The sequence below is a fragment of the Anolis carolinensis genome, chromosome 2 (genome assembly GCF_035594765.1).
Source record: "Anolis carolinensis isolate JA03-04 chromosome 2, rAnoCar3.1.pri, whole genome shotgun sequence".
Lineage (NCBI taxonomy): Eukaryota > Metazoa > Chordata > Lepidosauria > Squamata > Dactyloidae > Anolis > Anolis carolinensis.
In genome coordinates, this window is record NC_085842.1 from 174,288,418 (window position 1) to 174,432,596 (window position 144,179).

General features: G+C 41.5%; 2 protein-coding genes and 2 long non-coding RNA genes across 6 annotated transcripts; all 4 read right to left on the bottom strand.

Moving 5' to 3' along the window:
* Window positions 1–10,135: 10,135 nt before the first annotated feature.
* On the bottom strand, window positions 10,136–53,116 carry eif4b (eukaryotic translation initiation factor 4B). 3 transcript variants are annotated; one of them, XM_003224443.4, is made up of 16 exons: window positions 52,992–53,115; window positions 50,307–50,333; window positions 36,557–36,688; window positions 33,232–33,440; window positions 31,440–31,556; window positions 28,979–29,033; window positions 27,963–28,103; window positions 26,275–26,391; window positions 25,641–25,823; window positions 24,871–25,108; window positions 23,637–23,746; window positions 18,956–19,175; window positions 17,096–17,163; window positions 14,266–14,380; window positions 14,043–14,115; window positions 10,136–12,368 (listed from the first exon to the last, which is right to left on the bottom strand). In XM_003224443.4, the coding sequence occupies exons 1-16, from the start codon at window positions 53,002–53,004 to the stop codon at window positions 12,288–12,290; spliced, it is 1,899 nt and encodes a 632-aa protein (XP_003224491.1). In that variant the 5' UTR covers window positions 53,005–53,115; the 3' UTR covers window positions 10,136–12,287. The 3 variants fall into 3 exon arrangements, with proteins under 3 accessions (XP_003224491.1, XP_008114597.1, XP_062827200.1); XM_008116390.2 differs by lacking the exon at window positions 50,307–50,333 and having other exon boundaries at window positions 52,992–53,116; XM_062971130.1 differs by lacking the exons at window positions 50,307–50,333; window positions 52,992–53,115 and adding an exon at window positions 43,848–43,964.
* Window positions 53,117–54,087: 971 nt separating this feature from the next.
* On the bottom strand, window positions 54,088–55,324 carry LOC134296367 (uncharacterized). Its single transcript, XR_010003093.1, has 2 exons — window positions 55,069–55,324; window positions 54,088–54,558 (listed from the first exon to the last, which is right to left on the bottom strand). It is a non-coding gene; the product is annotated as an uncharacterized LOC134296367 (long non-coding RNA).
* A 20,194-nt stretch (window positions 55,325–75,518) lies between these two features.
* Window positions 75,519–91,153, bottom strand: krt18 (keratin 18). Its single transcript, XM_003224442.4, has 7 exons — window positions 90,644–91,153; window positions 80,734–80,816; window positions 79,859–80,015; window positions 79,502–79,666; window positions 78,196–78,321; window positions 76,914–77,137; window positions 75,519–75,755 (listed from the first exon to the last, which is right to left on the bottom strand). Exons 1-7 carry the CDS (start codon window positions 91,094–91,096, stop codon window positions 75,638–75,640), a joined length of 1,326 nt encoding a protein of 441 aa, XP_003224490.1. The 5' UTR covers window positions 91,097–91,153; the 3' UTR covers window positions 75,519–75,637.
* Window positions 91,154–107,661: 16,508 nt separating this feature from the next.
* LOC134296368 (uncharacterized) lies at window positions 107,662–123,428 on the bottom strand. The gene is made up of 4 exons (XR_010003094.1): window positions 122,482–123,428; window positions 121,049–121,121; window positions 120,204–120,322; window positions 107,662–109,352 (listed from the first exon to the last, which is right to left on the bottom strand). It is a non-coding gene; the product is annotated as an uncharacterized LOC134296368 (long non-coding RNA).
* Between the last annotated feature and the right edge of the window lie 20,751 nt (window positions 123,429–144,179).

Genomic DNA, 144,179 nt, shown 5'->3' on the forward strand with positions numbered 1-144,179 from the left:
ACACGGTAGCCGTCGTCACAGTACACGGTGGCTTGACCGGTTTAGCGGCCCTGGAGGTCCTGGACGCCCTGGACGAGACCGAGGAGGCTTTAGCTGTCGGAGGCTTAGCTGGTGGCGCCGACATCGCTCTCAGAGCTGAAGACGACGACGTACCCGACGTCGACGGAGTCGGTTCTGGCGCGAGAGATCTTTCGTAGAGCGCCGCTCTGAGCCTAGCGGCTCTGCTCTTTCTGGCCTGAGCCGTGAGAGCTAGGCAGAAGCGGCAGGTACCGACCACATGAGCCTCGCCAAGACAGAAGAGGCACTTGGCGTGGCCGTCTGAATCAGGAATTTTAGCAGCGCACTGCGTGCAGCGTTTGAAACGAGTAGTAGACATGCGAAGAGTCCGAAGTGAACCTTGCGGCGGAAAAAAAGGAACTGGAGAGCGGGCGCCTGGGGCTGCCTTATATGCCCCTTGGGAAGGGGGGCGTGGTTACCGCCAAAATTTGAACTTCAGCTTGGAAGAGTTTCCGTCGGAAGCTGCGCAGGCGCAGCTTCTCCATTAGTGTGCATTCACAGAGTACACGAAGAAAAAACATATAATATTGATAATAATATTATGTTATACAGTATAATACTAATAATAATACCATATAATAATATTAATTATATGTTATATATTACATATTATATAATAGTATAGTGGTATAGTTCAATATAGTAATATATAATGCTAATATTGTGCTCTGCTAATAATATATTGTATGTACATACAGCTGCTCTGAGTCCCCTTCAGGGTGAGAAGGTTGGGATATAAATGTAGTAAATAAATGCAGTAAATAAATAATTAATTTCAGATTTAGGCTTGGCCAAAGTCTGAAATGACTTGAAGGCACACAACAACAACAATCCTAATTAACTTGACTTTCTCATTGGCCAGTAGCAGGCTTACACTTTCCATTGAAATCCTGATAGGTTTATGTTGGTAAAAATTGTTTTCAATTTTAAATATTGTATTGTTCTTTTGTTGTTGTTGTTGCACTACAAATAAGACATGTACAGTATGCATAGGAATTTGTTTGTATTTTTTTTCAAATGATACTTCGGCCCCTCAACAGTCTGAAGATTATGGACCGGCCCTCTGCTTCAAAAGTTTGAGGACCCCTGATCTAGAGGAAGGAAGGAAGGAAGGAAGGAAGGAAGGAAGGAAGGAAGGAAGGAAGGAAGGAAGGAAGGAAGGAAGGAAGGAAGGAAGGAAGGAAGGAAGGAAGGAAGGAAGGAAGGAAGGAAGGAAGCTGCTCCTTAATGAGCATTTTACATTTTTAGTCATATTCCCAAGTGTCTGATGTAGACCCATTCTGGAGCATTATGGGAACCAGGAACATAATTGGGACTATGACATTTTAATTTTCCACCATGGCTTTGAATATGAGTGTGCAACTGGATGGCCAAGGAGCTGTGTTAGTCATTCAAATCTTGATTCCCAGAGTCATAATCCAAGACTAGAGCAAACTGTCTCCCAAAAAGGAAGTTTCTTTTTGTCTTCCTCTGAAGCTGAGAGAGTGTGACTTGCCCAGGGATATCCAGTGGACTTCCATGGCTGATCCGAGATTCAAACCCTATTTTCAAGTCATAGCCTAACACTCTAAGATAGTGGTTCTCAACCTGTGGGTCCCCAGGTGTTTTGGCCTACAACTCTTAGAAATCCCAGCCAGTTTACCAGCTGTTAGGATTTTTGGGAGTTGAAAGCCAAAATATCTGGAGACCCATAGGTTGAGAACCACTGCACCATACTGGCTCTCTGGATAAATGTTACTACTCATTATTCAGCAGAAAGAGGAGGCATGTTTATACCAAACAAGACCTCGCCACTCTAATTGTCAATACAGCAGCAATAGAGAATGGGTGGCCCTCAAGACAGTGTTGGACTAGATTTCCTAGCAAGGATGTTGGGAGTTGCAGTCCAACAACACTTGAAGAGCTGTGAATTGGTCCCCCATAGCATATAGTGTAACTGATCTATCCAGTATGGAGGGCTAAACGTTCAAGGTATGTCTCAGTTTGGAAATCTCTGCTTTGGAAAGTTGATAAAATGCAACCACTTGTGGTTTAAATGAGTTGAAAGAAGGTAGGTTCTGCAGCTGGGAACTAACCAGGACTTTACCAGGGTCTCTAATGTTTTTCCTGGTATTGCTGGCACTACATAAATTAAACCAAGAACTTGCTTTGGATTTTTTTTTAATTTAAAAATTGTGTGTGTAAGGAGGATGATACACAATGAAAAAGGAAGGATATTCTTCTGCTGCATATGAAACAAGTCTTGAGCTTCTCCATTTATTTGGCAGCAGGAAGGGAAGTGGAATTGACTCATGGATTATACTGCCAATCCAAGCCCAGGGAAAGAGGCACAGAGACCTAATTGTGCAAGCAAAGAAAGAGATAATTCTGAGTTCCTCTGGAAAATATGGAAAAGAATCAAGGCTCAATTTATCTCACGCACACCCTCCTTCTTCCAAGTAAATAAACAAGTCCATTGCTTCTAATCCGACTAAAAGGCTTGGAAAAACATAATTTCTTCATGTTTCACTGCTGTGTCAGAAAGGATATTTGCAGAAGGGGCACATTTGCCATTAAGCAAATGCCAAAGGGCTAAGAGCATTGGTTTTACTTATTCCTACAGAAACCATATCTTTTAGGAGGGGAGATAACACATTTGGGATGGAGAATGTGTGATACTACAACTTCCATCCCCTAACTGCTTGCCATTCTGTTTAGAGCAAATGTGAGTTGAAATTCAACATCTCCTGGAAGGCCCTTCAGCATCTACACCTGCAGTATGTGTGTTTTCACTGCAATCAGTGGATGAGATACCATGAACTACACTTTGAATATGGCAGTGGGGAGATGTTCTGTTTTCAGTCCAGCTGCAAGAGTTATGCAAGGAGGAATTAAGCACAGGCTCCCACTTCTAGGCAGTGGTTCTCAACCTGTGGGTCCCCAGATGTTTTTGGCCTACAACTCCCAGAAATACCAGCCAGTTTACCAGCTGTTAGGATTTCTGAGATTTGAAGGCCAAAATCATCTGGAGACCCCAGATTGAGAACCACTGATCTACTGACTCTGAGACCAAGGATGCCTTTACACTGTACAATTAATGCAGTGTGAGTGTGACACCGCTTTAACTGCCCTGGCTCAATGCTATGGAGTCACGGGAGTTGTCATTTTACAAAATCTTTAGCCTATGCCAAAGATTACTGTTGCCTCAGCAAAGTACAATTTTCAGGATTCCATAGCATTTCCCACCACACTTGCTTAGACCCCCAAATTGACAGACTGGGAAATGTATTAAAGAAGTAAATGTGCAAATTAGTAAACATAGTATTAAAACTGAGCTAACCTCAGAAAGTGTTGTCGAAGGCTTTCATGGCCGGAATCACAGGGTTGTGTTTTCTGGGCTGTATGGTCATGTTCCAGAAGGATTCTCTCCTGACGTTTCACTCACATCTATGGCAGGCATCCTCAGATGTTGTGAGGTATCACACAACAATCCCAGAAAATATAGGATGACAAATCATGTTTCTCTAGTCTAGTGGCTTGTATTTTCATGATAACCTCAGCATCCTTTCTTTCACACTGCTTTGTGGGATGTCAGAGATTTGGCTCTGATTCATCAGAGGAAATGGAGGTTTTTAACCTGGGTGTGTTGAATTTACCTTCTCCTGCTCCTTGCATACTGGAAATGACTGTCTCAACTTTTGGAATGTGTTGGCTCTGGAATTCATGTGGCTGTGGCTGTTATAAATGACTAGTACAATAGTCCCCAATCATAGCAAAAGTTACCTGGACAGCAAGCATCAAATGTTTTAATTGGGTTACTGTGAGTTTTCCAGGCTGTATGGCCATGTTCCACAAGCATTCTCTCCTGACGTTTCGCCCACATTTATGGCAGGCATGCTCATAGGTTGTGAGTTAGGTATATAAACTTAGGTTTATATTTCTGTGGAAGATCCAGGGTAGGAGAATGAACTCTTCTCTGTTGGAGGCAATTGTGAATGTTGCTATTTGCCACATTGATTAGCATTTAATGCTTCCTGCCTGGGTGAATCCTTTGTTGGGAGGTGTTAGCTGGCCCTGATTGTTTCATGTCTGGAATTCCCGTTTTCAGAGTGTTGTTCTTCATTTACTGTCCTGATTTTAGTTTTTTTAAATACTGGTAGCCAGATTTTGTTCCTTTTCATTTTTTTTCCTTTCTGTTGAAATTGTCCACATGCTTGTGGACTTCTATGGCTTCTCTGTGTAGTCTGACATGGTAGTTGTTAGAGTGGTCCAGCATTTCCGTGTCCTCAAATAATATGCTGTGTCCAGGTTGGTTCACCAAGTGCTCTGCTATGGCTGACTTCTCTGGTTGGATTAGTCTGCAGTGCCTTTCATGTTCCTTGATTCGTGTTTGGGCAATGCTGTTTGGTGGTCCCTATGTATCCTTGTCTACAGCTGCATAGTATACGGTACTCCTGCAGAGGTGAGAGGATCCCTCTTGTCCTTTGCTGAATGTAGCATTTGTTGGGTTTCTTAGTGGAACTGTAGATAGTTTGTAGGTTGTGTTGCTTCAATAACTTCCCTGTGCAGTCAGCAATTCCCTTGATGAAGGTTTTAATTGGCAATAAACACAACTTTTATAATCCCATGCCATCCCTTTCTAAATCACTCTCAATGAACAACGCATGCACACCTCCTTCTAGATGCTTAATATCTTGATTCCTGACAAATCAGGTTTCAACACGTGCAGATAGGAACACAGGCTATCAGTTACACAGCAGTGTTTGCACATACATTTCGTAGGGCATAGACAGCATTGCGGGCAACTCACTGGGGGTGGCACGTGGCTCCTTGCACTCTTGACAATGAACAGCATGCCAGTGCTTGTTTGGAGGATTTTCACCTGCCATTGGCCCCAGGGCTCACTTCAAAACTTGCAATCCAGCAATCCATTGGTGCTCCAGTAGCGTGCCAAATACCATTACCATGGGTACATTCCTCTTAGGCAAACTGTGGACCACCACACACTGGGGAGGATATTTAGTTTTAAATGGAATTTTAATTGTGTAAATATTTTATTGTATTTTAACTGTATTTCACCTTATGTCCATTACACAATATTTGTCTTTTTGTTTTTCATTTTGTAATTTTTGACATTTATTTGGTTATATCATGTAATTGTGAGCTGCCTTGAGTCCCTATGGGAAGAAATAAAGTAAATAAATAATAAAAATAACCAAATGTTCCGGCCTTCCTGCCTGCACAAATGTGGATGTCACCGTGCTATTTGGGTTGGTTTTGTGCACATTGTATGGTTTTGATTTAATGAGCTACTGCCTTGAGAGCATTGTGACCCAAAGGCTCACAACTAATTGGGTATTTGGTGCTGTGTTTGCCAATCACAATTTTAAAAATCTCTTGCTAGAGGCTTCATTTTTACTACCTTGACCTGTGGTGGTATCTCTCCTCAGATACGTCATATCAGCACAACCCTGGTAAACAGCAAGGTCTGCCTGCCTTGTGGAAGCATAATGGTGAAACTTGAGTGTCACTGGTATGACTTGGTGAACATGGACCAATGCTGGGCCCTTTGATGCTTCCCATTCAATCACAGCATGGTTGAGTAGGTCATAGTAAGTCAAGGCATCATTGATAACAAGAGACTACATGCAGAGCAGAGAACTAGATGATGCGCAGCCATTCATCTGAGAAACATGGATGCTTCAGCGATGACACTGCTCCTTCTGCCTCTATCATCAGCAGTATACCCTGGGCTTGGAAAAGTTACCTTTTCTGAACTTCCAGAATCCTGCAAGCATCATGGTCATAATCCAGAATGGTCTCCTCCCTGCAGTCCTTCTGGTGGCAAGCTAAAATGTTTTTACTCAGGTTTTAAAGATTTTAAAGATCACATCAGGGGGTGCTGTGGCTTATAGCTCTGAATATGTCTTTATAGAATTTAACTGAATTTCTACTACATTGCTATTTAATTCTGTTTTAATGTTTGTATGTTTTTAACCTAAGCCACCTTGAGTTTCCTTGTGAAGAAAAAAAGCGGGGTATAAATACACATAATATTAATAATAAATGGTCATATAGTCTTACGAAAGTAACTTTTCCACACTATGGACACAGAGCAGTTGCCATTACCTAATGTACAAAGCTGTCGAGATTGAGAACATGTTCAAAGATGTTATGCTGAAACAAATGGACACGTGTTCTGCTTTCTGACAATTTACTAAGTGCTTTTTAGGTTTTTTTTCCCCTTAGTTTGGTCAATGTAAGTAGAAATTGCTTCATCTGTACATGGACTTGATAATCATTTAACCAATACCACATCTTAGATGCTGAGCAACATCGACTGCTTGTCGAAACAGGAAATGCATTGGAAGCAATCTTCCCAGGAAGTCAAGAGAATGGAAAGTTTGTGGGTTACTCATAACCATAGGGCAGAACTCATGACGTTTTATGGGCTTGTTCCAGGCCCATTAAAATGAAGACAAATTGTCTAAAACAGCATTCAGGCTCAGTAACAGCTTTGGAGAGACTTTGGATGTATTCCTCCCATGAAACATACAGAAATCCACATATGAACGTGAAGTTTTTGGAGAGCAAGTTGTCTGACTATGAGGCTTGCCTATTTTAAACGAAAACCAGCACTTCCAGAGATTCTCAGAAGCAATTTTTGGGGGGATGGTAGTGGGTGGGCTTTCCCACCCTTGATTTAGGGATAACACTTTGTTTTTGTGCAAGGGAAAAGGCCAGAGCTTTAGTGTATTTGAATGTGAAGTGCCAATAAGACTGGAACGAGTTCAGACTAGATTTTCATCCCTTTCTATGTACCCGGCTAAAGCAGATCTCAGATGCCATGCTGCTGAAAAGTAAGCTTCACTTGCAGAGTTGGGAATTAAAATCTCACCACATCTAAGATTACTTCTAATCCTATTACAAAAGTTGCATATTACCTCTTCTACATCTGGATTGTTTAGAATTGTGCATGAATAAACAGCACTTCATTTAGCCATTTTTCATTACTGTCAGGAAGGAGTGGGTGGATTTACAAACGTGCGTACAAGATATAAGAAACATCTTGGCAAGGATCTGGAAGTCTTTGCTGCCTAAGGATGTCTATAGTACTCTTTAATGAGGAAAAAAAAGTCCTGCAACCACAAGAAACATTATTTCAGATGTTTCAAGCTTGACCTTGTCCCACTAGATCTCTTACTTTTCTCCCCAATAGCTATACAAAGACAATCCTTAATGTCTTCTCCCAGACATTCCCTCCCTTCTATGCCAGCAATGGTTCCAAAGTCATTAAAAACCTAAGTGCAATTTTGAAAAGACTACTCAGATAAGACCCAAAGGCAAGAATTAATCTTCAGCTATTGTAGTGTAGTGGGGTTTGAGCATTAGACTATGACTTCAGAGATCAAGGTTCAAATCTCCACTTGGCCACAAAACCCACTGGGCAACCTTAGCCAGATCATTCTCTCTTAGCCTCAGAAAAAGGCAATGCCAAACCTCTTCAAAACAAATCTTCCCAAGCCCGTGACAGGGCTACCACAGGTTAGAAGCAACTTAAAAGACATAACAGAGAGTATGTATGTCAATATAAGTATGTCAATATTTGCTCACTTGTAAGGCTGAAAGTCTGTCAGGTTGTTCAACAAGCAAAAGAAAACTGCTTCAAAGATGCACTGCAATGTCTATTACTTCCTACCCTATAGACGTGATATCATTCGGCAAAAACGGACATCAGCAATAGTAGAACAGCTAAACTTAGGTGTTTGACAGCAGACAAAATCTCATGGTTTGCATGGACTGGAAGAATGATTTGACCTCACTTCCTAAGAAGATTCAGAGGATCCTCTTCGAGGACCATTTTGGTGTGATAGCTATCTGAGGTCCAGAGGGCCTATCACCAGAGATTGTAAAATGATTTGTCTAATGAAGCCTTAGGAATATGATGTTATCTACCAGATATCTCTCTCCAAGGCACTGAAAAGAATAGTAGATGACTGTGAGAAGGTAGTGATTTATTGATTTATTTACTGAGCAGAGCCTCTGGGACTGTAAGACTCAAGAAGAATGAAGAACTAGTCCTCACAGGGCTGCAAAGAAAAATGAACGATAAAACATAAAGCACAAACAGCAAGCCGAGCTTGATTTCTTCACAAAGGCAGAGATAACAGAGAATGATGCTTCAAGATGTTGGCCCTGTAGCTATCAAAGAATGACTTAGATGTGAGCCAACTAGGAGAATGTGGATTTCAGCTCTTTAGACTTCCCACCTGGTGTTCAGCATAAGTACACAATGCACTTTTATACAGACCTTTTGGGTGGCAAAAGAGTTAAGTATCAGCATGAAATGGTTTAGTGAAATACACCATCTGCAAGAGAGAACAACTGCAGTGAGACTTGGCCCATTATCTGATTTACTCAAGTGCCACACTTCCTTTTTTAAAAAAAGCCCTATGGTCATAAACACTTACTTTAATTAGGAGTGAATGTAATCAATTTAATTCAGAGGTACAGATTTGGGGTAATCTGAATGATCAATATGAATCATAATAAATACAGCATAAAGTTATCCGGCCCAAAGGAAGGAGGAAAAGGCTGTAAGAAAAACCCTCTGAAAACCCCATAGGCAATTAATCGGCCCTGTACCCTGTCATTTTACCCTCAGAGCCTTGTACTTCCTTTACAATTGAGCATAAGCAATGAAAAAACTAGATTATGTAAGATTTTCTTTTAGAGGCAGGAATAAAATGTTTTGGGCAAGGCATCCATGTTTCCTCCCCCAGATTTTTTTTAATAAACTATGAAGCCAAGAGTTGCCTCCGATGGCAGTGCTTTCACCTTTCTTGAAGAACCACAGTGCCTCTTTTAAAACATGCACAAAACATTTTCATTATGTATTTATTTGCAGAAGGCTCTGCAGCTTACTCTGAGGGGAAGACCATCTGAATACACATCAGTGGTACAGCATGCTTCCCTGGAGAGAAGCTTCATTTCAGTAAAGTTTCTCAAAAGGCTGACTGTCTCACTGCACACCTCCAGAACAGAGGCTCAGAAGCCAATGTTTTCGAGTCTAGCCCTTGGAGAAACCCCATAGGTGGGGAAAGGGACCTACCAATTGGGTTGCTAGGAGTTTTCAGGGCTGTATCGCCATGTTCCAGAAGCATTCTCTCCTGACGTTTCGCCCACATCTATGGCAGGCATCCTCAGAGGTTGTGAAGTCTGTTAGAAATTAGGCAAGTAGGGTTTATATATCTATGGAATTATGTCCAGGTGGGAGAAAGAACTCTTGTCTGCTGACAAGAGGGATTCTCCCACCTCTGCAGGAGTCTTGCATATACCATCCACCTGTGGACAAGTCTACATCGGGACCACCAAACGCAGCGCCCAAACATGAATCAAAGAACATGAAAGGCACTGCAGACTAATTGAACCAGAGAAGTCAGCTATAGCAAAGCACTTGATGAACACCAACATGGACACAGCATATCATTTGAGAACACAGAAATGCTGGACCACTGTAACAACCACCATGTCAGACTGCACAGAGAAGCCACTGAAATTCACAAGCATCTGGACAATTTCAACAAAAAGGGGGAAACCATGAAAAGGAACAAAATATGTCTACCAGTATTAAAAAAAAACCTCTAAAATCAGAACAGTAAATAAAGAACAACACTCAGAAACAGGGAAATTCCAGACATGAAACAATCAGGGCCAGCTAACACCTCCGAACAAAGGATTCCCCCAGGCAGGAATGAAGCGTGCAAGGCCATTAAATGCTAATCAAGGTGATTAATTGCAACATTCACACTTTCCTCCAGCAGACAAAGAGTTCTTTCTCCCACCCTGGACATTATTCCACAGATATATAAACCTCCCATGCCTAGTTTCCAGCAGATCTTACAACCTCTGAGGATGCCTGCCATAGATGTGGGCAAAACGTCAGGAGAGAATGCTTCTGGAACAGCCCGGAAAACTCACAGCAATTCAGCCATTCCTGTCATGAAAGCCTTCGACAACACATTGACCTACCAATTCCTCCTGCCTGTACTGCAGAAGACAAACTAACACTTGCAAAGCACTCTTTGGCAATGAAGCATTATTTTAAAGATTAGTTTTATTTGGAGAAAAAAAACAAGGGGTGGGGAAGGGGAATTTTACATAATAAAAGACATCTCCCAGGAAGTCCACACAGATTACAAATCATTTTCATAGAAGATATTTTGTACAAATTTTACATGTCTTCAGAATGTGTAAAATGCACCTCAATCCATTTGTGAACCTGTCCTGATAGCAGAGAGAGAAAGAGAGAGAGAGGGATGCCAAGGGGATGGAGGAGAATGCTTCTGGGGTATGCAAATCAGCAGTATGCCTCCAGCGTAGCCCCCCTTTCTCTGCATTTAACAGACTCAAAGCAGTACTGCATTTGAAATCTATCTCTGCTCACAGTGGGGCCTCTCCCCCACCCTTTCAGATCCTGCCCATAGGAGATGGAAATGCTCTTTAAATTTCAAAGGACATGAATTGTAGCTAAAATTTACTGAAATAAGACACCAACCACTCCAGCTTTACTATAAATTTCAACCAGTTAGGATTTGTTTCAAGAGCAAAAAATCAAACTGCTCTCCCCCCACAAACTATGTAAAATGCGTCAATTCCCCAATGAATGTGCGCGCCACCTCATAAAGTCAGACGCTCCTTCTAGCCAGATGTTCTACATCCACCACTGTATACAAGACTTCAAGAATGGGCTATTAAAACCTTGTGCTAGTTCAGTTTTACTCCCCTGCTTCCCTTGCCCATTAGCACAAGGAACAAGAATGAATGAACCCCAGTGCTAAACAACCAACAGGAGAGCCTACTCCAAAGTGATTTCTTCATAACGTTGGGTGATGATAGGGAATTGGGACCAAAAATTTAAAAAGTTCAGGGGAACAAAAGTCAGCCTTTTGCCATAAGAGCTAAAAAAAAGTTGCCAGTCACCGACATGCCCAAGCTGGAGAAAAAAAGAAGGCAAACAGTCACATGATGCTACAGCAAAAGATGCTCAGCTAGACCTTCAAAGACTCTGACTACTGCAAAACACTACCCAAAATGTAAAAACGTGGTTATTTAAATTTCGGATAAATGTGTGTAGTACTAGCTCAATGATTTAAAAGGTCTAGGAAGGGGTAGAAAAAAAGTCCAAGGAAATTTCATCATCCCCAGAAATTGTTCCCAGCGACTGATTCCTATAAATCCAATGGTTCCTTCATATATTTCAGTCTCCTGCAGGGAGGATACTGAAAACTGATTCCATATGGTGGCGCCTGTAAAACGGCTCTCTGCATGATTCAACCAAACTGCACTACTCCTGCACTCAGCACTAAAAAGCCCTCACAAGTACAGATTGGGTTGTGATGGGTGAAAGATTGCACCTTTTGGCTGAACCGTGTAGGCAATGGCTTTCTATACAACAGCAATTGTCAGCACTCTCCCTGTCGGCAAGGGTAGGAGTGCAGCTCCGAGACCTCCCAAGAGGATGCCCTTGGTAGGAAAGCTACAAAGCCTGCCCCTGCTCATTTCTGCTGGATTTCAAAACGGTCTGGATTGTGGGAGAGGAACTGCTCATCACTCTCTCCAACTTATGTAAGGATACAGCCCCTACCATGGAAGGCCCCTCATTCCTTCCTCCAGTCACTGAAGCATGTTTGCTCTCTTTCCCCAGTGCACTCAGGCTTTCAAAGCAGATTATTTCAGGTTATACTACAGAAGTCAACCAAGCTGACAAAACAGGGAAAGCAATAGTTCTTAGCTGCCCAAGTCTCAATACATACTCTCTCTCTGTCTCTCTCTCACACAGGAACCTGGCCTGCAAACCACTAACCTCAGCTCTTTAACAGGCAGAACCTGGGGCTCTGGACGTGATTGGAAGCTGCGTGAAGTCACACTCAAGACACATATTGGGCCTATTCCTTTTGTCTGCTTGTTTTAAAGACACCTGCCATTTCCTCTCTTGCTACACTTTTTTTAAAACAGGGATTTCTCCAGTTAGTTCAATACTTTATAGGCTGCAGCAGCATGCAAGAGAAATTGTATCATTTTTTCATTTTTGTTTTTTAAAGAAAGATTTTAAGAAAGGTCTCTCCAAGGAGATGTTGACTTGTAGGCTTTTATTTTTTTCTGTCTTGTCTGAATAAAGGTTTGGTTTTGCTCTCCAAATGTTCCTGGGCGGCAACTGGTTAGGAGATGACACAGAGGGACTGGAGAATTTAGTCGGCATACTCATCTCCCTCAGCTTCATCATCACCATCCACTGACAAAGCAGCATACTTGCTAGCATAGCTAAATTTCTGCAAGGGAGAAAAAACAGGAAAGGTGTGTTAAATAGCATGTAAAAACAGACACAGGACTGCTCTATAGGAGTGTTAAAAACAAAACAGTGCACTATCATATGCTACTATGACTCTATAGCATCACCTATACATAAACCATATGCAGAAGGGAAGATGGACAGCAAGACGCCCCTAGCTGCAGAACCCATATCCACTCATGCCAGGTGGGGAGAGGAGGGAAACGGTATCTTGTAATTTGTTAGGTTCTCCAGGCAATTTTATGGTATACATCCTAGTCGATCCCTAGAGTGCATGCCTCTCTGGGGATCTCTATGTGCTTTATGGCATGCTGGGACCGGAAGTAAGACCATTTCATGTTGTTCAGTCATATCCTTGGTTTTACATAACCACATTCTGCCTGGAAAGCTATCCCCATGGATACAGGGGTTTTACAGTATACTAACAATTCCATTTTAGGCACTACTGGGTTGAAAAAAATAGCTATGTGATGAACTAGAAAGCGCTTCGACCAAAGAAACCTGGCTTTAAATTTCCATTCTTAAGAATGGCTGTAAGAAAAAAAAAATGCAAATCTCCTAACAATCCAAATTTGATGGACAAAGAAAGACCATTATGGGATATTTTATCAACCCAGATCTGTAGTAGGGCATCACCTGTCATTCCTGTTCTGGTCCCTATTTAACATATATTGGCTTCCTTTTTTACTTTTACTTTGTTAAACCTTTTGTAGTAGTCCCTCCCATTACAGGAAAGCAGAGAAACAAGAACTCAGTACTTATTCTTGCCTCCCTGTTTCTATGAGTCACTGAACATAAATAATGGGAGAAGTGACTTATGTAAATAAATAATGGTATTATCCACTGCCAGAGCAAAAACAGCATGTGAGGCTGCCTTACACCAAGTATTGGCCTTTCCAGAATAGTATCATATTTCCTTGACTGAAGGAGGAGGAAGACTTTAACATCCCAGCTTCTTTAAATGTCAAAACTGAACCAAGGGCTTTTCATCTATCAAAAATTGTGATCCATCACCATTAGAGAAGTTTTGGGTAAAGTTGAAGTAAGCTCTGCTTCTTCTGTTCCAGCTCATGGTTTAGAAAATTGACATTTGGCTCCCTCTGAAGACTTTAGAGGTAACACTATCTTACAACCAAGTGTTATCCAGCTATAGCTGCAGAAGTCCATCAGCTGGAAAAACACATTTCACTTCTTATTCACAGCCAGGTAGACAAGTGTTCAGAGAGAACGGTATCTGGTAAAACAGAAACTAACTTTATGGGGGGAAACAGCAATAGGAACCAATGTCATAGGAACCAGGGCTGTAACAGTTGTTAAGCATTACAAAACCACTAGATCTATAATAATTGCTTTTGATTTTATTTATATTTGTTTTTATTTTAATTTTGTTTTAATTGACTTTTATCTGTACCTGCTTTGAATTTGCACACTGCCATGATTTTAAGGATTGAGGAAAAGGTGGGATATAAATACAAATAATGAAACATGGCTTCTTGTCCATTTTAACCTCAACTGAGATGTAAATTTGTAATGCGATTGAGCTACATAAGGAAAAAAGAACTACATTCTGGTAAGTTCTAGTTTATTTAATCATGAAGACCCACCACCTGATTCCCTGCCCAAAGACTTTAAAAAGCAGCAGATAATTGCTTACAGGGGTAGGGTTCTCTTCAAATGTCTTTGGCTCAGATGCAGATCTTGAGTCAAGCTCTTTCTTGATTTCTTTCCTAAAGAAAAAAATATTATTGTGTATATACAGCAATTGAAGGTTTGAATACAATGTGAGTCGACGGGAGAATTTATTTCAAGAACAAATATGACCATGAGTGACATAGGAACAAATTCAAAGCCTGAATGGTGGAATGTGAAGTGGATACCTATCTGAGTCTTGCCAATGATCTCTGCTGCCTCCATCGCTAGGAGAACGGCTAGAGCTCCCACTTCGGGCTTTAGGAATACTCTCCTGTCCACCATCGGGTCTGTTTTCATCTCCTGAAACAAGTGGGGAGGAAAAAATTCTCATTATTCTGGCTCACAGCAATCTTCTATCTAAAGGAGTTACAAGCTGAATACGAGTATTCCCACAACTGTCATTTATGCCTACCTAGCCCACTTGGCTTACCTGTTGTTTAAAAGCATCCCAACACTACCAGCACACCTACCTCAAATTAAGGTTCATTTCAATCAGATTTATAGCATGCCTATACTTGCTTTTTGTTGGACCTTCCCTGTTTTTTTATATATAAAGTACATAAAAGAAATTTGATGAGTGGAAGGTACTGTAGGTTTCTGTAATTTGAAAGGAAGAGCACTTCTGAGAATATTTGATTTCCAAATCATATCCCCCATTATAAACTTTAGCATCTGATAGCTCTTCCCACTATCACTTCTTAATGAACCCAGAGCTTCAATTACTCTTGGTGAGCTTCTGTGCTTGTTGCTGTGTTGTTCAACATTATAAAATAGAATTTGAACCTGTCTGTGGCAGCCTACACTGTCCCTGCCTGCAATGAGAGGATATTAAGGGTGGAATTCCATTTACCTGAAAGTAAGGACACTGAACTAAGTGGGAGTTCTGAATACACAATTCTGGGAGGGTGGGACCAATTCCCTTTATTTCAGACAGGAAAATGAATCCTGAATCATACCATTTCCTATTTCCCAGTCACCATCACATTTAGTAATATTTGTTAATCTATTACAAATATCAGAGCAACCTCCCGCAAGTAAGACTGAAAAGGACACTAAGGCATTGGACTGGGGATCTATAAGACTTGTACAACGGGGGGTAGGCTATCCATAAAGGAGGGCATTCTCGAGCCTCAAGGCCTTTGGATGCATGCTTGTTAGGGACGTAAGAAGTGGTTGTCTAAGTGGCTAATGCATGGCTCCAGAACTCCCTTCCCAAAAAGGCTTGACTGGGCCCTGTTATTTCCCTATAAGCAGACCAAGATAGTTATATTCAGACAGACCTTCAATGCTGATGAAAGGGTTTAAACTGGGTGCCGTTAATTCTTTTGCAGTCTATGTATTTTACATTGTCTTTTTACTTTACTACTGTAAAGCGCTTTCTGTGCCATTGTTTCAGCAAAAAGGCAGGATATGAAGTAAATAAAGAAGGCAAACATGCAGTGAAATCAAGATAAAGAGAACAGACAAAAGCTTTTCAAACCAGACTGAATGTACAACTGCCTTTCAATTAACATCTTAAAGAACTCTGCTGCCCCCTTTTGGAAAGAAAATAATTTAAAATTTGGCTGATTTCATTCTTTCTATAGTTAAAAGTTATGCTATTGATTGCTTTTGTTCTTATAACAGAGACACTGGCTTCACTGGACTGGCCACATTGTCTGAATGCCCAACCACCATCTCCCAAAGCAGCTACTTTACTCTCAGTTCAAGAAAGGAAAATGAAGCCTCGGTGGACAGCAAAAGAGATTTTAAAATGACCTTAAAGCTAATCTTAAAAAAATGTAGAATGAATACCAAGAACTGAGAAACCCTGGCACTCAATCATTGTAACTGGAGGTCAACTATTACCAATAGTGCCATGGCTACTGAAAAGGCATGAATACAGGGTGAAAAGAAGGCATATCAAGCAAACTCTTGTGACTGTCTTCTATCTGGAAATCTATGTCTTCAATGTGAAAGACCATCTACAGACCACACTACCCTTGGAAGACAATTATACTCAGCCATGAGTAATAGTAATAACAGAGACAACATGATGTGGTGGCATAATCATTGGACTGGGCCTGCAGGAGACCAGTTTTCATCTTTGCTCAGTCATGGAAACCGACTGGATGACCTTGGGCAAGTCATACACTCTCAGCCTCAGAGGAAGGCTACACTAAGCCATCACTGAATACATTCTGCCAAGAAAACCATAGGATAGGGTCAACATGAAGTCACCCATAGCATCAACAGCAATTGGAAAAGTTGTGGATGTACTGTCTGCCTTTGTTTTTATATTTTAAACTGCCCTGAGGACATTGTTCTATGGCTTATCCCCATTTAAAACCAATCAATTTTTCAACATGCCACAATTGAAACACTGGGTAATTATCATAGTTACTCCTGGTTGGTAAAGATGAGAGGAATCTGCACATCGTGAGCGGCACCCCACATTTCAGAAACAGAAGATGGAAGCGCTATGACTCAAACCCAACCAAGCTACCTAAGGCAGTTGAGATATACATGACTTCCATGCCTGTCTCCAGGCAGATAGGTTAACCAAATTTGTGTGCACTCCTCTACCACAAACCAGAGCACATGCCAAACACCGGGAAATGCTTAGTTCTGAGAACATCTCTGGGAACACCAAAAACAAGTCTTTCTTTGTAAATTTCAGTTGCTGTATCAATACTTCAAATGTTATACATTTGAATTTTTTGGATTTTTAGTTTTATGTTAATACATAGGTTTTAATGTTTTTCAGCACTGTTTTATTATGTATTATGTACTGTTTTAATGTTTGTATTGTGTGTATTTTATAAATGCTGTTAACTGCCTTGGGCCCTTGAATGGGGAAAGGTGGGATCAAAATAGCCAATGGAAAAATGTACACACTTCACACAGAAATATTATGCACATCCAAAAGATTTCTAATGTAAGGAAAGAGAGGCTGCATGCGTAATTGCACAGAGTGTAAATTCTCAGCTGTTCATCCACTGCTGCTTCTCAAAGGCTGCTGCACTGTAGTCTTACCTTTCCTTGGGGTATTCTTAGGGAGCATTCCATCTTCCGATGAGTGGTGTGGCACTGCCTGGCTGCCACTGCATGGAAATACAGGTGGAATAGTTGTCATTTCCTAAAACTGGTACAACACTATATATGTTGAAGAACTTGGATTTAGTTCTAAGAATTCATTAGATGTACGTTAAAGATTTCATTCCTCATATACAGGCTAGAATCACGTACCTCCTAAATGTTGCTCAACTGCAATTCCCAGCAGCCCTGACTACTGGCACTGCTAGCTTGGACCGATGGTATCTGGGCATTTAACACCATCTGAAGAGCTGTATGACCACACCCCTGCTCTAGTGAATCTATCTTTTAGCCCTTATAAATTGCCAACTGCTAGTTTGGGCCTAAAATAAAGGAACTGGCTTCAGAGCTGAACTGAACTCAGTACAAGCATCAGGAAGGTTTTTCTCAGAAGCCAACATGTGCTACAAGTAGTCTCACAGGAAAAAAAAATTCACATTCTTCAATCTAAAAACAGCAAGCCCTACACATTTTTCAAACCGGACTTGCTTTATTCATTTATAGCCTTTTAGACAAGTAGACTTGTAGACATCAGTGGTAAGCTTGCCCTCAAGCTTAAACATTTAAAAAGGACACTGAAGAAAGGAAGGATGGAAAAGGAACAACATGTAGCCACCATCATCAGCCTACCTCTGTTCAATCCAGTTCTTGAAGTCTGTGCATGCACGTTTAGTTTTAAAATTAACTATTGTTTAACCAAGTGGCTCTACATTTAAGTCATGAAGGATGTGAAACCTGGTTGCTCATAGCCTGATTGCATAAAATCAGTTGTGGGAAGAACATTAACTAATCTGAGCATTTTTGGCTCTATTAAATACAACACCCAGAATCCCCAGCTGTAGCCATGGAGCTCTAGGTCAAAGAGTGAGGGTTTTTCCTAACTCTGTGGCCTGGAGCTCCTCCCAATTTCCCAAGACTAAGAGAAGCAAACTACAAATGCAAATTAAGTCAAAGGCTTGTGTATACAAATTGAATGAGCTAAAGGAAACAGGAGCCACTTAGCAAAACAAGCTGAAGAAACGCAAGTCAAACAGAATCCAATCTCTTATGGGAACCGGATGAGGAACAGATCAGCAGAGACCTTTTGTTGCTTCAAACTTTGAGACTGTGTATCAGTAGTTAACGACGGTCTGCGTATATGTTTGGCCTGCATTATAATTAAAGCTTTAGCGTTAATCTCAAAATTACATTTCATTCGATACACATTAATGTGTAACAGTTCGCTTTTTCAAAAGAAGCCTAGAACTTATTTTTGTTACAGATGAAGCATGACAAGATGTTAAAAACAGAAAGTGGTTATCGAATAAATGCCAATACAGAAGCAGACAACTGGGCCATTTTAGTTCATAGTAACCTGGGTGTTATTTTCATGAACGTCAAGAATGTCAGATTACACAGTTGCGTTTTTTCAACAAAAGGGCTAGATACTTTATGGTCCTCTTGGTGTTACTTGACTGTAACTCCTTTAACCCCAGATAAGTGGACATACTGGCAGGGACAAATGGGAGTTGCAGTCCATAAACAGTTACAGGGCCATAGGTTCTCCATGCATGATCTGCCCTATTCTTATTCCACAATTATGAATTCAACTTTACAACTCAGGGCTTGTTTTGATTCCTAACCCAAAGTGTAGAATCTCCTACACTTCCCAGTTATTCTTTCTGCAACCTTGTTCTCTACAAGCTTTACATATTTTAAAAATGTAATTTGGAGTCCACAGGTTTCTATCCGTCTTTGAAGGTAATCTGTGTGTGAAAGAGATATACTGAACAGCATGCCCCAGCCTCCACAGACCCTCACCTTGTGGGGGAATGCTGGTCTGAGTCAGAGCTCTGTGAGCGCGCTGGATGAGAGTTGCTGCTGCGTTTCACCCAGGCATTTTCTTTAGGTGGAGGAGCTGGCATCACTTTCAGGGGAAGCTTCTCTTCTCTGGGAGACTTGGAAGTGGGAGACAGACCTTCATCGTCTTTGCCGATGCTTTCATTTTCCAACGATTTCTCACTCTCCCTCCTCCGTGAGGCTAGAAAGCATAACATGTGAGCAAGGTAAGAGGGCTTCCATTTTGTGGCTGAAAGCAAATTCTTCTGGATCACCTTTCAAGCAACTTGCTGACAATTCTTCACCAATACTAAGTAACCCAGTCAGTTTACACACTGTATATTATAAGGGTAGAACAAGCCCAAACTGCCTTTATGTTCTATTGACAAGAGTGGTCCAGTATTTCTGTGGTCCCAAATAATATACTGTGCCCAGGTTGGAACACAGAAATGCTGGACCACTCTAACAACTACACAAATAAGCCACTGAAATCCACAAGCATGTGGACAATTTCAATAGAAAGGAGGAAACCATGCAAATAAACAAAATCTTACTACCAGTATTACAAAACTCTAAAATCAGGACAGTAAATAAAGAACAACACTTTGAAAACAGGGAAATTCCAGGCATGAAACAATCAGGGCAAGCTAACACCTCCCAACAAAGGATTCCCCCAGGCAGGAAGCAACCAGGCTTTGAAGCTGAACGGCCATTAAATGCTAATCAAAGTGGCAAATTGCAACATTCAAACTTGCCTCCAATAGACAAGAGTTCTTTCTCCTACCCTAGACATTCTGCAAATATATAAACCTCACTAGCCTAATTTCCAACAGATCTCACAACTTCTGAGGATGCCTGCCATAGATGTGGGCAAACGTCAGGAGAGAATGCTTCTGAAACATGGCGATACAGCCCTGAAAACTCACAACTAAATATTTGTGTCATTGATATAAAGTTAAAATACAATTAGTACAATTAAAGCTTACACCCCCCTCCAAATTCCTACCCACAACCGCCCAAGCAACCTGCTCCTCCTCTGGCAACACAGATATGTCTTGATCTGCCTACAGAAGGCCAGCAGGGATGGGAAAATCCTGGTCGCCACAGCCTGGGAGCAGCCACCAAAAAGGCCCTCCTCCTTGTTCCCACCAAATGCTTTTGAGTGAGTGGTGGGACAGAGACAAAGCCCTCCCCAGATGATTGTAGATTTCTAACAACTTTGTTGAGAGAGATACGGTCCTTCAAATAACCTGGCCCAAGCCAAAAGGGAGTTTATTTTGTGCTGTGTGTGATAAGCAATTTAGCCCAACCCTGCAGTTCACTCCAATGTCTCTATCTGCCTGCAGTGGATACTATGAAATGGTTGATGAATTAGGGAAGAAGGGAATTATAATCTTTCTAGAGGTCTTTTTTTGTTTTGCAAGAAATCCAGTCCCACCCACCTGCTCTTCACCTGCTGGAAACCTCAAATTTGCATCCAGTAAACAGGAAAAAACTACACATGTGCAAGAGAACTGTTGTCCACAGTTATCATTCTCTTTATCCCAGAACTCCTGATACAATCAATTGCATAGCTGTCCTTTCTCAATACAGTATTGCCTTAACTTTAAAACACATGATAAATTGTGTGTTAAAATATGGCAGAACGCTATTTCTTCCTAACAAGGTGACTGGTTGCTGGTTTGGTTTGCTAAAAACTGAAGACAACTGAAATCACAGTGATATTAAATTGCTCCCATAATTCTATGTCCAGCTTCAAGTCAGTGTTCAACTGAATGCAATACTTCCAAATTTCACTGGCAGATGCAACCAGCTTCCCGCCCAAGCAATCTCAAATTCCAAATCAAATAAGGGGCTGGGGTTAAATGAGAATGCCATGTTGCTATTTTTCTGAAAGAATAGGCTTCCAAAGGTTTAACCACAAAATAATGGCATTGCACTCTGGAAAATACAATGGATAACTTTCCTTTCTTCCAACTTCAAAGGTACAGAAGAGTAGGGATTTCCTTGGCAGATGTACAGTGATCACTGCTACCTCTTCAGCTCCACAGTTGGGTGGAAAGCTGGGGGTGTTTGATAGTTGCACAGCCAAGGAATATGGATGCAACTTGGAAATCCATGACTGACTTAACAAACCCTTTCCACCAGTGCAGAGTACAAATACACTTTAACATGGTTAAAGGAATATGTCCCCCAGTATTTTTAGCCTGCATTTTCAAGCTGTGATACTCCCTGATAAGATCAACCAAAACTATTACCGTATATACTCAAATATAGGCCGAGTTTTTCAGCCCTTTTTTAGGGGCTGAAAATTCCCCCCTCGGCTTATATTCAAGTGAGGCAGGGGCAGTCGCCGCTGCCGCCGCTGCTATCACCCAGTCTTCCACCTCCCGGCTTTGTCTTCGCCTCTGCAGCCTCCTTGTCCGCTGCGATGTTGCTGCGGAAAGGAGAAAGGGAGGCCCACACGCAGCTAGACAAACATGGAGGGAGGTGTATGCTTCCATTCTCCCTTCTGTCACCGCGCACACGCCCTCTGCTCTCCCAGCAGCAACCCAGCTCATTGCTGTTCAAGACCAGAGAGGTTGTGCGCAGAGACAGAAGGAGAAATGGAGGCGCACGCCTCCCTCCATACACAACTGAGTTCCTGCTGCCCACCTGCCTGCCTGACTCCCAGAGTTCCAATGCAAGAGTCACTGGCTGCTGGAAGCCTGGCAGGCAGGCAGCAAGCAGAGAGCGTGCCGCGAGTGGCCGAGGGCGCCCCGCGAGAAAAGGAGAAAGGAAGCACCACACATGGCAAGAGAAGAGAGGCAGGGAGGCAGGCAGGCAGCGTTGTGGATGGAGGTGCACGCCTCCGTTTCCCCTTCTGTCTCTGTGTGTACAGCCTCTTTGGTCTTGCACAGCAACCCTGCTGGGTTGCTGCGTGGAGAGCAGAGGCCGCGTGCATGGTGACAGTAGGGGAAATGGAGGCGCACGCCTCCCTCCATGCTTCTCTTGCCGTGCGTGGTGCTTCCTTTCTCCTTTTCCCATGGGACACTCTCCGCCGCTCACGGGGCGCCCTCTGCGCCCTGCTTGTCTTCCAGTCAGGCTTCCAGCCACCAGTGACGTTTGCGGTGGAAGTCTGGAAGTCAGGCAGGCAAGCAGCAGGAACTCCGTCATGTCGCCGGGGCCAGGAAAGGAAGAAAAGGAGGGAGAAAGGAAAGGAGGAAAGCAGGGAGGAGAAGCAAAGGAAGGACGGAGGGAGGGAAGGAAGAAGGTAGGATGAGGTTGAGGAAGACAAGGGAGGTAGGGAGGAAGGAAGCAAGAAGGAAGGAAGGAAGCTAAGGAAAGAAGAGAAAAGGGAAGGAGGAGGAGACGGAGAAAGGTTAGAAGGGAGGGAGGGAGAAGGGGGCGAAGGAAAGAAGGGAGAAGGGAACGAAAAAGGCAGAAGATCCTTGCTCTAGATGCTCCTTAGAGGTCCCTTCCAACTTTGTTACTATTGCCAATATTAATATTATTAAGGCTGGTCATCTGTTGGGGTTGTTTTGATTGTGCTTTCCCTGCATGAAGGAAGAATGAAGGGGGTTGGGCTAGATGGTCCTTAGAGCTCTCTTCCATCTATTACTAATATTATTAAGGCTGGATGGCCATCTGTTGGGGTTGTTTTGATTGTGCTTTCCCTGCATGAAGCAGAATGAAGGGGGTTGGGTTAGATGGTCCTTAGAGCTGCCTTCCATCTATTACTAATAGTAATATTATTAAGGCTGGATGGCCATCTGTTGGGGGTGTTTTGATTGTGCTTTTCCTGCATGAAGCAGAATGAAGGGGGTTGGGCTAGATGGTCCTTAGAGCTCCCTTCCATCTATTACTAATAGTAATAGTATTATGGCTGGATGGCCATCTGTTGGGGGTGTTTTGATTGTGCTTTCCCTGCATGAAGGAAAAATGAAGGGGGTTGGACTAGATGGTCCTTAGTGGTCTCTTCCAACTCTGTTACTATTACCAATATTAGTACAAACAGATTCTTATTCTTATTATTAAGTTATTGTTGATACCATATTGTTTTGTTTTTTTTTGGCCCTCCTTTTCTACTTACAGAGCTAGTTTACAGTTTGTCTTTGAAAAACGGTAAATATTCAAAATCATTAATCTACTGATGCCTCAGTTAATGTTATTTTTATTGGTATCTATTTTTACTTTTGAAATTTACCAGTAGCTGCTGCATTTCCCTCCCCTGGCTTATACTCGAGTCAATAAGTTTTCCCAGTTTTTTGTGGTAAAATTAGGTACCTCGGCTTATATTCGGGTCGGCTTATACTCGAGTATATACGGTAAGCCCTATTAATACGTTTATGGAATAAACAAAAACACAGTGAAGTGAACCATATAACATGTCTACCTCTCTCCCTGAGGGATCTTTTCTGCAACATGAAATACACTGACTGCAACATGCTTGTTTTCTTATGAGTTTGGGTCCTAAATAACAGCACATCATAAAACACTAATATTGTTTTGTATTATAAATCCCTATATCCCCAAATTTTCAAAATGTATATACACAGTGAACTTGCCTGATAAATAAAATGCAATGCAACAAGATTGGTTATAATCAGGATAAATAACAGGGCTGATCAGAAACATGCTTGTTTAACTTGCCTGACAGGATTATAACTTGACTGCAACTTACTTCTCCCTGTTGGGCCTGTCCCCACAGAAGGAGTTGTACTACCAGTTTGTGAGGACTCGCTCCCAGTCCGTGATCGCTCTTGATTATCTTCACTACGCCAGCTGGGGTGCCTAAAGCATACACAAAGTAGCAAAGGTTAACTGGGCTATTTGTGAGACACTGGAAAAATCAGGCACAAATAACTGCATACAAAACCATAGTTAAATCAAATGAAATGCTCAGTGTGGATGAGAAAATGCTTTCTTTATATAGAGCTTGGATGAATCACATCTTGGGAAAGATGTACTTTGTGTCTACCCTTTCCATAATCCCTGGGGTCAGTACGATCTGTTGTGATCATGGTGGCGATCTGCACATGAACATTTTCAGGACCCGGCAAAGGGAAATTGACTAGATGACATAATGCTTTTACTCAATACAATACGGGTTGGGTTTGAAAAAAATACAGAAAGCAAGGAATGCTTGTATCAAGTTATTCTGAATAGAAACTGAGGCAGCATTGTTGGGGGGGAGGGTGTCAAATAACAACTGTAAGCTTGGTCTTGCAACTGCATAGCCTTAGCCTATCTTTGTGGTTTGGAACACAACACAATTTATATAAACTTGGGAACTGAACACATCCTTCACTCAGTGGGCCAACCCGTTGCTTCCCTGAGTTGAAATGTTTGCTTCCTGTCTACATTAAGGGGCATTGGGGATACTTTGTTACATTAACTCCTGCCCCCTGTTTTAGCCCCAGAAGCCATATTATCAATTAGGACACAAATCAGAAAGTACTTTCAGTTTTGGGAGAAAGGTCTCCTCTGTATCAAAAATAGACAAGAGAGGATGTGGCAAAATTCATTCCCACAGACTAGTTGTGTGGGGAAAATATTGGATTAAACATGTTTGAGATTTGAAGATTTTGACGACCACAGCCTTAGGAGCTGCACGCAGTCCATGGATCACACTTTCTTGGCTCTGGCAAACACAGATGGTTTCAAAATGGCTTTTTAATGTCATGTTATCAATTATCTAGTAACACTGACCACTTCTGACAGAAGGGCTGCTGACAGAATGTCCCAAAATCCACATTCTTCAAAATGAACAGACTCTGATGGATCTTCACAATTAACTTTTGCAAGGTAATCTACATTGAGCCTGAATCATGCCAGATTAAGGTTTGCAGGCTACTCAACATGCTATTGCCGCCTATTGGGATCTTTCATACAATGCACCCATCCTTGCTACTCACCGTTCTCTAGGTCGTCGTTCCAGTCTGGGTTTATCATCTTCCAGTTGACGCTGCAGCTTCTCTTGCTCCTTCTGTAGTCTCTCTTCTACTTCACGCTCTCTTGCAGCAGTGTCCACTGGCTTAGCCCCCCCAAAGATGGAGGCGGCACGGCTGGACTGAGTAGCAGGAGCCACGGATGTATCTTCCTCCTTGGGTGTGCTCCGGGGCTTCAGGTTCAATTTCGGCCTTTGAGTGGGACCTTAAAGAGAAAGTACGAGAGGGTGTTGGATAAAATGAAGAGTGCAGAAACAGTAAATGTAAAAGGAGACAAGTGACTGTAACACTAACACTAACTAACAGTAAGAAAATTATGAAAATTCTAAATGAGTGGGAGAAAATTAAAAATTGGATTGCAGATCCCATTTCCACCAAATGAAGATCTTGAAAATACACAGAAGTCAGAACAAAACCAGAGACCAAAAGAAACCATAGAATTACAGATTGACCCTTTAACTAAAAAAAAGAAAAGAAAAAAGCAATTGCCCATTCTGCATACATTTTCCTTCAACCATGTGTTCTGTCAGGATATTGTATATATTAGTTTGGGGATGTAAGGGAAAAGACAAAAAGTGGAAGACAAAGGAGTTGCTAAAATCAAATTCAAATCAAATTCAAAACAATTTGCCCTCACCACTGCCATTTAGGAGTGCAACTAGAATTAAAGACAGAAAAACTACTGTAGCAATACACAAAAACCACAGCACCAAAAAGGTCCTCCTTTCTGAATTTACCTCTATCATCCCGTCGGCTGTCATCCCTGCTATAGTCATCTCGTGAACTGCTCCACCGATCCATCCGGTCATCCCGCCTATCGTAACGGTCCTCATAACGGTCCCCACCGCCCCTGAAATCATCATCACGACGGTATCCACTGCCAAAGGCTCTTCTGCTACTGCCTGACCTTGAGTCAAAGCCTGCAGGAAAGGGAAGTTACAGTGATTTAGAAATCTGAGAAGCCACTGGCTGCAACACAGTAAAATGGCTACCCTCTGGGAAATGTTGATAGCAAAACCACAGGGTGTTCTGTGGGGAGTCAGAACAGGAAAAAGACTTCAGGACAACAGGTGAGCTTGAAACACAAAAGCAAAACTTGTTTGTTAGAACTCCAATAACAAATTATCTACCAGCTCAGAACAACTTCTCTACCAATAATTTCCCAATTATTTTCAGCTTCAAGAAAGAAAGACTTTCCAATGTCGCCTCACTACATACACAAAAAGGACTGTATTCCAATAATCTTAGCAACAGGAAAGGGGACATGAAAGAAAGTCAACAGAGAAAGAGAAGCAAATGCTACAACAAAGATGCCTACATGAGATTCCATTTAATGTTTCAGCCTACAAACAAGTGTGTGACTCAAAATACCTCCTCTATCATAATCCCTACGATCATCATAACGATCTCTGCCTCCAAAACGGTCCATCTCTCTTCGGGGACCATCACGGTACCGATCCGAATCGTAACGGTCACGGTCCCGATACCCTAAAAAATAAAAGAAAATTATACTTGTAGTAGTTGGATTTGAAATGATTAAATTATCATAAATATATGCAGAGGAACAGGCTGTTTTACGTCCTATCCGCCTCACGGCTGACATTCTTGCTAAATTATATATGAAAGCATTTAAATTGTATATTCTATTGAAGGTTCATGGTAGGCAATATGGCCAAAGCAGGTCTTAAAAGACAGGTGTCCCAAAGAAATAAGAATTCCAAAACTATGCAGTAGGGAGATACTGTATCTTAATGTTACAGTATTAAAATTGACAGAGCACATTATCTTAGAAGTCTGGATCAAAAACAGTAAAATTATATTATATATTAAAATATATACACTTTATTTTTAATTTTTAAAAGTTAATGGTTTAAGACAGTGATTCCCAAAGTGGGCGCTACAGCCCCCTGGTGGGCGCTGCAGCGATCCGGGGGGGCGATGATGGCACCTATTAGGACATGGGGGCGGGGCCAGGGCCTCTTCCAAGTGCCGGAGACAGGGCTGGGCACCTGAGGCGCTTGTTAGGATACAGGGGGCGGAGCTAGAGGAGTGGCCGTGGCTTCTTCCCAAGAGCCCAAGACAGGGCTGAGAATCTATACCTCTCCTGAGAGGCCTTTTAGGACTAAAGGGCAGACTAGGGCGGGGCGGGGCCTCTTCCCAAGAGCGCGAGACAGGGCTGAGCCTCTGTATACCTCGCCTGAGGCACTTGTTAGAACATGGGGGCGGGGTATAAAGATTCAGCCCCGTCAGGCACTTGGGAAGAGGCCTCGCCCCCTCCTCTAGCCCTGCCCCCTGTGTCCTGGCAGGCACCGCAGGACAGGGATAGAAGCTCAGCCCTGCCTCAGAGCTCGTAACTCCGCCCATCCCAGTCCTGGCCGCCCATTTGTGGCCCCCCTCCCCCTCCCAGACCTGCATCTTGGAGTAAGGGAGGGGGTCAGCTCCGCCATCTTGAGCAGGGTTCACGCCCACCCCTCTAAGCCATGCCCCGCTTTCCAGGGGGCGCTGAGTGATATTTTTTCTGGAAAGGGGGCGGTAGGCCAAATAAGTCTGGGAACCACTGGTTTAAGATATCACAATCTAATCCTGTAAACAGGTAGACCCTTCAACTGAGGAAGGTAAGTCAGAAGATTACAGTAGCCTTAGTTTTAAACTCATATATAGGTAAAGGTTTTCCCGACATTGTCTAGTCCTGTCCGACTCTGGGGGTTGGTGCTCATCTCCATTTCAAAACAGAAGAGCCGGCATTGTTAGTAGATGCCTCCAAGACCATGTGGCCGGCATGACTGCAGGGAGCGGTACCTATTGATCTAGTCATATTTACATGTTTTCAAACTGTTAGGTTGGCAGAAGCTGGGGCTAACAGCGGGAGCTTACCCCGCTCCCCTGATTCGAACTGCCAACATTTTGGTCAGCAAGTTCAGCAGTTCAGTGGTTTAACCCGCTGTTCCAACGGGGCTCCTAAACCCATATATTGGAAGCTAGAAAAGGATGACAGAAAATCTAGCATGATTGGCAGTGAACATCTGCATAATAAACAAGCAAGCCACTCGTGAACTCACTGTCTCCAAAGCTATCCTCTCCCCTGCGGGGAGGGTAGTCATCAAAGTTATCCGTAGCAGGACGAGCCCTCCAGTCAGACTCAAATCTTTCTGAATCCCGGTTGCGATCACGGTCTCTACCAAAGGAGCGATCGTCCCGATCTGCAGAAGGAAAAAAAAAACCCTCAAATATTAAAAGTGACCACTTAGTACAAGAATTTCAATATTTCTACAGAGGGTATTTTAAAATCCTCTTAATCAAAATAGATGCTGTTACACCATTCATAAACATAATACATTGCTCCATTAAAAAATCCTAGTTGCAGCAAATAATTATTTCAGTCAGGGCTAAACATGTGCCTCCTTCATAAATCACTGTGAAAGAAATTGGAAACAGGAGTAACCTATTTGATTAGCAAAGCAATCATCCCTGGTCTAGTATGGCATTTCTATGGCAAGACAACACAATGTTTGTGTATGAGGTAGAAGACTGCTGGCTCAATATGTTCTTGGCAGCTTTGCAGCCCACACCTTTCTCTACTCACAGACATCAGATAGGCTGTTTTAATCAGAATAGGGGGCATTTCCAATGGTAGCCAGAGATTAACACAGAGTTCTCCTGGTCTCTGATATTTGATAGCCGCAGAATATCCCAATAATATAGTTTCCAAATTATTTAGTAGAATGCAAATCACATAGGTTTCCAGATGCTTTTGGAATGCAAGTCTTTGAAACCTTGGCCAGCACAATGGCGAAAAATGTTGGGAGTTATTGTCCAACAACATCTGGAAGGACGCATAATTCCCACCTCTGAATTATGTACACATTATCCTAACTTTAATTTTTCTCTTCTCTTTGCATATTGCTTTATGCACCCTCTTGACCTGAAACACCCTTGTGTAGTTTTCTAGGCTCTCATTGGTGAAATAGTGTGCTAGTAGATAAGGGGAAAGCTATTTTCATAGCTTCTTTGCAGGTCTTATACAAAGATTTAACTGCTACAAGACAACTTCTGCTTACTGAGCCAAAGTTTTTACCTTTATCCTGAGCTTGATCAGCAACATCCACTCGTATTCTCCTATTTCCTAGAGACTTAGGAGAACAAAGGAACATTAGCTTACATCCAAAGAATAAGAGGTGTCCAAAGAGCATAAAGTCATCTTTAGCTAATCCACGAACTAATGCTAAGTAAACGGATGATCCAGCAGCTATAACTTTACAGAAACTACTCTAGAAACTAAACTTTACAGAAACTACTCTAGAAGAGAGACTTGCATAAGATCTATGCATGCTTTACTAATAGCCACACTTTGACGATATTACTGGCTTAACGTTACATACAAAGATCAACAACAACAAAAGGTTATAAGTATAGTACAAATTATGTGTTCTCTTTTACTAGGCTAAAAATAGTTTCAGAAAACACAATCCAGACTTTAGTGCAAGGATCATCTGTCTATTATCTGGAGATAAAGCAAAACTGATTCACCTAAGCTAGCTAAGGCAGAGTACACTATCTGCAAATATTCTTTTCCTGGTGGAAATCGGCATCATTTTTCCAGCTTGTCTGCTCTACTTCGCCAAAAATACACCACATGCCTCATAAGAAACCAGCTTTGCAATTACAAGAAATAAACTTGGGTAATTTAATCTGTGTTTGAGTCAAACAACTGCAGAGCTGTTTCTCCACTATTCAATAGCTTCTATTCCACTGGGTGGGAAGGCAGGAGTAAGAATGATTTAAAAAATTAACTCCGCAAAAGATTGAGCATTATTAATCTATAGGCCTTTTAATGACTGAACTTCTGAAGGTGAATAAATTTTGAAACAGACCTTTTGATTTGCTGTTATTGTTCAGAATCAATGTTGTTGTTTTTATTTGACTGCATTTCAAAATCCAATTAAAAACCTTTAAAGCAGAAGTCCTCAAACTTTTTAAGCAGAGGGCCAGTCCACAATCCTTGAGACTGTTGAGCGGCTGAATTGTCATTTGAAAAAAATACAAATTCCTATGCATACTGCACATGTATTATTTGTGAAAGAAATAACAATGAAAGAACAACAGAATATTTAAAAATAAGAACAATTTTAACCAACATAAACCTATCAGAATTTCAATGGGAAGTATGGGCCTGCTTCTGGTCAATGAGATAGTCAGGTTAATTAGGATTGTTGTTGTTGTGTGCCTTCAAGTCATTTGAGACTTTGGGCGAGCCTAAGTCTAAAACTGAGGGTGGGGGTCAGGTAAATTACCTTGGAAGGCCGCATCCGGCCCACGGGCCTTAGTTTGGGGACCCTTGCTTTAAAGGATTCTGGGTGGGGGACAGTATTCAATGTGTGCGAAGCTTCTTCACAGATCACTATTTCTTTCTTTTTTAGGCCCTGGCATTATACACATTCTGCAGAAATAAAAAAATCACAATCCTATAGAAGTACTTTCCTATAAAATCATTTTTTCCAAAAGTGCTTCCAGCTGAGGCTTGGATCATTCTTAAAATGTGTGCTTAAAGCTTTAAGGTACCTTGCAGAAATATTTGCTCACCAGACTGCAAAAGACAACAGCAACTCTGACCTTTTCACAGTTTGAGCACTACCAACAAAATAGATTATTTCCAGAGTACAGTAGAGTCTCACTTATCCAACATTCGCTTATCCAATGTTCTGGATTATCCAATGCATTTTTGTAATCAATGTTTTCAATAATCGTGATATTTTGGTGCTAAATTAGTAAATACAGTAATTACTACGTAGCATTACTGCATATTGAACTACTTTTTCTGTCAAATTTGTTGTATAACATGATGTTTTGGTGCTTAATTTGTAAAATCATAACCTAATTTGATGTTTAATATGCTTCTTCTTAATCTCTCCTTATTATCCAACATATTTGCTTATCCAATGTTCTGCCGGCCCGTTTATGTTGGATAAGTGAGACTCTCCTGTAATTATAAAGCTTTGGACATTTTACTGTGGCAATCCAGATCTTCTCATGTTTGAAAGCTTAAAATGCAAGAATGCAAATTACAATAAATTCACATAACTCCCTTAGCTTGTGACAACTACAGGACTAGGTACTGCCAGTGTTTAACCAATAAAAGAATACTTATTGTGGTAAGTAATCTCTGCCCTAGCTTCCTGGGTGAGACCTAGATGTGGGATAAGTTTTACTGCAATACTGCCACTCAAATCGTGTATGGAGTCTAGAAGACTGCAAATCAACAAGTTTTTGACAGCCTTCATAACCATTCCTCATTTCTATTACTGATAGAAAGCCAGTGCCTTTTATGCACTGCAAGATTTACATCCGCTGGAGCCTGTTACAGGACACTTTTTTGAATAAGCTTTTTGGCCAAACAATCCAGGCATGATTGCAGATACCTGCAAAAATGTAGTAACATTCTAATTGTCTTTGAAGCCTCAGAGGAAGATGAGATGAGATCAGGCCACAATGGCAGTGATATAGAACCTGACAACACTTGCAGGCACAGTTCAACTTACCTCTTCATTGAGACTCAACGCTTGGAGCAAGGACTCCAAATCTTCAAACTCAGCATATCCAAATCCTTTCAATCTCTCTGGATTACTAGGTTCTCGAGGCAAACGAACAGCACTTATCTGCAGTTGAGTGAAACGAGAAAATATTTTTCAATGATATCTCCCGAGAATGGTGATACCAGGGTAACTATCAGCTGTCACGTGGTATGGATTACATCAGGAAATAAAATCCATGCACTCAATTTTTTATTTAAAGGAAATTGTTAAATTTTTTGCAGTATGAATTTCAGGGTGATTAGTCATGCCAGTGCACAAAACAGCGCTTAATTTGGAAAGGAAAGGAAATTTGGTGTAATGCCATGGAGTTAGACATACTTTCAGATGGGAGAAGGTGGGGCATAGATGTTCCTGCGAATCAGGTAGCTCCATTGGCAATTGCCAGACAGGGGAAAGACCAAGCTGTGGAATTTCCCTCTGGAGAAGGTGGGTATAGCTATACCAACCCCATAAAACCCAGCTCCTCATGAAGAGACTGCAAGGAGCAGCTGTTGTCACAGTTAGAGTGGAGGGCTGGAGGTGGGGGATAATGGAAAATCTAGCTCAAACACTGGATGCCAAGCTGTTTTTTAAACAGGCTCTAAGTTTGTCCATCTCATCTTCAGAAACATTTTTATTATAAAGATTTAGATTACTTAAAGAAGCTTTCTTCTCTGGGGCTTGAGCAGGAGACATAGCAAGTCCCGATTCTATTTAACAAGACTAAGTATACCAGAAAGGAAGAGAGAAATGTGTTTCGAATTCAAAAAGTCTAAATGACCCTTAGAGGATTTTTTGTCTAATTTCTAAATGGGAAATTAACTTTATTCAATGTTAAACGAGTGCTAAATATAAAAATTAGATGACCAGATTCTTTAAAAGACACAGGGCAGTTTTAAAGACTACTGCAGCAACCTACTTCTCTATAAACCCTGCATTCACATTGCTGCAAGACCAGATTGGCACTTTGTATTTTAGACTGCTTAAGTTTTGATAAATTAGTTAAACAATATTACTGAAAGGCATCATAAAATGATGCTCACTTTTCCCAGACTGCATTGAGGACAACGGCACAGATGATCTGTGGTGCTATTCTTAAATTTAAGGTTTCTTTAATATGCCAAATGCCGTTTCAAAACAAGGTATTTGTCTACTGGGAATTGTGATAAGCCTTCCTGCGTACTGAATGATACCAACAACAATTCCTGAATGGCAGAATTTAGAGGAAAAGAACCTTGATATATTATATGTACAAAATCTTAACAGGGTGCATTTGCTTTGGAACATTTTGACTTATCAACTGTCAAAACTAGCTGTCACATTTAATAGGCTGAATTATAACATAAAGTGATCTGAAAACAGATAGTTTACATCTTCAAAAGTCTGAGCTATTAAACAACTACAAGCAATGTAAAAGTTAAGATCATTTTCTTAATTTATAAAGGGTGCCCAGAAGATAAAAACATGTGATAAAATAACAAACAGTGAAAAGATGGTTTTATTTCACAGAAATTTACAACCATTGAAACCCTACAGGTTTTGTGCTAGAAGTATGTTTTTAAGTACAGGGATGTGAAATTCCCCTGGCACTACATTTTCATTCAGTTTACCACAATAATATTCCCAAGGACACATGGTTCATCCTTCTCCATAAGTTCACATTTTTTCTGGATTCTAATGAATGCTTTCCAGCTATCTTCATATGACACTAAAATGGGGGGTTCTTACAACATAAGAAACATCTTCACTATATACTTACATTAAGTCCTCTGAAAAAATCCTTGATAGACTCTTCTGTTACATCATATGGTAAGTTTCCCAGAAAGGCAGTGTAGGGGGGTGATTTTGGGAGACGGCTTCTGTCAATATTGGGCTCCCGAGCTGCCCGAGGTGCAGTCGGTAGGATGGAACGGTCAATCGGAGGGGCTCGATACATGTCATCATCATTGCTATGCCAGGTGGTGGAAACTAGGAAGAAAAGTTTGCCCATTATTGTCTCTTACAATGTTCATAACTAACAGCAGCCAGTGTACATTTCTAAGATGACACACATCAATTATATGAGATCTACACGGACTGACAGATTGCCTGACAAGAGCACCTCCTGTATGTTCAATATGGGATTCTTTTAAAAATAAAATGCATCGTTACCATATGAAATGCAATTTTCCTTCACACATCTCTTCCTGCCGAATAAAAACAATGCACAATCTGTTAATATGAATGCAGGAAAATTGTTGCTTTAAATTCTAATGCCGATAAACTATGATGAGGACAACTCCCTATGTGGAACACAAGAGGAAGAGAGTCTGCCGCAAAAATGGCAGGATGGAGGGGCATCTTGAATGAAGCAATGCTTCTTTACATTTTCAGCTTACAAGATAAATCCCCTACATCAAAATGTCACTTCACAGATGTCTATGCAGATAGAACCAAGGGACAGTATGGCATACTACCTTATAAATACAGTCATGATTTTTCCAAACCTATCAATATTTTACTAGCTTGCTGGAGTCTGATAGAAGAGGGTCCTCGAGTTCCTCCAACAGCCAGCTAAAATTTTGTGTTAGATATAGAGAAGGAGGCTTCCCTATGAACAATGAACTTGCTTTCCATGCTGAAAAAGGAAAAAAGGAAGAACTTCACCCCTCTTCCGCCAGCCTGAAAATTTGTTTGCACACAATTCCCTATCACTGGTGACTATCAGCTATGTACCTAAATACATGCCTCTTGGCTTGATGGCAAACAATGATGTAATTAGCAGAATGCCTCTATCTTTCCACTGAGCAAATGCACCTTGACCCTGCTCCTCCCTCTTTTCCATACAGATATGAATACATATCAGAATGAAAGAGAAGTGCTTACAGGATAGATGACAAAGTTTTTGCCCTGCAACTGAAATTCCAAATGCTTTACTTTTTGGAAATTAAATTCAATCCATCTTCTTTGGGGGTACAGACAGTTAGCAAAGCCTGAGCTTGTTTTGCAGCATCGACAGTAAAGACTACAACAAAGCTTGGACTGGAAAAGAATGGGATTGTACTCTAGTTAATCCTACTGTATTTGCATGTGCACAAGATAAATAGATGCCTCCAGAATTACTTGCTCTGTGTGTGTGTGTGTGTGTGTGTGTGTATGTGTGTGTGAAGAGCAAAACAGAAAAAAGGGGGCAAAGGAAGCCTGCCTGCCTGCCACATTAGTTACATTGGCATGCTGAAAAAGCAAAACTTCCACCATCAAATCATGAGAAAAATAGAGAGTGTTGAAAGAATAAAATCAGTCTGGGATACAGTCTGGCAGAAGATTTCAGCGGTCAATCAAAATTCACCATGTATTGTTTACTTATGCAAGTGTTATGCAACCCAGTTGTTTTATTTCGCATATGTGTTTTAGTTTTGATGAAATAATTGCTAAAACAGTTTGAACTCCTTTTTTTGTAGTGTAGGACTCTATCCCTATTGCTGTCATGTTATTTTTGCCTCTGGTTCTGTTAAAGAAGTAAAGGCCAGGAACACATATCCTATGTTAGGTGGGGAATATCTATATACTGTGCACAATTAGGAACAGTGTCTCACCTCAAACCACTCCTAGTTTCTCCCCTCCTCTCCAAATGCTCTCCAAGAACAAATATAGACACACACTTGTTCACCCAACTTTTTCAAATGACTTGTCTTGGATAGACTCTGTTATCCTCACTCTTCTCTACTCTGAACTTAACAGCTGGAGCACAATCCAATAAGCACTTGTCAGGATTTTTAGATGTTCCCCCAGAAAAGAATTTGTGTGTGTGTGTGTGGGGGGGGGGGGATAACAGTCCCAAATAGAAGTTCTTTTTCTTGCAACTCTTTTTGCAGCTTACAAAATGGAAATCTGTAGAATTGGGAACAAATCCATCAGAAGTGTAGAGCCAGGAAGAGTTGTAGAAGTAGGCATACAGCAGTAGTTCTCAATCTGCAGTCTCGGGATGTTTTTGGCCTTCAACTCCCAGAAATACTAACAGCTGGTAAACTAGCTGGGATTTCTGGAAGTTGTAGGTCAAAAACATTTGGGAACCCCAGGCAAGATAAATGATTCAGAGATGAGTTCGTAAACCTAATGTGTATGACTTCAATAAGGGAAAAAGCTGAATAGGGCAAATCCTGGGACTTTTTCTGGAGAACAAAATACCACCATTTTGCAGGAGGCAGTTGGCCAGAATTAACTCATTGTCACGATGTCAAACTGTAATTGTTGAATCTACTGATCAAACACACTGAATTAAGCCTGCTTATTTTTCGGGGGGGAGAGAGACCTTATAACAAACTACAGAAAAAGCTGACGTGACAGAAAATATAATATATTGTATTTATTACAGTTGCAATTTAACAGTATTCAAACAGCATGGACAGAATTTCACACTGTATATTTCACAAAACAACAATTATGAATCACTTAGTAACTACTACACTTTTTCCATTAAAAATGTAGGTGTGGTGTACATGAGTGGGCTGTTTTTCTTGGGTTTAAGGACAATACACAGAACTGATTTTGTGAAGTGCCCTTTCATGTATAAATGGTCTGCCAAATCTGGGGTGGGCTCATGTTTATCACACAGATGACTAACACTTTGGAGGAAAGTGGGATAATATTTCTACAGCTTTTTCATTTTCAGAGTATTATAGATACAGCCAAAGATCAAGATGACACCAAAAGGAAAAAGGCCAGCCTCTTGTCATGGGCAAAAATTTAGGATGAAGCCAAAGCTGAAGATTCCCCCTGTTGCAATATCTCTTAGTGTTTCTGCCATTTTTTATTTTTTTTTTTTGCTTACTCAAATTCTGTTATCAGAAGCAGAACAGACCTGACGTTAGCTCCTTCTAAAAACAAATATCTAAAAGATTAACAGGACTTGTCTTCTATGAGCAAATAAAATATTCAGCTCTATTACAGTTTTGGGATCTGGAAATTCTTCTTACATGGGCTTGGCCCCATGTAAGCCGCCCCAAGTCCCCTAAGGGAGATGGGGCGGGGTATAAAAATAAAATTATTATTATTATTATTATTATTATTATTATTATTATTATTATTATTATTATTATTATTACCATCTCCTTCCAGGTCATCTGTCTCATCTGCCCAGCTGACTGGCTTTGGGGCATAGGTAGGAGCACTACCACCATCCTCAGCCAGAAAGTCTGTCAGAGTCAGGGTCTTTCCCTTCTTCTTGGTCTTTTTAGCTGTAGGAAATAGAAGAAAAGTACATTAAGACTTTGTTACATAAGACTGGATTTTCAAAACCTAAATTCAATTTCTAATTATTTTCTGAATAAACCATTATTTTAACTCAATAGCTTTAATCACAGAGCAAATTATTTATAATGTATTACTTGTTCCTAAAGTTTTTTGAATTGATTTTCAACCAATAAGGAGTACTCTTATAGCATCTTCCCATATTTGCAAGAAACTTTTGTTGTTGCTTTTTTCTGGGGAAAGAAAACAGGAGAAAGCGTTCTCTCCTGTGGATTGAAAGTTTTTGAAAATTGTACTTTTCCAATTCTATTCAACAGCAATACTCAACAATAGCGGCTCAGTTTCCAATTCATAAAATGAAACTTTTTTTTGGTTAAAATGGAGCTATAAGCTCCTTCACTATAAGGTGCTGAGCTATAAGAAATCTCTTTGGTTTTGCACATTTATGAGCAGAGAACATTAAAATCCCATCAATATTTATAAAGGACATAATATTATTTTGTCTTCTTGAGTGTGCCAGAGATTGTGCCAGAACCTTTCTGTGATGGCAGCATTGCATGTTCCTGTGAGGCAAGAGGCGATGCCGATGGAAGCAATGCTGCCTGAAGGCTCTGCCAGGTCAGACAGGCTTTTGCTGAGGAGTCAGGCTAAATATGTCAAGCAGCTACTATCCGGCAGAATTGGGGAGAAGGATTTCTCAGAGACGATGGCAGTGGCATCAAACCTAACCCTAATTAGGACTGAAGTGAAAATTCTTTTGAATATCTTTTACTATGAAAATTCTATGATGAGACAACCCAAAATGAAACAAAAGGTAGTGCCAGAAGATAATTCTTCCAGATTAGATGGTACTCTCAATGAGTTACGTGGCTACATCAGAGAACTACAAGTAGCATTGTGGATAAGGATGCAACTTGACTGAAGCCGAAACTATTGACTTGCTCAAAAGTGAAAGGGAAGTCCGAAGCTGCATAACACATAGGAATATGAGAAGTATGAATCAGGAGAAGCTAAACATAGTAAAACCAGGAATGGAACGTATAAACATTGCAATACCCAGAGTGAGAAAGCTAAAGTGTACAGGAATGGGACATTTTGAGTCAGATAATTGCATGATGTTTTACTGAGGAAAGACAATCTAGGAAGAAATGGGGTGGTATTACTAGTGATGACAGATGTAGCAAAAACAGTCAAAGGATGTAATGCAAAGTCTGACTGAATACTATCAATAAAACTTCAGGAAACCCCTATCAATATAACCACAATCCAAGTTTATGCTCCAAATACTGAGGCAGAAGGATAAACTAAAAGATTCTATGATGGAGTCCAGGAGGAAATTGACTACACACCAAAAGTGAACCTCTTGTTAATCACTGGAATGCAAAAATAGGAAACAGAACAGAACCAAAGATTGTAGGAAAATCTGGTCTAATGTTCTGAAATAAAGGAGAACAACTGATTACATTTTGCAAGACCAATTGTTTGTTCGTTACAAATGCATTCTTCAAGCAACCAAAAATATGAATATCACCAAATAAGCTGCAAAAAAGGAAGCAGAACATGGAGAAAGTGTTCTCTCTGTCCAAAACAAGATGAGGAACAGATTGTAGAACAGACAATAAACTGATAATATCAAAAATTGGAATAAAACTAAAGAACACTAAAATATAAGTCAAAGAAAACTTCCACAGAATTTAAAGATAATCTAAACAAACTAAAGATTTCCTCTATTAAGTCTCATTGACAGGGAGTTGGAAGAATGCTAAACCGAAGCCAGAACATTGTCAAAAAGTAATTCAAAAAACATCATTTGCAGACAAAAAGAAAACCTCAATGGCAGATTTATTTCTCGTGTCAGAAGCAAATTGAAAATACAATTCTAATGTATTTTAAAAAACTCACAAAGTTAAAAACATAGCATTATGATAAATTTCCTTTGACCAGAAGGTGGCCACTTAGAGTGTCTCTGGTGTCGCTGTAAGAAGGTTGTGCATGTGGCAGGACTGAGGCTGCACTGTAGTAAGTGGTCTGTGGTTTGCTCTTCTCCACACTCGCATGTAGTGGACTCCACTTTGTAGCCCCATTTCTTAAGATTTGCTCCGCATCTTGTGGACCCAGAGCACAGTCTGTTCAGCGCCTTCCAAGTCACCTAGTCTTCTGTGTGCCCAGGAGGGAGTTTCTCATCTGGTATCAGCCACTGATTGAGGCTCCACGTTTTAGCCTGCCACTTTTGCACTCTCGCTTGCTGAGGTGTTCCTGTGAGTATTTTGGAAGATCTTAGGAAGCTATTTCTTGATTTATTGCTGGCTGATATCCAAACAGAGGATGAGCCGGAGATATCAATGCCTTTCATTACTGGCTGCTACTTCTCAATGGATGTCAGGTGGTACAATACTGGCTAAATAATATAATATTTTCAGTGGTGTAGGGCGTAGACATCCTGTGATAATGTGGCATGTCTCATTAAGAGCCATGTCCACTGTTTTGGCATGGTGAGATGTATTCCATACTGGGCATGCGTATTCAGCAGCGGAGTAGCAAAGTGCAAGGGCAGATATCTTCACTGTATCTGGTTGTGATCCCCACAATGTTCCAGTCAGCTTTCGTATGCAGTTTCTAGCACCAACCTTTTGCTCGATATTCGGTACTTCTTATAAGTCAGATGTTAGCAAATGAAACTCTTCAAGTAATTAAGGACAGATGAAAACCCAAAGTAATACGTGACAAAAAAAAGTAGCAAGGTTGCCGCCTGTTTTGTTTTGGTAAGACATGAAAATACTATTATCAAATTATCGGAAATAAAAAATCTTATGTAGAATTTAATTGGCATTGCTACACACTTTCTGAAGTTCAGCACTATAAAAGGTTAAAAAAAAAAAAGAGCTGTCAGCATGACATAGGATTGGCATTCAGACATGAGGAACCTATTGTTTGAAATACTATGGTGCCAAGAAACTCATTCCTGGCTTTAGGTCCCTCATGCTCAACTTAATCTGAATCCACATGATGGTTCTATGGTAGATAGCAGGGAGCATCCTGCTATCTTCCATCTTCACTCCCCAGGGAAGGGAAGTACAGACCAGGGATAATACTACATATATCCCATCCCCAGATACCCACTCCTCTTTACAACTTGTGGACATATATCACACTTAGGTTTGGAGCAGGCAAAAGCTTAGGACAGACCAGTACTCTCCAAAGCCCAGCTCAACTTATGACACTCGTCTCCTTTAGTGTACTTTCACTGACTGAGACCTGGGAATATGGTTGATGATAAGCATGAATAACTTTTAGAAATTGCAGATTCCCAATAATGGAGAATTATGTGTATATGTGTGCGTGTGTATAGATATACAAACAGCCTTTTCCACAACTATTGTATTTTTTCACAATTCACTACAATCACATCTTATATTTTAAGTCTACTTTTATGATATTAAAATGGTGAACACAAATAGAGCACACTCAACAACTATGGTTTATTTTTCATAGTACACAAAAATCACATCTTATATTTTAAGCCTACTTTTAGCTAGACAGAAACTTGGTAAGATAACTCTCCTTGTAAATAAAATATGCAGTTGTTAATATTCAAAAGCTGCACAAAGACAAGTCTCCAATGACAAAGCCTTGAAAAGTCACTTTACCCTCAACCTAAGTTGTTCAAACAATATCCTAAATGTAGCACTATTGGAAATCTTTCTCTTAGTGTAGGCCTCCTTTAATGTAGTATCAAGGATGAAATTAAGACAATTCAGTTTCCTAGTCTGTATTGGACAATTTTTTTATGTGAAAAAAATATCAGGAGACAATTTCTACCATTCCTTCTTACATAAGTGTATGTATGTGCACACAAAAAATGTGCACGATCTCTGCTTCAACACATCCCAAAAACTTAACAAAGCCAAAAAATTTGCAGCATGCCTGATAGTTTTACCATATGAAAAAGGAAAATGGGGATTCAACTAGGGTCTGGTTTTTAGACGTGTGTATACTCCCTGCCCTGCCCTGAATTTGTGCACAGAGGAAATATAAAAAAACAAAACAAAACGGTAAATACAGAGTGAAACCATGCTCTGTTTTATGAATTCAGACTGGAGAAAAGAGAAGTCAGTGGAGACCTTTGATTGACAGATAAATTGAACTCCAGGCAGGCCAAAGGACATCTTAAAAAGTTCATCTAGGAATATTTTCCTGAAAGAAAGTGCGAGGCGCCCAGTGTTTCTATCATTAGCACGCCTTAAAAAAAGGAAGCCCAATGCATTCTCTGTTTCTAAACAGCACAAACCCTTCTTTATAAAAGATGACCAATTGGGCTGTAGTAAGAATTACACTGCCCTTGACTGCAGATGAAGTAGAAAACTCACGCTAAGAGGGAGAAAGTATGAGGAACTACAATCCTGTACAAGGGGATAACCTAGCCAGATTAAGCAGGTGCTCACAAACATTTGCTGGCCTTGAGAATCACACAAAGATCTATACTTGCTACAACCATGCCTGCTCACACAAAGGCAGTAGGCCATCAACCTGATGTTATATAAACAGACTTTAAGCTCCTTGAATATTATGAGAATCTTCTAATTTAGTGGTTATAACCTGTGGGTCCCCAGATGTTCTGGCCTTCAACTCCCAGAAATCCTAGCAGCTGGTAAACTGGCTGGGATTTCTGGGAGTTGTAGGCCAAAACACTTGGGGACCCACAGGTTGAGAACCACTGTTCTAACTTCTCAGCTCAAAAACAGGCAGTGTAGGTGATGATAAATGGTTTTCCTCATAGTGTACTGTGACATGCTTTACCTCCTCCAAAGCTGACCTCCTCAGATTGGTTTTTGTAGTACAGATACAGGAAACTCAATCTTGACTACTGCTAAAACTGTAGACTTGTCAATGGATAGCTTCCATACTAATTACTGCCAAAATGCTAAGTAAGCAGAAATGCCTTATAATTCCCACTTTGTTTATTTTCACAACCTATGAGACAACGTGGACCATGCCAGGTGCTGAAAACGTAACATAATCGAATTGTGCCCATTGTTGTAAGCCGCCCTGAGTCCCTTCGGGTGAGAAGGGCGGGATACAAATGTTGGAAATAAATAAATAATCCACAAACTCAGAATACCAAAAGGGAAGATGAAGCTAATCCTGGCTTCCCACAAACAAACCTTGGTGTACATGTTTTAGAACACTCAGTTGTAAAATTCACAGTACAGTAATTGTGAAACATTGTGTGACAATGACTCAAGATTAAGATGAGGGAAAGTAATGTGGATGAGCAAAAGACAAAACGCACATTTTAATTATTGCACCTTAGCAACTGAAGCATCTCTCCTGAATCAACAATGTTGTGTTTTGGATCATCTATCTTTATGTTGGCTGAGTTACACAACTAATTCATACCTCCCAAAGTTTCATACTAAGGACAGGGACAGATTTACCTTTATTAAAGTAGCAATTCGTTCATCTACTTAACCATGAGCAAGTCTCACTGAAATAAATGGGATTTAGTCCTTAGTGTATGTATACAGGAGTACTGTACAACTACAAATAAACAATGATGTACACATTTGTAATGATGTACACATTTATGGGATTGACATTTGCAGATTTTGTTCACAAATTTAACTTCTCTCTACAAATCTCTAGGTTCTCCAGAACAACTTCCTCCATAAGTTGACCACTGAATCACACTGGAAGAGATATCTAGGAATCTCTAGATCAGTAGTTCTCAATCTGGAGTTCCCAGATGTTTTTGGCCTACAACTCCCAGAAATCCCAGTCAGTTTACCAGCTGTTAGGATTTCTGAGAGTTGAAGACCAAAAGCATCTGGGGATCCCAGGCTGAGAACCACTGCTCTAGATCCTCCAGTAAGGTTCTATGGTCAGCTCCCTAAAGAGATTGACCATAGAATTGTGCTGAAGGATCTAGAATTTCTCAGAGGTGTTCTCTCAGGTAAATAAATAGCATTCATTTAACAATTTTACAACAGATAAAGTGATAGAATCACAGAAATATCACAGTTGGAAGGGACTTCATGAGCTAGCAGGTCCAACCCCTGCTCAGTACAGAATCTCCAGCTAAAGCATTCTCATCAATTGCAGTCAGCCTTTTTCTGAAGAGGTTCAGAAAAAGAGATCCCAACATCTCTCTAGGCCAGAAGTTCTCAACTTGGGGGTCCCCAGATGTTTTTGGCCTACAACTCCCAGTAATCCCAGCCAGTTTACAGGATGTTAGGATTTCTGGGAGTTGAAGGCCAAAAACATCTGGGGACCCCAGGTTGAGAACCACTGCTCTAGGCAATCAGTTCCATTGTCAAGAAGTCCTTCTAATGTTTAATATTTAACCGCCTCTAACCTAAGATCATTAGACTTACGTCCTAACCTGCCCCGTCCTCTCTATGAAGGCCCTTGAGGTATTTAAAGACTGCAATTGTGTCATCTCTTTTCACTAAGCTGAATAAGCCCAGCTCCTTCAACTCTTCTTCATAAAATAAAGCTTTCACACATTTGAAAAAAAAATATAGCACAAAGACTCAGTAGGATATCATTCGCCCCCTTCAATTTATGAATTATTCTCTTTACTCACGTTCACAGGCATGCCAACTGATGTTATGAACATCCACCTGCTATTGACATCCTAACAGCCTGTCAGTAACTCAAAGAGCGTGGCTTCCCACCAATCTTTTGCTCTGGAGGAAAACATACAATATGGGTACGTAACACACACTGACTATCTCTTAGCAAATATTGTCTTGGCAGACAATTCATAACACTAGGATCTATGAATGCCTATGATTATAACACAAGTGGACAGCATATGCATATGTTGCCCACTGCCGCTATGGGTCAATAACTTGTATATTTTCACTGCAATTACCCATTAAAAATTGTGAAGCAATCTCAAGGATTTAAAAATGCAATGCTAATAGGGTGGACCATTACACAACACATTCCATACTATTTCAGATTATCTGCAGATTCAGTTAGGATGTTAGCTTATCCCTGACAACATTAGCTGTTACACAAGTCCACTCCTTGTGTGAAGGGTATGGCACTATTCCAACATGTGAAATTAACTAGCGATGCTATGCAGCAATGAGTGTCTTTCAACTGCTGCTGCTGCTCCTCCTCCTCAGCCCATTTACTTACTTTCTTCTGCAACCTGCATAGTAATTGACCAGTCCCTGACCAAAGTTAAACGGCATGGTTTTAAACTATTTTCACCCTCCCCTCTTTTATTAAGAGTCTAAATCCTAGAGTCATTTTATTTGCCTCCACATTGTGATAATTTCTGTTATGTCATCTCATTATGACTTCATGGCAAAGCTGACTAAAAAATAAAAAAGTATTTCAGACAGTCAGCTTTGCCCAGCCACAGCAGAAGAATCTCAGTTTCACTGTTTTTGTGCTCTGTGTACAGTACAGGAAACTGGTATTCTGAGGAGACAAGCACATCTGCAACTAGAATCCACATTATTCATGCTGCAGAAGGGAGAAATGGAAGACATGTCATGCACATGTAACTCTCCAGTTTTAATCACTGCCATCAAGTTATCACATGTAACAAGACTTCAAAAGACATCTAGAAACCCACCATCAGAGTAAGTACCATTGTACTGGATTCTAATTTAATACCTTAATACAAATTGGACACCAGCTTAATACATGAAATGTATTAAAAAGTGGTTTTTTAAAGCAATCAAACAACAGTCTGTCCAAGTAAGTTTTAGAGTAACATTATAAAAGAGCAGTACTATCCTCATATAGCTGGGGACAAGAAGGGAGACAAGACTTAAATTAGCTGACTTAAGACCATGTAACTAGATCATGCAAATTTTAACTGAATTGTCTTGGTTCCTTGATGAATCCTAGTCACAAGCATCAATGTACTACCATAACGGTATGGTGCATATGTTGTCGAAGGCTTTCATGGCCGGAATCACAGGGTTGTTGTGTGTTTTCAGGGCTGTATGGCCATGTTCCAGAAGTATTCTCTCCTGACGCTTCGCCCACATCTATGGCAGGCATCCTTAGAGTTACCTCGAACCTCTGAGGATGCCTGCCAAATAAGTGGACAAAAGGTCAGGAGAGAATACTTCTGGAACATGGCTGTACAGCCCGGAAAACACACAACAACCATGGTGCATATGTATTTGTAGCATCAAATCAATTATTCTCAAACAGTTTGAACATATGGAAACTCTACATCACCGTTGAGATTAAACATTCCCCACTTTAGCCCTAAGGTGCCATTGTTTCTTAAAATGGGCACTAAGAGCTCTTTAGAGATTGGAAACAAAGAGGTGGATGTAAGAATTACCTCCATGATCTCTCTTTATGGAAGATCTATCTTTAGGCCTTCATTCTTCTAAAATCATTAATTTTAGTCATAAAATTCCTTTTTTTGTTCTGACTCTCCTTGGCATCCCTCCCTCAGCCTCAATAAATTGAAGCACTGTTAAATCTGTTAAAAGTAAATAAGTTTCAAGAGTAAACAAAGCCTCCACCATCTCTTTTTCTGAATGCCTTAGGACCTCTTTCATTCCAATGAGACAAGATACATAAATGAAAGGCAGAAGAGGGCTTCTACTGTGCCACTCTAAATATCACTGCACCCCTCAATAATCTCAAATTGTGTACATTTATATGGAATTTCAGCTGGAGTTCATTGTATTGGCTTTTAAGTATTCAAATATTATGAATATGTTTAAAAGCTAGGAGTTCCTGCAGCAGCTTATAAAATGTTTGGCAAACAATATGAAACACTTGCCGTTGTTAGATTTCATATCACCCTGTGCCAGCTAAACAGTCACACTGCCACTCCCATTATATTTCAATAGCAACCTCCCCCCCCCCCCAAAAAAAAACCTCCCAAAGTAGTCAGAGGTCCAATTCTGGTTGTAATAAAATTCTTCTAATTAAAAAAAAAGAAAGAAAATTTGCTCTAACATTCCTGGAAGCCTTTAGGTGGGTAGAGAAAAGACCAGTCTGGGGACTCTGTGGAGGTCAAGCACGGGATAAAAGAGCACTGTGGAATTGCTTGGAGTTCCTGGACTCCACTCTGATCAGCTCTAATGAAGAATTGTCAGACCATCTCTTGCTCTGTCAGGTGTCATTTGCCTGGCTTCATCTTCTCGCACTTACACCAAAGGTAAAGTACGATCTTGAAGGTATGAGTTAAAAACATGAGATGTTGAAGCACACATACTGAATGCAATGAAAAAGCAATTGCAGGTTGAGCATTCCTCATCCAGAATTTTGAAATCCAGAGTACAGTACTCCAAAATCCCATTTTTGTCCACATGGGTGGATGAGATGACATTTTTGTTTTCTGATATTTCAATATAAACTTTGTTTCATGCAAAAATTATGAAATATTAAAATAACCTTCAGGAAATAGATAGATAGCTATGTTATATATGAAACACGAACGAATTTCATGTTTAGACTTAGATCCTGTTTCTTAAGACATCATACAGCATTATGTATACATATGAAAATACAAGTATTCCCAAATCACAAAAAACAAACCAAAAAACAAAACACCTTTCCCCCAAGCATTTTGGATAAGGGTCATTCAACCTAAACTAGAAATGTCGCTTGCCAATAAATTACCACTATCAGTCATGTTAGGTGGAATTCCTAAAACAATATAGTCTCTTTACAAGTATCATTAAAGTATTAGCCCTTTTGGAAAGGTGAAGGTTCAGATTGCCAAGGACACAGACATGTTATGACGTCAACCTGGAAATGAAAATAAAAACCCTGTCAGTCAGCAGTAGTGACCTACTGACTACAAACTTAGACAATAAACCTTGCTGCATTTCTACTGTAATACGTGACATTTCTTAAAACAGTCAGGTATGTTTCACATATAGCCATATCTACACTACTTTTCTCTTGATGATACACTCCTAAAAAGGCTACCTTATACTGCTTTCTCAGGGCCCTTCCACACAGCCATATAATCCAGAATATCAAGGAAAATAATCTAAAATATCTGCTTAGAACTGGGTTATCTGAGTCCATACTGCCATATAACCCAGTTCAAAGCAGATAATGTGGGATTTTATACAGCTCTGTGGAAGGGGTCTCAGTGACTGCAAATGAAGTGTAACTAGCAGGCACTTGACTCAAAACCTGCAGGCTCAGTTTGCATCAAATGGCTGACAACTCGGTAGGCAGAGAGCAAACAGCATGAGGCAAGCCTTACTGCAAAGATTTACAGTATACTACTTTTACATTATCAACTCTATCAAAGCTCGAGAAAAACAATGCTGGGTAATCCAAACGTATGGGAAGAACTTGTCTTCTTGGTACATTATCTATGCCTGCTCATAGTTCAAGTTCAGATTTTGCCAAAAAGACGCCCCTATTTGTGTACCAGTTGAGTTGGCACAGCTGTTTTCTTCACATTTGCTACTCTTAAGAACTAGGTCAGAAATTAGACCTAAAAGCTACTGTGTTAACAACAGATACAATTCCTGTAACTTAGCTGAAGCCGTCTTGTCAGCCACATAGCAATTGGTGCTGAAATACAAGCTGCCTATCCTAGCATAATACAGCTTTATGGAACTATTTATTATTTGAAGCACCAAGTAAGTACTTATCCTTGGGAACAAAGCAAAGGTCATTTTATGAAGGAAGACACCCTACTGGTTTTAGATATAGAAAACCTAGGTTCGTCCAACTATAATGCTCATGACAATCCTCTGGGCAATTCACACTTTTCAATCTAATTCAATTTTGTTCAGAGGCTGAAATAAAAATACACAGTTCTTATACAAAGGTCTGAAAATAGATTCAAACAAAATGTTTACTCTTTGACTTACAAATGAAAGGTATTTGTTATATTGCTGGACTGAAGCACTGGTTTGTGAACTGGATTGATGTTATAAAAATAAATGCAATCACAACTTTTGAAATCTCCTATTTATAAAGAAAGATGGGGCAGAGCCCACTGTGTCTGCAGAACAAACAAGAGACTTGGTTGTAGAAAAGGGAATTTTCAAAACTTCAGTAAGGGGGGTGTCTAATGCCTCAACTGGCAGCACTAGGCAGCTTCAACCTTTTCTTGTACAATGAAGGGCAAAAAAAGAAGCCCAGTTCATACAGCTCCCTCACAGCCTCTGGAAAGACAAAATGTCATAATGAGGAAATTTACAAGTAACGTTTCTGGTAGTAAATAATGTAACAAGCTGAAAAATTAGAAAGGAATTAAGCATTATTTACTAAAATATATAAACTGATGCTCAGTTAAGATTAATCCGTTAATCAGGCCTTTACCCCTTCCTTGCACAATAGCATTTCCCATGTAATGCTATTTGGTGCAGTCTGGCACATTTCAAAATACAGAGTTTGTATTACATCATTGGGAGGGAAAGTCAAGTCTGCCAGAGAATGACCCACAGACAGCAATAGATCCAAAGACATAAGAATGCTCCCTTACTCAGGAATAAATTATCTTGTTGTATATAGGAAGATGCTGTAGTATCCTCCTTTATCTTTAAGAGATTCCCAGAAACCTTTGTGCCCCATATTAAAGATTAAACATAACAGAGTAAGCTCAAAAGGGAAACATGAAATAATACTTGACATCCTTTTCACCTTGAACCTGCATTTCAAGAAGTTAGGAAGAATCCAAGGGGTCGATAAATAAGAAAAAAACAAAGGTTATTTTATGTTCCCACCCATACCAGGAAGTTTAAAAAAAATGATTGAAAAAGGAGCATAGTGAGGTAGAAAGTTCAAGGTATTACTGTATCACAAAAAGAATCTATAGTTCAGAATTTTGTTTCTTGTAATACAAAGGGAAATGGTAAACTAATAAGTCATCTAGGCTTGTAATTTCAGAAAACAAATACTGTACTACCAAAGAGCAAGATAGTACTGAATCAAATTAACTTTATAAGGGAGGACAGCTACCTGGGAAGAAGAAAAAAATATGAACCCAGAGTTGTAATGCAAGGGAATATGTTGACAGCACTATTTTAAAAAGCAAAACAATTAATTATCCAGTCTAAAGAGATCTGTCATTTTGAGAATTCTGGCACAGAGGAAACATTCCCTTCGCTGACCTATTCGCAAAAACCTTGAACAGGATGCTGTATACTGCTTAGCATCCACTCTAGTTTCCAAATTCTCAATCCAGGAGCCAGAAGAAATTAAAATTTTCAGTGGCCTTTGTCACTATTTAGCAGTAAGGCTTCATAGGTATGGAGATGAGACATACCACTGACTAAGGAAGTGATATTTGTAATAGAATGAATGGACATCCTTAAAGACAACAGATGCCCCAAGAGGTAGTTTGGTCTTTTGGCTTTGAGGAATGTACCTGAGTCAGAGATACAATATTTACATGAGCATTGCATTCCACAGGATAGCAGCATAGCATTTTGCTTTTCAAGTCTAACAATATGAATTTATTAAAATTATACTCCAATTAAAAGTTTGCATAGCTGTAAGGAAGTTAGATTAAACTGCTTTTGGGAGTCTGATTTTGCCTGTAGGCTAGTGATTTGCCATCCTTTTCCTGGGGCATCTACAGCTAATCCAGGGAATTCTTGCCAAACCTGTCTGGGTTTAACGTCTCTACCTATGAACTAAAAATGCACCATAAAACATACACAGCACATTCTAATCACGTTCCAACTCAGGAGAGATTAGTAGTTTTGCACAAGCTGGTTTTTCAGGAACCTTGCCCATGATTACTATTTTTTGTTTTGAGGAATCAATGATAACTGTGCAAGGAAATTCAAGATTCCCTGGAATTCCACTTGAAAAAGACCAATATGTAACTCCTAGGAAGCAACATATACAATGAAAGGAATTGTTAAATCTTGTTGAATACACAAGCCGTGACAACAGCACAAGGAAAAGCTCTATCTCCCCAAAGGGACTCAGGGCAGTTTCCAACAATAAATACAGACAGCATACATTACATAAGCATCATAAACACATTAAACAAATTAAAACCTATGAATAAAAAAATAAATGACAGTCACAACAACCTACAATCCTATGAAATTTATGGGGTTGCCATAAGTTAACAGATGCATTGAAGATACAAACACCATATCTCCTGGGTGTATTTCCCATCATGCGAGATACTAACTGGAGGTGCTAGGAAATGACCTAGTGCATGCCATGATATTCAAATAGAAATAAATTAACTCTGACTAAAGGAGAAGACCACATCATGACCAGCAACTTCTGCACAATCAGCAATGTGCCATATGCCAGTGAAAGAGGAAAGTAGCACACAGATTAAATAGCTTCATTTGATGTTTGACCATAGACAGAATTGCAAGCATCACATAGAACTCGCCTCTTATAAGCCTTCCCTGAAGGACAAAGCTACATAGGCAACAGCCAAATAATAGTAACATACCACACACACTTGATGATAAATCATATATGTGAAACAGGATGAAAGACACCACAAAGAAGAAATTGTATAGCATGCTTACTTTACATATACTGAAAATGAAACTGTATAATAGAATGAGTCATCTGCATGCCAACAGCCATTTTTAAAAGTTCTCCAATTGTTTAAAGAACCAAGCAAATAAGATAATGGGATACAAAAAAGTTGGGTTCTTATCATACCTGGTTCAGGCTGCACTGGCTTTCTACCTGTAAGACAAATTGTTATAGAAAAGAGCTATTAAAATGCTTCCCTGCTTACAATCCTAATATTCTGCTCTAACTAACATACAAGCAGGCCAGACCAAGGTGGTGGTATGTGGAAGTGACAGTGGGGAGGAAAAGCTGGAATAACCCTGCACAAGTTCCGATTATGCTTCATCTAACATGCAAAACATTTCATAAGTGCCATATGTTGACCTATGGTGATCCTATGAATTTCTGACCAAGGCTGAACCTACTTAGCTTGCAAGATCAGATGGCACCTGGGGCGTCTAGTTATCAGATAATACAGAAAACACACACTATTGTTCTAGGAATAGAAAGGCTATGTACAGTCCAGATTTGTAGGAAAGAAGGAAAAATGTGGCAATTCCTTACTTATGCAAGCAGAAATAAGAGACTATTATTAACTCTAGTGCATTCATTCCTCTACATTTTTGAGTTTAACTTTTGCAGATCAGATCAATACATCTCTCTAAGATTCTCTAGATCCTCCAACACAAATCTATGGTCAACAAGACTACAGAACTGCAGTGGAAGGCTTATTCCCAGTGAGCTGTTCTCTCAGGTAAACAACCCTTACTGACAGAGGGCAGAAGCATTTACAATAGCTACAGAACATTGGAAGCACTTCACATATGTTAATTTAACCGCAGGCTGCATATTTGAGGAGTGGCTGCGAGCAGGGGTGCATCTATACTGCAAAATTAATGCTGTCTGACACCATGTTAACAACCATGCCTCAATGCTGTGGGATCATGGGAGTTGTAGTTTATAAGGCCTTTCGGGCTTCTCTGCCAGAGTGATGGTGTCTCACCAAACTGCAAATCCCATTGTTCCATATCACTGAGCCATGACAGACACTGCAGATCAGGCATTCCTTCAGCAACAGCAATATCCCTGTGGGCAGAAAAATCAGACAATTCCAACTGGATGCCCCCTTATGAGGGTCTTCCTCCAGGGGCAAACCAAGAATGGGCAACTTGTAAGTCCCTGAACAGACTTAGAAGTAGAGTTGGCAGATCAAAAGACAAACTAGCCAAATGACACTACCTAGAAGAATCCTCCACATTGTGCAACTGTGGAGCAGAACAAACAACTCAGCATTTGTATGCTTGCCCACAATGCCCTGCCTCATACACAGAGAAAGAACTGTTTAAAGCTACAGAAAATGCGGTCGCTGTTGCCCAGTTTTGGTATAAAATTATTCAGCTGCTGGTGCTTCCTTTATTTTGTCAGTTTTATATTTATTTATTTATGCAATGCTTTTGACACTAAACAAATAAATAAAGGCATCCTCAGGGCCTTTCCAGACATGCCCTATATCCCAGGACCTGATCCCAGGTGTTTTGCTTTAAAGGGGATTACATGAGTCCGCACGGCCTATAACTCCCAAAAATCCCTGGGATCAGATCCTGAGATATAGGGCTTGTGTGGAAGGGCCCTACAACTTCCTGGACTGCACAGCATTGAGACCAGCCAGTGAAAGATGTGTCCAACCGCTTTATATCCCCACGTGAAGATAAGTGGTTTTCAACCTGTGGGTCCGCAGTGTTTTGGCCTTCAATTCCCAGAAATCCCAATAGCTGGAAAACTGGCTGGGATTGTTTGGAGATGTAGGCCAAAACAACTGGGGACCCACAGGTTGAAAACCACTTGTGTAGATGCATTCTTGGCTTGCTTAAGGAGAACCAGCAAGGTTTGCAAAGGGGAGAGAGCACTTTCTTACCCTTCTTTCCCCCTTTCTTCAGTCTGGTCTTGGGATCTAAGGGCCTTTTTACACTGCTATATAACCCAGAATATCAAGGCAGATAATCCACACCTGGGGGGCCTTCCAGATAGACCCTGTATCCCTGGTTTTCTGCTTTAAACTGGGTTATATGAGTCCGCACTGCCAGATAATCTGGGATAAAGAGAAAACCTGAAATCAGATCCTGAGATATAGGGCCCTTGTCAGCTTGTTCAATGGTCAGGAATTCTGAGAGCTGGAGGGCTGCAGTTTGAGGATGCCTGCTGATGATGCACACTAAGTCAATAAGGAGTATTTTGGTGAACTCCCTTTAGTGAGCTCATAGCCTAGGAGAGAGATGACCCAAAGGGAAAAGAAGAAGAGGCGGTGGGGAAAATAAAATAAGACAAGGCGCCAGGAGGGACGTGGACCCACCTCACGCCCGTCTGCCAGGAGGCGGGGCGTAGTCTCCCACGCGACGTGTCCCACCCACGCCCCGCCTCTAACGCCAGACTGTGGGGAGTCAGCAAAGAGCTGGGCCCACGTGGGTGCCGCCCAGGTCCTTCCCTTCCCCCTCCCCACCTCGCGCGCGCCCTGCCGCGCGCCCTCGCGCTTGCGCACTGGCGTGTGGCCGAAGGTTCTATCAGCCCGCTCCCCTGCAGCCCCTCCCCCACTCGCTCATCCCAGCCCAAAGACCTCGTCTCGCGCTCTGTCTCTCCCTCCCTCCTCTCTCGGGGCGCGCGCCGCAGCGAGGGCAGTCGAGGCCGAAGCCACACCAGCGGGCCGAGAATTCAAGGTGGACGCCGAGGCGAAGCCGCCGGCCTTCCCTGACGCACCCCGTTTCCCTCCCAGCGTCGTAAAAGGGTCGAACCGGCCGCTCGAGCCAGAGGCCCATGCGCCACCCAGACACCACTCACCTGAGGCCGCCATGTTGGGAAGAGGGAGAGAAGGCAAAAGGCCCGGATGCAGCTGTCACGTGACTATAGCCAAAGAAGCGCCTCCTCTCCTCTTCCTCCTCCTCCTGAGGGGGACGGATGCGTCAACAACAAAAAAAAGGCGCGGGGTGGGAGGGGAAGCAAACTGGGCGGGTTGGTTGCTTGATTCTGCGGTTTGCGGATGGCAAGGAGGGGATGGCACGTAAGCGGGCGGGCGGAGAAGCGACGGGGGAACTAGAGGCAGCGTTTCGAAAGGCAAATCCAGACATGAAGGAGTTGGGAGAGCAAAGAGGCGTTGTGCTGATGCCGAATCTCCTTGTGAAACGTCATAGATGACATTGAGCCTTTCAGGCCCCTTCCACACAGCTGAATAAAATCCCACATTTTCTGCTTTGAATTGGTTTATATGGCAGTGTGGACTCAGACAACCCAGGGCCCTTCCACACAGCCATATAACCTAGAATATCAAGCCAGAAAATCCCACAATATCTGCTTTGAACTGGGCTATCTGAGTCCATACTGCCATATATTCCAGTTCAAATCAGAAAACGTGGGATTTTATTCAGCTGTGTGGAAGGGGCCCCAGTTCGAAGCAAATATTGTAGGATTTTCTGCCTTAATATTCTGGGTTATATGGCAGTGTGGACTCAGGGCCCTTCCAGGCAGGCCCTATATCTCAGGATCTGATCCCAGGTTTTCTGCTTTAAACTGGATTATATGAATCCACACTGCCAGATAATCTGGGATAAACAGAAAACCTGGGATCAGATCCTGGGATATGGGGCCTGTCTGAAAGGGCCCGGAGTCCACACTGCCATATAATCCACTTCAGTGTGGATTTTGTACAGCTGTGTGGAAGGGGCTTTGAATTTTGTTATATGGCAGTGTAGACAGATAACCCAGTTAAAGCAGATATTGTGGGATTTTCTGCCTTGATATTCTGGGTTATATGGCTGCGAGGAAGGGCCCTCAGTCTGACCTGCCTCTCAAGGTTGTGAAATCAAGGGCGCTGCCTCACTACAGTGTCCCCACGTGATGGTTCCGCATCAGTTACTGTCATAGACAGAACGCCACCAAATAGAGTACAACACAGTTTATTGAAGTTACAGAACTGAAGAGTGCCCGTAGAAAACAAAGGACTAGGCAAACACTTGTCTTCAGTGAAAAAATAACAAAAACAGCTCCGCTTGAATTAAAATGGTTCGAAAGAATAAACCGGATTAAACAGGAGTTTAATCCGAACTCAAAAGTGCTTACTTCAGCCTGGCAATTTAAACAAACAAAAGTTGATAAACAAAGGTCAAAATGAACACAAAAAACTGGCAGCAGATTCCTCTCTGCTACCCAAAAGCTACAGATGAGTAACTCAGGCTGTTACTCCTCCGTGCAACGAGCGAAATCCGGGTCCAGGCACATCAATCAGGATCACGGCGGTCAGCGGGGTCCCAGTCCGGTCCGAGGTCGGAAGCCAAGTGCAGGCGTCTAGAGTTCCACGAGTTCACCGATAGCCACAGAAGGGATAGTCCAGGGTCGTAGTCAGTCAGTCAGTCTAGCGTCAATCCAGAGTAGGTAATTAATGTCCGTCAAAAAGACGACTGAGGTCCAAGCTATCAAGATTAAACACAAGTTGCACAGAAAAACCCCACACAGTTCCTCCCGCCGTCTATGCCCAGTGTCCTTGGTAACTTACGTATCCAGCAACGAATCACACCCGTCTTCAGGAAGTTCCCCAACAAGAGCCCAAGCGTTCGTCCAGATTACCTTGCCCAACGCAATTAGCCATTGATCCTAAACCCCATTTTATCCCAGTTCATAACTCCTCATCGCTGTCAGCTGCTATCCTAATTCCAGGTGCCTCATCATCATCATCCTCATCAGAGCTAAAACACCTTTGACTACGCCCCACAGCATCCCCAGCTGTGGATCCCGCTCCATCCCTCCAACCCGTCCATGGGTCTGATCCTGCAACCCGCCAATCGCCTCCCATGCTAACATTGCCGGTGGCACCCAAATCCTCCCTCACACGAGTCCATTCCATGTCATCCTCCTCTGAACTAACCATTTCTTCCTCCATTCCCTCGGTAAAACCCTCAAATGAGTCTTCGTCAGTTGGTTCTGCAAATAAGTCCCGGAGCCGTTTCCTTTCTCGCTCCTCAAAAGAGTCTGACTCTCGAGGAGTCTTACGACCCCGTCTCCCAGTACCGGAGCCAGAAGGCTCAACCATAACAGTTACCATGGCAACCTCCAATGGACTCCTGATATTTGCAGTTTAGGGAGGATGCCTTTAGCATTAAGAATAATAATAATAATACAACTTTAATAATAATAATGATACACTTGCTTTATATTCCACTTTATCTCCCCAGAGGGACTCTGAGCAGATTACAGTACACATATGAGGCAAACATTCAGTGCTTTTTATACAGTGAACAATGACATACAATACACAGACAAAGGTAAAGGCTTCCCCCTTTTCATCTCCGGCGTCTGGAGATGCCCAACTCCGGCTATAGGGAGGTGCTCTTGTTCCATTTTTCCATGCCAAGGAGCCTGTTGTCTGTAGACTTCTCTGATCATGTTGCATGGGGCACCTTTTTTTACCTTCCTGCCAAGGTGGTACCTATTTATATCCCGCCCTATCTCCCCATGGGGACTCAGGGCGGTTACCAACGAACAAATGCGAACATTCAATGCCTGTAACAAAGACAATAACTGTAAAATTTAAATAATAATAATAATCATCATCATAACTTTATTTATACCCTGCCACATCTCCCTGAGGGGACTCGGAGCAGCTTACAACAGTGTGAATAAACCAGCAATAATCAAAATAAAATGATGATAGTAAAACAATAAACCAATAATCAATTTAAATAGAATCAACACAAGTAACTAAACAATCCATAAAAGCGAAAAATAAAGAAAACCTATTAAATTAAAAAACACATCATCCTTCAAATCATTAATAAATTAAGTTACAACACCAGACATTTTATGACATGAAGTTAAAATTAAGCACTTAAGAACACACATTAAATTATCAGAGTTTAAAAGCCATCCTAGCCAAGTATCATACCTGTTCCAATCTGTGTCCATACTGCTAGCATTCTCAGCCAAGGAGCTCCAGAGTCTAAGGCAGGCATGGGCAAACTTCAGCCCGCCAAGTGTTTTGGACTTCCAACTCCCTCAATTCCTAACAGCCAGGTCTGAGGCCCCAGTAAACTACAAAGCCCAGGATTCCACAGGATGTTGCCATGGAAGTTAAAGTGGAATAATCCCTCTACAAAACATGGTGTGTATATCATGCAGAATAATGCAGTTTGGCCCCACCTGAACTGCCACGGCTCAATGCTATGGTATTCTGGGAGTTCTAGTTTGGTATAAGAAGGCAAAAGACCTTGTAAAACTACAACTCCCATGGTTTCATAGCATTAAGCCAAGGCAGTTTGGGTGGGACCAAGCTGCATTTTTTTCCTACAGTGTAGATGCACCCTGTGTATGGGTTGGGATTTCAATTTGAAATCTGTAGTCAACAAATACTCAATGACCCCTTGACTTCCTTAGGCCTTTGCTTACTTCAAATTACTGCAAATGAATAATGCTTCCTGTCTAATTTAGATTGCAACACGGTTATAATTAAGCAATAGCAAGCTCCAAAGCCTTGCTGAAACCACCCAGAATTCTGCAGTGAATGTTGATTTGCTTACTGTTCTCCCATCTATTTTGAGGCAATTAGATGGACCATTTCACCAACTGTACCCTGCAATATAATTTGGTTTCTGAATCGGGATTATCTGCTTTAACTTGGATTATACGGCACTATAGACTCATATAATCCAGTTCAAAGCAGATCATCTGGATTCAGAAAATGGATTATATGACAGTATTGGTGGGGCCCAACTTTATAGAAGCTTCATGTGTTCAGTATGTTCTGTATCCATATATCCACTGGGTTTTGGTTCCGAGACAACCCATCTTCTATATATATATATATATATATATATATATATATATATATATATATATAATGTGCCGTTTTACTATGAAGTAAACAACCAGATCACTGAACTAAATCACACCCAATTTGGCCACAAAAGACATAGTCATCCAGTCTATGTCTTTCAAGCAAAAAAAACCCTAGAAAAATAAAGCCCAAATTAGAGGACAAGAAAGAGCTGTTTTCCCCCTTTAGAAACCACTCAGAAAGGTAGGCCCTGCCCACGTTGTATCCTAGCAATTCCCTCAGCCAAAATGCTGCCCAGGGCACAGGCAGAATGCACTTAGGCCTCTTCCACACAGCCTATAAAATACAGATTATCTGATTTGAACTGGATTATATGGCAGTGTAGACTCAAGTCCCTCCAATGGCGCTATATAACACAGAATGCCAATGCAAATAATCCACAGTATCTGCTTTGAACTGGATTATCTTGAGTCCACACTGCCATATAACCCAGTTCAGTGTGGATTTTATACAGCTCTGTAGAAGGGGCCTCATATAATCCAGTTCTAAGCAGATAATATAAGATTATAAATATAATATATAATAATTAACGGCGCTCCACAGCCACATGAACTTGGAGGTGTCTACGGACAACGCCGGCTCTTCGGCTTAGAAATGGAGATGAGCACCAACCTCCAGAGTCGGTCACGACTGGACTTAACATCAGGGGAAACCTTTACCTTTTACTATAATAATTACTGTGGTATAATAATCCAGAACAATATAATCTCTAAAATCAGGACAGTAAATAAAGAACAACACTCTGAAAACAGGGAAATTCCAGACAGGAAAAAACCAGAGCCAGCTAACACCTCCCAACAAAGTATTCCCCCAGGCAGGAAGTATCTAGGCTTTGAAGCTGCAAGGCCATTAAATGCCAATCAAGGTGACTAATTGCAGCATTCATACTTGTCACACCAAGACTATGAATTGCCCTTCAACCTGGGCAACCAAGGATTCCACAAGGTAGAAAGCTGTCAGACTTGCAAGCAGCAAGACTATTCAGTGCAGTTCAAGCTGGCCAAACAATGATTCCCCTACAAAGCAAGTAGCCAGGTTTCAAAGCGGCCCTTTGATTGAGGGTGCTACTCCAGCTTGCCAATAAAGATTCCCCTAGCTATAACACAACCAGGCATTGAAGCTCCAAGGCTATTCAGTGCAATTCAAACAGACATACAAAGGATTAACCTTGGTAGAAGGTGGCTAGGCTTTGAAGCAGTGATACCACTCTGTACTATTGAAGCTGACCAACCAAAGATTCCCCTAGGTAGCAAGCAGCCAGGCTTTGAAGTAGTGAGACTATTCATTGCAATTCTAGCAGCCCTAGAATGCAAGTACCCAGACTTCCAAGCAACAAGCCTATTCCATTGCATTCCAGCTCACCAAACAAGAATTCCCAAAAGAAGAAAACAGCCAGGCTTTGAGGCTGCAAGGCTATTCACTGCTATTCCACCTTGGCCACAAATGATTCCCATAAGCCACAGCAACGTGTGGCCGGGCACAACTAATGGATATCTAAATCCATGGATGTTCAAGTTCCATTATATACAATGAATTAATGAAATTGTACTCCTTACATAAAAGGGCAAAATTTGGGTTTACTTTTTAGATATTATATATATATATATATATATATATATATATTCAAATACTTAGGATGGTTGAATCTGTGGATGCATTATTTGTGGATACAAAGGGTTACTGTACTTTTTTTTTGCACGTTGAGGCCTGAATTATACACATGGAGCAGACGAAATAGTAGACTTTGCACCCTTCCACACAGCCATATAACCCAGAATATCACGGCAAATAATCCACAATGTCCTCTTTGAACTGTGTTGAGTCCACACTGCCATACAATCCAGTTCAATGTGGATTTTATACAGCTGTGCGGAAGGGACCTGTGATAGCTAGGGTTTCTAAATGCTTTTCCAATCTTCATCTTAAAAACAACGTCAATTAAGAATATCCTATTCTGTTTGAAGGGGCTTTGCTTTTAGAGCATTTCACTGAAGTGGTGCTTTTCAATGATGCAGTACAGTGTCATTTTTTAACTTACACTCAATCTGTTTATAGCATTTGTACATGTCTTTTTGAAATTCTGGCAGTTAAAATATCTTTTAAAACTTTTTGCATCTTTATTAGGCCCAGTGCTATTGTACACTTAGTAAATGATAATGCAAACATCTTTTTATTATTGTTGTTTGTATCTTATATCCCATTGTAAGAACAGCTAACAATGTTATTAAAAACAATGTACAGTTTAAAAACAAAAACATATAAACATGGGGGAGTATTAAAATAAATAGTAAAAACCATTATATATGTTAAAAGACATACAATATCAATTAAAATACATAAAATATGTATTAAAAGCATAAACAGTATACGCACTGGCTTTAAGACGTTGTTAAGGAGCCTCTGGTGGCCTAGAGGATAAAAGCCTTGTGACTTGAAGGTTGGGTTGCTGACCTGAAGGCTGCCAGGTTCGAATCCCACCCGGGGAGAGCGCAGATGAGCTCCCTCTATCAGCTCCAGCTCCATGCGGGGATATGAGAGAAGCCTCCCCCCACAAGGATGGTAAAACATCAAAACATCTGGGCGTCCCCTGGGCAACATCCTTGCAGACGGTCAATTCTCTCCACAAGCAACTCAGGTTGCTCCTGACACACACACACACACAAAAGATGTTGTTCACTTTATGGCAGTGATATGGATGAACAATCTGAAAATCAGGTAAACCAAATAAACGGCATAGTACATATTTAAGTGAGTGTAGTATATACTAATGCCAATATGTCTTACCAACCATTTATTTCAACAATTCCCAGCAGCCCATCCAAGATGGTTAGTGATAAGGGACTGGGACTGGTAGTCCAAATCATCTTGAGGACAAAAAATTCCACATTTTTCCTTTAACTGAGTCTACAAGTGGTGGGAATACCTGTTCAGTCTCCTTCGTGTTGCTTGCTCCTAATTGACAACTTCCAAATCCTTTTCCTCCCTTTTGATCATTTACTTTCATAAAGCGTTTGCCTCAACAGTCCTTCGACCAAAGGGCATATCCAGAGAAAAGGTCTTTTGACAGATCTTAAAATACAGACTGCCTGCTATAAAGAGCCTTAAAGCACATGGATCTGGAGGTGAGATAACATTATCCCAAAATCCATTGCAAATATGATGTAAATTTGAGGGTGCCTGTCTACTCCAAGTTAGTTTGTTCTCTCTGCTGAAGAAGGAGATGTTATTTCCGGTCATCTGATTTCACAGAGGGCAACGGACTGAGAAAAGTAGACTTGCATAGGATGTGAAGGCAAATCCAATTTTGATCTCATATTGTCTTCAGTCAAGTATTTTTATATTTGGCAGTTTTCTTTTTTCTTCAGTAATGCAGTGGACAACAGAGTGAAGACAGAATTAATGATCAAAATAATACAGCTTGAATATCCCTTATCTGAAATGTTTGGGATAATTTCAGATAATGGATTTTGGATTTTTAAAAGATTGGAATACACATAATGAGATATCTTAGAGATAGGGCCCTAGTCTAGATATAAAATTAATTTATGTTTTATGTACATCTTAGAAGGCGCAGCCTGAAAGACAATTTTAGACATTATTTTAAATGCTATGCATAAAACCAAGTTTGTGTGCACGGAACCAAGGATGTCGCTCTCTCAGACACCCATGTGGTCAATTTAGAAATATTTCAAATTCTGGAATTCTGGATAAGAATGCTCAACCTCAAATATGAGATGCGGAAATTTGTGCTGGAATAATAAGCACTTCTAATGCCCTGCCAAAGCAGAAATTTGGCTGAAAGCCTTCCTTGCCTTCTTCTTTCTTCCCTAGCTTTATTTATTGATCAATTTCACTTTTAAAATACTTTCTCTTCTATTTTTATCACTGAAAGGCAGGAATGAAGGACAGAAACTACAGGGCTAGCACGCTTTTGCGAAAGTTCGGGAAATTAAGGGACTTTGGATCCAGGGCTTCTCAAATTAACCTCAGATACTTTTCATTACTGTACAACTCTGGAGACCAGGGTTTAATTTCTCACTCCGCTATGGAAGCCCACTGGGTGACCTTGAGTGAGTCATACACTCTCGGCCTCAGAAAACCCCATGATATAGTAGCCTTGTAGTCATCAAAACGTGGAAAACAGAAAGGCACACAACTACAAAGTTTCATCATGGTAGTGATGATTGAATAATGACAATGGAGATTTCTGCCATAGCCCAAGAATAGGCAGATAATTATGCTCTGTGGGCAGAGAGAGGTCTACTGCCCTCAGCAACCGGTTCAATTGTTTCCAAAGATGTTTTATTCTTTATCCTGCTTTGAGTGTGAATGGGATACAAAATAGCTGTTCTACCCATATCCTAGTAGTAGTTACTTGACTGTATTCCCTTTATAGTATTTTAGGGAATTTTCTAATTTCCGATTTGCACCATTTGTACTTTTAGATATTCCCAGTTTGATTTTAATTAGGTGCATTCTTTACAGAATTGAGAAGCATCAGGTCATAAATTGTACAAATCATACCATCTGACCGCCTGTTAGCTGTGGCAACTCAACGGTTATGAGTGGCATTGGTGTCATAGCAACTGTGGTATCTTGTTGTTAATGACTTATGGCAATCCAGGTGGGGTTTCCTTGGCAAAGATTATTACAAGTTGGTTAGTTGTCATTGTTTTGCCCTTTGGTTGAGAGAGTTCAACTTAACCAAGGACATGCAGTAAGTTTCCATGGCTGAGCTGGGATTCGACCCCTTACCTGACCTGGTTATTTCATTTCATATGTGCATGTTGTTAGTTTTGAATAAAAGTTTTCTGAAATGCATTGAACTGCTCTTACTTTTTATGACAGTGGTTCTCAACCTGTGGGTCCCCAGGTGTTTTTGCCTACAACTCCCAGAAATCCCAGCCAGTTTACCAGCTGTTAGGATTTTTGGGAGTTGAAAGCCAAAACATCTGGGCTCCCAGAGGTTGAGAAACACTGTTTTATGTTGTAGGTCATTCAGCACTCAAGCATACGTGTATCCCATGTGTGCGTATATGCCTTCAGGTTGCCTATTTTGGTGACCTTATGGATTCCATTGGGTTTTTTTAGACAATTAATAGAGAGGGTTGCCAGTACCTTCCTTTGAAATAGATTTTATGGTGGTACCTGGTATTTGTTAGTGATCTCTCATCCGAGTACTAATCAGGCCTAACCCTGCTTAGCTTTAAAGATGAGATAGACTCTTATGAAAAAGGTGCAATGAAATTTGCCTGTTGCAAAACATCTTAATTTTCTCCTTCCATTACATTATTGTGTATGGGAAAATAATTGTAGTAGTGCTGAATCTAAACCGTGAATGAACTTTATGATACCACTCATGGTTATTTTAAAACAAGTCTCCCTTTTACAAGCAAGTATTCTCATAACAGTATGCTTGCCTAATCTTAAAATGCTACAGGAGTGTTAGTTTTCATCTAACATTAGAGGGCAGCAAGAGATTGTTTTTCTCTTGTTTGTGGCCACTTTTGCAATCTGGTACTGATTTCTACTTCTCACTTTTTCTCTTTCTCTTTGACACTTACACATATTCAAACAATCACCTTTATAGATATAATACATAGTTACATATCAAAAGTTAAACATAGTTACGTATCAAAAGTTAAACATAGTTATGTATCAGATATGAGCTAATATCCTTTGACAAGCTTTGCATGAAGCACTCAGTATAATTCATCACCAGTTGCAGCTCTAGTGTTCTTATGCCTTCTAACATTTCACAAATCAAAACTGGAACACATGTGACCAAGCAACATGAGAGGGTCGTCAAGATGACAAGGGTTATAAATGAGGAAGAACATACCAGCTAGAGCAGTTTCTTTTTGTCTGATCCCACTGTGAAGGTTAAGATTCTGCCCTCTCTTCTCCCTCCATTGAGTGTATAAAGTGCAAGGTACTTTTGCACTTTGAGTTCACCTTTCCACAATTGTGGTAAATTGAGGGAAAGTGAGAGGGGGAAAGAGAAACTGGAACATTTTAAGTACAGATGAAAAAGTGGAGTAATAAAAGTTTAACCAGGGCTTTTCCTGCCAAATTGGGACATTGGAAGGTATATTCGGGTGGCTTTCAGGTGCAACACCCAATCTGAGTTATCATATGACTTTCCCCAAAGGTCCCTGGCATAGTATCACTGCAGGATTAAAATGGCTGGTACATGCACCCTACTGGGTGTTTGCAGGATTGCTCAGAATGTGGCTGCCTTCCACTGACCGATAAACATGGGAAAGGCAAAACTCCTTCCCTCCCTTCTCCCCTTGCTGAATTAACTGAGTGCAAACTACTGTTGTACTTTAAAAAATTTTTGCAGCACTTAAAGTAAAATGAGGACAATGGGGAGAAATGGGAGGAGGAAATAGAAACTGCAACATTTTCAAAGCCACTGAAAAAGTGAGATGATAAAGAATCAATTCGGATTGTCCCTGCAAAATTGGGACATTTGAAGGATACATTCTCCTGCCCCAGACATTCATCTTTTAGAAAGGCCAAGTCTTAGGATGTAAAAGAATTTGAAGACTTGTATGGAGAGATATAAGATTGTCTTTATCTTTTTAAAATGCAGTCTCATGGCCTCTTCTTGAGAGACATCACTTTGATGTATTATTATTTATATTTGTTAGGTATATTTCTATCCCTCGCTTGAGCTCATGATGGTGCTTCTGGTTCCTCTCCCTGCTTTGTCCTCCCAATAACCCTGTGAGGAAGCACAGGCTAAGAAGGAGTGACTGGGTCAAGCAAGGCCATCCAGCCATCTTTATGGCCCAGTAGAAACTTTGGGGGGCGGGGGGGGTGGAATGACAGTATTGTTACCACAATAACAAATCACAGAGAATAGTAAAAGAAAAGGTTTCCTCTGACATTAAGTCTAGTCGTGTCTGATTCAGGGGCTTGGTACTCATCTCCATTTCTAAGCTGAAGAGTCGGCGTTGCTGTAGACACCTAGATCATGTGGCCAGCATGACTGTATGGAGTGCAGTTACCTTCCCACAGAGGTGGTACCTATTAACTACTCACATTTGCATGTTTTCAAATTGCTAGATTGGCAGAAGCAGGGGCTAATAGCGGGAGCTCACTCCGCTCCCTGGATTCAAACCACCAACCTTTCGTTCAGCAAGCTCAGCGGTTTAATCCGCTGTGCCACCGGGGGCTGCTGGGAATATTCACAAAGAATATTCATGGAGAATGGGCCCTGAAAATCAAGATAGCCAAGATTTTCATACTGATGCATAGACAAAGAGTTTTGTGACACCTTAAAGATTAACAAATTTGTTCTAGCATTAATAATGTAGTTGTTGCTGTTGATATTTTTATTTTTCTCTCTCTGATCTCAAAATCTATAATCACACCCACATACTTTTTAAAAACCTGAAATTCCGCATACCACTACCTATATTGTGGGCTACCAATCACAACAACTCATGTTATTAAAATTGTTAGTCTTTGAAAAATCACAGGAATTTATTGTAGTCCTTATCCCATGAAATTAGGAGAAACTTTAAAAGGTAATAGTCTGTGCCTGCACTTTTGGCATTTCAATTTCCTCTCAGTTTGCTTGGTTACCTTCTGTACCCACCCATCTACCTGCTGCCCAAGACCCAAACATGGGTATAATAATCTGCCAGTTGACACAGTGCTCTTTGCATCTGATAGAGCAGGCTCCAGAACCATAGAAAGCTTATGCTAAATAAAAATTGCTCATCTTTAAGGTACCACAAGGCTCCATTGTCTTTGTTACAACTGACTGAGAGGGTTGCCCTTTGGAAAGTACAAAAAGGTAGCCACCTGGAGCTAGGTAATTACCATTTCTCAACACAGATTTCCTCTTATCTCCCTTTGGGTTGGGTGACTCTTTAACAAACAGCTCCTGGCTTGTATCTGAAGATAAGCCAGCAACAAGGGGCATTTGTTTATATATGCATTTCCCATGGCAACTGGGTTACTGATCTTTTCTAATCAAGGTTATCTCCCTGGTGATTTTTGTTGTCTTTTGCTGTCTCACACACACAACAAAGGGCAATCTCTCTTCTGTCCACCTGGAACTTCTCTCTCTACCTTGGACTTTGGAGGCACCGATTCCCTATCTGGCAAGAATCTCTCCCAGCTTTGCAAACATTGCTGCAATAGGTCTTACGTCAACGTGAATTATTTCTCTGGAGCACCCCACATGACATGCATGCCTGCAGTCTGAATCCTCACAGCAATTAGACCAAAAATCACACTAATGGAGGGAGGGAGAGGCAAATGAACCAACCCTGAATTCCATACAGTCATGTCATGGAGGGAAAGTCAGTGTCCCTGAAGTTGGTGACCCATAGGTAAGGCTGGAGGGGAATCACTAACAACTAAGGAATTTGTTCCAATTATATTATTCAAGCATCTATGTTGGAGCATCAGCTGGAAAACTATTCACTTTTTCTTGATAATCCCTTTAGAGCATTTTGATTTATAGAAAACTTGAAGCAACTCTATTATTGGATTGGGGTTTTTGCCAAGATTTATTCCTTCTGAGGCAGAGAAACTATGACTTGCTCATGGTCACTCATACAGTTTTCTGGGCTGAATGAGAATTCAAACCCTGGTTTTCAGATTTGTGGTCCGATGCTCAAACCACTGTACCGCATAGCTGATTAGAAAGAACCTCTCCAAATGATGAATGTAGGAATCAAGTGGTTAATGAGTTTTTTGAGTGCACAACTGTACCTGTTTGTTTTGTGTTGTTTTGTTACATGGCTCTTACTTCCAGGTATTCATGGGAATGGAATAAAACTGCCCAGGACTTCGCTGGTACTTGTAAATACAAGCTGGCCATTCTAGTTTCACATGTCAGAATCTAATCATCTGCAGGGCAGATGGATATTTAGGCCCAATCCCCAGCTGCTAGCTTAAGAAGGAGTTTAATGGATTACTAATGTGGTTTGGTGGAATCCTATATAGGATTTCCTCAAGTTATAAACAATATAGGTTCTGTAGGTTTGCAAAGTTGAATTTGTAAATCGGAACAGCTACATTTTTAGTATCACTCCAGCCACATACACACATACACATGCATGCTTTGGATGGCACGGGGAAGGGTGTTTGTTTTATTGTCTGTGCCCCTGTTCACGTCACTTTCCGTCCCTGTGATATTTTGATTTTGATAATTTCCCCAATGATAACTCTTTCAGGAGTGAATTTCCCTTCTGAGGGGCAAATTTCTCTCACTTCGTGTTGTCTCATCCCTTTCCTTAATTGTGAGTCGTATGTAAGTTGGATGTTTGTAGCTCAGGGACTACTTGTATAACCATAACATACTAGTCAGCACTGTAACTGCAGTAACTTAGGATGGATTTCAGCCAGACACCAACATCCTCAGTTGCACTTCCCAATATGCAACAGTGCAGATGAATCGGAGTCAATTACCTTGTCAAAAGAGGGCAAAATCTATTAATAAAAAAGAATAAACAGAACTACTGTTTCACACAAAGAAACTCTGGAATGTTGATACTAAGTTTAGGAAAGCTTGAAAAGTTAAAGAGAACCCAAATAAATAAGTACAAGTGTAAAACCATAATTAACAGCACATATAATATTATACACTATAGTGTATGTGTGTTATAAATGCAAAATTGTTTCGTTAAATATGCTCAAAATTAAAGCTTTTTTGCAGACCCATTGTATCAACTCTGCATTCATATCTTCCCCTTCTGCCCAATGCACATTGCATATCAGGTCAGAACTCCGCTCTCTCTTAAAATAACATTCATAAGCCAATCTTGGAGTCTCATCCTAACCACTTGATAAGGTTAATTTTAGAATAAAAATAGAATGGTGGCGGGAATAACACACAGTACAGTTAGCTGTTGGAAAATATGTGATTGTCATAAAAATGCGTAAGTTCCAATGACCTTTTAGAATGACTGAAATGACCATCCTAAGGCCCTTCCAAGAAGCCATATAACCCAGAATGTCAAGGCAGATAATCCACAATATCTGCTTTGAACTGGGTCATCTGAGTCCACATTGTCATATAATCCAGTTCGATATGGATTTTATAAAGCTGTGTGGAAAGGGCCCTATATACATTTACCTAGGGATAAATACCACTGACTTCATTGTGAATTACTTCTGTATGCATATGATTGCACTGATAATGTAAATAGAACATTTCTCAACAGGACACAAATCTGAATTGGTAGATAGCAAAATCTTTTCCAGTGTTTAACCTCTACAAAGGTTAGATTCTTTCCTGTTGCATTGTTTAGCCCTAATACCTACAGCAAGTTACTAAACCAAAGAGAACATGGCGGAGAGAAGAAAATGAGTAAAATTCCAACTCAAAACACACAAAACTGGCATGAAAGAAAGAAGGGAAAAATTATGAATACTGATCCTATTTTAGAGAAATTGGAAGTGCATAGAGTAACAGTATTTCTTTTGAGCTACAGTCACTTTCTCTGTCAAAACAATTCCACAAAGGGTAAGAGAATTTTAGAAATGTATTATGGAGAAGGGAAACTTCTCGCCTGGTTATGGCAAGAGATGCAGACAGTCTCAAAGGCAATTCATGTTAGGGGCTTTGCAACGAGATTGCCTGATATCTTATAACCATATTATTCTTCTGGGGATAGCGCTGACACTTCCCAGCCTTCTCCCTATAAACAAATATTTGCATGGGAGTGTTTGGTTCCTGGCAATTACACTGGTATCCCATTCATCAGGCAGTCCTGCCTGTTCAGCTGAGGGCAATAGGTTATCTTAGGGCTTTAGAACTTTCTTTTTTGTTTTAATTACTCTCATGGGTAAGAATGCATTCAAGAAAATACCTGGAAAGCAGCACGTTTCACCACAGTTCAAAGCATTTGTCCCCTTTGCTTGTTAAGCATGCGCCACTGAACCAGTCATATATACTGTAGAATCAGTACAGTGACACACTCCAGTTGCCATGGCTCAATGATATGGAATCATAGTTTTACAAGGCCTTTAGCCTTCTTTGCATCACTATAATTGCAACTCCCAATACTGCACAGCATAGAGCCATGACAGTTAAAGTGGGAACAAAATGCATTAATTCCACAATGCAGATGCACATTTTTTACCCCTCGTGCCTACACCTCTAGCTCTTACCTCCTTGTGATGCATTTGTCCTCTGGAGGCAGGGGCCTTTTTATTTGTGCTATGTAAAGTCTCCTCCCCTCTCTCACATACAAATAATATCAATCAGCCAATCAATCGATTGATAGGAACCCCCAGTGGCGCAGTGGGTGAAACCTTTGTGCCGGCAGGACTGCTGACTGGAAGGTTGAGTTGCTGACCTGAAGTTTGCCGGTTTGAATCCAACCCAGGGAGAGCGTGGATGAGCTCCCTCTATCAATTCCAGCTCCATGCAGGGATGGTAAAAACATCAAAACATCCGGACATCCCTTAGGCAACGACCTTGTAGACGGCCAATTCTCCCACACCAGAAGCGACTTGCAGTTTCTCAAGTCACTCCTGACATTTAAAAAAATGATCATTTGGCAGAAAACATTATGAGCACAGTGCCCATATCCTGAATGCTCTTTTAACAGACTTGGGCATTTTAACTATCAGCCTCACTACTTTTCTTGAACAATACTCCAGGAAGTGTAATCTCTGTCCAAGCAATGCACACTTTGAAACACTTCCTTTGAAGAAGAAATGGCAGTTTTTGAAACAATATTTTCCTGCAGCAATAGGGATTGAGTTAAGCTGGTGGTATGGCAGTAATGCTTTTGTAAAGCGGTGGCTTAATTGGTCTTTTAGTAATTGTGGTTTCATGTCCCAATCTAAAAGACTGCTACAGTATCGAACTCTGGCAAGATATCAATGACGGAAGATAAACAATAGTTACTCCCCCCCCCCCCCCCCCCGCTTGCAGAATGCTGAAATGTGTTTTAAAGACATATTTGTCCACATATTTCATTTTCCTTTTGATTCTGGTAAACAGGACAAAGGGTTACATTCAGTTATTAATCCCAATTAGAGTACACCCATTAATGTGGTCAGCACTTACCTAACTGGGTTATTTATACTTCCACTAAAAGTAGGATTTAGTCCAAAAAAAAAAAACCATGCTTGGTCAGAGATTATAGTAGGAGGAAAGAAAAAGACGTGTGAATGTGTCCTTCAGAAATAATTACTCTCTTCCCTCATGAATTCAACTGTTTAGGATTTTGGTACTGTTTGGAAGGAGGCCTACTGGTAATACCCTAAAGGCATCAGATTCTGCCTGATCTTGGAAGTTAAGCAGGATCAACTTTATTTTGTATGTACATATATTTGTTTTTTGCAATGTTTGTGTTTTGTATTGTGTTGTAACTCACCTTGAGCTGCAGGGAGAAGCAGGTAAGAACTAAAATGATGATGACAATGACGACGACGACGATGATGATGATTATTTGGATGAGAAATTGCCAATGAATCCCAAATGCTGTAGGTTATATTTCGGGGGAAGGAATGGGCAAAACCACCTCTTAATAGTCCTTGCCAAAGACTTGACACTGAAACCTTGAAGGCACATACATGAGAGACCTCTAGGTCACCCTGTCTTCACCAGCTTTAATCAAGTTTTGCAAACTCAGGGAACACATGCCTTCCCTGATCAAGTCTATCCACCTGGAATGGGGGTCTTCTTCTTTCCCTTCTGCCTTAGCAAGCATTATTATTCTTTCTAAGGAGTCATATCTTTTCATGATACATCTGAAAAATGACAGTTTTAATTTTGTTTCTTATTTTCTAGAAGACTTCAGGTTTGATTTGCTCTAGACCTGTTCATTGTTCTTTTTAACATCCAAAATATCCAGACCTTTCTCCAGCATTGCATTTCAAATGTGTTTATTTTCTTGCTATCAGCTTTCGTCACTGACCAGCATGGTCAATCCTAACTTTGGTGTTTAAATCACTCACAGTCATCTGGTCTACATCAGTACTTTTCATCCTGTTGACTTAAGCTCCTCCTTACCTGCAGGAATTGTTTTATGGCAAGACAAGAAATTCTTCAGATTATTCACTAGGATAATTTAGCCCTCTGTCCATTGTTGTGCTCTCCTTATCTCTGCCTATGGCTTTAAGCTTTCATTTGAATGACTGCGCATTTTGTCTTTTATCTACTTAGGCCTCCATTCTTTCATAGGCCAATAAAGTGCCCCCAGCAGGAGCCTTTTAATGCTGTTGCCTGCCATTGTCATTTTACTTTAATGATAGATTATGTGTGTTTCAAGGAACAAAGGAATCCTTTCCGATGCAGCCCCAAGATAAAGCTGAGAGGTTCTGGCACAAGAATGCCAAGACTGGTTTTGATCCTCAAAGGCAGGAGGAAAATATTCAAGTCTACCCTTCAGCCACATTCCTAGCACAAATTTTCTTTTCAGTACCTAGGCTGGGTGTGTTCTCTTCACTTCTTACCTTAATCAGTTTTCCAGCTTTGTTTACACAATAGAGGAAAGGGATTGGCATTTTAAACTAGGAGAGATCCCTCAGGTCATTCAGTCTAGCTTTCTGAAATTGTACTGCCAACAGGCAAATGCTTTTCACAATACCTTAGAGAAGGGGAAACTTTGGCCGTCTGTACAGACTGAGGCTCCCACCATCCCTCAACTTTAGCCAAGGTTTCTAGAAGATGAAGTCCAAACATCAGGAGAGAACAAAGGTTCTCCATCCCTATTTTCTCTTTCCAAGACATTAGACAGAAATTTCTTTCCTATACAGACCTAAGTGGAAATGTGTAGAACTGAAATGTGCATCATCTTTTGTATGATTGACTACATCTTTGCTTTTCTGCTATGCTTAAATGCCAAGTTTTAAACAAGGGACGAGAAACAGCAGTGGTGACTTTTAACAAAATTTCCATGTCATTCGGTTGCAGCATTACAAGAGGAAATTTGTTTGAATCTAGTCATCCCTTTAAGATTGAGTTATATTTTAGCATGAGCTTGTATGGCTATCAATCCTTGTGGGTAATTGTTGGGGCAGGGAATCCATTCCTGGTTTTAGTCCAAACTTAAAGAAACTGCCCATGGTGCTTAACCTATTTGGATGACTTGTGTCCAATATCTTGGATAGCACCTTTACATTTTAACTAAACCACAGAGAGATTTCTCATTCCACTGACATGGGAAACACCAACCACTATGGGTTTATAAACAGTCATGAGTCGCATATTTCCCTCTCCCCATATCCACTGCCACAGAAATCCCAGAAATTGGTCTGAGAAATAGAATCTATGGATAGCATTATATCTTGTTTCCTGGAAGAACTGCAAACCTACCCGCCTACCCGCCGCCCAGCCTACTCAGTTACAGAAGTGCAGGTTTATTTGCACTTGCTTCCTCACAAAGTCAACACAAAGGCCTCCCTCCTTATCTGTGCCAGTTCAGAGTATTTTAAAGCCTGATGAGACAATCCAAACAGTATCTGCCTTTGCCCCCATTGAATTGGGCTTGAATTCATGGAGGCTTTCTTATGCTCTGATAAACCTCACTAAGATCTGTGCAAAATATTTTTTTTATGTCAGGAGCGACTTCAGAAAATGCTAGTCGCTTCTGGTGTGAGAGAATTGGCTGTCTGCAAGGGGATGTCCAGATGTTTTATGTTTTTATCATCCTTGTGGGAGGCTTCTCTCATATCCCCGCATGGAGCTGGAGCTGATAGAGGGAGGTCATCCACGCTCTCCCCAGGTTGGATTCGAACCAGTGACCTTCAGCTCAGCAACCCAGCCTTCAAGTCATCTGTCCTGCTGGCACAATGGTTTAACCCACTGTGCCACTGGGAGCTCCTACAAAATAAATGCGATTTGCTCAGCAGAACCCCCGAGTTAGTCAGATCATTACCACACACCAGACCCATTCTGTTACTGGCAAAATACTGATTTTGGGTGGCATTCTGTTGCCCACAATCTTGGTTTAAGAGGTAACCTATCTTCCTGTCTGAAATCTCCATTCTCAAACAGCCCTGTTTCTTCCTTCCTCTCCTCTCCTCTTTTTCTCTTCCCTTCCCCTCCTGAGGGCAGGGTAAACTCTTACCTGTGGCTATGGCTGTTGCTGAAACATAAATGTCTTCTCCCCTCTATAACTGGAATAAATCCCAAGAGTACAACTGTGTTTGTTTCAGCAAAGAAAAAAGAAAAAGTGGAGACCTAGGGCCCTTAAAGAGTCACTCCTGCTGATATAAGAAAGAGCCTTGTTTTTGTTGTGTGCCATTAAGCCTTTCCTGATTTATAACAACTCTAAGATGACCCTGCCACTAGGGTTTTTTTGGAAAGATTTATTCAGGAAGGGTATATATGAGCTGACCAAGTTTATCAGGTAGGTTCCCATGATGGAGCAGGCATTCAAGCCTGGGTCTCAATGACATAGTGCTAAAACCATTATACCACGGGGAGTTCTCAAGAAATCTGTGCCACCTTAAAAAACATCCAATACATTTATTTTATTCATGATCTTTTCTGGCCTGTAGGCCATTATAAGTGATCCAGAATGCTTAAAGCATAGCACAATGACTCTGGAGACCAGGGTTCAAATCGCCACTCAACCTCAGAAACCTACTGTGTGGCCATGGACAAGTCATTCCCTTTCTTCCTTAGAGGAAAGCAAAAATAAACCCTCTCTGAACAAATATTGCCAAGAAAACTTTGATGTAATCAGTGGCAGTTGGTAATTTTAGTGTTGCTGGAGCAGTGAATCCACTCCAGGCATTAAAAGAGCATTAAAAGAGCTGTTCATCATGCAGAATCCAGTCCCAGATTTGAGTAGCACCTTTAACAATTAAGATTCAAACCCAGGGCAGATTCACAGTTCTTCCGACATCCACTGCTATCCTCCAGACATTCTTGTAAAAGTACAAACTGGATTGCACAAGTCTTGTTCGGTCAACTCGTTTAAGGCACTGTTTCTCTGCCTTTGAATAATGTTTAGTTTAAATGATATTGGTTTTTGAGTTATTGCCTTTGTTAATTTTTCATTATGTTTGGTTTGATGTATCTCATCCAGAGAACTTTAGCTCCTAAAGAACTTATACACTGAATATTTGCCGAGCCCTTCTCTTATTTCCTTCATCAATCCATTCCCTGCCAGGATTAATGTTTATTCTACTTATTTTTCTTTAGAAGTAGAAAGGAGGAGAGAAATGGCTGGGAAAGAAGGAAAGATTGGTCATAGCACTGGCAACTTTTCAAATCTTGTTGAACTTTGATATCCATTATCCTTAGTCACCATAGTGTATGGGTGACAAATGCTGGGAATTGCAACATGGGGTGTGTATATCACACATCCCTTGAGTTATAGTTTCACCATTCCTGCTTGTTACTTGGATCATGCAGGACATGAATCCCTGGAGGATCATCTCAAGACCTTTTGTGTGGTCTGAAAAAGGAGCAAGACTGTACAAGGGGAAACACTGTTAAAGCCGTTTCGCCACTCTTTTGAACTTTTAGGCCTCTTTAAGTGTGTTCTTGGTTGTAGGATGCTGGGCTAGACAGACCTGAGATGGATGGGGATTTCTTCAGCTCTCCAGATATCGGAGGAATGGTCTCATTGTATCTCTGTTGGCTGTATTGACTATAGTTGATGAAAATAATAATAATAATAATAATAATAATAATAATAATAATAATAATAATAATAATTTCTATTCTGCCCTATCTCCACGAAGGGACTCAGGGCAGATTCCAACAAACAACAGCATACATTCAATGCCTTTAAATACCAGATAAATATTGTCAGACCGAAAGGTCGCAGGTTCAAACCCCGGGAGCGGCGTGAGCGCACGCTGTTAGCTCCAGCTTCTGCCAACCTAGTAGTTAGAAAACATGCCAATGTGAGTAGATCAATAGGTACCGCTCCTGCGAGAAGGTAACGGTGCTCCATGCAGTCATGCTGGCCACATGACCTTGGAGGTGTCTACGGACAATGCCGGCTCTTTGGCTTAGAAACGGAGATAAGCACCAAACCCCAGAGTCAGACATGACTTGACCTAACGTCAGGGGAAACCTTTACCTTTTTAAATATTGACATAAAATCCCAACAAGACCCCGCATATGAACACAGCATTAAAAACCTAACATCAAATTAAACCTAGTATCAGTGAATTGAGTATAACATCTAATAACTTTAGGGTTGTAGATTCGCCATTCTTGAGAATCCTCTCAGCCAGGAGAGCTTTTCATCTACCTAGATATCTTTTTAAGTAAAGATGTTGCCTAAAGTCAAAGTAAATAGATAACTATATGAATAATTGGAATGTAGTGTGATGCATATGGTTATCAACTCACCTTGGCTTTAGGCAACACCTTTCCTCCTGCCTTTGTCCTCCAACAACCATAGTTAAGACTGAACTTGTCACCTCATCACCACACCCACAACTTTTGCATTTCTATCGCTATCTACAAATACTCCATGCATCTGATGTAGACTTAAAACTAAGCTTAAGCTTCAACTTCAAAGGTATTCCTACAAATCCTTTTGCATATAATTGTCCTATTATTATGTTGCTGCTAGAGTGATGTTAATAATCTATAATTATTTTAATATAATTAAAATTATTTAAAAACTGCTTTAGGTCGTTCCTATATATTACCAACCTAGCAGTTTGAAAACATGCCAATGTGAGTAGATCTCCGGCAGGAAGGTAACGGCGCTCCACGCAGTCATGCCGGCCACATGGCCTTGGAGGTGTCTACAAACAACGCCAGCTCTTCGGCTTAGAAATGGAGATGAGCACCAACCTCCAGAGTCGGACATGACTGGACTTAATGTCAGGGGAAACCTTTACCTTACTTATATATTAAGCATTTTAATATGCAAAAATTAGCATATTTGCATGTGACCTAAATTTATTTGTTATTCCCAACTAGAATGGATCATTGACTTAATATAGTTTATGTAAGTGTTGGCTTACTAACCTCCTAATGATTCAGTAGGTCTACACATTGGGACTAGTAATTAGATTTAGGCCTATAAGTACTACAAAGAATAAATGAAGCCTAACAGTCTTAGGTAAGGAACCCTGGTGGCGAAGTGCGTTAAAGTGCTGAACTGCTGAACTTGCAGACCGAAAGGTCCCAGGTTCAAACCCCGGGAGCGGAGTGAGCGGCCGCTGTTAGCTCCAGCTCCTGCCAACCTAGCAGTTTGAAAACATGTAAATATGAGTAGATCAATAGGTATCGCTCAGGTGGGAAGGTAACGGCGCTCCATGCAGTCATGCCGGCCACATGACCTTGGAGGTGTCTACAAACAACGCCGGCTCTTCAGCTTAGAAATGGAGATGAGCACCAACCCCCAGAGTCAGACATGACTGGACTTAATGTCAGGGGAAACCTTTACCTTTTAACAGTCTTGGGTAGTCCAGTGTAACCTTTGAATGTGGTCCCTAATTCACTGCAGCATCCTGGGGCACCATATTTGTGTAACAAAAGGCAATTTGAAAAAATAATAGAATGAACCCATGGGACACACAACTCTATAGCAATGCGTTTATTGATTAATATGACCAACCCCATTTCCCCTTCCAGACTTTTCTTCAGCTCTAACACAAAACATTTGTGATCTCAGATGCACTGGGGTGTTTCCTGCCACATTCACTTCTTTGTGACTCTGGTTTCACTTGTCTCCGACACCACTTTGCCATCCACAATCTTGGTGGAGTGGATCTTCTGGGTGGTTTGCATGGTGCTTTCCAGTAAGGCATCTTTCAGGCTGGAGGGTTACATGGAAAATGGGGATTAGAAATAAGATAAATTCTCATCATTTTCACATGAAAACAATTGGGTGCTCTTAGTGATGTAGGCTACTGTATGAATTATAGACACAATTACATGATATCCCAGTACTGCCAAGCAAAATTACTTTGGTCTCACCAAGTTAGTCCTGACACATGTTAGACCTTAGACCAGAGTAAAGAACTAATTTGTTAGAATGCATTTGCCTAAAGGAAATCTCAGCCTCTTTTCACACCCTGCATGGTAAATACTGATTAGTTAAGTAGAAATCTAGTCTCAGAGATATGTGCTCAATGTCGTGAGTGGCACAGGAGGTGCTCACACAAAAACCTATCAGATACAGATCCTTTATCACAGGCGTGGGTAAACTTCAGCTGTTAGGAATTGTGGGAGTTGAAGTCCAAAACACTTGGAGGGCCAAAGTTTGCCCATGCCTGCTCTACCAGGATATGCCATCCTTCAGATAGTAAGAGCATGTACCTCGGACTTTCTCTCCAATTTTTGGTTAGTTAATAGGCCTCCATGGTTCTGACCATATTCAGGGACAGGGTTGAGAACCCCAGGCAGCTTTTTTAAAGCCTAGAGTAAAACCAGGAATTGATCCACTGCTCCTCTGAAATGGGAGCTGTCCACAGTCATTCCCTTCAACACTGTGTTCCCATTTTTCACATCTTGTGCTTAGTTCTTTTGCAAAAAAAAAAAAAGGTACTTTCAGGAGCCTTCAGGGAACAATTCATCTCAAAAGCAATGCCAAGCTGACCATGTAACTTAAAATGAGAAAGAGGTGGAGTGGGAGATATTTCTTCCTTTTCAGTAAATTTGAAAGCATGTTGATGGTGAGGAGAGGACAGCAGCCATCAAAATGGAAGCAGGGAAGCAACATTTTGAAGTGGGATGACTACTCATCTCATTTGGTATACACGAGTCAGGGCTCCAATTTTATTTTAGCTAAGAAATGCAACTTTTTTTTCCCTTCTTATCACAAATTTGATCCATGGCTTACTGTAAAAGGAAACACTCCCCCTGCTGCATTCTCGAGTAAGCATTATTTAGATCCTGTGAAGTACAAACTGGAAGCCACCACTTTCTAATTTCCTCTGCTGGACAAAGGATTAAAAAGCAGGATGGTGCTCACCTCAGCTCTTCCCCGCCCTCAAGCAAGTGCCTGTAGGTTGTAATCTCTGCCTCCAGTTTGTCTTTGATGTTGAGCAGAATCTGATATTCCTCTGCTTGGCGCTGGACATCATTTCGCAATTGTGCCAGATCAGCTTCAGTTCGCAGTATTATCCCATTGAGGTGCTCCATCTGTAGGCCATAACGCATTTCCACTTCGTGCAGATTGGCCTCCAGACTAGCTCTCTGCAGAGGAGACAAAAAAAGAAAAGAAATCATCCTGTTCTAAGCCAACCATCTTGGCATTTTCAGATTATACTATTACAGCGTCCCTTGCCTCCAAATCAGACACTTTTGCTTTATGCCTAGGTTCTCTCTGTTACCATATCCGGGCATAATCTCCTGTCTAGTGCAACAACCTAGTCCGTTCTGCTAAGGCCAAAGTCTTCTTGTGTTTGGAAATCAGAATCCATCCCACTGATGTTATGGTGGTAGCCGTTTTACTAAAAATATATATGCAGCTCCCTGATTCTAGGCCCAGAACTTAGAATCAAGTAAACCATGGTTTCTCCTCCATTTCTTAGAGGAATTTCCATTTCTTAAAATACCTAAACAACAACAACAAAAACATTTTCTTAAGGGGGCTGCAAACATAAAGTGAAAGAATAATTTCCCATTCTTACTGACATCAACCCAAATTCACAATTGGGAGCCAATTTTTACTATCTTCCTATGGAAAACACTTCATGGTTCAATTTTGAAATCTGTTTTCAAAACTTGAGAATGGAAATAATTACTGTTGTAAAATAATAGGGGGTATGTTTTTTAAAAAGAGGAAAAAGGACCATGGAACCATGTAGAGGTTCTTCTGAAATGAATCCCACAATTCCTAATACTGCTGTGGACATCTGAACGAATGGGAATTGAATCCAGTTTCATATGGATAGTTTGAAGTTTCTCATCCCTGTTTTTAATCCCATTAAAGAGTTTAGACTAGTGTCCACAGAAACATTTACAACAGGTTCTCCACTTTTGTGGAATTTAGGGACCTAAGACCCTCCAAAACTGGAAAAAAATTAATACTGTCTTTTTTCCTGAGAGAATATATCTCTAGGATTCCCTAGATTTTCTTGGGTGATTCTATGGTCAATTTTCAGTGGAAATTGATCATGAAGTTGTTTTGGGGGACCTAGAGATTCTTCGAGAGAACATCTTATTGAAATCCACAAATAACCAGTTCTGCAAACATTGGCCTGCTTATGTGAGGAAGAAAGTACCCCTCCAGTCCCAGTTTTGGAACATACCAGATTGCGTGCAGACTCCAGTTCGATTTCATGTGTTTGGACAGAGCGGCGCAGGTCAGTGATGTTGGCACGGGCCTTCTCAATGTCTTTGGAATGCTCGGTGATGACGACGGTGCTCTCCGTGATCTACAGACACAGAATGGATGGTGTTATGATCTCCGATAATCCCATCTCCATGATGATCCACCTCCCCCTCAAATTAGAGGACACATTAATACTGAATAGAGAACATTCATCTATCCTAGCACAATCCCTAGGAGTTACTGATTTGGCCCAATACATGGGAAACCCCAAGGAGAGGGCTGTACTTACTAGTTTTTAAAGGGAGGAAGAGAGGGAGCTAGAAAGGAGCCACAATTGCCAGAGTTAAGGAGAACACCTTTTTCACCTTGAATACGATGGTAGCATTTCCAATTATGTAGTTCAGTTTCTGTATTGTGTATCTATTTTGTATCTTTTACTTAGGATTTAAGGTTGCATTCAAAGGTGACATTTCTACCCAGCCACAGAGGCTTAAGAGCCCCATTGTTACTGTATATACATGTGTATAAGTTGTCCCCATGTATAAGTTGAGGACAGGTTTGGTGGCCAAACTTATGGATTTTAATATGACCTATGGATAAGTCAAGGGTTATTCCACAGAGCAGGGAAAATACCAATGCTACCTCATGGGGCCAGATTCCACTACTGCCATTCCCTATCCAAAATGGACAAAGATTTTAGCTTTTACTACTCTAGTCAGAGAAGGGCGTGTTTCTTTTCTTTTCTTACTAAAAGTTAAGGTACAATACTTAACTTGATCCATGGATAAGTTTGAACCAAGTTTTTTGGGTTGATATTGTGACTGTAATGTCTATACATGAGCATACATGGTAAACCCTGCATGAATACCTCCTTGAATGGGCATCTCTTTTCAATGGTGGCAAAGTTAGCTCCAAGGCATGGAACTCTTTGTCTTTAGAGTCCTATGAAATGTATCTCTACTAGTTGAACTGACTTAAAGGAGAGAGTTCTGCATTAGGAGAGCCAGATCTCAAGGGGTTTAGAGAATACAATCAGATTCTTGAGCCTGACCTTACTAACTAAATCTCATATGCTCCTAAATCATGTGTTCCTAAAGCAGCCCATACATGAAACTTTTGCACATGCATGTGTAACAAATCTAGCATAAAATTTGTCATGCTATTGTCAAAAATACATTGAGAGTTAACACAGTGATTATATTTACAATGTGCAGTTACAGTTGAACTCAGAGAAGTCAAAAAATGGTATATGAGGAAAAGTCACAAAGCCTCCGACAGCATACCTGCTGGCTCCAATACTTGTCCAAATCCTCGAGATTCTTCTGAGCCAGGACATCATACTGTGCTCGAATCTCAGCCATTATCTTGCCCAGATCCTGTGTTTTGGGAGCATCAACTTCAACTGTCAGCCCAGAGTTGGCAATCTGAGCCTGCAAGTTGTTGACCTCCTAAAGGAGAAAAGATAGAAAGAGACATACAATGGGCTGACACTAACTGTGAGGGATTGGGAGGGACAAGTCTTGTGTACCAGTTATGACTGCCCTTTGCACCTTCTGCTCCAGGCATTTGGCTCTCTTCCCACTCAAATCCCCATCCTTGTTGACATTGTGCCACTTTTCCTAGAGCCAGCAGGCACTTACATCTTGGTGGTTCTTCTTCATAAAGACCAGCTCTTCCTTGAGGGCCTCAATCTCAGACTCCAGCTGTAGGCGCATCATATTGGTGTCATCAATGACTCTACGGAGGCCATTGATGTCATTCTCCACTGATTGACGGATCGCCAGCTCAGCTTCGAACCTAGTTGGGTAAGAGAGGAAAAAAGAGAGCAAGGGCTTTACTGCGAGCCATTTGTAGCACAGAACGAGCTCCCATTTTGTCATAGCATGAATGTTAAGGACAGTAGGTTATAGAGAGAAAGAGGCAGGACTGTGTACATACTGCAACCCAATCTTAAGGCAAAGAAGCACAACTGGGTACAGAATTCTGCTTCTTGCAAAAAAAAAATTTTTTTAAGAAAGCCCATATTTCAAACTCTTATGACTAGCCCATCCATATTTGTAGTTTCAACTTCTGCAGATTTTATTAAAAAAACATTCTCTCCAGTTTAACTGGAGAATTACCAAATCAGAACAGTTGGAAGGTATGGGGTTGATAGGCCCATTCCTACTCTCCTCTATCCCTTGATAGTTATAGAGGAATGAATGCACAAAAAGGACCCTACAGGGTAAGTCATTCTTGTCTGGCAATATTATAGGTGACACCCAAAAGGCTGCATTTAGCTGGAAACAGATTGCTGCTCAAACAGATTCCAAATGAAGACCCCATAAGACTAAGTAAGCTATACTATCACAACTGATGGGCCTCCTTCACCAAGCTTCAGTCCTCTCATTGTGATAAATATTCACTTTTCAGTAAAGAGAACAGGTACATTTTGTTCTACTTGTAGATTGAAATAGCTTTCTTCTGCAGGATTTTGGATAGATTGTGGTGGTCAGACAATGAGAAAGACACTTACTTGACACGGAAATCATCAGCAGCCAGCCGGGCATTATCGATCTGCAGGACAATGCGAGAGTTGTCTATTGTCTGGTCAAAGATCTAAGGGCAGAAAAGGAAGCACATGAGGGACTTGTGAATACAATCTATAAAGGTAGTATGTTGGTCCCTAGTGGGGTTGCCCACTGATCAGAAAAAATGTCATAACCTGGCACCATGACTTTAAAAGCAGCTCAGCCTAATGGAAAAGCAGAGATATATGGGCATGTGTTTGCCTTTTAATTGCCTGTGGTCTTATGGTGATTGTATGAATTTCATAGGGTTCTCTTAGGCCTCAGAGGTGGTTTTGCCAGTTCCTTCCCTCTGAAAGACAGACTTGGTCTCCCATCCAATATGAACCAAGGTTGATTTGATTAACTTCTAAGATCAGGCAGGCTCTGGTGCCTTTAGTGGGACTAATATGAAATATGGCAACTCTTATCCTTTTGTCAATTGACCTTGGACTGACTTTAAATCACCTATCCAAGAATGAATTGCAGAAATGACTTTCCCAGGTTATGCTGCCCAACTTCCTCTTATGCTCTTATTTGGAGAAGGCCCTTGCAACCTGAACCTACTAGTTTCCTGACAGCCTACACAGTTCCCATTGTTTGCCTAAGCTCTCACAGGTGCAATTCACCTTTCCAGTTCCCCAGGCAACAGGGAGGCCTAAAGAGAGAGACCAAGATTCTTAAAGGGAACCTTCTGCTTAGGGAAAGTGGTGGTCTTGCAACTGTCATCACCTTCATAAGGTATTCGCATCCTTGTTTGGCTGTCAATATCAATCCCACCCTGTTCTAGGCCAGCTTTACAATCGAGAAATCCCAAGTAGCACTCTTCAGATACTGCAAAACTGCAACTCCCATACACCAGTGCAGTGGTAAAATTGGAAATGTAGTTCTATTCCAACATATCCAATGAGTCCAAAAATAAAGTTAGGAGTATCGGCAACCAGTTTATCTCCCCTTCCTCCACTTTCTCTCTGTCCTCAGCATACTTCCTTGCTGTAAACTGATACCAAAGTGCAAAAGTAAATTTAACTAAATGGAAAGGAGAGAGAAAAATGGAATAGAGTCTTGCCCTTTACAGTACGGTCATGCAAAAGCAGCTTCCTGCAGCCTGTTTTAGTTTGTCAGTTTCTTTCATTTAATGTTTGCCATTCTGACTACACTCTGGTGTTGTTTGCTCATATGTGTCCCAGTTTTTAACTGCAAAATACTGGGGGTATGCTATATGATAGAAAATATTTCTAGCAGTGACCGGTAGTGCTAATGGATCAAGACCAGATCACTTAAAATGACCTTGCTGCTAGAAAGTCAATTTCCTTTCCAATGAAACTCTTAAGGCAGTGGTTCTCAAGCTGTGGGTCCCCAGATATTTTGGCTTTCAACTCCCAGAAATCCTAATAGCTGGTAAACTGGCTGGGATTTCTAGGAGTTGTCGGCCAGAACACCTGGGGACCCACAGGTTGAAAACCATTGCTCTAAGGGACCCAGGGAAATGAAAGATGACTTGGATTGTCCTATAACTGCCGTGGAGGATCAAATGATCCCCACCCTTATCCTTGGTCCAAATCTAATTATCAGTTCCAACTTGAACAGATGTGCTGAATAATTTGAGCTTACATACATTGGGATTTACAAAAAGCTGTTTGATTTTGTGTGCCATCTTCCCAAGTGAGATTTACTTGATGCATTTATCCAAACCTAGGGAAACTTAGATCCTCTGGATATTTTAGCCTACAGTTCCCACAATACTTTATGACTGTCTGTGCTGTATAGGTTATATGGGAATTTTAAGTCAACATTTTTAGCAGTTTTTATCTCTATTCCATTCTTCCTCTCTTAGGAGTATAATTTAGGGAGAGTTATGTCAATATGTGGTGGCAGGATTAGGTAACAAGAAGCCAGAAATTCTTGCCTATGACCTGTAGATCCAGGCTGCCTTTCTGCCCACTCTGGATTTAAGACACAGATACAGCTGTCTGCCAGAAGATTAAAAAAAAAGATGTGGGATGACACTGTTCCTTATTGTGTCACTAAATAAAGTCTTTGTTAGTAGCAGGAACAGAGACCAGGAAACTGTTGTGAGAAGTTCTCTGGAGCATTAGGTCTCCTCCAGGCAGCCACACCTTGGGGAATCGTCCATCACAGATTGAACTAAGCTCTCTGTGTGTCTGTGCAGCTTGTGAGAGACATGGAGGGGCATCAAGAACCACTGTGCCCTGCACGAAACCTGAAATTGGCCCTCCCTGGCTAAGAAAAACCTGGGTGGTTCACTTTTGTTGCTATTGCTCAATAGAAACTTCACGAAGGGGTGGGGTGTTCATGAAAATGTTCCCCTGCAACATTTGTCCCTATATTGGTAGAAAGGAAAGTTAAAAATAAAGTATATAATTAAGTACACAGTTTCCAAAGGCACATTCAGAAGGCTCTTTTCATCTTTTGTGACTGGAACCGCACCCTCCAGTCCAGCTCCTTTGCTCTTTGTCCCATGCACCTGTCCTTTCCAACTGCAACAGTCGTTTTCCACTGTTATCTTTTTCCTTTTTTCACTGTTTGCCAAATGATTATATGCTCATATATGACTCATGAAAGCAAACATCCTTTAGTTTAGGCCCTTGTCTTTCCCAGAAAGGGCTGTTCTTTGAACTCTGTCCCTAAGCTACAATTTAGTGGGGTAGGGTTCTCCCTGCCTGGAAAGCTTTCTAATTCACTGCTGCCTTGCATGTTGAGTAATTCATTCAGATAATGTGTTATGGTAGTTGGATTGGGGATTTGGGAGAGCCAAGTTCTACCTGCCATTTGAGCTTGAAATTCACTGCTTGACCTTGACCCAGCTGTTCACACTGAGACCCCTTCCAGACAGCTGTATAAAATCCACATTGAAATGAATCACATGGCAGTGTGGACTCAGATAATCCAGTTCAAAGCAAATATTGCGGATTATCTGCCTTGATATTCTGAGTTATATGGCTGTGTGGATATCCATTCATTCTATGTAGCCACAAGTTACTACAAGTAAACCTGGGCTGCATCTAGTAATGGCAGAGAAGATAAATGAGCACACTCAATCAGATGTGGAAAAGAGTTCTTCAGAGGCTGGTGAACTATTAAAGTCATTGTGCCTCACCATTTGCTAAACTAGCTAGGACTAATGGGAACTGAGGTTCAGGAAAAATCTACTTGTGACTTTCTTTCTACAGCACTCTTGGCAGTGCCAACTGGGTGAATGTGGCCCCCCATTTAACCCTACACTGATGCCTTGTGTAAGAGACAAAGATAGCACTATGCAACACTGTTTTTGTTCCTGGGTTATAAATGTCATTCCTAATTGGTTCCATCATAAAAACATGGGGAAAGTTTATTAAACAGCAAAAACTTTGTTTTTGAAGGCCATCTTATGGCACATTTTGCAATAGTTTTTCCGTGAATATCTCACAGAGTCTCAACCAATTTAACAGAATTTGCGGCAGCCACAAAAATGAAGTTTCTGGAGTCCAACAACTACTTTCAAAGTAATTACCAGACAATTAAACAGGAAAAAACACTTTCAAACCAGGAACAGATTCCCCCCCCCCCCCAAATTTTGTTACATAAGTGTAACAAGGCAGATTCAGGTGTGCCATCAGAGGAGGCAGTTCATGGAGAAACTTTCCTTACCCTTCCATTCACTCCCTTAACTGGAAGTTGTTCCGGGTAAACTTGTCAAGGACCTTCCTTCAGATGAGAGCTTGATGCCAAGCTAAAACAGAGCTTTTCATTCTTTTCTCACTGGTGGGATATAGGGCCTTTCCACACAGCCCTATATCCCAGAATATCAAGGCAGAAAATCCCACAATATCTGCTTTGAACTGGGTTATCTGAATCCACACTGCCATATATTACAGTTCAAAGCAGATATTGTGGAATGTCCTGCCTTGATATTCAGGGTTAGATGGCTGTGTGGAAGGGCCCATATGGAGAATAGGGGAAAATGGTATGCTATATGATATGCTATATGTATTATTCATTCATGATATTTATATCCTGCCTTCCTTTAAATGAATGGGTTGGGGAAAACTAACTCTCACTGTGGTAGCCAATCCTCTCCACACACCTCCCACTAAGGCAACTTTGCACACGTGGCAAATTCTGGAATGCAAGAGTAGAAAATGTTTTGGTTGCTGAATGTCTACAGTTGTTAAAGTAGTTCTAAGAACTAGGCAGTCTATAAGACTCAGCTAAACTCACTGGGAAGTTGGGCTTTCGAGGATGAATTCCAGAGGGGCATGACTTTTTTATTTCAGAAAGGAAGTACAGAAAAGCAGCATTTCAGAAATAAATCTTCCGACAACTATGCAGTGTACTCTATCATGTGTAACAAAGAATAGCCTATCTCCTTAATCCCTGGATTAATCATTAATCCATGTGCATTGGGACAACTATTGGACTTTGGATGGCCAAGGAATACTGTTGGAAAGAGACTGTGTAGAATGCATGTGGGGTGATATTTAAGAAGTCACCCCATCACCCCAATGTTTTGCATTCGGTGCCTTCCCAACTCACAAGAGTCAGCCCAACATATGAAGCTGCTGAGCCATTGCATGTTGGACAAATGTTCCAACCACAAACTTGGATTTTGTTAAACGGAGGTGATGGTAATGCTGGGGATTTAACAGGGTATTCGTCAAATACCTTAGGAAAGAATGGGCATCCTTTTTCAATGGTGGCAAAGTTAACTCCAAGGCATGGGACTCTTTGTCTTTAGAGCCCTATGAAATGTATCTCTACTAGTTGAACTGACTTAAAGGAGAGCCAGGTCTCAAAAGGTTTAGAGAATACAATCAGATTTTTGAGCCTGGCGTTACTAACTAAATCTCATATGCTCCTAAATCATGTGCTCCTAAAGCATCCCATGCCACTGCATGGCATACAGTTTCACACTTGCCATGATATGGATGAACTCTTCTTCACACCAAGTATATGTGGTGCAAGAACAAAAAAGAAGTTGGGACTGCATGAGCAAAGCATGATAAGACAGCAGCTAGTCACCGAGTGAGCAGGAAAGAAGTCTTTTGGTGGGTGTTTATATGTGGAGTGAGATTCTGAATATTTATATTTCCTCTGGACAGAAGTAAAATAAAGGGGGATTCTAGAGTGCTATAAAGGTAAAGGTTTCCCCTGACGTTAAGTCCAGTCATGTCTGACTCTGGGGGTTGGTGCTCATCTCCATTTCTAAGCTGAAGAGCCGGCATTGTCTGTAGACACCTCCAAAGTCATGTGGCCGGCATAACTGCATGGAGCGCCGTTACCTTCCCACCAGAGCGGTACCTATTGATCTACTCACATTTGCATGTTTTCGAACTGCTAGGCTGGCAGTAGCTGGAGCTAACAGCATGCGCTCAAGCCACTCCCAGGATTTGAACCTGGGACCTTTCGTTCTGCAAGTTCAGCAGCTCAGCGCTTTAACGCACTTCGCCACCGGGGCTCCTTCTAGAAAGCTATACCCAGTGGAAAACAAAAATAATGATAGTGTTGTAAACAGGCAATAAACTGGTTCTTCTGTACAATTAATTGGTGCCAGTGCCTTGAGGTAGCAGTCTGGGCTGCCAACTTTACAAAGAGCCCCTTTAGTCCTCCCTACCTTTCTGCAAAAAGCAGCTGCTTTCGAACAGCTGGTTCATTATGGTTTCATATTGAATTGGGTTGCATTTTTGAAAAAAAGAAGAACACCAAACTTCCTTGGAATCTCTGATCCATAGTAATGATGTGGGTATCCACTGTTAGTATCCACTGGGGTTTGGTTCCAGGACCCTTGTGGATACCCAAATCCATTGATGTTGGAGTCCCATTATTTACAATGGTGCATTAAACTCATGTCCCTTGCATAAAAGGGATTTGTTCTTTTGGAAGAAATGTTTTGGACGTTTCTTGTGAATACTCTCAAAGTGTGGATAGTGGAATCTGTGGATAAAGATGCCTGACTATCTTCATTTCTGCAGGAATAGGTAGTAGGACTCTTCCAGAACCATCATCTCTGGTGAGAAGATCTGCACTGTAGAATGAATGCAGTTGGGACACCACTTAAACTGCCCTGGCTCAATGCTATGAGATCCTGGGAGTTATAGTTTGACAAGGGTCCCTTCCATACAACCAAAAAAAATCTCATATTTTCTGCTTTGTTCTGGAATATATGGCAGTGTGGTCTCAGATAATCCAGTTCAAAGCAAATATTGTGGGATTTTCTGCCTTGATATTCTGGGTTATATAGCTGTGTGGAAGGGCTCAAAGTCTTTAGCCTTCTCTGCTGGCGCCTCACTATAAATCTCAGGATTCCACAGCATTGGGCCAGATATGTTCTCAAGTGGTGTCAAACTGCATGATTTATGCAGTGTAGAGGCACCCCAAGTTGACTGGAGAGCCATGCCTCCCACCAAGCTCCTCTTTAATAGATAAAAACAAGGGAGACTTCTGAAGATTAAAATGTGTCTATTACATAGCATTTTCCTTTCAAAAGAGATGGAGATTACACTATGTAACAAGATTTTTGTAAAAAAAAAATCTGTTCCTAATTTGAGTGTTCTTTTCTGTTTCATTGTGTTGTACTTACCTTGAAAGTACAGTAGTTGTTCTACTCCAGACACTTTGTTACTGTGGCTGCCACAAACTACAGTAGAATCTCACTTATCCAACACTCGCTTATCCAACGTTCTGGATTATCCAACACATTTTTGTAGTCAATGTTTTCAATACATTGTGATATTTTGATGCTAAATTCGTAAATACAGTAATTACTACATAGCATTACTGCGTGTTGAACTACTTTTTCTGTCAAATTTGTTGTTAAACATTATATTTTAGTGCTTAATTTGTAAAATCATAACTTAATTTGATGTGTAATAGGCTTTTCCTTAATCCCTCCTTATTATCCAACATATTCGCTTATCCAACATTCTGCTGGTCCGTTTATGTTGGATAAGTGAGACTCTACTGTATGCTGAATTGATTGATTGAGACAAGCTATCGCAAAACATGCTGCAGGCTGTCTCGCAAAAACAAAAGCTTTTGCAGTTTAATAAACTTTCCCCATGTTTTTTTATGATAGAACCAGTTAGGAAATGACATTTATGATCTAGGAACAAAAATTGTGTTATATAGTGTTATGACTGAATTTCAAACCTGGGCAGGGTGCAAAAAAAAAAGAAGAAAAAAAGCACCTGGGGGATGCATCCATATAAGTGCTTCCCAATCTTTTGTCTTGTAGAGATTCAACCTTAGAAATCCCAGCCAGGTGAGCAGCTGTTAGGAATTGTGGGAGAAGTCTTGGAGGATTAAACGTGGGGAACTAGAACTACTGATCTCCACTGTAGAACAGGATGGGCAAATGTCAGCCCTCCAGGTGATTTGGGCTTCAACTCCCACAAATCCCAGCTGTTAGGACTTGTTGAAGTCCAAAACACCTGGAGAGCCAAAGTTTGTCCATGCCTGTTGTAGGGCCTATATGAAGGATTTGGTGGATCATGACCTGAATAGGCATCAGTAGTGTTCTCAAGAACTAACATAGTGCTGGATTAGAATCCTGGGAGAATATGGTTCGAATCTCCATTCAAACTGCCCAGGATCATGTAAGTTTCCATAGTGGAATCTTGAACTCTCAAAGTCTAATACTTAAATCACTAAGCAGGCATAGACAAACTTTGGCCCTCCAGGTGTTTTGGATTTCAACTCCTGGAAATACCAGCCAGTTTAGCAGCTGCTAGGAATTGTGAGAGAAGGAAGTCCAAACCACCTGGAGGGCCATAAGTGGGGAAGTACAAATCTACAATGTAGCAGAATGAATGTAGATAATGACAGCCCTTGAGCCACTGTGGCTCAATACTATGGAATCAACGTAGTAGCTGTGTGCTGTTGAAGGCTTTCATGGCCAGAATCACTGGGTTGCTATGAGTTTTTCAGGCTGTATGGTCATGTTCCAGAAGCATTCTCTCCTGATGCTTCGCCCACATTGTGAAGTCTGTTGGAAACTAGGCAAATGGGGTTTATATATCTGTGGAAGGTCTAGGGTGGGAGAAAGAACTGTTGTCTGCTTGAGGCAAGTGTGAATGTTGCAGTTGGCCACCTTGATTAGCACTGAATGGCATTTCAGCTTTAAAGCCTAGCTGCGTCTTGCCTGGGGGAATCTTTTGTTGAGAGGTGTTAGCTGGCCCTGATTATTTCATGCCTGGAATTCCCCTGTTTTCTGAGAGTTGTTCTTTATGAAGGCCATTCAATGCTAATCAAGGTGGCCAATTGCAACATTCATACTTGCCTCAAACAGACAGTTCTTTCTCCCATTCCAGATATAGAAACTACACTTGCCTTGTTTCCAACAGACCTCACAACCTCTGGGGATGCCTGCCGTAGATGTGAGCGAAGTGTCAGGAGAATGCTTCTAGAACAAGGACATGCAGCCCAGAAAATTCACAGCAACCTAGTAGTACAGTGGTTCTTAGCTTGTGAGTCCCCAGATGTTTTGGCCTTCAACTTCCAGAAATCCTATCAGCTGGTAAACTGGCTGGGATTTCTGGCAGTTATAGGCCAAAACACCTGGGGTCCCAAAGGCTGAGAACCACTGCAGTAGTAGCTGTGGTTTTTACGGGCCCTTCCACAAAGCCCTGTATCCCAGAATATCAAGGCAGAAAATCCCACATTATCTAAGTGTGGACTCTGGTAACCCAGTTCACAGCAGATATTGTGGAGTTTTCTGCCTTGATATTCTGGGATATAGGGCTGCGTAGAAGGGTCCTAAATTGTCTTTGGGCGTCTCTGGCCAAGAGTGGTGGAAGGTCCTTCCTGGGAGGCTTTTAAACAGAAACTGGATGGCCATCTGTCGGGGGTGATTTGATTGTGCTTTTGGGTTTGGATGGCTCATGTGGTTTCTTCCAACTTTGTTATTCTAAGGGCCCTTCCACACAGCCATATAACCTAGAATATCAAGGCAGAAAATCCCACAATATCTGAACTGGATTATCTGAGTCCACACTGCTATATATTCCGGTTCAAAGTAGAAAATGTGATATTTTATTCAGCTGGGTGGAAGGGGCTTAAAGACCTTTCCACACAGCTCTATATCCCAGAATAAGTAAAGGTAAGGTTTTTCCCTGACGTTAAGTCCAGTCGTGACCGACTCTGGGGGTTGTTGCCAGGGCTGTAGCCAGAAAAAAAATTCGGGCGGGGGGGGGGGGGGGGGTTGAACCCCTAGCACCCCCCACCCCCGCTACAAACCTGTCAATATCTGCTTGAGATAGTGCCTGGAGGGACTCTTAATGTTTTGTGTTTCATAGATTTAGCATGGGGATTTGGTTAACCAGTTAAAATTCATGAGTGAACCAGGTTTTTATAACCTGAAAAATTTCGGGGTGGGGGGGTTTGAACCCCTAACCCCCCCCCCCCCCGCTACAGACCTGTTTGTTGCTCATCTCCATTTCTAAGCTGAAGAGCCGGCGTTGTCCGTAGACACCTCCAAGGTCATGTGGCCGGCATGACTGCATGGAGCGCCCTTACCTTCCCGCCGGAGCGGTACCTATTGATCTACTCACATTGGCATGTTTTCGAACTGCTAGGTTGGCAGGAGCTGGGGCTAACAGCGGGCGCTCATTCCGCTCCCAGGATTTGAACCTGGGACCTTTTGGTCCGCAAGTTTAGCAGCTCAGCGCTTTAACGCACTGTGCCACCGGAATATCAAGACAGAAAATCCCACATTATCTTAGTATGGACTCAGATAACCTAGTTCAAAGCATATATTATGGGATGTTTTGCCCTGATGTTCTGGGATATAGGACTGTGTGGAAGGGCCCTAAAGCTGCTACTGCCCCATAGGCCCTTAAAGCGGGACCGAACCGCGCCAAAGTGCGCCTGGCTGTCACTCACCTGGTTCCGGAGGTCCTCGATGAGTTCGAAGTAGTGGCTCCAGTCGCGGGCGCTGGGCCCCTTCTTGTCCAGGTGTTCGCGGATCTGGATCTCCAGCTTGCGGTTGTCGGCCTCCAGGCTGCGGACCTTCTCCAGGTAGCTGGCCAGGCGGTCGTTGAGGTCCTGCATGGTCTCCTTCTCGTTGTGCACCACGCCGGAGCCCGAGAGGGAGAAGCTGCCGCTGTAGCCCCCATAACCGCTGCCGCCCCCGAAGCCTCCTCCGCTCCCGAAGCTTTGGCTGGAGCCCAGGCGGCGGACCCGGGAGACCGAGATGCGGGAGCCCGAGCCCCCGGCCCCGCCGTAGACGCTGGCCGAGCTGGGCCCCTGGGAGAGCTGCACCGAGGCCGAGGAAACACCCCCCGGGCGGGAGGAGCTGGAGCTGGTGTAGACGGTGCTGGAGCGCGAGAAACTCATGATCAAAGGGAGCGCAAAGCCGTCGAGTGGGAAAGAAGAGGAGGCAACGCCAGCGCTGGCTGCAGACGCGGGATTTATAGCCCGGAGGGGAGGGACCGCCCAGGCTGAGCCCACCTCTTTCTCTCCCTCCTTTCTTTCTTTCCTTCCTTCCCTCTGTCTTTTGCCTTCGAAGGTGCGGCGGGACGAAGGTCAGGCCCAGCCCCTTCAGCTTGTCCTTTAATTTAAATGATTCCAGTCGCTTCCCCCAAAGACCCAGGCAAAGGCTGGCTCTACAATAGGCATGGACAAACTTTGGCCCTCCAGGTGTTTTGGACTTCAATTTCTACAATTCCTAACAGCCGGTAGGCTGTTAGGAATTGTGGGAGTTGAAGTCCAAAACACCGGGAGGGCCCAAGTTTGCCCATGTCTCCTCTACAACCTTTTTGGGGTGCCATGCCTCACCTAAGCCATCTCTAAGCCATCTCACTTATCCAACATTCTGGATTATCCAACGCATTTTTGTAGTCAATGTTTTCAATACATCATGATATTTTGGTGCTAAATTCGTAAATACAGTAATTACTACATAGCATTACTGCGTATTGAACTACTTTTTCTGTCAAATTTGTTGTACAACATGATGTTTTGGTGCTTCATTTGTAAAATCATAACCTAATTTGATGTTTAATAGGCTTTTCCTTACTCCCTCTTTATTATCCAACATATTCTCTTATCCAACATTCTGCCGGCCCGTTTATGTTGGATAAGTGAGACTCTACTGTAATTTGTATGACCAGCAGCCCTCAAGTTAGGAACAAGCACCATAGATGACACCTTGTGTGGATCATAATAAAATGTGGCAAGTTCTTGGTAGTATGGGGATACTAAGCCACCTTGTCTGTCTCCTGTCTGTCTCCTGAGGAATTTGTACAACAACCAAGTAGCAACAGTCAGAACAGGCCACGGAACAACAGACTGGTTCAAGATTGGGAAAGGGGTACGGCAGGGCTGTATACTCTCACTCTACCTATTCAACTTGTATGCAGAACACATCATCATTGATGAATCCAAGGCTGGAATTAAAATTGCTGGAAGAAACAGTAACAGCCTCAGATATGCAGATGATACCACGTTGATGGCTGAAAGTGAGGAAGAGCTGAGGAGCCTTATCACCAAAGTGAAAGAAGAAAGTGCTAAAGCTGAGTTGCAGTTAAATATTTTTAAAAAACCAATATTATGGGCAACCAGTCTGATTGATAACTGGCAAATAGAGGGAGAAAACGTGGAGGCAGTGACAGGCTTTGTCTTTCTAGGTGCGAAGACGCAGACTGCAGCCAGGAAATCAGAAGACGTTTATTTCTTGGGAGGAAAGCAATGATCAACCTTGATAAAATTGTGAAGAGTAGAAACATCACACTGGCAATGAAGGTCTGCATAGTTAAAGCAATGGTATTCCCCATAGTAACCTATGGATGTGAGAACTGGACCATAAGGAAGGCTGAGCGAAGGAAGATAGACACTTTTGAACTTTAGTGCTGGAGGAAAATCCTGAGAGTGCCTTGGACTGCAAGAAGATCCAACCAGTCCATCCTCCAGGAAATAATGCCTGACTGCTCACTGGAGGGAAGAATATTAGAGGCAAAGATGAACTACTTTGGCCACATCATGAGAAGACAGGAAAGCTTGGAAAGAGAATGATGCTGGGGAAAATGGAAGGAAAAGGAAAGAATGGTCAATCAAAAGCAAGATGGGTGGATAGTATCCTTGAAGTGACTGGCTTGACCTTGAAGGAGCTGGGGGTGGCGACAGCCGACAGGGAGCTCTGGTGTGAGCTGGTCCATGAGATCGCGAAGAATCGGAAATGACTAAACAAATAAATAACAAGAACCATAGACAAACACTAGCAAATCTATACGGTATGGAATCATAGAATAATAGAGTTGGAAGAGATCACATGGACCATCTAGTCCAACTTCCTGCCATGCAGGAAAATTGCATTCAAAGCACCCCTGACAACTTCTGTTTAAAAGCTTCCAAGGAAGGAACTTCCACCACACTCCAGGGCAGTGAGTTCTACTGTTGAACAGCTCTTGTGGTCAGGAAGCTCTTCCTAATGTTCAGGTGAAATCTCCTTTCCTGTAGTTTGATCCCATTGCTCTGATTCCTAGTTTCCAGGGCAACAGAAAACAAGCCTGCTCCCTCTTTCTTAGGACATCCTTTCACATATTTTTATACATGGCTATCATGTCTCCTCTTTTTCTTCTCTTCTGCAGAGGAAACATACCCAGTTCTTTAAGACGCTTCTCAAAGGGATTCATGGTCTCCAGACTATTGATCATTTCAGTCGCCCTCCTCTGGACACTTTTCAGTTTGTCAGTATCTCTTTTGAACTGTGGTGTCCAGAACTGGACACAGTATTTCAGGTGAGCAGAATAGAGAGGCACTATACTCCTTTTGATGCAGCCCAAAATCCCATTGGCTTTTTTAGCTGCTGCATCACACTGTTGTCTCATGTTCAACTTGTTGTCTATGAAGACTCCAAGACCTTTTTCACATGGACTGTTGTCAAGCCAGGCATCAACAATCCTGTATCTTTGCAGAATGTAGTATGACTCCTGTATCCACAGGAAATCCATTCCAGCACTTTGCACGTATACACAAAATACTGATATTGAAAGAGTTACTGCTGTGTTGTTGAAGGCGTTCATGGCTGGAATCACTGGGTTGCTGTGAGTTTTTTGGGGTGTATGGCCATGTTCCAGTAGCATTCTCTCCTGACATTTCACTTGCATCTGTGGCAAGCATCCTCAGAGGTTTATTCAGAGGTCTGTTGGAAATGGGGCAATTCCCCAGTTACTATGTGGTGTTCTTTATTTACCATCTTGATACTGATGTTTTTTTAATACTGGTAACCAGATTTTCTTCATTTTCTTGGTTTCCAGATAGCAAACAATCAAGTGCCAGTCAACATCTCCCAAACAATGGATGCCTCCAGGCAACAACACTGGTTAACTTTGTAGCTGCAAGGCTCACAATACTAATACTTAATACTAATCAAGCTCACAAATTGCAACCTTTACACTTGCTTCAAACAGACAAGGGTTCTTTCTCCCACCTTTGACAGTCCACAGATATATATATACACTCCGCTTGCCTCATTTCTAACAGACCTCTGAACAAATCTCTGAGGATGCTTGCCACAAATGCAGGCAAAATGTCAGGAAAGAATGCTACTGGAACATGGCCATATAGCCCAAAAAAACTCACAGCAACCCAGAATTACTGCTGTCTAAAAGATACCATTAGAATACTGCTGGAGGACCTAGGAAATCCCAAGAGGCTATATTTTGCCAGATTATTATTATTATTATTATTATTATTATTATTATTATTATTATTAATAATACCCCCCCCCTTTTTTCTCTCCTCCAGGAGACTCATATACAGGCAGTCCCCAAGTTACGAACAAGATAGGTGCTATAGGTTTGTTCTTAAGTTGAATGTGTTTGTAAGTCGGAACAGGTACATTTTTAAGTGTTACTCCAGCCTTGTGTGTGTGTGTGTGTGTGTGTGTGTGTGTGTAGCTTTGGATAACACAGGGAAGGGTTAACACCCCCGTGGTGTTTGCTTTGCTGTCTGTGCCCCTGTTCACCTCACTTTCTGTCCCTTGTGATCATTAGATTTTGAAAACGTTGGCTTGTTGTGGAAACGAGCATTAGTGATAAAACTTCAGTGGAGATAACTTTTTCTCATGAGAACTCTTCCAAGAGTGAATTTCCTTTCTGAGGGCTAAGTTTCTCACTTCCTGTTATCTCACCCCCATTCTTAACTAGGAGTCATTTGTAAGTTGGATGTGTAACTTAGGGACTGCCACCTAATATACAACTACCATGGCTAGGTGCTAGAAAATCATGGTTGTAATTTTATAAGAAGTGCACATATGCCATTGGTGCCAAACTCATTTACATCAAGGGACAAACCAGCCTTATGGTTACCTTCAGAGAGCTGTTAAATCCATGGATAGATAATCTGTGGATACAAAGGGCTAACGATAATATTTTTACAAAGTGTTCAAAGTTCTTTAGTTTTCACCCAGTTTGGGTCCCCAGATATTGTTGAACATCAACTCTTGTCAGTTTTGATTGTCCACCATGTGGCCGGAGGATAATGGGGATTGCAGTCCAACAGTACTATGTGGTTCTGATGTTGGGGAAAAGGTTAAAGGCTCAATACTATGGAATCCTGAAAGTTGCAGTTTGAAAAAGTTTTAGCCTGAGAAAATATCTTTGATTCACCATAAACTCCAGGATCCCATAGCATTGGGCCGGGGCAGTTCAAGTGGTGTCAAACTGCGTTGATTCTTCAAAGTAGATGGGCCAAATAAGAATGGCTACATCTTTGCCAGACTGTTCCTGGACTGGCAGCAAAGGATTGCTTAGTCCGCAAACTGGACTAACTGGACTAACATGCCAATTGCAACATTCACACTTGCTTCAAGCAGACAAGAGTTCTTTCTCCCAGCCTGGATATTCCACAGATATATAAACCCCACTTTCCTAGTTTCCAACAGACCTCACAACCTCTGAGGATGCCTGCCATAGATGTGGGTGAAACATCAGGAGAGAATGCTTCTGGAACATGGCCATACAGCCTGGAAAATTCACAGCAACCCAATCATCCCATTACTTCTATAGTCTTAATGAGTATTCATAGCTATTTGTTGTTTTTGTTTCCATGTGGCACAGACCCACTAAAATGGAATTTACTTCTATTTATATAAAAGAGTGATGGCATCAGGGCAGCGGACAAAACAACAAAACTACAGGCCCCCCAACCTCGAAATTTGACAACACAACCTATCATTCACGGCTCTAGGTTGATACAACAAAAAGAAAAGAAAAATAAAGTCCTAATTACAGGGAGAGGAATAATAGTTTTTATCCAGTTGCTGCCAGTTAGAAGGCTAAGCTCCGCCCACTTGGCCTCCTAGCAACCCACTCAGCCCAGGGGACAGGCACAGTTAGGCCTCACTTAGGCCTCTTCCACAGATTATCAGATTTTAACTGGATTATATGGCAGTGTAGACTCAAGGCCCTTCCACACAGCTATATAACCCATTTAGAATCTTATATTACCTGCTTTGAACTGGATTATCTTGACTCCACACTGCCATATAATCCACTTCAGTGTGCATACTAAACATAAAGACTACCATACAATAGACATTCAATACCACCACTACCTCAACAATTTCTCACCAACACCACCAGAAAATGCCACAGCAACGCGTGGCTGGGCACAGCTAGTAAATGATAATTTACCAAATTCTGATTGATTCCATTGGTCTGTTCTACTGAAAATTGAAAATGTAGGCCTTTACCACCATTCTTATCATTAGGTTGTTAAGTACCCTTGACTCCTTTTATGAAGGCTGAAGTACTAATGCTAATAAATTGACAATGAGATAGCATGCAGAATATTGATTCAGTGTATTGACCCACACAGTGACACATGCACACTTCACTATCTTGTGATTCAGGGGACTCCTGACACCCACCACAGTTGACTCAGGAAAATAAAATAAAATCACAGAAAAGAAAAGAGCACAAAAGATATGGTGAGCTATTGTGTGTGGTCTCCTAAAGACATTTGGGTTGCAGGTGATTCTTTTAAGCAGTAATCAGAATTAGTCATTTCACTCTGAGTATTGCAGAATTTCATGGAATGTTTCACAAGAAAAGCCCTTTTGCTGTGTGTGGGATTTTTTTTGCTCTTTCCAAGCATTATCAATCAGAGCCTCTTAAATCATTTGGGACTTTGTTAAGTTTAAGGTGTGTCTGTTGAGCACCACCCCATTTTGTTGACTTAGGGCTGGGATAGGCATTTTCCGAGACTGAGGGAGTCCTATTGGATTCCCAGAATCCATCAGGGGGCATACTGCTACCGCCACACTTGGCATGGAAATTTATTAGCACCTGTGCCAACTCTCCCCAGATCTTCATCCTGCTCTATAGAGCTCTGTGGATCTGTGGATCTGAGAATTTCAATGCAATTTCAGAAGCCAAATTGATCACAGCCAGGGAAGTTCTATAGGCTGCCAAGAAGGGCATACAAGGTGCATAGAATTATAGAGTTGGAATTGACCATACGAGCCATCTAGTCCAACCCCCTGTCATCCAGGTAAGGCACAAACAAAGTACCCCTGATATATGGCCATCCAGCATCCAACAAAAGCTTCCAAGCAAGGAGCTTCCACCACACTCGGAGGTAGAGAGTTCCACTGCTGAACAACTCTTGTGGTCAGGAAGTTCTTCCTAATATTCAGGTGGAATCTCCTTTTTGTTGTAACTCAGCCTCAGAGTGACTCTGATGAGGATTTTGGGATACAGGTTCCAGGTGAAGGGATTCAGGTTCAGGATGAGTCTCAAGATTACTCTGATGGGAATTATGGGATTCAGCTGCATAGTGTTCCTGCTATAGAAGACGGGGAACAGGGAGGCTTTCCCATGGGAGGAAATGGTGTTGTTGATGCTGAAGGTTCACAGGTGCAAGAGGTTGATAGGGAAAGCAGCTCTCAGCCTGATAACAATAATGAGCAATTTGGCCTTGACAATGGAACGTCCCTGGACAGGGCGTTGATCGGAATTTCGGGGGGTTCGTAGAAGTCTTAGAATAGCAAATAAATGAGAGGTCAGAGGGCAAAGAAATGCCTTCATGTTATGCTATTAAAACAGTCTGCTGTGAGAGAAATCTTTATCAAAGCAATGTCTCTTTGAATCAAGAAGCAAGTCCTGCTTTCCTGGATTATTTGTAGCTTTGGTGTATTCTTGCTTATGGGACTTTGTCATGTACTGAAAGGATTTTGTTTCATGCCAAATGTTTCTTTGGATTATTTCTTACAGCCTTGTTTTGTAACTATCTTTTGGAACTGAACTTTTGCCTTTTAAGAACTATCTTCTCCTTTTACTTCCAATAAACTACAAAATACATTTTCCTGTGTGCTGCCTGCTGTATTTAGCAAGGTGAAGCTAGCCTGAGGTGCAACACTTTTTGTGCAGCCCAGCACACAAAGAGTTGATCTGAGTTCTACTCTCCAGGGCAGTAGAAAACAAACCTACTCCCATTTCTTTATGACATCCTTTCAAATATTTTAAAAATTGTTATCATGTCTCCTCTCAGCCTTCCCTTCTGCAGGCTAAACATACAAAGCTCTTTAAGCCACTCCTCATATGACATGGTCTCCAGGCCTTTGATCATTTTTGTCACACTCCTCTGTGCGGTCCATGGATTGCATGTTGCCCACCTCTCCTTTAATATTAAAATAAATCAACAGCAGCCATGGCCAGCACAAGGGTCCTCCAAATGGGTAGGTAGGATCACCACACCCATCAGCCCATGTCCAATGATAATATGGGATGTTGTCCAACACATCTGGAAGATGCTATCATGTGGGAAAGGCCAATAAGTAGTGTTTTCATAAGAATACCAACATGCACACACACAGAACAGTGTTCTTTTCTCTTGTGATCACTACAAAGTTAGCTGGGGATGCTTGACAAACAACCGCATCCTTGAAAACATGCAAATATATTTTCTCAGGATGACTTCAAAATGTATGGCCAGGGTACCATAAGGAGACACCACAACCCTATTGTCACCATTTGAGCTAGTTTGATTTGGATAGTCTATGCCAGGGGTCCCCAAACTAAGGCCCGGGGGCCGGATGCAGCCCTCCAAGGTCATTTACCTGGCCCCTGCCCTCAGTTTTATAATATAATATTTTTATATCATTTTAAATAATATAATATATTGTATATACATATGATACTGATAATATTATCATTTTATACAATAAAATGCTAATAATAATACCATATAATAATATTAATTATATGTTATATATTACATATAATATTACAGTATAGTGGTATAGTTCAATATAGTAATATATAATGCTAATATTGTGCTATGCTAATAATATAATATATTGTATGTACATACAGCTGCTCTGGAGTGAGAAGGTGAGAAGGGCAGGATATAAATGTAATAAATAATGTAGTAAATGAATAAATAAATAATTTTAGACTTAGGCTCGCCCAAAGTCTGAAATGACTTGAAGGCACACAACAACAACAATCCTAATTAACTTGACTATCTCATTGGCCAGAAGGAGGCCCACACTTCCCATTGAAATCCTGATAGATGTTGCTTACAATTGTTTTCATTTTTAAATATTGTATTGTTCTTTTGTTGTTGTTTTGCACTACAAATAAGACATGTACATTGTGTACAGGAATTTGTTTGGTTTTTTTTTTTCAAATGAGAATTTGGCCCCTCCACAGTCTGAAAGATTGTGGACCGGCCCTCTGCTTTAAAAATTTGAGGACCCCTGGTCTATGCTATCATGTCTTTCATTTTGAAATATGGTTGTGAAGTTAGACAGTGACGAAAGCTGATGGGAAGAATATCAATTCATTTGCAATTAGGGATTCTGTGGGCTACTAAAAATACCAAGAACTGACCCCAAAGATAATTTCCCCCTAGAATCAAAGATAACTCAACTGAGGCAGTCATATTTTGGGCATATCATGTGGAGGCATGCTTCACTAGAAAAGACAGACAAAAGTCAGTAGGAAAAGAGGAAGACCCCATTACAGATGGATGAGCTCAGTCAAGATAGCCATAGATGCCCTGAGTCTGCAGGACCTGAGCAGAGCTGTTGATGACAGGGTGAGCTAGAGGTTTCTCATTCTAAATCACAACTTAAAGACCTCATCATACACATTTCTCGGTGGTGGCCCCACAGTTGTGGAACTCCCTCCTGAATGAGATCCGGTCAGCCCCCTCACTTCTGACCTTTAGGAAACAGCTAAAGACTTGGTTGTGGAACCAGGCGTTCAGCCCATCATAAGAACATTTAAAGTTAAAGTGAAAGTTGAAAGTGCAATGACCCAGGACTGTTTACGGATGATGGCTATGTCTTTGTGTTATATATGATGTTATTTTATGTGATGTGTTTAATAATGTTTAATGTTTTATTAGGGGAGGGTCAACTTTGATGTTTTATACTGTTTTTATTGAGGGCATTGCATTGTTGCCAACACTGTGAATCACCCTGAGTCCCCTTTGGGGTTGAGAAGGGCGGTATATAAATATTGAAATAAATAAATAACAACAAGCCAGGTCAGTCCTAGTTGACACTTGGATGGGAGATCTGACTCAGTATAAAACAACTTCCTGTGTTCCCTAAATGTACACGTCCCCTCTGTGCCATGTCACTGTGTGACCTTGTGCCTGGAACTTCTTTCTGTTTGATTCATCTCGCAGAGTTGTCAAAAAGATACAAATGAAGAGAAAAACAGCCAAAAACTGAAGGGAATGAAATGAACTGCCTTGAATTTAAGTCTGATAAACAATCAATAGGGTTGTTGTATGTTTTCCGGGCTGTATGGCCATGTTCCAGAAATATTCTCTCCTGACGTTTCGCCCACATCTATGGCAGGCATTCTCAGAGGTTGTGAGGTATAGAGAACCTCACAACCTCTGAAGATGCCTGCCATAGATGTGGGCGAAATGTCAGGAGAGAATATTTCTGGAACATGGCCATATAGCCCGGAAAACATACAACAACCTTGTGATCCCGGTCATGAAAGCCTTTGACAACACAATGAATCAATAGCTAATAAATAAATAAATAACAGCACTAATTTTCTAGAGACGATTTAAAAATGTACCCTAAATCTCCCCCATCTGTAAAAATCTTCCCCACCCTCTTTTTCTTTTTGGCGTGGAAGCATAACATTTCCCCTTGGAAAAATAATTATTAAATAAAACCAACTAGTTATAACTGCCTGCCACTCTAGCAGTTTAGATTTTTCACTCCCATGAAAAGAAAACATTGAATATCTTTGCTTTGTGGAACTACTTTATTGGCTCTTTCATAGTGACACGTCAACTAATAACCTGACTGGGCAGTTTCTGTGCCTGGAAATGTAACCTGCCCGCCGGATGCAAATTCCAAAGAAGATGGAATCTGCGGCTGAAAGAGAGTCCTTAACAGCTTCGGATTATGACAGCTCCTGAACCTCAAATCTGCACGTAGCCAAATTGGTGACAAGCCTGGCTCTGCAAATCAAACAAACTTGGTTTTATGCATAACAGCCAATCCATTATTTTCCTTACACTGACAAACCTATATTAATGCTTCTGGCTCATATTCACTGGGACATCATTTTGTATAGTTAGCAGTCCAGCACAAATAGAATTGTATTGAATATATATATATATATATATATATATATATATATATATATATATATATATATAAAATGTGGTCCTCGGTTCCATGTGGCTCTGTCCAAGTTTTGCCAGATACCAACTAATTTTGCCAGAAAAGGCATTTAAAATGAGATTGCCAACTTTTTAAACTGGTTATTGTTGTTATGGAGCCCCTGGTGGCACAGCAGATTAAACTGCTGAGCTGCTGAATTTGCTGACCAAAAGGTTTGCTGATCTAGAGAGCAGGGTGAGCTTCTGCTGCTAACCCCAGCTTCTGCCAACCTAGCAGTTCGAAAACATGCAAATGTGACTAAATCAATAGGTACTCCTTCGGTGGGAAGGTAACCGCTCCATGCAGTCATGCTGGCCATATGACCTAGGTGGTGTCTACGGACAATGCTGGCTCTTTGTCTTAGAAATGGAGACGAGCCCCAAACCCCAGAGTCAGAAAAGACTAGACTTAATGTCAGGGGAAAACCTTTACCTTTACCTTATGGCCCTTAATGGATTTGATCTTTTAGCCCCCAAACCCCAGAGTCAGAAAAGACTAGACTTAATGTCAGGGGAAAACCTTTACCTTTACCTTATGGCCCTTAATGGATTTGATCTTTTAGCGGAGATTTCACAATGGGTCTCGGCTGAGGAAACAGTTGGCACCAAAACACCTCAATGGGTTGCCAAAGAAAAACAAAGGCAGGGCTCTGGTTAACTAGGCAGCCTTTCTGTCTGGCCAGGGATTAATTCATTGTTAGGTAGAAAGATTCATTGTTGACCAGGAAGGAATGGTATCAGGTAATTGTGCTAACCACCCAGAGGAATAATGAGATTAGCCATTTGTTCCCCCCAAGAAGTGTTTGTGCAACTGTATTTCTGGGGGGAAAGAAATTCTTAGATGTCAGCAAGTGGCATCTCTTTTGGTTGGTTTTAGAGTCCTGGGTTTTGATAACATCAGGACCATATGTTAGGTCCTGATGTTATCAGGTCTCATTTGATCGGGGACCTTTTTTTGCTAATAACCAGTTACTGTAATTCTTGGGGCATCTTAAAGATCTCAAAAAAAGGTTCTCCAGGACAAACCCAAAATGTCTTGCTCACCGAGACTGAGAAAATAATTTTGCTTCTTTTCCTCTGAAGCAAAGAAGCTTGAAGCCCAAGGCTGGTCATGTTAATGTAGCATCTGTGGCCATAAAACCCATATTGCTCTTCCACTCTTCTACAGCAATAATACATTTACACATTAAAGATCAGATGTCTTTTTATGGCTGCCTGAAGTGACAGCTGTTATTCTCTATTCTCTGGTGGAAGAAATGCATTCATACTGTAGAATTACTGCTGTTTGACACCACTTTACCTGCCATGGCTCAATATTATGAGGGCCTTGGTAGCACAGTGGTTAAAACCACTAGCTGCAGGAAAGGCTGCTGACCAGAGGGTCAAAAGTTTGAAGCTGTGAGTCGGGGTGAGCTCTTGACTGTCAGTCTTAGCTTCAGACAACCCAGCAGTTCAAAAGCATGCAATGTGAGTAGATCAATAGGTACCACCTCTGCGGAAAGGTAAAAGGGCGCCCCATGTAGACATGCCGGCCAAAAGATCAGAGATGTCTACGGATAGCAGGCTTCTTTGGCATGGAAAATACAACAGCACCTCCACATGGCCAGAAGTTGAGCATGGCCTCCAGATGCCGGAAATGGAAAAAGGGGAAGCCCTTTACTTTATCTGTGTTATTGTATGTTGTTGTTTGTGTAAAAAAGGCATTGAATGTTTGCCTTATATGTATTGTAATCCGCTCTGTGTTCCTCTGGGGAGATAAAGCAGAATATAAATAAAGTGTATTTTATTATTATTATTATTATTTACACAATGACATAGTATGGTACAGCAAACAAGATAGATATGCTGGATTTCGTATCACAAAATCACAAGTCGAACACTTCCCAAGCGTTTAGGACTGTGTGATGTATTTTCGGATGATGTCTTTTTGGATGATGATGATGATAATAATAATAATAATAATAATAATAATAATAATAATAATAATGATTATTATGATTATTATGGAATCATGGGAGTTATCATTTTACAAGATCTTAGTCTTCTCTGCCAAGGAGCTTTTGTGTTCTCTTCTACAAGTCCTTGGATTTGGCAAACTACAAAGCTCAGGATTGCATAGCATTGAGCCATGGCAGTTAAAGTAGTATACAACTGTGTTAATTCTAGACTGTAGAGGCAGCCAAAGTACAGCATGATGATGACAGAACATGTGCTAGGAACATGGAAAGTTGCAGTTTTGATCCAGTTAAAAGACACTCAAGTAACAGACTTTGAGATTTTGAAATTTGGGAGTCTAGCTGAGATTTTGGAGCATCATTGCAAGAATACACAAAACTAGATGAGTTTGATCAATGCCTTCATTCAACATAAACAACATCATATGTGTAAGTGTCATTTTACCATATGTTTCTGTTTCAAGGAATTTAATGATAAATGATGAGACAATTTTAAATTGTCAGTTTTAGGGCAACTGCTAATCCCTGTAATTTCTGCTTGGGAGAAGATGTTGCTCTATATTAGATGTTGTTGTTTTTTTTTTAAAAAAATTAAACTTTTGTCTGCCAAATACCTTGTCTGAAATCCTGCTGTGGCATTAGGTTGACAAAATTTCTTTTTATACTTCTGGTTGTACCTTTTACACATTTGTGAGGAAAGTGTCCAAATTGTAATGGATTTTGATTGGCTGTCACTGGAAACTGAATAAATATATTCTATACTTAGGAATTTCACATTTGCCCTCAGTTTAAAGGATGTGCTGTGTTGGAACAGCTTCAACCTCCTGCATGCCAGAACCAGAAAACATTTCACATTAAACGATTATGGCCCTATGATTCCACATCTGTTGTAACCTCCAATGGCATCCTGAGGTTTGTGGTTTGGTCAGAGGCACCACCAAAGTGATTGGGCTAAAAATTCTGAAGGTCTTTCCCTAAACTTCACATCCCAGAATTGCATAGGATGTTGTCATGGGCATTAAAACAGATCTGTAGTTATCTTGTTGTAATATAAAGGTAAGGTAAAGGTTTTCCCCTGACATCGAGTCCAGACATGTCCGACACTAAGGTGTGGTGCTCATCTCCATTTCTAAGCTGAAGAGCCGGTGTTGTCTGAAGATGCCTCCAAGATCATGTGGCTGGCATGACTGCATGGGGTGCCATTACCTCCAGTGGCCTAGGGGATAAAAGCCTTGTGACTTGAAGGTTGGGTTGCTGACCTGAAGACTGCCAGGTTTGAATCCCACCTGGGGAGAGTGTGGATGAGCTCCCTCTATCAGCTCCAGCTCCATGCGGAGACATGAGAGAAGCCTCCCACAAGGATGGTAAAACATCAAAACATCTGGGCGTCCCCTGGGTAACGTCCTTGCAGACGGCCAATTCTCTCACTCCAGAAGTAACGCTGGTTGCTCCTGACACGAAAAAACAACAACAAAACCTTCCTGTTGGAACAGTACCCATTGTTCTACTCACATTTGCATGTTTTCTAACTGCTAGGTTGGCAGAAGCTGGGGCTAACAATGGGAGCTCACCCCACTCCCCAGTTTCGAACCACCGACCTTTCAGAAAGCAAGTTCTGCAGTTCAGCGGTTCAATCTGCTGCGCCACCGTGGGCTTTTTGTGATATAAAAGGGCCTCAGAATTACCAATCCAATGTCATAACTACCCTCCCCATTCCATCGGAATTCCACCAGTGTTGAATTGGATTCCCATTCTAGAATTTTCTAGGACCAAGAAATTGAAATAAAAAGCAGAGGGGCAATGGCAATTAACCTGTTTTGGTGGTGGTGGTGGTTGCTGGTGTGTGCTGAGAGAGTGTGACTTGCCCAAAGGCCTTGGATAAATTGGGATTTGAATCCTGTTCTTCAGAGCTGTAGTTCAATACTCAAACCACTACACTTCTCTCTCTCATTGTCTTTTAACTCCAGCCACCAAAATATAGCCTTGAAACCTAATGAGCCACATCTCTGCCTGTCTCTCTTCAGCAGGAGTATATTTCAAATGCTATTCTTCCTTCTCACACCATCCCTCTGGTGGAGAGTGAAAGAAATCCAAAACAAAAGGAAAATGTGAAGAAGGCTTGGTCTTAGGAAGTAGGGACCCCCCCCCCCCAAAAAAAAAATCCTTATGGAAGAAGAAGCTAGAGAGGAACAATTCGCTCATACTATACGTAAATGCAATAATGGGACTTAGTTATCTTTAAAGACTGACAAACTCCACATTTCTTGCAAGGCATTCCTTGAGCATCAGGTATACTGAAAAGAAGGTCATTTTGGTGTTTCCCTTGGGCACAATCCAGCAATTTGCTCCAGAAGGGAAAGAATGGTTTCTTCACATAAGAGGATTGAAAGCATTAATCAGTGCAGGAAATTCATTCATCCAAGAATAAATAAGACACAATGTTGTTCGGGTGGAGAATTCACCTTTTTTTGTCCATTCCCTGCTAAACAGTGTGTGCTGCTGATAACATTGTCGTGAACAGTTGATTTGGCACTTTTAAGAGGATTTCACCAACAATGGTGAACTCATCTGCATTCTTTAACTTCAGGAAACTCTGGATGTTGTTAACTAGTGTTCAAATAGTATCTGCATAGTGGCCATCTCAGTGCTGATTTCATAGATGAAGTAATCTGTTATCCATCCTATTGGTTAATAGTGGGGAAGTTGGTCAATTAGATTATTGTAAAGACTAGGGTCCCTGCCTGATTCCTCAAGGCTTCTCTTCCAAAATCACTGATACATGCCAGGATTCGGTGTCACAAGTTAATAGCTCTTGCTTTGTAACATGGAAAGGCCTTGGTGGGTTAGGTATAGCCTTCGAGCAAGCCTCATTATTAGATACTGATAGCAGTGCTGTCATTAGAGCTGGTATCACCCAGTGTGATAATTCATGGTGTCACCTCCACGTACTAGACCAGTGGTCCTCAATCTTCCTAATGCTGTGACCCCTTAATACAGTTCCTCATGTTGTGGTGACCCCCAACCATAAAAATTATTTTCATTGCTGCTTCCTAACTGTATGAATCATAATGTAAATATCTGATATGCAGGATGTTTCACTGGACCACATTTGGCACAAATATACTGTACACCCAAATTTGAATACTGATGGGCTTGGAGGGGGGATTGATTTTGTCACTTGGGAGTTATTGTTGCTGGTATTTATAGTTCACCTACAATCAAAGAGCATTCTGAACTCCGTCAACGATGGAAATGAATCAAACTTGGCACACAGAACTCCCACAACCAACAGAAAATACTGGAAGTGTTTGGTGGGCACAGATCTTGAGTTTTGGAATTGTAGTTCACCTACATCCAGAGAGACTCAAACAATGATGGATCTGGACCAAACTGGGCATGAATACTCACTATGCCCAAATATGGACACTGATGGAGTTTGGGAAAGATAGACATTGACATTTGTGAGTTGTAGTTGCTGGGATTTACAGTTCACCTAAAATCAAAGAGCCCCTTGAACCCCACCAATGACAGAATTGGGCCAAACCACAGGTGGAGAGATCTTCAGCCTTCTCTGCCAAAGGGGTCACCTAAGACCATCAGAAATATGTGTTTCCTGATGGTCTTTGGTGACCCTTCTGAAGCCTCCTAGTGACCCACCCAGGGGTCCTGAGCCCCAGGTTGAGAAACAACTGTAAAAACCAAAAAAATCCCCTAGTAGTAATGGAAACTACAGTGTGTATGTAAATGAAACCACGCGATTTGAAGTATCATTGTGATGGTATGAATGATCACTCTGATAAGAGCACATAACATTGTCTCCTTGCTCCAGCTGAAGGCCCCTCCCATCATCTCCAACAGACGCTCTGATGCCAGAGCAGAGAGGGAGCCAGCAAAGACAGTCTCCATCTTGTCTCCTTGCTCCAGCTGAAGGCCCCTCCTACCAGTAACATGCTTTATGTGTGTGTGTGTGTGTGTGTGTGTTTGTGTATATATATATGTGTGTGTGTGTATGTGTATGCACATGCACGCACACGCACACACATGAATATATATAATATTAATATTAATAATAATATTATGTTGTAATACAATGTAATAATAATTATAATTCACTATTACAATTGTATATTTATATTACATGCAATATTACTAATAATATTGCAATATAGTTGTATAATATAATATATTGTATGTATATATACTTGTAAACCGCCCTGAGTCCCCTTCGGGGTGAGAAGGGCAGTATATAAATGTCGCAAATAAATAAATAATAAATAAACATTAGAAGGTTCAAAAAGGAAATCAGCACTGAGTTGACAGTATATTGATACAGTACATTCAGGTTGGGCTTATGAGAAATGTTCTTTTGGTTATATTTAACCACAGGGAGATTTTTAAAAAATAAAATAATCTTACAATTCTGCTGAAACACTGCACACCCACTGTAGTCAGCATGGTGTCACCCTCTCTAATGGTGTCTCCCAGTGTTGTTTGTGGTTATAATAATGTAGTAGCGACAGTTGTTGCATGTGATTTAGCTACTATATTTCACCGCATAATAGTCACACTTTTCATTTCTTTTTTGGCTGAAAGAGAGAGATGTGACTATTATGGAGTGAAAAAAATCGAGATACAGTAGAGTCTCACTTATCCAACATAAACGGGCCGGCAGAACGTTGGATAAGTTAATCATAGAATCATATAATCATAGAATAGTAGAGTTGGAAGAGACCCCATGGGCCATCCAGTCCAACCCCCTGCTAAGAAGCAGGAAATCGCATTCAAAGCACCCCCGACAGATGGCCATCCAGCCTCTGTTTAAAGGCCTCCAAAGAAGGAGCCTCCACCACTGTCCGGGGCAGAGAGTTCCACTGTCGAACAGCTCTCACAGTGAGGAAGTTCTTCCTGATGTTCAGGTGGAATCTCCTTTCCTGTAGTTTGAAGCCATTGTTCCGTGTCCTAGTCTCCAGGGCAGCAGAAAACAAGCTTGCTCCCTCCTCCCTATGACTTCCTTCACGTATTTGTACATGGCTATCATGTCTCCTCTCAGCCTTCTCTTCTGCAGGCTAAACATGCCCAGCTCTTTAAGCCACTCCTCATAGGGCTTGTTCTCCAGACCCTTAATCATTTTAGTCACCCTCCTCTGGACGCTTTCCAGCTTGTCAACATCTCCCTTCAACTGCGGTGCCCAAAATTGGATATGTTGGATAATAAGGAGGGATTAAGGAAAAGCCTATTAAACATCAAATCAGGTTATGATTTTACAAATTAAGCACCAAAACATCATGTTATACAACAAATTTGACAGAAAAGGTAGTTCAATACGCAGTAATGCTATGTAGTAATTACTGTATTTACGAATTTAGCACCAAAATATCATGATGTTTTGAAAACATTGACTACAAAAAGCGTTGGATAATCCAGAATGTTGGATAAGTGAGACTCTGCTGTACAAGGCTTTACTCGGCCAGCAGCCCTGTAGCTGAAAAGGAGCCGGGCATGTGAGCGAGTGAAGCTTTGCTCCCCGTGTCCACCCTGCCAGCTGAATGAAGCCCCATACCTCCAAAGGGGCAGGTGTTCGGACAAATTGCACCCTTCATTTATTCGCCCTGGAAGGTGTAAGTGAATGGGTGACACTTTGTCCAATAAATGAGGCAACAAATTGTTTTGGGAGGGCCCAGTAGGTGATCAGAAACCTTGAAGTTAGGATTCTTGGTGTTACATGAAAATAGGTTGTAGCAGCAACACCTGACACCAATACAGTCACAGCCAAAGTACCAAAAGTTACACCTGGTTTGAGTCCGTCTAATGTAAGAGACCATGAGACTTCTTCATACAAGTAGGAGCTCAGCCTCCTTTCCAAACCACCATCCTTGTCACTGGCCAACAAGATCATGCTGAGTTTTTAGTATTTCCTTTAGACTCATGCAAAGTGTAAGGCTGTGGATCAGTGCTGGTCAGCAAGCTCTCAGCGGTTAGTCTGCTGCACATTTCTAGGAAAGAAAAAAGAGTAGATTTAATCAGTGAACATAGATATGGTTCTGGTTCTTCACAAATTAGAAATAGAAAATTATTAGTCCCCATACTTCACATAAACTGATAAGGACAGCTCTTAACCCCGATGTGCAAGCTTCCCTTTCTGTTTGTTGTGTTGTCGAAGGATTTCATGGCAGGAATCACTGGGTTGTTGTGAGTCTTCCGGGCTGTATGGCCATGTTCCAGAAGCATTTGCTCCTGATGTTTCGCCCACATCTATGGCAGGCATCCTCAGAGGTTGTGAGGTCTGTTGGAAACTAGGAAAGTGGGGTTTATATATCTGTGGAATATCCAGGGTGGGGGAAAGATCTTTTCTGCTTGAGGTACATGTGAATGTTGCAATTTGCCACCTTGATTAGCATTTTAATGGCCTGCAGTTTCAAGGCCTGGCTGGTAGCTGTCTGGGGGAATCCTTTGTTGGGAGGTGTTAGCTGTCCCTGATTATTTCTTGTCTTCTTGAATTCCCCTGCTTTTTTAGTCTTGCTCTTTATTTAGTGTTCTGATTTTAGACCATTTAGCCAGATTTTGTTCATTTTCATGGTTTCCTCCTTTCTGCTGAAATTGTCCACATGCTTGTGTATTTCAGTGGCTTCTCTGTGTAGTCTGACATGGTAGTTGTGAAGCGGTTCAGCATTTCTGTGTTCTCAAATAATATGCTGTGTCCAGGTTGGTTATCAAGTGCTCTGCTATCCCTTCTGTCTCATAGAATCATAAGAATATCAGAACATATTTAACAATATTAAAACTTACTTGTGTATTTTTGGAGACTTTCAGATCAACTGTTTTGTATAGAGGGGGAATGCTTCCTTGACTGAGTTCCATATGCTACACATGAACAAGGATCCACAAAAGCAGCTTGGTGATCTCATCGATTTTCTAGACACCAGGGCGTGGGTTATTACCACAGCTGCAGAATAAAGCCAACTCTGGAAGAAGGAATGATATGGCCTTCCAAGGGTGAACATTTGTCAAAACGCAACAGGGCGGCACAATGTTGTTTGTGATAATATTGAGTGACTTGGTATAGGGAAGAACAAGGAATGAAAAAAATAATAATACTACAACTTCCAGGTTTCCATAGTATTGAGCCATGGCAGTTATAGTAGTGTCATATACTACGGCGTAGACACACCCTTAAAGAGAAGTATAAGAAGCAAGTGTAATTGGTAGGAGAGTCGGATGAGAGGATATTTCTGGTATGCAGACTATTATTGAGACTGATGTCACAGGGAAGAGGTCATGCCTCATTTATTTAGAACACCTATGTTAGGATACCCTATACTGAGAAAGGAGTTGGACTAGATGTTCTCCATTGTTCCTTTCATCTTTGAAATCCTGATGCTTTTTGCATTCATGGTGCCTTGAAGTATGTGTACCGAAACATCTCTGTACATCAGAAAGAAGCCCATGTATCCTTATACAGGAGAAGAAATGTATTCTTACAAGGCTATTTGTCTGGAGCATATTTTTATTGCTGTGGGTGGTTGTTGCCACACCGTTCCTGTGGAATGTAACAGAGTGGTGTGGCCTGACCCTTGGAACCACATGTAAGCAATGCAAAAGGCCATGTGGAGCACAGATGCATTCCTGCTGGTCTGGGATTTAGCAAGGAGGCTGTAATTTGGCTCAGGGGGAGAGACCAGTCTCCTTATCTGCTTGGAGAGCCCCACCGCATTCCTGGTTTATCATAGCCAGAGAAGGAGTGGCATGGTCCTGTACCAACAAATAACATTTCCTCTCCTTCCAACACCCCAGTTAGTAAGTCAGAGTTCCTTTCCTTTCTTGCAGTCCTTTTTTAATGGTAACGCCAGTGAAGGTTCCCAGAATTCAGAAGGTCATAGGCCAAAACCAGCCAGTTTTTTGGGAACCAGGTGCAGCTTTGACACACTCAAGGTGGTGGGTCACTTTATAAGGCCCCTGGCACATTCCAGTTCATGCCTGACCCATTGAGAAACTATGTCATATTATATTATTGGAGCCTCCGATGGCCTAGGGGATAAAAGCCTTGTGACTTGAAGGTTGGGTTGCTGACCTGAAGGCTGCCAGGTTCTAATCCCACCCGGGTAGAGCGCAGATGAGCTCCCTCTATCAGCTCCAGCTCCATGCGGGGTCATGAGAAAAGCCTCCCACAAGGATGGTAAAACATCAAAACATCTGGGCGTCCCCTGGGCAATGTCCTTGCAGAGGGCCAATTCTCGCACTCCACTAACATGAAAAAAAAAAATCTTAGCTTTTTATCATTAAACTCTCCAGTGGAGAAATATTGCTAAATAATCTTTAGCAATACAATGTACAAACGTTTGGGGTATTCTGTATTCTTTTGTTTCCTCCAGCAACAAGCTTTGGGGCTCTAGCTAAGTAAACAGAGGCCCCTTCTACACAGCAGCGTAAAATCCACATTGAACTGGATTATATTGCAGTGTGGACTCAGATAATACAGTTCTAAGCAGATATTGCAAATTATCTGCCTTGATATTCTGGGTTATATGGCTGTGTGGAAGGGCCCAGGGAAATAATAATAATAATAATAATAATAATAATAATAATAATAATAATAATAATAATAATACAGTAGAGTCTCACTTATCCAACACTCGCTTATCCAACATTCTGGATTATCCAATGCATTTTGTAGTCAATGTTTTCAATACAGTAAATTTGTAAATACAGTAATTACTACATAGTATTACTGCGTATTGAACTACTTTTTCTGTCAAATTTGTTGTATAACATGATGTTTTGGTGCTTAATTTGTAAAATCATGATCTAATTTGATGTTTAATAGGCTTTTCCTTAATCCCTCCTTATTATCCAACATATTCGCTTATCCAACATTCTGCCGACCGGTTTATGTTGGCTAAGTGAGAATCTACTGTAATAATAATAATAGATGTCGCCATACCAAGTGAGAGTCATATTGACGAAAAACAACAAGAAAAACTCAGCCACTATCAGGACCTCAAAATAGAACTGCAAAGGCTCTGGCACAAACCAGTACAGGTGGTCCTGGTGGTAATCAGCACACTGGGTGCCGTGCCAAAAGATCTCAGCTAGCATTTGGAAACAATAAACATTGACAAAATTATGATCTGTCAACTGCAAAAGGCCACCTTACTGCATGCATCATCCAAAAATACATCACACATTTCTAAACACTTGGGAAGTGTTTGACTTGTGATTTTGTGATACAAAATCCAGCATATAGATCTCGTTTGCTGTGTCATACTATGTCTTTGTGTCAATAATAATAATACACTTTATTTATATTCTGCCCTTCTCTTCTAGGGAACTCAGAACAGATTACAGCATTTACAGAAGACATAGGCAAACATTCAATGCCTTTACAATCACATACAATGAGACACACAAACAAAGGCAAAGGCTTCTCCTTTCATTTCTCGCTTCTGGAGACAGTAATCTTCTCTGGCTCTGGGAGAGGAGCTTTTTCTCAATTTTCAAGCTGAGGAGCCTGCGTTGTCACCTCCTGGTCATGTGACTAGCAAGATTGCTTGGAGCATCTCTTTGCCTTTTCTCATTGAAGCAGTACCTATTTATCTACTCACATTTGCATGTTTTCGAACTGCTAGGCTGGCAGGAGCTAGGGGTGACAGATGGGAGCTCACCCTGTCTTGTGGATTTGAACTGCCAACCTTCAGGTCAGCAGTTCAGCAGCACAAGGGTTTAACCCATTGCACCACTGCAGCATTGTAGTCTTAAAAGGTCTTCCGCCTTCTCTGCCAAAGAGTGCTAGTGCTTCACAAACAACAACTTCCAGTCAGATAGGCCTCTTTGGAAATGTATTTCCTCACTGCAAAAGACCATGCAGATCTAGCATAGGCCTCCACAGTCACTTACGGAGCCATCACCAAGACTCAGGGAAAAGGGATTGCCTATGATATGATGGTAGTAGGCAGTGTAAATTCTACACCCCCACAAAATATTCCTCCAGTTCTCAATTTTTTTTAGTATTGCTGAAAACAGGACTCTGAAAATCCTTCACACCTGCAACACTCATATTTCCTGCTTTTGAATTTCTTTGGTCACTTTGCCTGCCCCCTTTCTTTGGGTGTCTAAAATCTATTTCTAAAAGCTCAAGTGAAGTTTTAGGTTACTGCAATGCTAGATTTGGAGATGAAGAAAAAAAATCCTTGGGAGGGGCAGAATTCTTACTTGGGGTGGGGAAAATGCCCTCATTTGCCACCAATAAAACTATTCCCGAAGATAGCCTAATGCTCTCAAGTATCATGGAGCCTGCTGTCCAGTAGCTAAGGTTAAAGTATGATTCAGCTGCTGGACTGGTCAGTTTCTCTATGGAGGCTGGGTAGGGCATCATTTTATCTTTCCTTGAGGCATCAAAATACCTTGGGTGGGCCTTGGTAGTAAATAGTGCAAGTAAGAATTAACATTGAGACATGTGCAAAATGCTGTTCCTTCATGATTTAGTTATCGGGAGATGCCTTCACACAATGGGGATGGGTGTGGAAGGCTTTTGTAATGATTCCCTGAGTTCCTCATAAAGGTAAAGGTAAAGGTTTCCCTTGATGTTAAGTCCAGTCATGTCTGACTCTGTGGGTTGGTGCTCATCTCTATTTCTAAGCCGAAGAGCCAGCGTTGTCCGTAGACACCTCCAAGGTCATGTGGCCGGCATGACTGCATGGAGCGTCGTTACCTTCCCGCCGGAGCGGTACCTATTGATCTACTCACATTGGCATGTTTTCGAACTGGGACCTTTCGGTCTGCAAGTTCAGCAGCTCAGTGCTTTAACACACTTCGCCACCGGGGTTCCTTATAGTTCCTCATAGAACCTTAGAATTGGAAGAGACAACAAGCTTAATCCCTTCTTTAGGGGAATATACAAGTAAAGCATTCCAAAGATGCCTATCTCACTGGAAGTTGTTGTTTAGTGAAGCACTGGGGAGCCCACAATGGCGCAGTGGGTTAAACTGCTGAGCTGCTGAACTTGCTGACCAAAAGGTTGGTGGTTTGAATCCAGGGTGCAGAGTGAGCTCCCGCTATTAGCCCAGCTTCTTCCAACCTAGCAGTTTGAAAACATGCAAATGTGAGTAGATCAATAGGTACTGCTTCTGCGGGAAGGTAACAGCGCTCCATGCAGTCATGCTGTCCACATGATCTATGGTAGGAGGGGTCTATGGACAATGCCAGCTCTTCGGCTTAGAAAATGAGATGAGCATCAACCCTCAGACTCGGATACAACTAGACAATGTCAGAGAAAAACCTTTACCTTTACCTTAGCACTCTTTGGCGGAGAAGGATGAAGACATTTTAAAACTACAATGCCCATGATGCCATAGCATTGAGGCACAGCAGTTAAAGTGGCGTCAGACTGCATTGATCCAACAGTATAGATGTACCATGAAACATGTTCAACATGAAAGATCTTACTCTACATCCAAGCCATCAAATGTTGACTAGCAACAAATTTCCAGGATTTTGGCCAGATTTTACACCCACACACACACACATGTTTGGAACTGAACCTGGGACCTACAGCATGCAGAATGTATTCTGTTAAATACTCCTTCTTGTTAGGTACTATTTCCAATTAGGCTTAAGACAGGAGATCAATCTACTGCCAGTGCCTCACCTCTAGACATCCCAGCCAAATCTGCATGGAATTCCAATTCAACAAAATCTGGAGGGTTAAAAGTTGCTTCCTCCTAAGTAACAAATCCTTGTACCGCTCCTGTTTGAAATTAATCACAAGAGTACTAGATTGCATTTCATAAGGCAGAAAGGAAATGAAAGGTGAAAAACTTATCATTTATGACTTACTAGATATGAACATTCACCTTGAGGGTGTGCCAGTTCTTAGCCAGATGCTCTCTTCCCCTCCCACACGTTGGGAAGTCCTAATGACTGAAACAAAGGCTCTGAAAAAACTTTCCCTCTTTCCTTCTATATCTCTGTGCATTTGTATGTGTACAGGCATACTACAGTCACATGTACTTGCATCCTGTTCAGAATTTAGAAGAATAGAAAACAAAGTAATGGGCATGATTCAATTTTCTCCATCCCTTTATCTCCGTTTCAAATCAAATCCATAGTCATAATTGCTTTCTGGAGCCCCTGGTGGCGCAGCGGAAAACCTCTGAGCTGCTGAACTTGCTGACCAAAAGGTTGGTGGTTCAAATCTGGGGTGCAGAGTGAGCTCCTGCTGTTAGCAGCTTCTGCCAACCTAGCAGTTAAAAAACATGCAAATGTGAGTAGATCAATACGTACACTCCGGCAGGAAGGTAACGGCGTTCCATGCAGTCATGATGGCCACATGACCTTGGAGGTGTCTATGGACAATGTTGGCTCTTCAGCTTAGAAATGGAGATGAGCACTAACCCCCAGAGTCAGACAGAACTAGACTTAATGTCAGGGGAAAACTTTTACCTTACTTAATTGCTTTGTAGCCTTATCTCCTAGCCTATATCACAGTTTCTGTCTGCATATAAGTACAGGTTTGTTTCATACTACACAGTTACAGTCCTTTGATGCCATGTGTATGTGCACCAGTGAGGTTATGCGAATTTAATAGATTTCTTAGACAAGGAATACCCAGAGACAGCCTACAGCAGCTAGTACCTGTTGGTGACCTTCTATCCAAATATTAGCTAGGGCCAACCCTGCTTAGTTCCAAGTGCAGATAGGATATGGTGCCTTGGCCATCCCTACATCTTATAGAGCAGTGATTCTCAACCTGTGGGTCCCCAGATGTTTTGACCTTCAACTCCCACAAATCCTAACAGCTGGTAAACTGGCTGGGATTTCTGAGAGTTGTAGGCCAAAACACCTGGGGACACACAGGTTGAAAACCACTGCTATAGAATTCAGGGAATTGTAATTTACTGAAAAAAATATCTGCCAGAGACCTCTACAAATCCCTGAATTCCAAAGTGTAAAACCACCACAATTAAAATGGTATCAAGAGGGGGAACTGAAAGAGACCCTGGTCTGCAGACCCATTGTCTTCTACTAGATCAGAATTACAGAGGAAATGGGCAAAGAATGTACAACAGTATTCCATCCAAAGGGTAAAATAACATGTTTTTCAAGCATTGAGGAAACCCTAATAAGAAGAATCCTGGACCAATGGTAATCTGCACAGATTGAGATTGTTTATGATCAAAATTCAGTAGTGGTTGTTTTGTGTGGGAAACAGAAAATATTTTTGTATAGAAATTTTATGCATAGAACATTATTTCTAGACAGAAATAAAATGACGTTTTCTATGTACAAAACTCTGTTTTCTGTGCACAAAACAATCACATGTAAACTTTGTACAGAAAAAGTCCTGAAACTATGAATAAGTGTCAAGAGCTGTGTGGCTTTCAAACACTTTTTCACAGCAGGAAAATAAATTGCTAAAATTACATGACACTTCAAGAAGTAGTAAATAAGTATATCCCTATTGCTTCCTAGTTTCAATTCATTGATGAATTGGTTAGTGCTGTTATATAGTTAGGTGCTCCATGCTCTGACCTTCAGAAGGTGCTCAGAAGTGTTTGCAACTGAAATAAACAACAGCAATAACAAATGACTCACAGTGAAAAATAGTGCCAGAGGTACAATAAAATACGGCTAAAACTGGCATTATGAAATGAGCCTTCTGTTCACACAGTGGGGGGTTTCCTTCCCCTCCTCCTTGGGGACTCAATGCTACTCAAATTTCCACCAAAGGATTCACCAAGGAGTGGCTGCTGAGGATAAGGGTAGTAAGCTTAGTTCAGACAGACATTGCCACGGAAGGCCAGAAAGTAAGTTTTGTTCTTTATGATATATTCTGCCTATGTGATCTTTATGAAGGATACTGGAATTTTCCATTGCTGTATCTACACTAGGCAGGTTGAGCCAGAGTAACCTGGAGCACCCAGTGACGCATTGGGTTAAACCCTTGTGCTGGCAGGACTGATGACTTGAAGGTTGGGTTGTTGACCTGAAGGTTGCCAGTTCGAATCCAACCCAGGGAGAGCATGGACGAGCTTCCTCATGCGGGGACATGAGAGAAGCCTCCCACAAGGATGGTAAAAACATCAAAACATCTGGGTGACGTCCTTGCAGAGGGCCCATTCTCTCATGCCAGAAGTGACTTGCAGTTTCGCAAGTGCTCCTGACACAGAAAAAAAAACCTCCAGAGTAAGTTGGGGCTGGAATAGCCCCTTATCCTACACACAGATGCTGAATCTAAATCTGGTGTTTAGATGGACTAGGACCATCTGGGCTGTTATCTCATCCTCTGTGTCACCATCATAACTCCCCACTAGCCACGGATCTTCATACGAATGCCTGGCAGTCACCGGTTGCATCTGTTGTTGTCAGAATGGGGTGTCTGCACAATCACAAGAATAAGGGTAGCTCAACCTTCTCCTTCATGCTGGTCATGCGGGCACCCTGTTCTGACAGCAGATATGATCACTCTGGCCAGGTGCCAACAATGAGTTCTGTGCGTAGTGGAGAACAGCAACAGAAGTATCACAAGTAAAGGTGGATTAAGGCAAGAAAGCCTGGAATACCCTCTGGATGTAGCTATGTATCATGGAGATAGGCAGTGGTGAATTCTGGTTTTCTGGCCAGTGTAATCAAGCCCCATGTCCATGGGGTGGTAAACCCATTCCACATTTTATTATGAACATTGGAAAATCCAAAATGCTGAATTTGTTGTCAGAATAGTGTTCTGGGATAGCTCTGTTAAAATTTGGACTAAAGCCCGGACCAGATTAATTCCTATTCCAATTGACTTTGGCCCTAGCTACATTGGTCATTTAATAATAATAATAATAATAATAATAATAATAATAATAATAATAATAATTGATGTTGCCATCCCAGGTGACAGTCGCATTGACGAAAAACAACAGGAAAAACTCAGCCGCTATCAGGACCTCAAGATTGAACTTCAAAGACTCTGGCAGAAACCAGTGCAGGCGGTCCCGGTGGTGATCGGCACATTGGGTGCTGTGCCAAAAGATTTCAGCCGGCATTTGGAAACAATAGACATTGACAAAATTACGATCTGCCAACTGCAAAAGGCCACCCTACTGGGATCTGCATGCATCATCCGAAAATACATCACACAATCCTAGACACTTGGGAAGTGTTTGACTTGTGATTTTGTGAAACGAAATCCAGCATATCTATCTTGTTTGCTGTGTCATACAATAATAATAATAATAATAATAATAATAATAATAATAATAATAATAATAATAATAATAAATGCAGCTAGCTTCAGACTGCATGGGCCAGATGAAAAACTCTCACAAAAGGAAAATTTCCAAGGAAGAAATAGTTGTTGTTCATGAGCACAAATATCATCTTGGTCCCTGGTACACTGGATGGGAAAACTGCTGATTCCTTCCATTAAATGGTACTGATTTAAAGGACTGAAAAGAAACATGCACAGATGCATGAAACCTATTTACCCAACAAACAATTAACAGAGGAGATATAATGATGACACCAGTGGAAAGAAACAAATGGGAAAAACACAATTAGGCACTAGGGAATGGCAAAGCCATCAAACAATAACTTAGAAAACATGCTTAGAATGCCCCTTATGCTGCACCTGAAAGACCTAACAGGAGCAGAGAGTCAAAACTCCCTCGGGGAAGAATTCTCCATAATTTCTCTGACAGAATAAACCACAAGCTCTCCTGGCGCTGTCATTATCTAGAGCAGTGGTTCTCAACCTGTGGGTCCCCAGGTGTTTTGGCCTACAGCTCCCAGAAATCCAAGCCAGTTTACCAGCTGTTAGGATTTCTGGGAAGGCCAAAACATCTGGGGATCCACAGGTTGACAACCACTGCTCTAGAGACTGGAGAAAGGAAAGGAATCTCCCCAGAACTTTCAGGTGCCAGGTCTAGATTGCCTGCATGTTGACTTAGACCTATGTGCTAAAGGATCCCTTATCCTTTGTTTTATAGGTCTGTTATCCCAGCCTAAGCCATTTTAGGAGTATAAAAGATAAAAAAAACCTTTTAGTCTAAACATTTCACAGGTGAAAACTGGGATGTGTATGGCCAAGCAACATTAGGGTATAGTCAATCTGGCATGAGGGAAATAGCTGCTTTGGTTATCAATCCTGAAGAAAAAGTGGGGAAGGAGGAGAGTTGGAGAATTTGTTCACCTGAACTGGGGTGAAAAACCACTCTGATGAGACTGATGACTTCATCACACGAGGAAATGTTAGCGTCCTAGGATGCTTTTGCCCCAGTTGAGCCACGGAGCCCCAAACCGCCCAGTACATGCCATAGCCTCACTTCCAGCAGGGCTCTGTGGCTCAATTGGGGCAAAAGCATCCTAGGATGCTGCACCACCAACATGGGAGCCTCCCTGTGATCCATTTGGAACAACGGGACTATTGCTGACGGAAACTGCACGGCAATGCTTCTCCATGTGTGATGGGAAAGTTTCGGCTGCCAGCAAGGTGGGGCGCGGAGCACCAGGATTGCCTTGCTTCTCCCCCCTCCCCAACCGATTTGCTGTGGAGGCTGGCAAATCGATCCAAAAGACCTCATCAATGTGATGAGTTCCCTGATTATCTTTATTTAATGAACACAGCAAATAACTGTGCTTCTACAAATCTCAGAATTCCATAGAGGAGAGCCGTCACAACTAAAGTGGTATTAAGTGGGCAGTTTGAAAGAGATTGCGGAATAGTAGACTTGGCTTTACAGTAGACATGGTCCTTTGGATCACTCCAAGTTTGGCATTACTCTACTATACCCAGCCCAAGGGGCTTTCATGCAGGTAGTGCTGTAGATGGCAAGGATCTTATGGTTAAACAAAATGGCGAAGCTTACCAATTGAGTTGCCCTGTGTAAAGGGTCCAGGACCAATATCAGAATATGTCTTGCCTGCGCTCTGGGACCTCGGGATCTGCACGAGATTCGTAGTGCTCGGGTGGATACTCTTCTATATACTGGAAGCAGAGAGAGTGAAACAACTGTGTGTACAAGTCTAATTCTAGTTAGCCCAAAAAGTCAGGTAAGAGATAACAACGGTTGTGTGAGGCTAACATGCAGAGCCCTAAGAAGTGTAATGTCCATCCAATCCAATTAGATTAGGGGTCAATAAGCAGTGTGTGGGCCATCAAAGCACAGCAAGATCAGTAACATACAGAAGCTGTACAGTGACATTCTTGAGAATAGTTTCTTTCTGTAGGAGACAGCCAATCCTGGGATTTGTTGAGATCCAAGTTCTCAGGGTCAAATCAGCTAATAAATTCCAGTGTAATACCTTTTTGGGGAAAGGTGGAGTGGAACAATTTTAAGCTTCTGTTTTCTCCACCCTACTGGTTTCTCAACAGTGCTATTTTTAATGTCTTGTTTGCACCTCCTTTGTGTCTTGTTTAGAGAGAATTCTACTCAACCTGTATCATGGTTCCAAAATAAAAGTAAGAAGATGATAATAGACGGCACCAACAATGTGTGGTGGTTTGGCTGTTGGAGTACAACTTTGGAGAACAGATTGACATTCCTGCTCTCCATGAAAACCCACTGAGTGACCTTGGACAAGCCACACTCTCTCTCAGCCTTAGAAAAACCCATGTTAAGGTCACTTCAGAGTCACTATAAGTAAGAAATGATTTGAAGGCACTGAGTAACAACGACAAAATGTTACAGGATTGCATGCCCAGAAGCCTTACATGGCCAGTGGTGAGGTATTCTAGGAATGGTAGTCCAACAACTTTGAGCATCCACAGGTTGGGAATCATTAATCTGTGTAAATGAAGGAAAGAAGTTCATGGTAGGTTATGGAGTAATATACATCATATTAGAAGATATGCAGTTGATCAAACCTTTCATGGCATGGCAGATGTTATTTGGCCCTGCTAGATATGGGGAAAGGATTGGCCTTGGACTCAATGGCAGGATTTTTTTTTCCCCCTGAAGTTGTGTCTCCACAGTACTAATGCACTAACCATTTGTTTTAGGTGGTTCAAGAGAAATGTTGTCTATCAGTGGGAACAAGGGTACTGTCCGGGTTCCTTTCCAAGGATAGAAATCGTTTGGACTCTAAATATTATTGGATTGAATCTCCCAATGTTCCTCATTTTTGACTATGCATTTTTTATTATTAGGAGTTGCCGTATGACAATACTTGAAGGGATGGGAGATTCCCATCCTGGAACAACTGCGTTTGGCAGACAGGATTCCAGTTTGTAAACCAACCTTCCCTAATCTGTGTCCTTAAAGCTCTATTGGACTATGTTTCACATCACTTATAGCTGAAACCCTAATGGTCATTGTTGTCACAATTTTTTAATTCTTCCCATTTCTTGAAAACAACTGAAATAGTTATAAGATTTTTTTTTAAATTTGGTTGTGGTAGCACAATCTGAATGCTAGGAGCCACAAAGGAGATTCACTTATAGTGAAACCCTAATGGTCATTGTTGTCACAATTTTTTAATTCTTCCCATTTCATTAAAACAACTGAAATAGTTATAAGATTTTTTTAAAAAATTTGGTTGTGGTAGCACAATCTGAGTGCTAGGAGCCACAAATGACACGTTTTTCATTGTTACCCTCGGTTCCCACAACATGGCAGTACACACATAGTTTAGATAATTTATTTAGGGCAGTGGTTTCCAACCTTTTTTTGCCCAAGGCCCACTTTACCGGACCATTTTGGCCAGGGACCACTCTCCAACATTGGTATCAATGTTAAATTTATTATTTTTCATTGAACTTGTGTGCAAAATTACCAGCCAGCACTTTTTGTCAGCAGGAACAGTAGCATAAATGTGATTTCTTGTGCAAAAGGGGATGTATTTGACTTAAAAGCTTCCAAAATAGACTTTGCAAAAAACATTTTCACACACACAAACCCATGACAAAATCTTCAAACAAACAATGAAGGCCATAGACACAGAAACCCATAAGAAAACGTCCTTGCAATCTTGCCTGGTAGGGAGCAAATGTTTGAAATGCTTCCTGCATTGCTTATGTGGGAGAGGGGAAAAAAAGCAACTATCTACATTCCTATGCAACACCTTATGGCCTCTTTAACTTTTTTGGTGAGGCATTTTGCTCTTCCCTGCTAAATTTCAGTCTCCTCTCTCATTCAAGCTGCTCACCTCACCCATCATTATGACAAATCAGTCTTCTTGATGTTTACACTGCAAATATTTGTAGGCTGTTGTCATCCCACCTTTGCTCTCTCTACTCGCCTCATCATCTTCCAGATTGGGTTGTTTCTTGATCTTCTCTGCCCTTGAGCATGAAAAAAATGGGTTTTTAAGCAATTTCATTATCTCGCTTGCATACTGTCCTTCCTCACCCCCCCCCCCCCCATTCCCTACAGGTTCTGCAAGTCTGGGGTTGCTCGGAATAATGCATAGTGTTCCAGGGTGTGTTGACAGGAATGTTCAAAAGACTGACCTTTTACTGCTGGGCAACACAAATATGGAAAGGTACTCAGAACTAGTTTTGTCATATTTCTTCTCTTACATACAAAGCCATAATTGTCATCTTGCTGGATAATCACTCCGAAGCTCTTCAACCCCAGCCTTGTATTTGCAGCACTAACTAGAGATGAGTGGATCTTTCTAGTCTGTTTTCATAGACGTCCTCCTTTTCCCACTTCCAAGTCTGTTCCGGGCTAGTTCCATGCAGACTGTCCCTGTTAATAAAACCTAAAACAATCTTTGCATGCATTTTTCAGGGCAACACATTGATAAAATGCATTGGTGCAAAGTCTGAAATGTATACATAATTTTGGTGAAATGTTTCAAGTGTGCACATGTTGCTGAATACAGCTTTCTCTTTTCGCAGGACACACCGTAAGTGTGTATTCTGAATATGAATTTGTAACTAATTGTATTTCTTTGATTTTAAGATATTTATTTATCATGTCAGTAGCAAACTGAGAATACAGATAAAGTAAGGTAAAGGTTTCCCCTGAGGTTAAGTCCAGTCGTGACCGACTCTGGGGGTTGGTGCTCATCTCCATTTCTAAGACGAAGAGCCGGCGTTGTCCATAGACATCTCCAAGGTCATGTGGCTGGCATGACTGCATGGAGCGCCGTTACCTTCCTGCCAGAGCAGTACCTATTGGTCTACTCACATTGGCATGTTTTCAAACTGCTAGGTTGGCAGGAGCTGGAGCTAACAGTGGCTGCTCACGCCGCTCCCAGGGTTTGAACCTGGGACCTTTCGGTCTCCTGCTCAGTGCTTTAACGCACTTTGCCACCAGGGCTCCTGAGAATACAGATATAATGTATTAAAAAACTACAAACAAAGCTAAAAACTTGGCATTATACTGCATTTCCTTTGACCAGAAGCTGCCACTTGGAGTGCCTCTGGTGTTGTGTGAGAAGGTCCTCTATAGTGCATGAGGCAGGGCTCAGACTGCATTGTTAGTAGGTGGTCTGTGGTTGCTCTTCTCCGTACTCGCATGCTGTGGATTCTACTTTGTAGCCCCATTTCTTAAGACTGGCTCTGCATCTCATGGTGCCAGAGCACAGCCTGTTCAGCACCTTCCAAGTAGCCCAGTCTTCTGTGTGCCCAGTGGGGAGTTTCTCATCTGGTATCAGCCACTGATTGAGGTTCTGGGTTTTAGCCTGCCACTTTTGGACTCTCGCTTGCTGAGGTGTTCCTGCGAGTATCTCTGTAGATCTTAGGAAGCTATTTCTTGATTTAAGGAATTGGTTTTCCAAACAGAAGTGGGCCAGAGATGTCAATACCTTGGTCCTTTCATTGTTGACTGCTACTTCCCGGCAGATGTCAGCTGGTGCAATACCAGTTAAGCAGTATAATTTCTCCAGCAATGTAGGATGCGGACACCCTGTGAAAATGTGGCATGTCTCATTAAGAGCCACATCCACTGTTTTAACATGGTGAGATGGGCATGCGTATTCAGCAGTAGAGTAGCAAAGTGCAAGGGCAGATGCCTTCACTGTGTCTGGTTGTGCCAGTCAGCTTTCGTATGATATTATTTCTAGCACCCATAAGAAGCAGTGCTTCTTATAAGTCAGAGCACAGTCCAGAGTAATCCCCAGGTATTTTTGATTCTAGGATGCCATTGGTTGTAAGATGCACTCTCATTTCAGTATCATCAACAGGAAAAAAGTTTTATTTATATACCATTATATAGAAAACCACCCATGATTCTAAGGTGCGCTTCCATTTTTAGAGTTGTTTATATGGAGAAGAGGTGTGTCTCGGAATTGAGGAAAGAATAGTATAAATGATGCCTGTTTCTGTCATTCATTTGAAAGATATAGATTAAGGTAAATCCATTTTAAATCCAAGGAACAATAATCTAGATGAGTGATCTAGCTAGGTCATATAGGGCTGCAGTGGAGCAATGGGTAAAACCATTGAGCTGCTGAACTTGCTGACTGGAAGGTTGGCGGTTCGAATCCGCAGACAGGGTGAGCTCCCGCTATTAGCCCCAGCTCCTGATAACCTAGTAGTTTAAAAACATGCAAATGTGATTAGATCAATAGGTACCACCTCAGCGGGAAGGTAAACAATGCTCCATGTAGTCATGCCAGCCACATAGCTAGGAGGTGTCTACAGACAACGCAGGCTCTTTGGCTTAGAAATGGAGATGAGCACCACTCCCAGAGCCTGAGAGGCATTGAATGTTTACCTTGTCTCTCTATATATGCTGGAATCTGCCCTGTCCCCTTGGGAAGATAGGGAGGAATATACATAAAGTTTTATTATTATTATTTTTATAATATTATTATCATATTTCTTGAGAAATATATACACTCAGTCCACAGCATTTGGGCTGCACCTTCCAGAATCCTGTAACTAGCATGACCATGCTAGATGGGGGATTCTGGTAGGTACAATTTAAAAAATAACATTTGCAATCACTGGTGTAGCAGTAATCATTTTTCAGATTGTAGTCTTAAAAATAAAATTTCCAAATGCTGTTCTAGGGTGCTTATTCATACTATGCAGTTATAACGCAGTTCCACTTTAGCAACAATGGCAATATCCGATGGGCACTTGGGGTAGGTAGTTTGAGATGATACTAGAGGTCTCTGCCAGAGGATTTCTACATGTCCCTCCATCAATTGCCAAGGTCAGGAGTCCGTAGGATGGAACTGCAGCAGTTAAAGTTAAATAGCACTATTGCTGCAGAGTATGAATGGGCCTTGATATAATGTCCCTCCACATTTCCAGGTTTCCACTTTTGTGGATTTGGTTATTCAAAAATTTGATGAGTATGTTTTCTCTAGAAATCTTTATGCCCCCTTTTATGCAACTCTATGGTCAACATCTGTCATAATTTGACCTGACATTTGATCTATCAGAATTTGACCATAGGTTTGCACTGGAGGGCTCAGAGATCCAGATTTAGGCATTTCCTTATGATTCATCACAATTTTTCAGGTTGCTGACCTGAAAGTTGCCAGTTCGAATCCAACCTGGGAAGAGTGCAGATGTGCTCCCTCTATCAGCTCCAGCTCCATGCGGGGACATGAGAGAAGCCTCCCACAAGGATGGTAAAAAAGATCAAAACATCAAGGTGCTGAGCAACATCCTTGTAGACAGCCAATTCTCTCACACCAGAAGCAACTTGCAGTTTCTCAGTCGCTCCTGACACGGAAAAAAAATCACAATCCTATGATCAGTTCTAGATGGAAGTTGCTTATATAAGCATGCTGGAAAACCTAAAGATTACTAGAAATGTGTTTTCTCAGTTTCATGAGATTCCTACTGTAACCCCAGCAAATGTGTAAGATTGTCACGACCCAGGCTGCAGAACACCAATAACCATACACAGAGGCCAGAATCTATCTAATATCTTTATTAAGGAAATAAGTAAAGGCAATAAAAATAAGTGTAGAATATAGTTCAGAAGATGACCTTTCAGGAAAGGTCAAATATAGTCCAGGAAAACAATGTCCAATATGAAATAGTAAGGTCCAAAGTTGTAATCCAGTAACCGAAACACTCACTTTGCCAAGCAAAGTGAGGGGAGATGACAAGGTCCTTTAGTCCATGAAACTTAGGCAAGGCAAGGAAATAGCTTGATTCTTGGTACACAAGGCTTGATTCAAGGCAACAAGGAACGAGGAACAGGGACAAGATCCGTGGTAAATACTTGGCAAGGTCCGGGAAGCAAGGCAAGGTCCTGGAAAGCAAGGCTGAGTCCTAGGTAGCAAGGCAAGGTCCGTGAAGCAAAACAAGGCTGGAAACAGGAACGAAGGCTTGGAAACGGGAGTAGCGCTGTCCACACACAACCTACTCCGGTAGCTGACGAATTGACTCCGCAAGATTCCTACGGGGCAAGGAACCTAAATAGGGTCTCGTTTTCCCACCAAAGAACACTTCTCTGGGGAACCAGAACCGAAAGTCAATCTCTGTGTCCAGATGCATGACTCCCTAAAGGTTCTCATGAAAGCAGTCTTAATCAGCTGAATGCCTGGCTGCGATTCTCAGGCTTCTGCGATTAGCCTGTTGAACTCCTTTTTGTTGTTGATAATAACTACGGCGAGAAAATGGGGGAGATTCTGACTCAGGGCTTGTTTGGCAGATTTCTGGAAGGCAAACCTCCTGCAGGTGCAAGGGCTCCAATTCTGGCTGGGAAAGTTCCAATTCTGGCTGAAACGGTGGAAAAACCAAGTTTTCCTCTTCATCTGTCTCAACAGCGCTAGGAACGGGACTACATGGCCCATGAGTCATCACAAAGATTAACTGTGGCCCCTCGTCTACACTGACCATTTAATGCAGTTGAAAGCTAGCTTCAAACTGTGTCAGCCAGGCAACAAACTCCCACAAAAGCAAGATTGTTCTATTAATGGCTTTTATCTACCAAATGAAATGTTTTTGCCCACCTTTTTCAAATTTGATATTTACTTCCATTTACTAATACAGTTATTATACTATTATGATTCTTCTGTGACATTTTGGTATTTAAACTGATGTTGTCAGTGAAAGATTAAATGGAAGGGTATAAATATATTAAACGACAATATAAGTCAGTAAGGAGTGTTTGGAAAGGTTTCAGATCCTGTCTGATGTGATACCATATGCCTAGAGATGCAATCTCTTCACTGTCCATCCGGCTAAGTTTTAGCAAGCCCTAGATTAGGTTTATGGGGCTGTGGGGCTGTTTGCTGAGCTGATAAGATGCTTATGTATGTGTCTGCTCTCTCACGCTCTTTCTCTGGAATGCAACATGATTTCATCTTGGAATGGGAGAGTGACAAGACCCAGGTTCCCAGCACCCCATAAATCAGGTAGATGTACAGCAGCTGATTTGCCAGGAGGAAGGAAATGCTAAGCAAATACCCCAGAGACAAACTATGTCCGTGGGTCTCATTGGTGAAGAATCTATAAGTGCACATGAAGGACAAAATTTAGATAGGAATATGCACACACAACATTAAAAGTATGCATGCATACCATGAGACAGAAATCAAATCTTTGATTTTGTTCAGAACATCATTGTGCAGAAACTGCTGAGTTGTGCAAAACTGCACAGGCTTCTGTCCTCCTTCTCCTTGCTTTATGATTGGATGGACCAAATAGTGACCAGTGTATGATTGATAGCTGCTTTTTGTCTGATAATGCTCATATTTAAAGAACAGAAATTGGAGGGTCATACGATAATGATGCTAGCTGATAGAGAACTAGAAAACATTGTTCTAAAAGACACCATTGGTCAATCCTGTATAAGACATGTATGTGCTTTTTTTATGCCTTTCTGTAAGCCTAAAGCTTATTTATGATCCAATAAACATTTGTCCATTTTTTGTCTATTCTTGAAGCTTCTGAAGCTGTTAATCCTGGCCTGGAGTGACAATATATTTATTTTTTATCACTGCAGAGCTTGCCATTCACTTCCTCACTCCACAGCTTACCAAGGCTCACTGCCCCCTATTTACCATAATAATAATAATAATAATAATAATAATAATAATAATAATAATAATAATAATAATCAGAAATCATAAACTCCTCAAAGCACAGCAGACAAAAAACCAGTACAAGAAAACTGCACTACAAACTAGAGCTGACAGCTGGCACAACAAAACATTGCATGGAAAGTTCCTTGACAAAATTGAAGGAAAAGCTGATAAGGAGAAGACCTGGCTCTGGCTCACGAATGGGACCCTGAAGAAGGAGACAGAAGGCCTGATCCTTGCAGCCCAGGAGCAAGCCATCAGAAAAAAAATGCAATTAAGACCAAGATCGAAAAATCAGCTGATGACCCAAAATGCAGACTGTGCAAGGAAACCGATGAAACCATTGATCATCTCCTCAGCTGCTGTAAGAAAATTGCACAGACAGACTACAAACAGAGGCACAACTACGTGACCCAAATGATTCATTGGAACTTATGACTCAAGTACCACCTTCCAGCAGCAAAGAACTGGTGGGATCACAAACCTGCAAAAGTATTGGAAAATGAACATGCAAAGATACTGTGGGACTTCCGAATCCAGACTGAGAAAGTTCTGGAACACAACACACCAGACATCACAGTTGTGGAAAAGAAAAAGGTTTGAATCATTGATGTCGCCATCCCAGGTGACAGTCGCATTGACGAAAAACAACAGGAAAAACTCAGCCGCTATCAGGACCTCAAGATTGAACTTTAAAGACTCTAGCAGAAACCAGTGCAGGTGGTCCCAGTGGTGATGGGCACACTGGGTGCCGTGCCAAAAGATATCAACCGGCATTTGGAAACAATAGACATTGACAAAATTACGATCTGCCAACTGCAAAAGGCCACCTTACTGGGATCTGCACGCATCATCCAAAAATACATCACACAGTCCTAGACACTTGGGAAGTGTTCGACTTGTGATTTTTTTTTATACGAAATCCAGCATATCTATTTTGTTTGCTGTGTCATAATAAAATAATAATAATAATAATAAGTTTATTTGTATCCCGCCTCCATCTCCCCCGAAGGGGACACGGGGCGGCTCACAGAAATATCAGATACAAAAACAATTACAATATACAATACATCAACAAACAATAACATGCACCAGTGGTTAAAAAACACTTATTAAAACATAGAATTAAAAACAGTGAGGCTGTAATAGTAGATCAGCAAAGTGCACAGTATAAGTTGCGAATTAAAACCTAGATAAAGTGCTACAAATTCGTTTGGGGTCAATCTGGGAAGAGAGGAGCCCTGAGCCAATGTCAAGTAACCAGGAGAAGTGCGACCAATATAAAAGGTCGAGGAATATAATTATGATTATAACACTGCTGAAGCATCCTCTCAGCCAATTAATGTCTGGTAGGGACTAGAAAACATTGTGTTAGCACCTGGCTATGTTTTTCCAATAAGATATAAAAAGATTGCTTCAAACATTGCAACTAACTCAATGGCTGGCATAATTTCTTTGTGCATAGCTGTGGGGATATGGAAGAAGCCTAAATGCCCTAAAGACACCCCATGCCTTTTAAGCTTGGGAGCTAAGCAGGGGCAGCCTTGTTTAGTAGATCTGGAGTTTTGGAGTTTGATGCCATCTCTGTGCAGATGACACTCAACTCTATTACTCCTTTCCACCAAATTACAAGGAAGCTCCCGGACTCTAAACCAGTATCTTACACCTGTGATGGTCTGGATGAGGGCCAACAAGTTGAAGCTTAATCCAGACAAGACAGAGGTCCTCCTGGTCAGTCGTGGGGCCTATCTGAGTATCGGGTGGCAAGCTGTGCTTGACGGGGTTGCACTCCCTCTGAGGGCGCAGGTCCACAGCTTCAAGGTCCTTCTGGATTCAGCGCTGATGCTTGATGCTCAGGTGTCAGCGGTGGCTGGGAGGGTCTGAATTATATTTAGATACTGTCTGGAACCTAAAACAAATGCTGTGATGTTGATCCACAACTCGGTCTTTATGTTCCCAGGCTATGGCGTGTAGGTTGGGTTGAACATACCTGCCTAAGACATTTTGCACCTGAAGCTGCAAATGGTGTTCCCACATGGTCACTGGAAGTGCACAAAATGCAAATTACTGTCATTGTGGCACCCGAGGCATTAAAACCTTCAGAGGCCTTGCCACCTCTGTTTCATGCTGGTGAGACCAGTGCATCCTCATGCCAGGAGGAAAATATAGAAACTAGCAGAAAAATATAGAAACACTGAGAAAACGAAAAATACTCAAGAGTGACCCTGTGAACGCTGTCATAGCCCTCCATATGTGGAAGTCAAAAAAGATTGCCAAAAATCTCTTATCCTAAGACAGTGGTTCCCAACTTTTGATCATCTAGTTGTTTTGGACTTTTTTAACGGGCTAATAAATAAATTTTATTACTATTACTGACAGAGAATGAAGATATTTAGTATTGGATGGCAAACAATATACTGGCATTTCTTCTTCACACCAACTTCAAACATTAGGATCTTTGGCAGAGTTTGAAACTAATGTTTCAGAAGTAATGAGATTATATATAACATGTTACTTTTGCGATAACAAGACTGCATTTAAAGTCAATGTAACAGCCACTGAAATTTGCAACTTTTGGATCTAATGAGTAATATTTATTCTTTACTTCAAAATGTTATTTGAGTCTAGACAAGTGACTTTATTTTTAGTATTTAACTGTGTTATGTTTGTCTGGTTTAATTGTATCCTTTTTCTTTATCCTTTTTCAAATTCATTCAAATAGACATACATTTGTGAGTGTTTGTTGCATACAGTGCAATACTTTCCATAATCATTTCTCAGATAATATATTTTCATTAAGGGGTCACAATCTTCTATTTAAATAATACATATAAAGGTATTATAGGCTCCAAATTAATATTTGTTTCCTCCTTGTCTACAGTCTTATCGCTTCCCATATGTATATTTTTAGATTAATTTTACATTGAGATGTTGGATCATTGGTTGCCATTCATTAACAAAGTTCTCTAAAGATTTTCCTCTTAACAGTACAGTTATTTTATCCATTATCAGCAAACCTGTAATGTATTTTCCCCATTCTTCTAAGGGAGGTATCTCTGAGGATTTCCAATATCTAGCATATACTATTTGAGCTGCCACTGTCATGTAAAACAATTTTTTTCCAAATTTCCTTTCTAGCTCTTCATTGGGCATGTTCAAAAGGTACATTTGTGGTATCATTTTGAAAATTGTGTTTAACATCTTTTCAAGATATACACAAATCTGTTTCCAGTAGTTGTTTGCTTTATTGCATGGCCACCACATATGGTAAAATGTGCCTTTTTCTTTCCCACATTTCCAACATTTGTCAGTGCAATTGTATATCTTCGCTAATCTCTCTGGAGGGAGATACCATCACAGGTGCATTTTGTAGACATTTTCTTTTTGTTTTTGACATGCCGTGTACTTTATTCTTCTCTTCCATGTTTTTTCCCCATTGGGCCATTTTTATCTCTTGGCCTATGTTTTGAGCCCATCTAATCATCGAGTCTTTTACTACTTTCTCTTCCAGGTGCCAAGTCAGTAAATTTTGTATATATATGATATAAGTCCTGTTTTGGACTTTTAACTCCCAAAAATCCCAGCTTATCAGCTGTTAGGAATTGTGGGAGGTGAAATCCAAAACATCTGGAGGAACAAAGGTTGGGAACCACCGTTCCAAGAAATTTCCCTTATTTGAAGGCAAGAAAGCTTGTCCTTTATAGGGATGGTTAGTGTAATTTATTATATGAAATGCCCTTTATTTGAAGGTTGGGATTTTTTGTCTTTTTATACAGCCTGAATGAGATGCTGCAAACCCCCCCATATTTTACAGCATGGGGTGGAAAATTGTGCATTATGTAATTTAGGATTGTAGACAGTTATGTTAAAATTACAGAGAAATACATGGCTAAGTGAGTTGGATACTTTAATTTTGTACTTATGTAGAACACAAACTTGTTAATAGTTACTTTCTGAATGTCAATCCTGCTGCCCCTTAATTTTGAAAACCTGGCAATACTAGAGCCAATAAACTCATGAGGATAAGCTTTTCCAGCTGAGTGCTTTGCTGGCATATTGGAAGCCAGCGTTATCTGCCACATCAGTTATGTGTTGCTAGTACCATTGGCAAAGAGGAGTTACTGTCAGGTCATAGGAACTCTTTGGCCAGAAGATCTTCAGATTTGATGCCAATTAGGCGGCTACAAAGGAGGTACCATAGCTAAAATGGGTATTTTTGGGATAACTACCCTTATCATCTCTGAAAGGGAAAGTTCTTTCAAATGAGCCTTTGATGTTAACAGTGTGACTAGCTTAAGGTCACCCAGTGGGATTCATGACTGAATGAGGATTTGAACCCTATTCTTCAAAGACTGAGTCTTATGCTCAAACTACTAAGCCTTTCTGTTGTGAATGCGCCTTCTGGAGTCAATGATACTACTGATAGTAGCAGGAAGAGAAGAAAGACTCTTCAGGAGCAAGACTCATTTGAGGAATTACAGAGAAAGAGGCTTAGAGAGATATTTGAGGAATCAACAGATGAGGATTCATTTGAGGGTTTTGATGGGGATGAGGGGCTTGAAATGGACGTTGGGGATGTGGTGCGGGCAGAAGAGGATGGCATGGACTGGACACACGTTCCAGAGGATTGTGATGGGGAGACTGGGCTCACTGGTAGTGGGGACGCTGAGGAAACATGGGGTCCTTCAGGATCAGACCCAAGGTGGTCTAATTGGAGGAGTGGGGATAGTTCCACAGCTGCGGGTAGGTCTGGGAGTCGGCAGGGCAATTCCAGCTCGGATGAGGAATGGAAGCAACCTGTGGGAAGGGCGGTGCCCTGCTCAAGTTCTGAAGACGAGTTGTAAATAAATTGAGGACATTTGGCCATTGGGCCCTTGCATGTGGCAAGGTGGTTGTTGGGCACCATTGGGTTTCGTGTTCGTGTTCCTGAAGACTGGCTTAAGACTGTGCAACCGACGTAAGTTTATTCCGGGTTATTTCTACGACAGGGGCTGGAACTGTGTGGGTTTTCCTTAGACTGCATTGTGATTACTGTCTGCATTAGTTCGCCTCCATCGTTTTGGCTCCTTGTGTCAACCCATTGACAAGGACTTTGCTGTGACGACTTCTCATCTTGGACCTTGGACTGGACAACATTTTGGCTTCACTCCCTATTCCGGCTTGGCTTCGTTCTCAACCCTGTAACTACTCTCCGTTACCAACAGCTGGCTTCATTCCTGACCCTGAAGTAACGCTCTGCTCCCAATTCCAGTTTGACTCCTGGTTCTGCAGTTACTCTCCGTTATCGACTGCTGGCTTGGTTCCTGACCCTGAAGGAATGCTCCACTCCCAGTTCCAGTTCGACTCCTGGTTCTGCAATTACGCTCCATTACTGGTCACTGGCTGGGCTTCTGATCCTGCAGTAACTCTTTGCCCTTCGTTACTTTGTTTCTGGCACTGGTTTGTTTGCACTGCCCCCAGCGGCAAAGTTTGGCCCGGTTTGGGACATTGTTTGTTTTGAACCCTAAAACTCTATTTTGTTACCCAGTTGGGGTTCTGCTTATCTTGGACCCTTGGGAATTCAGCCTGCAGTTTGTTTTGCCTTCTGCAAGTTATCCTACAATTTTGAGCTGAATCTAAGCAGTTTTGTTTTAATCCGGATTATATCTCTGGATAATCCGGATTATACCCTGGTTTGGTTTTTTTTGGAGTTTTTTCAGTTTTAATGTCTTTTTCACACTGAGGTTTAAGTGTTGCAAGCTCCTGTATTTGTTTTATGAGCTTTTTTGAGTTGTTTATGCAATAAACTGTATTTCCATCCACTGGCTGGCGTCTGACCTTGACACTTCCTGAGTCCCCTTGGGGAGACAGGGCAGGTTAAAAATAAAGTATTATTATTATTATTATTATTATTATTATTATTATTATTATTATTATTATATTTTATTACTACACCACACTGCCCCCTTGAATCCAAAGACCATCAAATCATCTGATCTGTCCAATTTATGAGTTTTCATCTGCTTCCTCCTCATTACATCCCTAAACAGCAGCATTAAGTCTCCAACCCTACCACCTACTTTGCATGATGAAAAGACCTGAGTATCTCAAAAGTGTGCACATTTCTGTCTTTTGGATTGTTCCAATAAAAGCATTTGCACAACACGGATTTTGAGATATATCACTAAATAAACCCAGTTGCTTTACATGTTTACAGAATGAGAGCCATCAATTATACCACTATCAAATCACCATGAATTTTGCTCCCTCTTTCAAATGAAGTTGCAGGAGTGCAAATTTGCATGGCTCTCTACTTTGCATGTTCATATTATTCTCTGTGCATTGCAGATATAGGAGCATACCAGGGCAGGGTGACATGCCTAAATGCAACAGGTGGTGGAAGTCACCCTTTCTGAGACTACATTGACCAATCTTCTCAGCTTGTGTGATACATACCAAGTAGCTATCTTGGCTGGGGGATTCTGGGAGCGGTAGCCTAAAATACAACAGCAACAACTTTCCTGTGCTCCTTGTTGGTGTATTCCAGCATGGCACAGAATGGGATTGAATGGTCTTTGTGGTCTCTTCCAACTCTATGCATCTATGAAATGGAATATATTAACTACCATCTGATGCTTTGTTTTCACAGTTATCACATAATAGCCAGAGACTAGCATTGTTTTAGATGTGAAGACAGATACCAGTTGGAATACTTCATCCAGACCTGGAGGGCAGTTTATTCTCTATTCCTTTAGCCAGATCAATCAGAAGGTATTACTCCTTTTATCAGGCAAAAAGTCAGGTTCCTAACATTTATGCAGACCTGGCCAATCAATCTTGAGTCGTCACACTGTCTGCTACTTGTAAATACCAGTGTTTCACAGGAGAGCTGCCAGTTTTTGAATTGCTATCTATCTTTCGAGCAACAACTTTGTTTATAGTAATCAGCCATTGCTTGTGTTCTGCTCCATGCCATAAAAATGGTTTTGCAGTGGAATCATTCTCTTCCAACCTCAATTAAAGGAATCTGAACAAATCTTCTGGAACATGGCCACACAGCCCAAAAGACATACAACAACCCTGTGATCCCGGCCATGAAAGCCTTCGACAACACACTGAGCAAATCTGTCTGTTCAGCCTCGCACATTCCTTCAGATTGTGAGCCTCATTTGTCAATGGTTCTCTTCTGTATTTGAAAACATAATATTTCAAATGTAGCTCCTGGTCCTGTTTCAGAGTCCATAGAATCATATTTTGTGAAAGCCAGAATTCCCATGCCTTAAAACATTTGGAAAGAAGGAGGAACTTCCTCCCATTTGGTTGCAATTAACAGAAACAGCTGAATTTTAAACATTTTTTCCACAGAGACCAAAGCACTCCTTCCAACAATTCTCAAATTAATCCAAATTGATTTAAGGATTGGGAATATACTAGGAATATATTCCCAGATCCAGATTGTAGGAATACTTTTCTCAAGACGCTCTTCAACCAAAGTACAAAGTTTTCACAAGCTTTCAGGATCTTTTGATCACTTCATCAACAAAATGACAAATCTAACAAACCTACTTGACCAAATGCTCAAGGGATCATCCAAAGAAGAGAATCCTGTCTCATTTTATACAGATAATAATTAAATATAACACAGAAATTAGGAACTAAACTTTTGTCATTTGAAAGAACAGTTGAAAACATCACTGAAAACAAAATCTTCTGAACTGGACTGGAACTTTTTTGAGTGCAACACAAAGTGGCAGCTGATGGATTCCAGGCTTATGGAGTAGAGATTTCACCCCAACTTTTGAATAAGCTGTCTAACCCTTTCTCATAGATTTATCACTTTGGATAACTCTTTTCAACTTCAGACTAAAATCCAAAGTAGATTAAGAGGCATGGTCATTTATTTCAAGTACGTTGGACTCTTCCCAGCTTCCACCTGACAAACTCAAGAAATACCAGAAAGATTAGTGAAGTAGACATCTGATAGTAGCACCTTAAACTGAGTCAGAGCATCCATTCAATAACCTGGTATCAACTGGCACGAATGTCTTCCTAGTGCAGTGGTTCTCAGCTTGTGAGTCCCCAAATGTTTTGGCCTTCAACTCCCAGAAATCCTAACAGCTGGTAAACTGGCTGGGATTTCTGGGCGTTGTAGGTCAAAATACCTGGGGACCCATGGGTTGAGAACCACTGCCCTAGTGTTTCACGCATAATTCTTGCCTAGCTCTGCCTGGAGATCCCTGGAAATATTTTCTGGTCAAACCTATCAAAGTATTTAGTTTCCAAAATCAGTTAAGTACAGAAATTTATCCTTACCGGACAAGTGTTTGAATGTGTGTATCTTCAAGACCCCTGTTGATTTATAGCAATGCCATTAATTTCATAGGATTTTTAAGGTAAACACTACTCAAAATTACTTTTGCCAGTTACAACTTCTGAATTATACCCTCCATACTTGGCATTTGTTGGGTTGTTTTTTTTCCGTTCAGGAGCAATTTGAGTCGCTTCTGGAGTGAGAGAATTGGCCGTAGAATCATAGAATCATAGAATCATAGAATAGTAGAGTTGGAAGAGACCACATGGGCCATCTAGTCCAACCCCCTGCTAAGAAGCAGGAAATCGCATTCAAAGCACCCCCGACAGATGGCCATCCAGCCTCTGCTTAAAAGCCTCCAAGGAAGGAGCCTCCACCACGGCCCCGGGGAGAGAGTTCCACTGTCGAACAGCTCTCACAGTGAGGAAGTTCTTCCTGATGTTCAGGTGGAATCTCCTTTCCTGTAGTTTGAAGCCATTGTTCCGTGTCCTAGTCTGCAGGGCAGCAGAAAACAAGCTTGCTCCCTCTTCCCTATGACTTCCCTTCACATATTTGTACATGGCTATCATGTCTCCTCTCAGCCTTCTCTTCTGCAGGCTAAACATGCCCAGCTCTTTAAGCCGCTCCTCATAGGGCTTGTTCTCCAGACCCTTAATCATTTTAGTCGCCCTCCTCTGGACGCTTTCCAGCTTGTCAACATCTCCCTTCAACTGTGGTGCCCAGAATTGGACACAGTATTCCAGGTGTGGTCTGACCAAGGCAGAATAGAGGGGGAGCATAACTTCCCTGGATCTAGACGCTATTCCCCTATTGATGCAGGCCAGAATCCCATTGGCTTTTTTAGCAGCCGCATCACATTGTTGGCTCATGTTTAACTTGTTGTCCACGAGGACTCCAAGGTCTTTTTCGCACACACTGCTGTCAAGCCAGGCGTCCCCCATTCTGTATCTTTGATTTCCATTTTTTCTGCCAAAGTGAAGTATCTTGCATTTGTCCCTGTTGAACTTCATTTTGTTAGTTTTGGCCCATCTCTCTAGTCTGTCAAGATCGTTTTGAATTCTGCTCCTGTCTTCTGGAGTGTTAGCTATCCCTCCCAGTTTTGTGTCGTCTGCAAACTTGATGATCGTGCCTTCTAACCCTTCGTCTAAGTCGTTAATAAAGATGTTGAACAGAACCGGGCCCAGGACGGAGCCCTGCGGCACTCCACTTGTCACTTCTTTCCATGATGAAGACGACGCATTGGTGAGCACCCTTTGGGTTCGTTCGCTTAGCCAATTACAGATCCACCTAACCGTAGTTTTGTCTAGCCCACATTTTACTAGTTTGTTTGCCAGAAGGTCGTGGGGGACTTTGTCGAAGGCCTTACTGAAATCCAGGTACGCTACATCCACAGCATTCCCTGTATCGACCCAACTCGTAACTCTATCAAAAAAAGAGATCAGATTAGTCTGGCATGACTTGTTTTTGGTAAATCCGTGTTGACTATTAGCAATGACCGCATTTGTTTCTAAGTGTTCGCAGACCACTTCCTTAATGATCTTTTCCAGAATTTTGCCTGGTATTGATGTGAGGCTGACCGGACGGTAATTGTTTGGGTCGTTCTTTTTTCCCTTCTTGAAGATAGGGACCACATTCGCCCTCCTCCAATCTGCTGGGACTTCTCCCGTTCTCCAAGAACTCTCGAAGATAATTGCCAGTGGTTCTGAAATAACTTCCGCTAGTTCCTTCAGTACTCTTGGGTGTAGCTGATCTGGCCCTGGGGACTTGAATTCGTTTAGAGAGGCCAAGTGTTCCTGGACAACTTGTTTCCCTATTTGGGGTTGGATTTCCCCCAATCCTTCGTCCATTCCGTGTTGCTGAGGTTGAAGATGGCTTTCTTTTTCTGAGAAGACCGAGGCAAAGAAGGCATTAAGTAGTTCTGCCTTTTCCCTGTCCCCTGTCGCCATCACCCCATCTTCTCCTTGCAATGGCCCTATCGCCTCCTTTTTCTTCCTTTTTCTACCAACATAAGCAAAAAAGCCTTTTTTGTTGTTTTTTATGTCCCTGGCAAGCCTGAGCTCATTTTGTGCTTTAGCCTTGCGAACCTTTTCCCTACAGGTGTTGGCTATACGTTTGAATTCTTCTTTGGTGATTTCTCCCCCTTTCCACTTCTTGTGCATGTCACTTTTGAGCTTTAGCTCAGTTAGAAGTTCTTTGGACATCCATTCTGGCTTCTTTGCACTTGTCTTATTTTTCTTCTTTGTTGGCACTGTTTGCATTTGCGCCTTGAGTATTTCACTTTTGAAAAACTCCCATCCATCCTTAACTCCTTTGTTTTTTAATATCGGCGTCCATGGAATGCCGCTCAGTAATTCCTTCATTTTTTGGAAGTCAGCTCTCTTAAAGTCCAGAATGCGTGTTTGACTTGTCTTAGTTTCAGCATTCCTTTGTATTGCAAACTGCAGGAGCACATGGTCACTTGCCCCTAAGGATCCAACCACTTCAACTGTATTGATCAGGTCTTCCACATTTGTTAAGATTAGATCAAGAGTTGCTGATCCCCTTGTTGCCTCTTCTACCTTCTGGACCATAAAATTATCTGCAAGGCAAGTGAGGAATTTGTTGGACTTTGTACTCTTGGCTGAGTTTGTTTTCCAGCAGATATCGGGATAATTGAAATCGCCCATGACTACTATATCTCTTCTTTGTGCCTGTTTGGTCAGCTGTTGACAGAAGGCTTCATCAAGTCCTTCATCCTGACTCGGAGGTCTGTAGTAGACACCCACGACAAGATCTTTTTGAGTCCCGGTTCCCTTGATTCTTATCCAGATGCTTTCAAGCTGGTTTCCCGGATTACAGTCTCGCATTTCTTCTGCAACGTAACTGTTTTTGACATATAAAGCTACTCCCCCTCCTCTCCCCTTTGTTCTATTTCTGTGAAAGAGGTTATAGCCCTCAATGGTTAAATTCCAGTGATGGGAGTCATCCCACCAGGTTTCAGTGATGCCTATGACATCGTATGTGTGGTGCTGTGCTAGGAGTTGGAGTTCGTCTTGCTTATTTCCCATGCTCTGAGCATTAGTGTAAAGACATGTAAGCCCCTGTGACCTCCCCTCGAACTGTTTATTTGGGATTATTGTGCTCTCTGTACTTGGTCCTTGCTGTGTTTGTGCAGCCCTCCGTTTGGCCTTTCGGCGGTTCCCTGTGGTCGTGGGTAATATAGTGTTCGCCAGGCTGTTGTTCCCCTCCCCCAGTGGATCTAGTTTAAAGTGCGCCTGATGAGGTTTGTGAGTCTGTGTGCAAAAAGATGTTTTCCTACTTGTGTGAGATGCACCCCATCGCTTGCCAGTAGTCCATCCTCTTGGAAGAGTAGACCATGGTCAAGGAAGCCAAAATGCTCCTCTTGACACCATTTTCTGAGCCAGTTATTGACCTGTACTATTTTTCCGGCCCTTGTAGAGCCGTGTCCTACAACAGGGAGGAGGGATGAAAAGATCACATGTACATTATACAATTTTAGCTTTGTTCCCAGAGCTCGAAAATCATTTGTGATCTTTTGAAAAGTATGCCTAGCGGTGTCATTGGTACCTACATGAATCAACATAAGGTGGGGAGGGTGATGGGGCTTTAGGAGCCTGCTGAGCCTCTGAGTGATATGGTGTATTTTTGCCCCCGGGAGGCAGCATGTTTCTCGAGCCATCCCATCCGGTCTGGAAATGATGGCTTCCGTTCCTCTAAGGAGGGAGTCACCTACTACCAAGACCTGTTTCCTTTGAGGATTGACAGGGTCCCTTTTGTGCAAGACAGTGTGTATGTCCCCTGAAGAGTGTTCCTGTTGAAGTGAATCATGTAGGTGTAAAGTGTTGTCCTCCTCGTCAACATCCCCAGTGCATTCATCAATGACAATCCATTGAGATACATCCGAGAGCCCATTACTCTCCCAAGGATGTTCCTGTTGCTCCTGGTCTATGATTGGGGATGGAGCATTTGCATGATTACATAAGTGTGACTGTGGTGATGCACTGTCCCCGTCAGGGCTATCCCCTGTGCATTGATCCAGAGTGGTCCACTGAGTGGTATCTAAGAAACTGTGGTCCTCCACAAGATGTGTTTCCTGATTGTATGTTAATGATGTAAGAATTTCAAATCTGTTGTGTAAATGCAGCTGAGCAGAGGAGTTCTGCGGAGGCTGCCTGGTCCTGCGTCTCCTTCTATGGGTGACCTCCTTCCAAGCCTGAGGGTTGTCTACCTTTGAGTTGATCTCCCCATAAGGTTCCTGATCATGGTCTTGGTGGTGTTGGTGTGATGCAGGCTGCTGATCTACAGCAGCTTGTTGTGCAGTGTCCAAGAAGAGCTCGAGTGCCTGAATGTCCTTAAGGGTCTTAATACGGTGCTCGAGCTGTTGGATCCTCTGCTCCATCAGAGTCATCTGTTTGCATTTGGAGCAGATGTAGTTGTCTAGTTTTTGTGTGAAAAAGCGGAACATGCCACAGCTGGTGCATGTGATGGGAATGTTTTGCTTTTGTTGCATCTCTTGGTGAGTGTGGTGGCCAAGTGGGATCTTTGTACAGTTAAGTAATATGCACGCACTTTATGTGCAAACTGCAACAAACCACCTCTTTGTGTATTTGTTTATGTTGCTTTGTTTCCTGTATGTACTGCAAAGGATAGTTAGTAAAGGTGCCTTTTTCGTGCGCGCGCGCGACACTGGCAAATAAAGCTTTCCCAGAAACTCAATTAACAGGGGACAATGCCTGCTGTCAATCAACTTAAGTACCTGGCTCTCTTTCAACACAACAGTCGCACAACAGTTAGACTTTGACCACAGGAGCCAAGCCCACACTCAGTTTAAAATCTTAGCCAAATCCTACCTGAAGCCAGGGAGCAAAAATGTCCTCCTGCTGCCTCTGCTTCTGCGAGAACCAACTGCCCTTCTGGGATCAGGCTCTGGCAGAAACTCACACTGGCAAATAAAGCTTTCCCAGAAACTCAATTAACAGGGGACAATGCCTGCTGTCAATCAGGCAGCAAGGATGTTGCAAGGATGTTGCCCAGGGGACGCCTGGATGTTTTGATGTTTTTACCATCCTTGTGGGAGGCTTCTCTCATGTCCCCGAATAGAGCTGGAGCAGATAGAGGGAGCTCATTCGCACTCCCCCCGGGTGGGATTTGAACCTGGCAGCTTTCAGGTCAGCAACCCAACCTTCAAGTCACTGAGTCCACTATGCCATCTGGGGGCTCCTGGCATTTGTTGGTGAAACTGGTGTGAACTCCCAAGGGTTTTGGACAACAACTCAGACCACTGGCTGATCTGGTTGGGATTGGTAGTCCAGCTTGTCTGGAGGAGAAAGCCAGTATTATATGGGTGTACGAGTGGCTTCAAGTTAGTGACGACTTATGACTTATGAATATCATAAGGTTTTCTTAGACATAGGAATCTTTCTTCTCAAATATAGCAACCATCACCTGATATTTATTGGCTGTCTTCCATTCTATTAGTTGCCTAGCTTCCAAGATCCTGGTGTTTTAGGGTGTTTAGGTGGCTTGAATACAGGACTTCTTTAAATCAGGGATTGGCAGCTTCAGAAGGTCCAGAACCAGTTTTCCACAAGCTATTATTTTCATCTGTGAAATGTTGGAGGGCGTGGTTTCAATCAAGTTTTAGAGTAAGTTTGCAATGAAGAGAGGGGTGCACTATTTCTATTGACTATGTATTAAAACAGGGAATTATCATTTTAAAGGTAGGACACATGGCTACCCTTGGGGAATAAGGGGGCACTATATTTGCTTTTATGGCAATTGGCCTGAAATCCAAATCAAACTAATCAGGCCATACTTTTTCAGGTCACTGGGACAGGGTGGGGGAGAAGGAAGAGAAATTATAGTTCTGGTAATATGGGCTTTCTTACATATATATGCATTGTGAAGCTAATCCTCTTCTCCACTCCAGCTTTACACTAACTGTACAGGACTCTGTAGTACATTCACTTGCAAATTCCATATATACCGTACATCATGGGAGTCATTGAGAAAAATTCTTTATAATTTTGTAAAGGAAGAGGTTACAGACCATGGTGTGGTGTATAGGAGTACAGTAGAGTCTCACTTATCCAACATTCTGGATTATCCAACGCATTTTTGTAGTTAATGTTTTCAATACATCGTGATATTTTGGTGCTAAATATGTAAATACAGTAATTACTATGTAGCATTACTGCATATTGAACTACTTTTTCTGTCAAATTTGTTGTATAACATGATGTTTTGGTGCTTCATTTGTAAAATCATAACCTAATTTGATGTTTAATAGGCTTTTCCTTAATCTTTACTTATTATCCAAGGTATTCGCTTATCCAAGCTTCTGCCGGCCCATTTAGCTTGGATGAGACTCTACTGTATATGCATTGTGAAGCTATTCCTCTTCTCCACTCCAGGTTTACACTAACTGTACAGGACTCCGTTGTACATTCCTTTACAAATTCCATATATACCGTACATCATGGGAGTCATTCAGAAAAAATCTTTATAATTTTGTAAAGAAAGAGGTTACGGACCATGGTGTGGTGTATAGGAGTACCTATTTACTACATATTAGACCCTAAGAACTTTTTTGCAATTTGAATGTTCCAGCTCCTGGTTTTGAATGTGGCTTTTTAGTTGAATAGAACCTTTATGCATTCATACACAAATCAATACATTAGCCCTAATTGCAAAGCTGACATTGGACAAGGCAAATTCTGTTTCCTTGATTATTTTTTTTAACAAGACTGTTCATTTTCACGTCTAACTTTCTCCTATGGAGCAGGACAACATACAGGGTCCCTCCCTCTCCTTCTAAATGTTTTAGTCTCACAACCTGTTAGTCCAAGCAAGAATTAATGGTCACGCATAGTTTGCATCAGTCCTTCAGTGTCTCAACATCTTTGCCATGCTTGCCAAGAAATCCAGGTTTCATGCTGCACTGCCTCTTTCCCATCAACCAACATATATGGCATCATTTGTAGAGTGCTAAAAAGATAACTAAATACGAGTCTCCACTGCCAGATAATCTAGGATAGTCAGATAAGCTGGGATCACATCCTGGGATATAGAGGTAGTGTGGAAAGGGCCTCGAGATCAGGTTTGAATATTTGCTTGGCCATGGAAACCCACTGAGTGACCCTGGGCAAGTCATACAATCTCATTCTCAGCTGGTAGCAAGGGAAACTCCCCCCCACACAACAAATTCTGCCAAGAAACCCCCCTGATAGGATCCTCACAATTCAGAAATAACTTGAAAACACACAATAAACACAATTCAACACTGTTACCTGAGGTGTAGCTGTAATGTGCTAGAAGTATTTCCAGGCACAGTTTTATAAGAAAAAAAGTGTTCTGCTGAAATGTGATACGTGGCTCACAGATTTGTGTTTTTGTATTTCAAAAATTCACTTGACATTTGTGTGGAGAGGAAATAGATCCTATTGCTTCAGTTTGTAAAGTTTGTGTCATGGTATATGAAACAAAGAAGCTGGCAGAGCTATTGAGGGGTTTGATGGAACCTCAGGCGAAACTCAGGCCCTTTCTAGACTGCCATATAATCCAGATTATCAAAGCAGATAATTCACATTATTTGCTTTGAACTAGATTATAT

Excerpts from the sequence above, each read along its gene's own strand:
- eif4b (XM_003224443.4), bottom strand. Across the intron at positions 29,034-31,439 it reads CGTTGAGTCTCAATGAAGAG|TCTCTAGGAAATAGGAGAAT; the intron begins GTAAGTTGAACT and ends TGTTCTCCTAAG. Across the intron at positions 23,747-24,870 it reads GAACGACGACCTAGAGAACG|GCACCCCAGCTGGCGTAGTG; the intron begins GTGAGTAGCAAG and ends TGTATGCTTTAG.
- krt18 (XM_003224442.4), bottom strand. The coding sequence starts at position 91,096 with ATGAGTTTCTCGCGCTCCAGCACCGTCTACACCAGCTCCAGCTCCTCC. Across the intron at positions 78,322-79,501 it reads ACAAGTATTGGAGCCAGCAG|ATCACGGAGAGCACCGTCGT; the intron begins GTATGCTGTCGG and ends CTGTGTCTGTAG. Across the intron at positions 75,756-76,913 it reads GAGGGCGGGGAAGAGCTGAG|CCTGAAAGATGCCTTACTGG; the intron begins GTGAGCACCATC and ends GTAACCCTCCAG.